The sequence below is a fragment of the Lingula anatina genome, chromosome 10 (assembly GCF_051362555.1).
Source record: "Lingula anatina isolate TDL-2025a chromosome 10, LinAna3.0, whole genome shotgun sequence".
Classification (NCBI taxonomy): Eukaryota; Metazoa; Brachiopoda; class Lingulata; order Lingulida; family Lingulidae; genus Lingula; species Lingula anatina.
In genome coordinates, this window is record NC_141776.1 from 8,811,058 (window position 1) to 8,955,236 (window position 144,179).

The window sequence follows — 144,179 nt, forward strand, 5'->3', positions numbered from 1 at the left end:
TGGTGGTGATCCGGACCAATAATCAATCAATAATAATAATAAAAAAATTGCTGCCTTGTACATTTTCTGTGTTACAGAGAATGTACAGAGCGGCTTTCTTCTTTGTTATGCGTCTTTAAAAGAAAAAACAAAGCACTTATTTTAAAAATAAAAATGTTAGAAATACCTGTACAAACCTTTGTCGCCACAACTCTAGTGTTAAATATTTACAGTGCTATAGCAATAGGCGACAGCATGTTTTAATTGGGATGCGTTAATAATAATAATAATCTCATTCATTTGGAGTGAAAGTCTATGGACAAAACAAGATGGTTTGTTTGTGCAATAACCTGATAGATTGCGTTAAGTGTCTTCTCTAACACAATCCCACGACAGTGATACTATTATGTAACCAGGTGAGCATTTTGGTGAGAGGTATTCAGATAGGACCAAGGTCAGTAGGAAGAGGAAGAAGCTTCATGTGCCACATTGCCACGATTACCACACGTAGACTGAAATTTTGGCACTAAGAACTGATGTAGTTTGTTGTAAGTACTGTATACATGATATAAGGCAACACTGATCGGTTTATGTTGACGATATTTTATCAGAAAGAATGCATATCCCTCTTCAGTTCAGGTGTAATGGCTCTTGGATATATTGATTGACATAAATGCCAAAATGAGCTTGAGTTAAATAACTTCTTATGTTGCTTTTTCCAGAAGGACAGCATTTGCTCATAGAGAAGTGAGAAGATTATTCCAGCCGCCCAAAGGTCTGAACTCGTTATTACGTCTTAAACAAAGCAAGACTCAAAAGCAGGTAACTACCGGTACATTCTCAGCTCCCAATGGGTGCCTTTTTCATCTTACAACAGCGGCTTGTACAAATATATACTGTTTATTAAAGTTAACTGACAATAAACCGGTGGTTTTCTACAGAACTAGCCGCGACCAGGAAAGCGAACGTACATTTATTTGCTGAGCACTTTCAACCTCCGTTGATTCAATTTTCATGATTTCAATTTCATACCATCCTTTATATTACAATCTGGAATAAAATGCTCGAACAAAGTATCTGATTTTTAAAGAAATTGAGCTAAAATGCTAGTGTTCGGGTTACGAAATTATTTAAGTGGGTTAATCGGAATAAAGTAATTGGTAAAATCATTATTTTTCTGTCTATAAAAGCAAGGAGTTATAACTCCTTGATAAAAGTGAAGTGGTTTTAATAATTACATGTAGCAATAAAATGCTTAATTTATGTCAGACTACTCACAAAATAAGCAATATAATGCATAAATAAAGCAAGAGAAAAACCAAACACTTTCTGCATCCCTGTGCTCTGTAAACCACATGTTAATTGTCATTGACCAGTGTTTTATGTTATCCTACAGAACCGAAACAATTTAATATTACTACATTGTAACCCCGGTCCCCGCATTTACAAAATCCTGAATTATCATTATCAAAACTAGGCTTTCTGTCAAATGTTTATATTTATCTACTTTTAATTCCGCAAATATATAAAGTTTTTACGGCCGGTTTTCTGTTTTTATGGTAAAATTATCTATGTGGGCAAATATGCAGTCTCCATCAAAATACTCCTCGTGGAGGGATATGGCTTAGCAAAGATAGAAAAAATTAAAGATTAGTATGCTGACGTGTAACAGTGTGTACAGGGCATGCAATAGTAATAATGTCGTTATAAAGTGTATTATTGTATAGAACGTGTAGGTTCAATTTATACCCCCTTTACACTGGACGGCGTTCTTTCTGCGTCCTTTCGGCGACCATGAAATTTGGCATCGCTGTGGTCGTAATAAGGAGGCACGAGCATTGATTTTGTATCAGAATGAATGCTCAATGATCGGCCAGTTGTCGGCACGTAAAGTATTATAATTTTTTAACTCTCAAATGGGGCCGTACTGCTGGACGCAGAAAGGACGCCGTCCAGTGTAAAGGGGCCCTTACCTAGTACATAGCTATTCTTATGATATGATTTCTGTGTCTCTTAATGCATACTGAAATGGATCGGTGTTAAGATTATATTTCATTTTAAGAATTATTAGCTATAGTTTCTTGCATGTGGATTTCGTATAATTTATTTCATTTTTCATTTACTTTCAGTGTCTCGTAACAACCGTCTTACGATGAAGTTGGACGCACTCCCAGCAAAGACATCAGATTCGTGTTCGCCAGCGCCCGCACCCATGTCAACGTTGTCTTGCGTTTGTTGTATAGTCAACTTGCAGGGTTGACATTTGATTTAGTTTGAAATGTTATGATTGCTTTGGGTTGTAATATTCTGCATCAAACCGTGTATCAAATGAAGTACAGCTTGTAACGAGTGGTTTATTCATGAAACTTCTAATAAAATGGACTAAATCCAAGCTTCAACCCTGCACGTCGCTAGTATATTATTATACATATCTAAATAAGCTGTAATACAGCACTCTATCCGCACACATACCCATCAGTTTTCGAATCTGAAACGACACTTTTGAAGTTATCCTAAAACAAAACAAAAAAATCCCTTGCTTAAGTGATCTATGAAAATAAAATTAATTGCAAATTTATCATTAAGTGATGTGCAGGTAGAGCACTGTGCTAGTACGACCGATTCAATGTTTTACTGTAAAATTATATGTGTGGGCAAATGTGTAATAAGACGCTTTGTTATGCAATCGAAAATGCATGTTTATTCATATTAAATTGGATACAAATATAGATTTTAATGAAGCTAACTTAAGAAAAAAATTAGTCGCGACTCCATTACGTAAAATGCCTACAAGAGTTTTATTGTGGGTTCTTTGGAAAAAATGAACGAGATGTAAATCTACAATAAACTGTAAACGCCAAATATGACACTTATGAAATTGTAAAATGTGCTCAAGTTATTGCAGAATTGCCCACACGTATTGAAACGGGTCTTTTTGAAATTGTGAATATGCGGTTATGACGCATGGTAAGAATAAACTTCCTTTGGTTCCGGGTGTTTTGATGTACTAGTAGTGTGTCTGATCAGTGATAGACCTATAGTTTTATTACTGGGAGGGGGGAAATTTTTGTATTTTCAGAAAATCAAACCAGGGGTTGGGTTAGTTTTTTTGGAAATTAATAAGCTTTTGTTATTGAAGAAGGAAAATTAACTTTTTACCTTCATTACAAGGCGGATATCCTCACAAAGAGAAACAGTGAATAGTAGAAATTGTTTCCTTTTGCTTCAAATAAAATGTATATGTAGGACTGGCTTTTATCGCATCTTTTACAACTTGACATGTTAAAAAATCCTTATCAAATTCGTATCAAAAATTACAGTTGTCGAAAAGATCTGTTTTGGGGTAATGGATATTTCCTAGTAATTAAACGAACTTTTGTAGACTGTCAACTTTTGTCAATCCACTAAAAACACGAAATTGGTCCGTTAATCGCCAATTTACTGACTTATCGTCTAAAAATCCTTTTTCTTTTGTAATTTTTTTTTTTTTTTTTTTTGTCTAATCAAATATGAAAAGTCAAAATATTATCAGAAAAATGACACTTTGATTGGTTCGAGTAAGTTTTACACAAACTTGGAAGTTCAGTGTTTTATTTAATGTTGATCTTGCACTTGGTACTTTCTTAATTCTGTTTTGCGGTCGGGATCAAGTGGTGATTGAAAACAAAAGGCCCGATTAGGTGCCAGTCCTGCAGTGCTGTTGGGTTATTTTTACTGAATGTTTCTTGATCACTGAGCACCAGAGATCTTTGAGTCTATTAGCATTTTCTGAGTAAATGTGATTAGTTGATTTAATTTAACCGGTTTTCGCATACCTTTTCAATTTTGTTTACATATTGTTCTTTAAAAATGACTATGACTAGGATAAGGTTGTAAACTGACCATGTCTTCATGCTGTTTTTGATTCGCACGACGCATACATTTAATTGTTCACTCAAAATTGTGCCATCAAAATCCTATTTTAAGATTTAAAGAAAAGAAAAGATGACGCAAAATATGAGGTACACATTTATTTATCTATGAGAAAAGCACTCATCAAATTTGCATAATTGAATAATGTTTGACTGCTGTTTGGTGTTGTGTGTGATCATCAGCATGGCGACATAGAAGAAGTTGTGGTGTCATGAGTGTGTACCCGCGTGCGGGGGGGAACGCTTACATGAGATCATATGCATTTTAAATTTTCAATTTGATAACACCTTTGCCTTTGGATAAAAATGCCCCTCGGTGAAATTTTGTATCAGTCACAAGACTAATACACCAATGTCAACTTTGAACAATGGCTGTAAAATACTTCACGTCAAATCTTCAACTTTCTCGTCGCAGCAAAAACCTGAGAATTTCTTGTTCTGGTCAGTATTATGTCGTCTCGTATGTAGTGTTCTTGAACACTTTTTCAAAACCAAAACGATTGATCTTGAGCGACAATTTTCAAAATGCATAGAACCTCCGACACATTTAGTTATAGATAGTTGTATTTAAGCTTGATTTACATCTCGAAATGCAAAGTCGTTATAAAAATTACGTTATGTATGGGTTTTGCATACATCTGTATAGTGGAATTACTTGTATTTGTTATAATAAACGTACATAAAAGTTGTAAGATATGTAGTTAAAAAATGTGCAAAATGTCATTCCTGACTTTCTTTTCTTTAGCTCGAAGCGAACCTTTGTTTATTAACTGAGTCTTCTTCTTGGTCTGTCGCCTTACCCACTGAGCCACTGCCCCAACTTACTTTTTCCTCATTCGTATGATCCTCTTGTAGTAGTCTAAATTGTTCATTTGGGTTTATTTTTTGTAAAAGGTAATTTGCTAGGACCTAGAAGCGCCAGGAATCGAACTGGGGACCTTCTGTCTCAGAGGCAAGCGCGTTACCTACTTCTCTAAGTGTTCCCACCCACCCTCCCCGGGCAGACTTTCTTCTTATAGTAACCGAAGAAAAATTTTGATAGCACCCCTTTGTAATTCCAAAGTGCCCAAGCTAGAAATCGGACCCCAACCCCAGGCTACCACTGAGCCGTGTAGCCATCAGGAAAACACTAAGACATTTTGTATATTCAGTAAGTTTTTTTATTAAGAACAATTCAAATTTATTTTACTGTATTCAGTTATTAATAAAACATGTATCTATAAAACATCATTGTCGTAAGTCTTTTTATTACTGCAAATATCTGTGAGAATATGATTGATGTCTGCATTTAAATTCACTTAAAAGTGTAAAAATATAACATTCTTATCTATTCGACTTGACAAATAAACTGTCTACCACATAAATGGTCTTATGTTTGATCTTAATGAAACGAACAAAATCTTTCAACTTCTTCTTAAAAAAAAAAACAATGGTGGATCTAGTCTCCGCCCTCCCCGAGGAGAGAGACCCATTCTGGACTCACATGATCAAGTCCTCGAAAGAATCCATCACGCCCCAAATGTCAACACTTTTCCCCTTTAAAATTTCCTGGATCCGCCATTGTTTTATCTTTATATAACAATGAAAACTATGAGACATTTGTTAAATGCTCTGTTTAAAATTGCACGCTTTTTTGAAGTCGGACACTTATCGTTGGGAACGAAAAAAACGGACACGCACTTTCGTTATATTTGGCAAAAAAGTGTCAAAAGTCCCCAAAAATTAATACAACGTTTATACAGCTATTGACAAAATGTAAAGACTAATGAACATTAGATAATAAAATGAATATGAAAATTTTAAAAATCGTTACAAAAACAAACAAAAAAAATCTATTTAGAAAACAAACTACATGTTCACTTATGAAATCTGGATTAAAATCCAAGGTACATATCACGATATTTCTCATATTTCCTACATCCATTTTCAATTTCAAAAATCTTGTAACAAATAATTTGCAACTTTCTGAACATAAATTGTTCTAAATACGAGAAAATATCACGATATTTCTGCATCATCTGGTCAATAGAAGGAAAAACGCTGGTTAGAGATAATTGCCGAAAACAGTTAAATTTGAAAAATAAAATAATTTTCAATCACATAAATGGTCCTATCATCTTTACCCAGAACCTGTATGTGTTCAACAGATGAATGGCAAAAATATAAGTCATTTTCAGGATAAAAAGTGCCATATTTTACATTGTAAGAACTACATTCAGAGATAAATACTAAAAAACAAAATAAGTTGCTTTTCCATCCTATGAATGGCATTTACATGTGCAATATCAGCTTTTCAAAAAGGGAATTTTCGCAAATGAAAATTGACATTTGCAAATTCTACATACTTCACTAGTAAAAAAAAATCGATCTTGGTTCGTAAAATTACATTTCTTTTTCAACAAGTCAGCAAATGTTCAAATTTCAAGGGACGATGTGCCTTTTTTCTCATCTGAACATTAAAAGAAAGACACACAATGATCGTTTGTTGTTACATTCTAGATTTCAGTCCATTTGGAGAATGAGACTGAAGCCGGTAAAAACAGAAATTAAGAATTCGACAGCGGGATTGTAGAATTTATCAGCGGTTTCGATAGTGTTCCTTGGCGATTTATTTGAAATTGCTGAATGTTACAGAAAAAAAATTGGGCTTTAAACCGACATAAAATTTGGAATATTTTTGCTTCCTTAATTCGCATTCGATTTAAACTAGAAAGTCACCCATTGCTGTCTTGCTGAAGAATACCACAAATAGTATCATTTTACATGTCACGTGTGACCAACTTGAAACTACGACAGTATAGAACATATTTCAATTCAATAAAATAAGCTTTCTAACGGATGACCATGCATTCTGATATATGATCACGTTTTAAATATATTACATTTAATTCCTATAAGAACTCAAATTCGTGATGTTATACTGATAAATAAAACACGTGAAAAAAAATCGCCTTTAGACAGAGCCTTTTCAAATCCGTCCCAAACAACATTGCGGGCTATCAACTCGCCCTTATTTCTCGAAGGATTCATCTTATAATCTGTCACGCAGAAATCTCAAGGACTTCAATTTAGCTCACACATGAAATGAAATATCAAATCTTAATTTATGAAATCTTGTCAATATTCGAAATGGAAGTATATTACTGTACCCCCTTTATACTTGAATTATGTTCTTTACTCCAGAAATGGACGTTATCATATATATATACCAAAAAGGCTATATCATATTCTATAATTCCACTACCAACTGCTCACTAAATATCAACATGTCAATGGCCAGACCCTCACAAGTCATTTCACAGCATTTTCCCCTCCTTGGCCATTTCTCACGGTAAACTTCCACTGCCAATACTATTTCTACCGACGAAGTTCAAAATACTGAAAATGAAGTGCAACTGCATCTTCCTTTGATTTATGAGATGCGATGAGATGAAGTGGTGGAGGAAATAATTAGTACGTGGGGAAAATGTTGGGAAATGACCAAAACCACTTTTAAGCAAACGGGCGTCAAAATACTTTTCAAAAATAAATCACAATTAACTTATCACCAAATACCTGACATTGATTTCTTAAAACGTTATATTGATATGACTGAAATTACGACATTCTTATACTTAATATCTAAGCCGCCTTCGATCCACTTCCTGATCATTGAGCACTGAGGCAGTGACGTCTCCTTCCAGGCTGTCCATCCCATTACATTCATGGTAGGGGGAGGTGGCAGGCTAAAGTGGCCGCCTTTCCTTTTCAACTCTCACCAATATTTTACGGATGAAACTTCATTTGTACTTTACAACTTTAAAAAACATTGGACGAATTTGTGTTTAGCATATTTCTAAAAATGCCAGACGAAAATTAACCTCAGATCCTTATCAACCCCAAATTCAAACGACATTATGTAGGTCACTGGCTATCTTGATGTGACGCAATATGGTTCACTGATTTAAATATCTGAGCAGTTTTTGTTGTTTGACCAACAGACCATGAGATTGAGCCCTTTGGAAGTAAACAGAAATGCTGCAATCGGAAACTCGGTACTTTGCTCGAGATTTATAATTTTATTATAAATTTATAAATCTCGAGCAAAGTTATAGACATAAAATAACCGGCGAATTATTTGTGAATATACGATGCTTTGATATTTTTATCTGTACAATAAAAGATATTTTATGCATATAATTCTCTCATCTTTGTTCATATTCTTTCATGAATGCATGTGTGAGTGTGTGTGTGCGCGCGCGCATTCTCTATTGTTAACAAATGCACCAATCGAATGGCGATATGGTACCATACAACTAATGATTTATTGTAAATAAAGTGATAGACAAATATGAGGAAAACAGTAAAGTTATAGGTTATCTACAAACTATAAGAGCTGTTCATACGTACAGTTGCCGCCTTACTGAAGGTCAAAACCACATCAAGCTTGAGGAGTTCGATACGTTAGTAAGGTCAGCGTTTGACAAAACAACATTTTTCAATATCTCTTATATGAAATACGCATCTTGATATTAACGCAATAAAAAATAATAAAATCATTTGACTACTGCATATCTGCACCCTATGGCTGTACATAAGAAAGAATGAAAAACTGCAGCGAATCAAAAAAAAAAAAAAAAAAAAAAATCATCTCGTCTTTTAACCCAGGGAGACTCATATCACACTTATTTTAAAACAGTTGCACTGGCTCCCTGATAGAGCACGCATTTTATTCAAAATTTTAACTTTTGAGCATGCAGTTTTTTTTAAAATTAACACTCAGATTAACACTCAGATGATAACTAAAAGCTGTCGAAGAGAGCCACGGTCCTCAGATGTATAAATTGGAGCGGGAGAATACAAAGGAACTCTTTATTTGCGTAGTTAAAAATATGCATGTTATCACTAGCTGGTGAAACACACTACATGTATTGCGGTCTATTTTATCACAGGTGAGGTGAAAATAGCTTAGCTTAAGCTTTGTTCATTGAAGAAAAATGATGAACTTCTGAGAGCTGTTTAAAAAAAGAGATTAAAACCAAGTTTTCAGCTCACCTTATCTACACCTGAATGAAATTGACAGTTATATAAACACACGTCAATCATTACACTGATAAGTTAGTATAGGTGTAAAACAGTGACTACGCCAAAAGACGACGCGATATCTCCAGAGGTATTGATGAATAGAAAAGAAATTTTTCTTTTTTTTTTTTTTTTTGATTTACACATGTTCATTCGCCGCCAGTTTTAACTCGGCTGCTGGGATTATGTGATGGGAGGTTGCAATTGCAATTGCCAATACTTCCATGTGCCTGTTAATAACCAGTTATTATGCACGAATGGTAACAATTTATTATACCTCGCCAATATCCTCCAGTTATTTCAACCGGTCAGTACACACGTCTTCAACACATACAGTCACATGATTATTCTGATACAACACTCAAATGACATTATATTTTATCTTATGAAAAAAATCAAATTTAAAGTGATTGTATTTTATTTCCCCGGGAAATTATATTTTAGCATAGGGAGATGCTCGGTCCATACGTAAAAACAATATACGCGATATATTCTGACGTCTGTCCTGTCTCAACATGGTTGTGACGACAACCACAGAATTGATGGAAATGTGCTGGATGTGACAAGCCGTTGACCACTGTAAATACGTACGTACAGTAGGCCATAAAATCACCATTTATCTCACTAAAGAATATCATTAAAAGGTTTTTAATGAACGTCTCTTGGCAGGTTAGTTCCCCATCTACCGATTCGAAATAACAGATCCTTCTATACAAATGTAGAATGAAGTTGTTCATATATCTGTAATAAGAAGTAATACTTGCAACGTGTAATACCACAGTGCGAGACGGTGTGTTTTTCATTTGTGTCATACTACACTGTTTTACATTGTCAAGCAAAGAGAGACAATTTTACCTGCGCCACCCTTCCTGTTTCAAAGTCAACAGAATATAATTTGCAAAACCTTATCATTTCTAACTTACTTTCGAACTGGTCATGGTAAGTGACGTCACATTCTACAAACATGTTGCCTACCGCATTCAAAATGGACCTCCTTTTTTTTCAAATGAAAGTCAAAGAAATTGCGTTGTAGCTTAATACCACAATCTAACGTTAAATAAATCCTCTCTCGAGCGTGCGCACGCCTTCGCATGCAAAAGCAATAAAGTCACAGACAGACTACACCTGTTCCCTGTGCACCTGCAGTAACTGTCATTTTTCTTTATTTTCTCAAATGTCAAAATACAACTTTGTAGCTATTACAGAGAGAGAGAGAGAGAGAGAGAGAGAGAGAGAGAGAGACGTTTTTTTTTTACATTAAACTTGAACTGTAAATGCGCATAAAGCTTAAATTTTTCCTGTGAAAAATGTAATTTTATGTAATCTGTGTCGATGATATATTGTTTAAGGCTCTATTTGCCTTTCATATCGTAATTTTTCTACTGGTTATAACAAGATAACAAAGATGAAGATGAATGTTCAGTAACTCAATAATATACATATAAATCACGAATTATTCGATTTCACGAAAGCGAGATCTGGAGCACAGAGAGAAAGCAGTCTCCAAGACATACCCCCACCCACACCATAATACCGTGTTTTCAGAATCATAAACAGACTATGCCTCATTTCGAGAGTTCAGAACTAACGGTCAAAATCTGGTATTTGAATTTAATTCCTTTCATGGAGAAAACCCAATTATAACCATTGGTTTGAATGAATAGTAATAAAAAGTACTGAGTGAAACTTTTTTTGACAATCAAGTTAACATTCGTACCTGCTACGTCAGTATTTGAATCAAAATGGATGTAAATATTTTATACGTTTTTAATTATGGTCATTTAATTTGCATCAGTACTTGAAATACACGTAAGGTAAAGCTTACACAAAAGGAGATCTAATGACAGAAGTCCAGTAACAGACACACCCTTCCTCGCCTTAATACATATATGTACACATTAGTGTGTACATAATGTGTACATACATGAAGCAGAAGATACAGGGATGTCAATAACAATACCTTGCGACATTAAATAGAAGTGTAGATTGCCACTTTTAATGAAATTGGTGTCAGTAACTCATTTAAAATACAGAACATTCCAGTATAACTTAAACTTGCACAAAAGTTTGAAAGCATCACGGAAGGATTATTGGGGAGGGGGGGGGGGCAGGGCCATCCGGGCAAATTTACGTCTTAGAAGCACGCGAGCTTCAATGGAATAATGCTGGCCTGCCACGCGGGCAGTCTGTGTTTGATTCCCAACAGATGCAAAATCTGTTAAACCGACAACTATTTGGAAAAAATGATGTGTATTAATCCTGTCTTTGGAAACGTATTCTTTGCACAAGGGAGTTTCCTGGGTAGAATACTTTATGGTACGGCAGCTATGGATATGTTTGTAAATGAATTACTGGGTGGCAGGCTTTGTCAGTGATACGCTTTTATAACTGTTCTCTAATAAATACAAGAAACTTTTGTTGTTTGTTTTAAAAACTGCTTGTAAAAAAGAAGAACCAGAAACAGACCTCTTTTAGATTGTTTTACTTCGACCAAGTGTAGTATTGTTGTTCTCAAAAATTGCACATAGTTGGTGCCAAAATAAATCCTAGTTAGCATGTGGCCCATCCTTAATGCATGGCTCAATTTTTGGGGCCCACCCCTAGTCTTTTAGTAGACCAAATGAATGTAACCCATCCCTACTGTTTCCGCCCCCCCCCCCCCCCCGGTACTTTATTATCATTCCCTCAATAAAGATAGGCCTATATAGAAATCGCTTTTTATAAGCACCTCAATATTAGGAATCGTTAATTCATAAAAAGGTAAAGGGATACAGAATACATATATGAATAATCTAACAGTGTGTAAAGGGTACACGTTGTCTGCCCACTGGGAAGAGTACTCTCAGGCCCTTCTGGCTGTTACTAAATTCATCCCAGGAACGAGTTCGCAATAAGAAAAAAATTCTTCAGGAAAATCTCCAGGAAAGTCATATTTTTACTGATAAAAATATTATCGAATGATTTAATATCATAATAAGGATTAATTAAGATCGCCACCTTTGGAATCTCTAGTTTGAGCATCGCTTCCTGTCAACTTTATAACTGAAGACAATCTAATTTGCATATAAGAGAAAAATGCAGTTTTTTGTTTGTTTTGGGTTCAATACACATTTTTTCATAATTTTCAAATATAAATGTTCCTTTTTCACTGAAACACTTATGAATATTTTATCAATACGCGCAATTTATTAGTTAAACAATCACAAATAACCATCATATCCCAAGTGTATATGACGTAATCTCTCCCAGGTCATAAAAGTGTAAAATAGTGATGATTGCCGCCCAGCTGGTGAAGTAGGTCAATTGCCTGTATAATACTGCCATACGATTATCGATTTTTTCTAGTGTGGAACATTTTAGGGGGAAGATGATCAGAGAACTTGATCAAGTTACCAAAAAATATTTGACATAAATAAAGTTACTAAAAGCAAAGTATATTACAATATTTTAGAAAGTTGAAAAACGGATCCCAATTCTTTAATTTCACAGTGCACATATTTTGCAGATATCGTGAGACATTTCTATTTCATCTGCCTCTCCCTAAAATGGCGCTGACCTCGTTAACTCTTCAACTCCCGGGAAATGCAGAGAATCCAGCACGTTGTGGCAGCATGAGAACCGATACGTACACATAGGAGCTGTGGTGAGTTAAGAGAGGGTTAATTCCTCGGCTCCAGGGCGTAATAGCACGAAAATTCATGCGTTAGCACTCCTATTGACGATTCTGATATGTACTGTCTGTGCTACAGGGCGTAAATGAAGAAGAAAAGCTATGTGCTTCCACACTATTTCTACCCGGCAACCAGTTCTTGAGAACTATGAGTGGGTCACTTGTAGTGGACAGTGGTCAACAAGTCAGGACGACAGAATTAGGGACACTCAGGTAAACTGACCATTAGTGATGGGGGTCATCAGTTGACCACAATACAGAGGTCACTGTCAGTGTCATATTTACATTTTCATAGATTTTTGTAGCAGTGCTAAATTTGTATATGATATCTTAATCAGTAATTAATTCTGCATATAAAAACCAGTGAGAGCAGAGGGATGGGTTGTAACCTTTTTTTAACCACTAAATTTCCCATGTTTTGACATTTGATTCGTTCAAGTATATATTGATTTATTATTATAATTATTATAATTATCATTATGATGATGATGATAATGATGATGATAGAATTTCATTTGTTGACTACAGCTCAGCATTCCTTATGTTTAACTGATACAGAATGTTGCCAGTGTTAGGTGGACTGTTGTATTCACTTGATAACAACTTGAAATATTAAAAAGACACTCTTTGAACTGAGAGCGAAGAGGGATTGTAGAAATGCACCATGTGTGAATTGCAACAATTCGTAACATTTTACAATCTATAGTGGAGGACAGACAAATGGAGCAAAATATGAATAATGATTATCTGCAAGTTTATTACTTGACATGCAATTGACATATTTAGTAATTAAGATTAAGAACTAATTTTTGCCCAGTGACAGATTTTAAATCATAATTTATTACTTCCACGAATCAGGTTGTGTTTTTTTACTGAGTTTGTTTGTTCTTATGATTATCACTTTTAATTACTTGACCACTACCCACCTACCCACTACCCCAAACACTAAAAATATTCATAAAGCATCTGTTTACCTGTTCCTCTGTGTACCCCACCTTTACCTGGAGGATAGGTGGTTATACTTTCATTAGATATTTAATAAAACTTTCTGTACTTGAAGTTGTTTTCAATGAAAAAGGAATTTGTTATAAAATAATTTGTTTTATGATGAAGTTGTATTATCACACTAAAATATTAATAGAATGGATGAAATGTTTTAAACTTTATACTTTTTACTTTATATTTGTATATAAATATATATTCCTTGGGGGGAATTGTCTGGGGGAGAATTGTCCTGGGGGAAGTTGTCCTAGAATACTAGAAACATTATGCAAAAAGTTATAAATAGAGTTTGATGACATTTGTAGAAACTGAAGAGGCCAAGAAACAAAAAACTGGATTTTGGTTGTGATCCATTTCATAATAATTAGTTTTATAAATAAATAAAATAAATGGGAGTGTGTATGTGTGTGTGTGTGTGTGTGTCTGTGAGAGAGAGAGAGAGAGAGAGAGAGAGAGTAAAAGGGCAAAAGAGAAAGAAAGAGACAGAGAGAGGAGAGTGAGAGAGAGAGTGTGTGTGTGTTTGAGAGAGAGAGAGAGAAAGAGAGAGAGAGGGTGTTTGAGAGAGTCAGTGAGAGAGTTTCAGTAAGAGGAAGAGAACAGGGTGGAGAGAGAAAGGAGATAGAGACAGACAGAATGGGAGAGAATGTGTGTGTGTGTGTGTTTTTTTTTTTTTCAATGAGCATTTAAATAACAATAATTGCTGTTTTATAATGGGAAGACATAGAAAATTGTGATTTCAACTGTTGCTGTTGTATTATACATAGGGACCATTCAGAATGAGAAGAGCCGAGTGCTAGCTAGGCCATGACCTAAAAATGTTGGACCTACATGAAAGGAAGACTGATTAATCCTGTAATGGTCTCTCCAACTCTCATACGCGTCTACCCTGCAGGGGCACAGAAATTTAATCTCGGTTCAATTCAACCAGCCAAGGGACACTGAGCATAGTAACATCAATAATTACAGTTGCATTATGGGAATACATTGAGCATTGTGACATCAACAATTGTGGTTGCATTATAAGAATACATTTAGCACTGTCAATCGGCAATCCTTGTCTCATTCCGCAAGCTCCATACTAACCTCGGATGTGATAGGCGGAGAAATATGCACCAAATCCAAGCATTTTGTTCGCCGGAAATGCCTTCTCACTTAATCGTTTATTCCACTCATAAAGATGGCTGTCAATACCACTGATTTTTATGATGCTTTACAGTTTGCCAAACAATGCACTAGGATTGACTTTTATTTAAAGGATAAACAGATACAGACGTTGAAATATTTGTACTATGTACATGATACATGTACTTTGGCTGTTTTACCAATGGGCTATGGTAAAAGGTTGAAAGTAGTTCCTTCCCAACAATCAATATGGATGCCTTCGTATCACGTCCGAGGTTATTGTCGAGTGCGGAGACATCCGAGTAGTTCCAAGTATAGCACTGTGACATAAACAATTGTGGTTGCATTATGGGAATACATTGAGCATTGTGACATCAACAATTGCAGTTGCATTATGGGAATACATTGAGCATTGTGACATCAATAATTGCAGTTGCACTATGGGAATACATTGAGCATTGTGACATCAACAATAGCAGTAATTGTAGTTGCATTATGGGAATACATTGATCATTGTGACATCAACAATAGCAATAATTGCAGTTGCATTATGGGAATACATTGAGCATTGTGACATCAACAATTGCAGTTGCATTATGGGAATACATTGAGCATTGTTACATCAACAATTGCAGTTGCATTATGGGAATACATTGAGCATTGTGACATCAACAATAGCAATAATTGCAGTTGCATTATGGGAATACATTGAGCATTGTGACATCAACAATAGCAATGATTGCAGTTGCATTATGGGAATACATTGAGCATTGTGACATCAATAATTGCAGTTGCATTATGGGAATACATTGAGCATTGTGACATCAACAATAGCAGTGATTGTAGTTGCATTATGGGAATACCTGTACATTGATCATTGTGACATCAACAACAACAATAATTGCAGTTGCATTATGGGAATACATTGAGCATTGTGACATCAACAATTGCAGTTGCATTATGGGAATACATGAAGCATTTTAACGTCAACAAGCGCTGCTGCATTTTGGTAAGAGATTGAACATTGTGACATCAAGTGGTGTTATAATGATATTATTCGGAATACATTGCTTTTTTCACTTGCTTATTATATTATTCAATCAGATGATTTCTTTGAATTTATTATTTTCTCTGTTTTATGTACAGACACATTGTGCCTGTATATGTAGCCATTACCTGCATCTGTTGTAGTTGTCCCCAACATTTTTGTTGTCTCTGTGCACTTTCAGTGTCAACATGATATTATTAAGTGGAAAACTGCTTGCAAAACTGATGAACATTCGTGATATACAGGCAGAATTCGAAAACCGGCATAACCGGCATAATCCCAAGCGCAACACTGGAAGTGGTGTCATTTTTTGTTCGTTTGTTTTTTTTTAAAATGGTATACGAGTTGTGCTGTATCAAAAAGTACAGTGTGGTGGTGAATATAAGATGTGAAATACGGTAATCGCCCAAACCCAATATAGACGTGCAATTGATATCACAAGCATGTTATTTAAAATATTTACTGCACAGATTGCTAACTGTGTTTGATTATTTTAGGGTCCCACATGAAGAAGCTTGTATTAAATTTTCACTCTCCTGGAACCATGAATAATTAAAAATAATTCATCATTTAACCCCAAAAAGGTACATACGTTACTGTCACAAATACAAAACGTCCAACTGTGAAACGTTCTACTCACTTTGAAAATTCAGTCATCACTGGTTTTGTTCATTGATTTATCTCCTACAAGTATAACGTTGCTAAAAATGATAATAATCTTCTGTATAGAGCAGTTAATTGTTTTTGAGCGACTTTAGTTTGCTTGTCACAGAATATTTAAAAAAATGGGGAAAATACACCCTACCTACTGTAAAATAAGCATTAAATAAAAAAATTTCCCTTCATGATCCAAATACTATATCAGAAATGTCAAACTATCATGGAACCACAATATATTGTTCGGTCAGCAAAAGAAAACATTGTATCTCTTGCACACAAGTATTTGAACAAAATGAAACATTTTGACAATTTTTCTAGGGAACGTATGTTACCTAGTATAAGTGATGACGCAAAGCCCCTTGAGATACAGTTTAAATATTTGTAAAAACGTCCTTACGTCATGATTAATTTACCATGACTGAACCATTAAAAAATATATCGGAACGCGGCATAAAAATGAAAATTAAGTGGCAAGAACATACGTTACCGTACAGTTTTTTGGAACATAAACATACGTTACCATTGAGGGGTCTTTGCATAATGTTAAAGACATGGTAAAATTTAAAAATTGAATTTCAGTTGAGACAGACTCACAGTCGTGATTTTTTGTTCTTCACACATATATGTTTTGAAATATTGTATACAATTTTGAATTCATTCATTTTTATGTACAGACACAGATGTGTCTGTACATATAGCCGTCACCTGCGTCTGTCGTCGCCATCGCCGTCACCGTGCACTCAGCGATAACACGATAAGTGGAATACCGTTTTACATTTTGTATTCAAATTTACAGAACTAATGAATATTCATAATACGCAGGTCAAGTTCGAAAATCAGCATGATCGGGCCATTTTTAGGGAAGTTATGCTGTTTTTTCACTTTTTTCAGCATATATGCAGCACCGATAACACGATAAGTAGAAAACCATTTTACTTTTTGGCTTGAAACTTACAAAACACAAGACAGACAACACAAGGCAGGTTGCGTAACAAGCGGTAATCACATCGATGTTAAGCCCAGCTCTCACTGAGCTCCTGCAGAGCAGGTACAATGCTATCATCGTGCGTGCAGATTTGATTGCTCCCATCTGGCCAAATGTTACAGGGTCGCCTCACCAAAAATGTCCACAGAATAATAACTGTGGCCCTGGTAGAGGGTAGTTACTTATGATTCTCAAACTGTCTGAAAAGATTCATTGGACTGAAGCACAGCTTGTGTTGGAAAATCAGTTTGATTGTTTTCTGTTTTGGAAGCAATGTAGTTCTTTATGAAATTTTTATTTCTTACATAGTCCTTGGTGTTATATGGATACAATGGATGGCCAGTCTGTAATTGTTCCCTTGGGTAATCACTAGCGTTCAGAACGTTTAGATCACTTGCCTAATTAAGTTTCAAGATACCATTAAATGAGATTACATAAAACACACATGTTGAGATTTCCATAGGTTTAGCTCTCTGCCAGATACTGTTTGTAATAGCCTAAATTAACAGTGTCACATAATTAGGAATCGGTGATAATTATGCAGGTAAATGTAGTTTAATATTGCAACTAAGTTACAAAAGAAAAAATATTTCGTGTAATGCCAACATAAATGCTATAGATGAATAACACTGAATTATTATCTTCAAACTCAATGGGGTTATTTATATCATATGAACACAGCTAGATTAAAAGTTTGAATAGCAGCTTTATTGGAATATTTTTTGTTATTATTTCTTTTTTAATTTTTTTGCAAACACTGGCATTTCAAGGTGTGACTTCTTACTCCCATTCACCTGAAGCTCTGTACATTTTCTGTATTTCCACACAAGCATTTGTATTGGTGTTTATGTCTTTAAACAATATGTAATATTATTTTATGTACTGTCATAATTTTTCACATATTGGGATTTTCATTATGTGAATTTGAACTCTCATGGTCCTGACACTGTAATTTTATTGACCTAATTACCATTTATGCATGATTAAAATTCATTGTTGATTGACTGTTCTGTTATTCCATAATTATTTATTATTGCATTAAAATTGACAAAATGACCTATTTTCTGCATTTTTATTTTCTGCTTTTTGTCTGTACATTTGACAGCTTTGCTGCCTTGTTTTTGTCTTGCTTTTCATACGAATGCACTTACTCAAGCTGGCGTATAGTACAATACCCGGAGGCAGTATCACCTCTCTGATCCTCTAGTAGGGTACTTGACTTTTGCCTAAAATGCTTTGCCCTTTTGTATGTACTGTATTTGGTGGAAATAGTTTATTTCATAAGGCTGGGAAATATACTAGCATGGTCTCAGTTAGAAGTTGACTTATTAGAATATATTAGAGAAAAATGAAAGCTCATTGATATATTCTGATCAAGTAAAACGTTTTTTTTTTTTTTTTTTAGAATTTTGTACAATATACTCTGGATTGGAGGATGTATACTTTTTATGTACAGACACAGATGTGTCTGTACATATTGCCATCACCTGTGTCTGTCGTCGCCGTTATCGCCGTCCATGTCGCTGTCGCTGTCACCGTCACCGTGCACTTTCAGTGTTAACACTCTAAATGGAAGAGAGTTTTACTTTTTGGCTTTATATTTACAGAGCTGATGAATATTCATAAAACGCAGTTCAAGTTCGAAAATCAGCATGATCGGGCCATTATTGTAGAATTTATGCTGTTTTTTCACTTTTCAGCATATATGCAACACTGTTAACACATTTCAAGGAAAACCAATAGGCCTGTTGTCATGAAACTCACAGGAGTAATCAATCTTACTAAAATGCAGATCAAGTTTGAAAATCAGCATTATCGGGCCACTATTTTAGTAGTTATGCTTTTTTTTCACTTTTCAGCATATATGCAACACTGTTAACACATTTCAAGGAAAACCGATAGGCCTGTTGTCATGAAACTCACAGGAGTAATCAATCTTACTAAAATGCAGGTCAAGTTTGAAAATCAGCATAATCGGGCCATTATTTTATAAGTTATGCTGTTTTTCACATTTTCTCAGATTCAATTCTAAGGCATGTTAACAGTCTCATTATTTAACTAATAAGATACGTAAAAGTGTTTGTTTGACATTTTCTGCATCTTTACAACATTGTTAGTTGATTATGTAGAAATGATGGTAAACTTGTTATCATGTATTATATAATAGAGTTTCAAAAATGGAAATAAACTCATATCATTGCAGTTTGTCAGATTCAATCATTCACTATGTTCAGAATCTCAGAATGAAAGAAATTGGACATTTACACTGCTCTATTGATATGTTTCTCATCTCATCAATTTTCTTAGTTGATCATATAAAAATGGCAGTAAACTGTTAATTTTGTTATATGTTAAAAAATTGTTAAAAATGGAGAAAAACACATTTCAGGACAGCCGGTCTTGTTTACATTTTGGCATTTTCAAGGTGTGACTTTGAAATTCCATGGGCCTGAAGACCTTTGCTAGTCACATTTACTGAATTTCCATGATACTAATATTTTATTTTTAAAAATTGATGGTTATTATCCTGTTAAACATTATGTAATATTGCATCAAAATTTGAAGAAACCTCTATTTTGGGCACTGCTCCCATGATGACCATTTAAGGAAAACCGTCACTTACTGTTCTCAAACTTAAAGGAAAAAAACATGGGACTTAAATAAAGCTTCAGTGGGCAATGCAGTCTATTTGGTGAATTTTTCTGGCAGTTAAACAGTTTTTTTGTGAAAATTTAATTTTTCACATATTGGCATTTTCAAGGTGTGACTTAGAATCTCCACGGGCTTGAAGACCCATGCTAGTCACATTTTCTGAAAATCCATGATACGTATATTTTATTATTAAAAACTGATGGTAATTATGCTGTTAAGCTTTACGTTATATTGCATCAAAATAGAAGAAAACCCAATTTTGGGTGCTGCTGCCTTGATGACCATCATGGGAAAACCATGCTACTTATGATTGTCAAACTTTCAAAAAAGAAACACAGAACTAAAATGCAGCTCGAGTTGGAAAAGCAGTCTAATTGGCTTCTCTTTCTGGAAGTTATACATTTTAGTGAAATATTCATTTTTATCATGTTGGCATATTCATTGTGGGACTCGAAGCTCCCATGGTAATCAAATTTTCTACATGTCCATGCTATTTATAGTCAATAATCAAAAATTGGTGATAATTATTCTGTAATTTATTATGTAATGTTACATCAAAATTGACAAAAATCTTTTTGCACTGTTACTACAAACATCATGAAAAGAAAACTGTGTTACTTATTATTATTTTCAACTTACAAGTATGATTTTTAGGATGGGCATGCAGTTCAAAATTAGAAAGCCAGCTTAATTGGGTTATCATTTATTATTGAATTTATGCAGTTTTTTGTGAAATTTTTATTTTTATGTACAGACACAGATGTGTCTGTACATATTGCCATCACCTGCGTCTGTCGTCGCCGATCATGTCGCCGTCGCCGTCGCCGTGCACTTTCAGCGTTAACACCATAAGTGGAAGACGGTTTTACTTTTTGACTTTATATTTACAGAGCTGACTAATATTCATAAAATGCAGGTCAAGTTCGAAAATCAGCATGATCGGGCCATTAATGTAGAATTTATGCTGTTTTTTCACTTTTTAGCATATATGCAACACTGTTAACACATTTCAAGGAAACCGATAGACCTGTTGTCATGAAACTCACAGGAGTAATCAATCTTACTAAAATGCAGATCAAGTTCGAAAATCAGCATGATCGGGCCACTATTTTAGTAGTTATGCTGTTTTTTCACTTTTTAGCATATATGCAACACTGTTAACACATTTCAAGGAAAACCGATAGACCTGTTGTCATGAAACTCACAGGAGTAATCAATCTTACTAAAACGCAGGTCAAGTTCGAAAATCGGCCTGATCGGGCCACTATTTTACTAGTTATACTGTTTTTTACACTTTTCAGCATATATGCAACACTGTAAACACAATATAAGAAAAACAGATGGGCCAATTGTTATGAAAGTCACAGGAGTGGTCAAATTTACTAAAATGCAGATTGAGTTCGTTAATCAGCATAATCGTGCCATTATTTTAGAAGGTATGCTGTTTTTTCACATTTCCTCAGATTCAATTTTTAGGCATGTTAACAGTCTCATTATTAAACTAATAAGATACGTAAAAGTGTTTGGTTGACATTTCCTGCATCTTTACAACATTGTTAGTTGATTTTGTAAAAATGATGGTAAACATGTTATCGTGTATTGTGTAATAAAGTTTCAAAAATGGAAATAAACTCATATCATTGCAGTTTGTCAGATTCAATCATCATTATGTTCAGAATCTCAGAATGAAAGAAATTGGACATTTACACTGCTCTATTGATATGTTTCTCATCTCATCAATTTTCTTAGTTGATCATATAAAAATGGCAGTAAACTGTTAATTTTGTTTTATGTTAAAAATTGTTAAAAATGGGGAAAAAAACATTTCAGAACAACAACATTTGTTTACATTTTGCCATTTTCAAGTTGTGACTTTGAAGTTCCATGGGCCTGAAAACCTTTGCTAGTCACATTTTCTGAATATCCATGATACTAATATTTTATTATTAAAAATTGATGGTCATTATGCTGTTAAACATTATGTAATATTGCATCAAAATTTGAAAAAAACCTATTTTGGGCACTGCTCCCATGATTACCTTTTAAGAAAAACCATGTCACTTACTGCTCTCAAACTTACAGGAAAGAAACATGGGACTAAAATACAGCTTCAGTAGGCAATGCAATCTGCCAGTTAAACAGTTTTTTTGTGAAAATTTAATTTTTCACACATTGGCATTTTCAAGGTGTGACTTTGAAGTTCCACAGGCTTGAAGACCCAGGCTAGTCACATTTTCTGAAAATCCATGATACATATATTTTGTTATTAAAAATTGATTGTCATTATGCTGTTAACCATTATGTAATTTTGCATCAGAATAGAAGAAAACACAATTTTGGGTGCTGCTGCCATGATGACCATTATGGGAAAACCATGTTACTTATGATTGCCAAACTTTCAAAAAAGAAATACAGGACTAAAATGTAGCCTGAGTTGGAAAAGCAGTCTAATTGACTTCTTTTTCTGGAAGTTTTACATTTTCAAAGTGTGAACTTGAACTCCCATGGGCCTGAAGCCTTATGCTTGTTTCACATTTTACTTACATTGGTATTACCTGTTGAGCATAATTAAAATTTGATGTTGAATTTGCAGTTTAACATAATGTACTTTTGCATCAGAATTGACAGTAGCCTATTTTGTTATTACCTGCTTTTTGTCTGTACATTTGACAGCTTTGCTGCCTTGTTCTCATTCTGGCATTTTCAAAGTGTGAACTTGAACTTCCATGGGCCTGAAGCCTTATGCTTGTTACACATTTTACTTACATTGGTATTACCTGTTGAGCATAATTAAATTTTGATGTTGAATTTGCAGTTAAGCATAATGTACTTTTGCATCAGAATTGACAGTAGCCTATTTTGTGCATTGTTATTGTCTGCTTTTTGTCTATACATTTGACAGCTTTGCTGCCTTGTTTTTATTAAGCATACAGAGGAATCGTACAAAATATTGTCAAAAATATCAGTAATATCAATCATCATATAGCATTTCGTAAGCATATGTAAAATGTATACAGTGGGAAATAATCACAATGTGAGGTCACTGAAGCACATTATGTAACAGATTCCATCATTCAGTATATTCTACATATTTTCCATTACTTATATACATGTATTTTTCCATTTCGAAATATTTTTTTAGTTTATTTTGTAAACATTGAAAATCTTATCTTTTTTCATTCATTCTTTTTTCATATATATATAATACTTCGTTACCAGTATGAGTATACTAATGGCTGCACATTTTGTATTGTTTTTCAGAAACAATATATCTGCTAAAGAAAAATTAATATTCAAGAGTGATTTCTCATTTATCAAGTTTTTAAAATCTTCTCTTAGCGGTTGAACCAAATCACAATAAAAGAACAAATGTTCAATGCTTTCATTTTCCTTTTCACAAAAAGAACACAATGAGCTATCTTTAACCTTAATTCTTTTTAGAAATTCGTTTGTTGCAATAATTCTATGTACTATTCTATATTGAAACCATCTTAAAGTAGTATCTTTCGTAAAGTAGAAAATATTTTTATTTATCAAGGTCCAGTCTAAATTTTCATCAATATCTTTTTTCATCTCCCATTTAGCCTCAGATGCCGGTTTACAATATGCATTATTAATCAATATATCATATATTGACCGCGATCCCTTAGATTCTTTACTGATTATTTCTATAAATTAAGGTCTGTTTGACGTTTTCTTCCCTTAGCTGTGGCCACCATTGTGTAATTGCAGTCCTAACTCCGAGAAATAATGTAAACGGACATTTAATGTCATACTGGGAACTAAATGTTTCAAAAGAATGCAGTTTTCCACTATTTTCAAACAGGTCATTTACTATATTTACACCCCTATCATTCCAAGACTTGAAATAAATATCATTATTATCCACCATCACCTCTGAACTATTCCATATAGGCTTTTTCAAAATATCTTCCAAAGTATCTGAACTTGAGATATCTCTTTTAAAATCCGCAAGATAAAGAACGGTTTCTTTCTAGAAATAATTGGTCATGTTTTTCGCACACCTAACCAAGTATAAGTCTCCCCGATCAATAAGTCGATTTATATTAATGTTTTGTGTGTCTATCATAAGTCTAACCCAATCTGTGTCATTTCTTGTCAATAGTTTCCTTATCCAAGTTAATTTTAAGCTTTTTATAAACGTTCTTATGTCAATCATTCGACAGCCTCCACATTCTATTGGTTCCAATCTTTTTATCGTTTCATCTTTTGTTAATTCACAGGGCAATGAAGTCTGGTGGGGTAAAAGGAACACAATATCCCACAGGTCCTGCGGTCTACTGGCTTAAAGTTTAAAATGGGTGATTATTGGAAGATGGACAGGAAAAACATTTTCATTATTAATTTACTCATATGATTTCAGAAATAGAACAGTCAAGCCCAAACACACACATATACTATTATTACACACACACACACACACACATGTACACACATACTATTATTACACACACATGCACACACACACGCACACTTTATTATTTTAACAAATCTACATTAACAAATTTTTAGTTTTTAAACATGTTGAAACTTTTATTAACAATAAAAACAAACAATGCCAATCCTTGTCACAATGCTAAACAACCCAGAAGGTAGAGGTAAACACAACATCACTTAGCACCAAGATGTCGCTTACTGCATGTTAAAACTAAAATTCTTAACTACAATTTTAACAAATCTACATTAAGAAACTTTTAGTTTTTAAACATGTTGAAACTTTTATTAACAATAAAAACAAACAATACCAGACAAGATGTCGCTTACTGCATGTTAAAACTAAAATTTTTAACTACAATTGTGCACACATACATGCACACATACATGCACACATACATGTATATACACACACACACACATGTACACACTTACAAACACTATTATCACACACATACACATGTACACACTTACAAACACTATTATCACACACATACACATGTACACACTTACAAACACTATTATCACACACATACACATGTACACACTTACAAACACTATTATCACACACATACACGTACACACTTACAAACACTATTATCACACACATACACATGTACACACTTACAAACACTATTATCACACACATACACATGTACACACTTACAAACACTATTATCACACACATACACGTACACACTTACAAACACTATTATCACACACATACACATGTACACACTATTATCACACACACACACATGTACACACATGTACACAGACGTACACACATGTACACACTTACAAACTATTATCACACACATACGTACACACTTACAAACACTATTATCACACACATACACATGTACACACTTACAAACACTATTATCACACACATACACATGTACACACTTACAAACACTATTATCACACACATACACATGTACACACTATTATCACACACACACACATGTACACACATGTACACAGACGTACACACATGTACACACTTACAAACTATTATCACACACATACACACGTACACACTTACAAACACTATTATCACACACATACACACGTACACACTTACAAACACTATTATCACACACATACACATGTACACACTTACAAACACTATTATCACACACATACACATGTACACACTATTATCACACACACACACATGTACACACATGTACACAGACGTACACACATGTACACACTTACAAACACTATTATCACACACACACATGTACACACTATTATCACACACATACACATGTACACACTATTATCACACACATACACATGTACACACTTACAAACACTATTATCACACACATACACATGTACACACTTACAAACACTATTATCACACACATACACATGTACACACTTACAAACACTATTATCACACACATACACATGTACACACTTACAACCACTATTATCACACACATACACATGTACACACTTACAACCACTATTATCACACACATACACATGTACACACTTACAAACACTATTATCACACACATACACGTACACACTTACAAACACTATTATCACACACATACACATGTACACACTTACAAACACTATTATCACACACATACACATGTACACACTTACAAACACTATTATCTCACACATACACGTACACACTTACAAACACTATTATCACACACATACACACTTACACACTCTATTATCACACACATACACACTTACACACTTACAAACACTATTATCACACACATACACACGTACACACTTACAAACACTATTATCACACACATACACATGTACACACTTACAAACACTATTATCACACACATACACATGTACACACTTACAAACACTATTATCACACACATACACATGTACACACTATTATCACACACACACACATGTACACACATGTACACAGACGTACACACATGTACACACTTACAAACACTATTATCACACACACACATGTACACACTATTATCACACACATACACATGTACACACTATTATCACACACATACACACGTACACACTTACAAACACTATTATCACACACATACACATGTACACACTTACAAACACTATTATCACACACATACACATGTACACTATTGCTACATTCTAACAGATACCTTAGCTTGTAAATTCTTATGATATATAAGTTCCCTCTCTTTTAATTTTTATGAAAATTGGCTAGATGTAATGATTTTAATGTAGTCATTTATTTATTTATTTGTTTATTTATTTACTTAAAACCACCTTTAAAAGATGAGTAAAAGAATAAATATATATAAAATAATACAATATATAAGAACAGTCCCGCCAACATATATTCTTTTGAGAGTCTGTTCTGATAGCAGGGGCTGTTTACTAAGAATCTCATATCAACCAGCCCTGCCGGCACATGCATGTCCGGGCCAGCATTTCAAGTTCCTGATCCACTCAAACAGAAGATTGGATTCGCAACACAAGAAACAGTCCTTCACTAACAGCAACGATCCCTTCACTATGGAATAATTAAGAAAATGAGACAGTTGATGAATTAAAAGTTTAAGATATATGGTGTGTCAATTGCTCATTACCCTGCGTTATAGTGATTCGATCTACATTTCTAGATAAAGTATAACTAATTTTCGGAATATGTATGGCTTCTAGGAGATCAGAGGTATGAGATCGCGAAGATAAACCCATGAATCTTGTGACCTGTTTGTTTTGTAATGTATTCTGGTCTTGTATATTTTTATTAAACATACAGATAGTTAACTTAGTTCCGTAGGTTATAAGGAGGGACACTAGTGCACCCCATATATACGATTTAGGTTTTGTGTCCAGACCCTTATAGCACACCCCATGCAACATTGCTCCATAATATGCCTTGGTTGCTAGGAGCCGTGTGGTCATTCACCGTGCAGTTGCTATTAAACGTCACACACAGAATATTTAAAGAGGCTGTCGTTTCCATAGGATATAGACCTAAGACCCGGGAAGGGGGTGTTTTCAATAAGACTTTTCTTACTGTCATACATTTCGATTTTTTTTGACTAAATTTTGTTCTCCAGCACAGGGAGCAGTCGTGACAAACATTAATCAGCACTTGAAGTCCAGTCACAGTTGTAGAAAAAATTGTTAAATCATCAGCACAGGTAATATTATCATGTAAGTTATTTCCGATTAAAACACCAGCATGCCCGCAGTGGTACAGGGCACACTGGGGAGGATTATAGACTCAATAAGTTTAGAGTATGTAGTGCTGATGGTGATTGGCTGGTAGTTCTTCGGATGGTTTGGGTTTAGTCCAAGCTTTTTCAGTATGGGGATTAACACCCCCTCTGCAAAGGTGACCTGGACAATATTGTAACGCAGAATAATGCAGAATAGCAAAAAGATCACATAACACGTCGCTTTTAGCAAAGGCAATATGTTCGGCAATTATGTCATCGATGCCTGGACAGGCCTTCCCAACTACCAGACTCGGCACCTACGGGTCCAGAATAAACCGGTATATCTGACCACACTACCCGTTTTTAAGGTGTGTGTCAGATCGCATAAAAGAGTATCATACCCTATCACAAATTCTGTAAGCCTACCTGTCATCCGGGTATCGCGCCTCGTTTTCGTCAAGTAGAAGTCGTATGAATACAACTCCCTCAATCAGGGGGTGGAAACGAGCTACTTATATGATTAAGACGAGCCTAGCCGTCAGTACCGGTTATTGTTTTGTGACCTTGAGGAGCATGAACGCATGAACAGTAGTTGAACTACCACACCTGGGTCTTTTGTTTTTGACAACTGTTCACTCGTCATCGAGGCGCTTGTTCAAGACTACAGGCTGATATCTACTAGTACTACCAGTGGCTTCATTAAACCCCCTTTACACTGGACGGCGTCCTTTCTGCGTCCTTTGTGCGTCCATGAAACTAGCCAGGACGCCGTCGGACGCTCAAAGAACGCACAGTGATCGCCAAGGTCGCACAGAGAACGTTCAAGCATCGCCGAGGACGCCATGGACGCCGCGATGTTTTGAACATGTTCAAAACAATCGCAGAGAGAACGCAATGGAGGATGGTCGCTCAATGGACGCAGAAAGGACGCACAAGCATCGCCGTGGTCGCAGAGAGGACGCACAAGCAACGCTGCGGTCGCAGAGAGGACGCACAAGCATCGCCGCGGTCGTAGAAAGGAGGCACAAGCATCGCTTCGGTTGCAGAATGAAAACTCAAAGATCGTCCATTTTTTTCACTCTCAAACGGGGCCGTGATGAAGTATTTTTCACCAGACAGGAATTCTAAGGGCAACAGTGTTCTCATATCAGCCTCCGATTGTTTTTACCCTAAAATTCATGAAACGATCCATTTTTTTAGGTTATTATAAAACGAATATTTTGCCCTTTTTTACAAGATGAATTAATTGTCAGAACTTTTTGCAGAATGCGTCATTTGAAAATGGATTCAAATATTCTATGTTGTGTCAGTCACACTTTCTCGTTTTCGGCGCCTGTCAATTCTTCTTATAAGGATAACAATGAGCGTCTGACTGTTTATCAGTCCATGTAGACCTTGCATCACTATAGTTTAAAGCGTTTATTCCCATTTATTTGTTTTGTGTGCTGGAAATGTTCTTTATCGGATGACCTGGTTAGGACCGATGAAAGAATATGAGTTAGAATATAGAGAAGGACGCCCAAACAACGCTCATCGGTCAAGCAGGATGCAGAATGATCGTAGAATAGACGCCACTGATCGCCGATGAAGGTACAGAGAACACAGCAAGAATGTTCCATGGTCGCTCCAACATCGCAATGAACGCACAGGTTTGCACAGGGGACGTACAGTGGAGGCAGGCAGGTTGCTCGCAGTTTTACAGGTAAAATCAAGATTCGGTCGTTCAAAGGACGCACAAGGGACGCAGACGACTTTACACTGAGACACGATTTAATTGCTTTGGCGACCGTTGAGCGTCCTGACCACATTTTTGAACGCAGAAGGGACGCAGAAAGGACGCCGTCCAGTGTAAAGGGGCCCTTAGTAACATTCCCACAATACTTAAGTTTTCTGTCCGTGCGTACAGACCCTGAAAAAGGACAGCCTCGCTGACGAGAACAATGGACGTTTCTAGCCCCTCTCTAGGATTACCCCTGCCCTCAATCTCGTCCATCCCGGTAGTCATGAAAATATATAGCCCCCGACAGAATATGCTTCCGCTATCAAAATTAGGTCTACTTTTCTAAATTAATATATAAGTTTGCAAGTTCTTATTTACAAAACATCATTGGCTATGTCCGAACCTAAATTTTATGTTAAAAATTGCGGTACTGTCAGATTTTAGCATAAACAGAGAAAATTGCAGCAGCGCATGAATCTAGATGAGATGCACTACTTTCCAACCCCGCTTAGGATCATTGCTATCACATCGCGCACCAGGCAAAATCGGTGTGGTGGCTGATACTCTGTAATGCGATCTGACACACACCTTGAAAACGGGTAGTGTGGTCTGATAAACCGGTTTATACTGGACCCGTAGGTGCCGAGTCTGGTAGTTGGGAAGGCCTGCTGGAGAACAATTTCTTTTCAGGCTATCCATAACTTGTTGAGTAGTGACTGTTATATTAGTTTGAGAACCAAGTAATGATTTGTAGCACATCTCAACAACCTAAGAGATGTGAGCTTGCTCTGAGGTCAGGTCCTTGCTGCCCGTCATAATCCCTTTATGAAATTGGGCAAATTGAGTAGCAGTTAAGTTCAAGTTTGGCTTTACAGAGTCCCTCCTCCTAAGCTTTTTCCACAGCCTATTTTTGTTCCTGGTATAAAATAGATTCTTCATTTCATTTATTTCAGAGTTAATTGTGTTTTGGGAATACTAGCAACAGAAGTTTCTGCAGTCATAAATTACGCCTTTCTGAGGGTGGCCATTTGATGTCCAGATTTTGCCACCAGAGTTTTTTCTTTACTTGCAATTGACTCAAGTGTGGGCACCACCAATGCTTGAATGAAGATTTATTGTGTACTGAGCAACCAGCCTCTCTAGCTGCTTCATGGCAAATGTTGCTTAGGCTGGTCATTGCTCCCTTGATCTCGTTTTCTATTTTATCGGGCTGTAGCGATTCAAACGCCTGCAAATTAACATATTATTATATATTTTCAGGCTGCACTGTTTCATAAGTCCATGATTAAGAAGACATTTCCTCTGATTGGCCAGTGGTAGCCATGAAGGCTTCTGGAGAATATCTGTTTTCCACCTGTATTTAGAAAAGTCTTTGAATTCCAAGAAAAAAAGGAGGTAGGCTGAAAGGGAGCAGTGATCACCCGCACGAAAACGCAGTAGACACTCCAGCGCAGTAGACTACTGCAATCATACGGCAAACATGCCTCAAATCTGCTTCGATTTGGGAGCTTATTAGCATATTTGAAACATGCTTCTATCATGCTGCTAATCTACTGCCTTAATGCTCCTCTCTGTACAAACCTATGTACTTTTTGGAGTAGAATTGCAGTAGGCTATACTGCATTTCTACTGCAAATATGCTCTACACCACTACTGCACTAATGCTTCTTTGCTACTTCAATACTACTGCATTTTCATGTGGGCAATAGCAGAGAGGAGGAAACCATGTGATTAACAGAAAAAGTGGAAGCTATTGGCATATACAAAATTGCATAATGTCACTGTAAGACAAATAACTCCTCACTGTCAGCTAAACATTTTTAAATATTAGTGTATAGAAATGAGATCTTTCAAAAAAACTGTGAAATAGTTATTCCATTTATTGACTGAGGCAGTTGATAATGATTTATTTTGTAAAACTAAACATTAAATAAATTGTTGGATAATTTGCCCAAATCAGCGACTTATTTAAATGAAAACAGTTATTAATTTCAAAAACTATAAAATCTGTAGGTATGATTATGTGGATTTAAAGAAAGGTTGTGTGATGATCCTCTTTAATACAGAGTTCAAAGACCTAGATGATGTCAACACTGGATAGGTGTTTATGCAGGTGAGTCATGAGTTTGCAAAAACAATAAGCATTGCCCTCTTTTTCATCACTTCAAAAATTAATTTAGATGAATTCCTGCTTTAAAATGGCAACTCCATTGCACATCTTAAATTGTTTTTATAGTTATAGAAAAAGATCTAAAGAACAGCTTAACTTCATGTCATTTAGAAAAGTGATGTGGTCCTAGGGACCATTCCCAGACCCTATCATACTAACTGTGAATCGATCTATCTTCAAGGGGATTCTCACTAAATTGCAATCAACTTAAGCAGCTTAGATGTCTGCCATGCCTACTGAACCTGTTAAGGGGTAATTTATTATCATTTAACAGCTTCAGTAGGCATCCCAGACATCTAAGCCGCTGGAAGCAATTGAGCGAGAAACCCATTGAAGATGGATCAATCATGTTAGATCAATCTAGGTATAGGAACCCAGTCTTAATATTTGCTATGGCTACAGGTTTGATGTACTAGTACTAATACTATTACTAATAGATAATATTTTTCCTATAACATGAATTAATATTATATGAATCAATATCATAGAACCTATTTGGGTTTTATGTAAATAGGATGATGGTTTACTCATATTGCCAATGTTAATGAATGGTTGTGTTCAGTTGATAGATTAAAATATTGAAAGAGCACAGACACAGTAGTATTGATGGCTGGTCAGAAAACCAAACCAAACCAAACCAAAAGATTTGGAACAATGGAAAAAAACATATTTTACTTCTATTATAGACAGACCATACCTGTTGAGGTAAAAATATCTGATTTTTTTAAAAGAACTTTACAATTCATGTGTCACCTCTCTTGCCTATAGATGCCATTGAATCTGCTTCATACAGCGTAGAAGATATTTGTTTGAGTGTTTATATACAGACACTGTATTTGTGTCTATATATATTCTGATATCTATGGGTTCATTCTCACAGACACCATAGGTCAACTTAGAGTGATCCATCTCTGTGCTTGGACTCTCGCCAAGTGCAATCAGCTTAATTGAATGACACGTCTCTGAAGGCATTGAATAGAATACAAAATAGCTGCTGATTATGCAAGTATGATGGAAACAAGAGGAGACCTGTCATTCACTTAACGCTGTTTGCACTCAGAAAGAGTCCCTGCAAATCTACGATCGATGTTTTGTTGATTTTTCATTTCAGAATTTTTGCACATTTCTTGTGGAAGAAGTGAGCAAAAACCAGAACTTGTGGGTGGTTACTGAGACTCTGGACACCATTGTTGATCATCTGTACCTGTTGTCATGGAGATCAGGGTAACAGACATACTCCAGACCATATGGTACCACAGCTGACAGCTTAGGTAAAACTGCTCCCTGTGGTTTTATTTATTTATTTATTTATTTATTTATTTATTTATTTATTTTTATCAAAACAACTAAAGACCTATATCAGCAGTAGTTCCATCATATGCGTAGTGAACAATATAAAAAAGCGCCATGTTTTGCTTACTAAAATGATTCCTGCAGTTGGGTATTTAATATATTCTTTTACAGTGTAATAATATCTTTATTTCAAGACATATTAATCAATTAAAGCAATGGGTACCTTCTGATAGAATATTTTGAAATTTTTCCAGATTCATCAACAGAAGCCCACCTTCATATCAGTATGACAGCAAGGACAAATCTGGTTCAGTTCATCAAATACAAGTATTGGCCAGTAGATTAACTTAGACCCCTTTCCATACCTAGATCAATCTAGCAGGATCGACCCATCACCAGGGGAATTTTCACTAAATTTGAGTTCAGATCAAGCAGCTTAGATGTCTGGCACACCTACTGAACTTTACATCAATCGAAATCAAGTGAAGTTCAATGTGTTAAATTCTGAAAAATAAAAGATAATATACATATCCTAAACTTTGATGTTGTGAAAAAACCCAAAAACTGGAAACAACTCAAAAACTGGAATAGGGAAGAAAAGGAAGCCAATGTTCAGATTTACACATCAGATTCTCGGAAAGTAAATCTACTAATTTCTCAGGTAAAATAATACATTTACAGAAAATAAAAAAATGGAGGGCATCCGTAATCCAGGGACATCGAATTTTTTCTGAACTAAAAAATAATGCTTTGATTGTCTTTATATGTATTTATTTTATACAGTAGTTACATGTAGCATGCAATAAATTGGCATGGTAGGGTATACGGATATGTATGTATGTATGTGTATGTTTTTGAGAAATATTTATGTGAGAAGTGATATGTATAGTATTGTACATTGTAATGTTTATTTTTAGTCTAATTAAAGAAAATATACATACAATTTTTTGAGAACGTACGCGTATGATTCCATTTTGAAATATTTATATACATTTTTAATTATCCTTACATAGAATTACATTGATCATATGTTACTGAACATGTCAAACTACTGTCTCTAAGTCGGTTATTCAACTCATCACAGGCATCTGTAAGTAGCAGGCCTAGGGGAACGAGATGTGTACGTAATTAAAATGAATCTGCAGATTGTTACTTTTCATGAAATTTGTATTTGCAACTTATTCAAAATGTTTGCAAACACTTGTAGAAAAGTGTACGGCTACCAGGGTGGTATTATTGGGTAGTGGGTCAAGAGTTCGAGGCCCATCTCGGCATGCCTATGGCTTAAGTGCATGCCTCTGTGGTTTAGGGCCGCCGTGGTCGCCCGTTTCACGGATTAGATTCCCGACACATTTGGAAAACATGACACTGAGTTCTGTCTTGAGAAATGTACTATTCTTTACATCATCTACTTTCCAGCTTATGGCAGCTGTGGACAATATGTCTATCAATAAATTACTGAGATCTCTAACAGTAGGGCCGTTCAATGAATTTAGTTTTGGTTATTTCCTAAAAAACCAGCTTAGGGCGTTTAATGTTTATCTTGTTTTTTTTTTATGTACAGACACAGATGTGTCTGTACATATTGCCATCACCTGCGTCTGTCGTCGCCGTCGCCGATCATGTCGCCGTCGCCGTGCACTTTCAGCGTTAACACCATAAGTGGAAGACAGTTTTACTTTTTGGCTTTATATTTACAGAGCTGACTAATATTCATAAAACGCAGGTCAAGTTCGAAAATCAGCATGATCGTGCCATTATTGTAGAATTTATGCTGTTTTTTCACTTTTTAGCATATATGCAACATTGTTAACACATTTCAAAGAAAACCGATAAGCCTGTTGTCATGAAACTCACGGGAGTTATCAATCTTACTAAAATGCAGATCAAGTTCGAAAATCGGCATGATCGGGCCACTATTTTAGTAGTTATGCTGTTTTTTTCACTTTTCAGCATATGTGCAACACTGTTAACACATTTCAAGGAAAACCGATAGACCTGTTGTCATGAAACTCACAGGAGTAATCAATCTTACTAAAACGCAGGTCAAGTTCAAAAATCAGCATAATCGGGCCATTATTTTATAAGTTATGCTGTTTTTTCACATTTCCTCAGATTCAATTCTTAGGCATGTTAACAGTCTCATTATTTAACTAATAAGATTAGTAAAAGTGTTTGTTTGACATTTCCTGCATCTTTACAACATTGTTAGTTGATTATGTAAAAATGATGGTAAACTTGTTATCATGTATTGTGTAATCAAGTGTCAAAAACGGAAATAAACTCATATCATTGCAGTTTGTCAGATTCAATCATCCATTATGTTCAGAATCTCAGAATGGAGGAAATTGGACATTTAACACTGTTCTATTGATACTTTTCTCATCTCATCAATTTTCTTAGTTGGTCATAAAAAAATGGCAGTAAAATGTTTATTTTGTTTTATGTTAAAAAAGTGTTAAAAACGGAAATAAACCCATTTCAGAACAGTGCTGTCTTGTTTACATTTTGGCATTTTCAAGATGTGACTTTGAAGTTCCATGGGCCTGAAGACCTTTGCTAGTCACATTTTCTGAATATCTGTGATACTAATATTTTATAATTAAAAATTAATGGTCATTATGCTGTTAAACATTATGTAATATTGCATCAAAATTTGAAGAAACCCCTATTTTGGGCACTGCTCCCATGATGACCATTTAAGGAAAATCATGTCACTTACTGTTCTCAAACTAATAAGATTAGTAAAAGTGTTTGTTTGACATTTCCTGCATCTTTACAACATTGTTAGTTGATTATGTAAAAATGATGGTAAACTTGTTATCATGTATTGTATAATAGAGTTTCAAAAATGGAAATAAACTCAGATTCATTCATTCATTCATTCATTCACTATGTTCAGAAACTCAGAATGGAGGAAATTGGACATTAAACACTGTTCTATTGATATTTTTCCCATTTCATCAATTTTCTTAGTTGATCATATATAAATGGCAGTAAATTGTTAATTTTGTTATATGTTAAAAAATTGTTAAAAATGGAAAAAAACACATTTCAGGACAGTGCTGTCTTGTCTACATTTTGGCATTTTCAAGGTGTGACTTTGAAGTTCCTTGGGCCTGAAGACCTTTGCTAGGAACATTTTCTGAATATCCATGATAGTAATATTTTATTATTAAAAATTGATGGTAATTATCCTGTTAAACATTATGTAATATTGCATCAAAATTTGAAGACACCCCTATTTTGGACACTGCTCCCATGATGACCATTTAAGGAAAACCATGTCACTTACTGTTCTCAAACTTACAGGAAGAAACATGGGACTTAAATAAAGCTTCAGTGGGCAATGCAGTCTATTTGGTAAATTTTTTTGGCAGTTAATCAGTTTTTTGTGAAAATTTAATTTTTCACATATTGGCATTTTCAAGGTGTGACTTAAGAATCTCCACCGGCTTGAAGACCCATGCTAGTCACATTTTCTGAAAATCCATGATACAGATCTTTTATTATTAAAAACTGATGGTCATTATGCTGTTAAGCATTATGTAATATTGCATTAAAATAGAAGAAAACAAAATTTTGGGTGCTGCTGCCATGATGACCATTATGGGAAAACCATGTTACTTATGATTGTCAATCTTTAAAAAAAGAAACAAAGGACTAAAATGCAGGCTGAGTTAGAAAAGCAGTCTAATTGGCTTCTTTTTCTGGAAGTTATACATTTTAGTGAAATATTCATTTTTATCATGTTGGCATATTCATTGTGGGACTCGAAGCTCCCATGGACATGAAGCCAAATGGTAATCAAATTTTCTACATGTCCATGCTATTTATAGTCAATAATCAAAAATTGGTGATAATTATTCTGTAATTTATTATGTAATGTTACATCAAAATTGACAAAAATCTTTTTGCACTGCTACTAGAAACATTATGAAAAGAAAACTGTTACTTATTATTATTTTCAACTTACAAGTATGATTTGTAGGATTGGCATGCAGTTCAAATAAGAAAGCCAGCTCAAATGGGTTATCATTTATTATTGAATTTAAGCAGTTTTATGTGAAATTTTCATTTTTCTCATTCTGGCATTTTCAAAGTGTGAACTTAAACTCCCATGGGCCTGAAGCATTATGCTTGTTACACATTTCACTTACATTGGTATTACCTGTTGAGCATAATTAAAATTTGATGTTGAATGTGAAGTTAAGCATAATGTACTTTTGCATCAGAATTGACAGTAGCCTGTTTTGTTATTTCCTGCTTTTTGTCTGTACATTTGACAGCTTTGCTGCCTTGTTCTTTCTAACTATGGAATTAAGATAAAAGTTAATTCAGCCAATAACAATATTGAAATATAAATATCGGAAATTGTTTTCATTTGAGACATAAAACTATTGTATTGGAATAAAGTACTTATTAAAATGCTTCATTTATTGTGAGTAAAAGTCAACTGACTGACGTCCCAAATGCCTTTGAATAAGAATCGCTGTTGTTATTGTGCTTTTTCAAACTTTAAAACCAAAAGAGTCCCATTGGGTATACGTATTTTCGTTACCTGTGAAAGCCACTTTTTATTTCCCCCGAGATGCATGAAATGTTTATATCATTATAATGATCTGTGAAGACCCCCCTTCCCGTGACTCGTGAATGTGCCTTTTTATGTACAGACACAGATGTGTCTGTACATATAGCCGTCATCTGCGTCTGTCGTCGTCGTTGCCATCGTCGCCGTCGCCGTGCACCGATAACACAATAAATGGAAAACTTTTTTCTTTTGGTTTGAAATTTACAGAACTGATGAATATTCATAATACGCAGGTCAAGTTCGAAAATCAGCATGATCGGGTCACTTTTAGGGAATTTATGCTGTTTTTTCACTTTTTTCAGCATATATGCAGCACCGATAACACGATAAGTGGAAAACCATTTTACCTTTTGACTTGAAACTTACAGAACTGATGAATATTCATAATACGCAGGTCAAGTTTGAAAATTGGCATGATTGGATCATTTTTAGGGAATTTATGCTGTTTTTTTCACTTTTTTCAGCATAGTATACAGCACCGATAACATGATAAGTGGAAAACCATTTTACCTTTTGGCTTGAAACTTACAGAACTGATGAATATTCATAATACGCAGGTCAAGTTTGAAAATTGGCATGATCAGAGCATTTTTATAAAAGTTTTGCTGTTTTTTCACTTTTTTCAGCATATATGCAACACCTATAACACATTTTAAGGAAAATCAATTGGCCAATTATCTTGAAATTCAAAGTAGTGATCAGTGTTACTGAAATACAGATTAAGTTTTGAAAATAAGCTTGATCAGTAAAGGTTTGGTGAAGTTATGCCTTTTTTGTATATAAGTGTTTTTTTCCTCAAATTTAATTCTCTGGCATGTTAACAGTCTCATTTTTGAACTAATTAGATATGTTAAGTTGTTCTTTTGAGATTTTCTGCATCTTAACAACATTGTTAGGTGATTATATAATAATGATGGTAAACCTGATATTGTGTATTGTGTAATAAGTGTCAAAAATGGAAAATAACATATCTTTACAGTTTGTCAGATTCAACCATTCACTATGTTCAGAATTTCAGAATGGAGCAAGTTGGACATTTATGACAGTTCTATTGATATTTTTACTTTGACAACATATTTTTTGATTGATCATATAAAAATGACAGTAAATTGATTATTTTGCTTTATGTAAAAAAGGTGATGAAAATGGAAATAAACTATTTCAATACAGTTTTCTCTTGTTGACATTTTGGGATTTTCAAAGTATGACTCTGAACTCTATGGGCTAGTCACATTTTCTGAATATCCATGATACTTTTATTTTATTATTAAAAAATTTATGGTTATTATGCTGTTAAGCATTGTGTAATATTGCATCAAAATTGAACAAAACCCTATTCTGGGCACTGCCTCCGTAGTGGCAGTGAAAGGAAAACCATGTCACTTGCTCTTCTCACACTTACAGGAAAGAAACATAGGACTGAAATACAGCTTCAGTTGAAAAATTGTCTCATTAGTTAATTGTTTGTAAGTAATACAGGTTTTTAATGAAAATTTTTATCTTTCACATGTTGCAATTTTCAATGTGGGACTTAGAGCTCCCTTGGGCATGAAGGCCAGTGGTAATCAAATTTTCTTAATGTCCATGTTTTTAATAGTAGATATTTTAATATTGGTGGTATTTAATTAGTTAATCATTATGTAATGTTGCATCAAAATTGACAAAAAACCTACTTTGTGCTCTGCCACCATTAATATTATGTAAAGTAAAGTGTTACTTTCTATTTTTTTAACTATTCTTACAAGAATGATTCTTAGGATTGACATACAGCTCATATTAGAGAACCAGCTCTATTGGATTATCATTTTTATTAAATTTATGAATTTTTTGTGAAATTTTCATTTTTCTCATCCTGGCACTTTCTAATTGTAAACTTGAACTCTGATGGGTCTGAACCCTTATGCTTTTACTTTCATCAGTGTTACCTGTTGTGCATAATTAAAATTTGATGTTGACTGTGCAGATAAACATACGTAATGTATTATTGCATCAGAATTGGCAGTCTCCAGTTTTATTTTGTGCATTATTGTTTTATGCTTTTCTTAAGGTGTGACTTATGGGCCAGAAGACCTTTGATAGACAAATTTGTGTGGTCAGTCTGTAAATTCCCCTTGGGTATTCACTAGGCTAATTTCAGTGCTATAAACTCATTTGCCTAATTAAGCGGCCATTAATATAAGTGAAACTTCATAAAGCACACTTGTTGATATTTCCCTGTAAACTCCCAAAGGTTAAGCTCTCTGTTAGATAACATAGTGTCCATAATAAGGAAGCAGTGAATAGCAGCTTCATTGGAATTATATTTTTGTTGTTTTCTTTTTAATTTTTTCTCCAACACTGGCATTTTTAAGATGTGACTTTTAACTCCCATCCACCTGAGGCTCTGCACATTTTCAGTATTTCCACATAAGCAGTTGTATTGGTATTTATGTCTTTAAACACGCTGTAATATTATTTTATGCACTGTCATCATTTTTCATATATTGGGACTTTCATCATGTGAATTTTAACTCTCATGGTCCTGAAACTGTAATCTTATTTAAGGGGTGGATTGAGACTATTTTCTGGGTCTCCTGGAAGACAGTCAGATTTTAAAGTTTATATTCACGGGTTTCTGTTGGAAGACCATCAAAATGGAGGATGGATCAACAAAGATACTTTGGAATACTGTCAAAAAAAATATCTCTGGATCTGCTCCTGTTATTGACCATGTTACCTGTTGTGCATGATTAAAAATCAGTGTTGACTGACTGTGCTATTATAAGCATTTATTATTGCATCAAAATTGACAAAATGACCTATTTTGCATCTTTTTTTTCTGTTTTTTGTCTGTACATTTGACAGCTTTGCTGCCTTGTTATTCTTTGCCCTTTGTGAAACGAAGTATTATACTCGGTGATTCGTGATTATCAGGATTTTCGATTTGCATCATCAGTGAGATATGATTTAAGTTTTATTCACTGTGATTTGTAAATTAATGATTTTAATAATAATAATAATACATTTCTTTAAACCGAGCTACACTTGCGTCTCAGCGCAGTTAACACTTACATATAAAAACTAAAACTACAAAGATTAATTAAAAACTAACATAGAAGTATTTAAAACTAAGATATAAAAGTTAACCAATATATTCCTTAAATACAGAAGTGTTTAATTCTTTTAAAAATAGTAACATTTGTTCAGTTGATAGATTAAATTGGACCATAAAATTGGTGCAGCAATCTCAAAACTCCATATGTTTTTAGAGTCTTTTTGGTATCGCTTCGCTTGAGTTGAAATTGACCACTGGAACGAAGAGTTCTAAGAGGAGTTGAAAGTTCTATTATATTGTTCACATAAAATGGACAGTCGCCCTTTAAAATTATTCAGTGTGACATGACAATTATATAAAAGTCAGGAGTAAAATCTTATAAACTATTCTTTGAGAGACTGGTAACCAATTAAGATCGCGGAGAACTGGTGTGATGTGGTCGGATTTCTTAGTTTTACGAAGGAGATGAGCTGCTGAATTCTGACTAGACTGAAGTTTTTCCATTTGACAGTTAGGTAATACAAACAAGAGGCTGTTGCAATAATCGAGTCTAGAGGTCACAAATACATGTATGAGTAGATCTGCTTGCTTGCTGTCAGTAAGGTGAAGAATCTTGGGAATTCGTTGCAGACTAAAATATGATGATTTACACACTTTGTTCATGTGTGATGTCATGTCACATTTGTTGTTGAAAATTGCACCCAGGTTTCTAACTTCTTTGCTTGGAGTCTCCAATACAAGTAAAGTGTGTCCCTCAGCAAGGTGAAACTACAGAGCTATACTGGCGCAGAGCAGACTTGCAATTTTTGGGGATTTCAAACTCTTTTCTTTGCTCTCAATCTTCTAAACATCTAAACTGAACAGTCTCCAACCACGAGTGTAGCGTGGATTTATTTTAATAATAAAAAAATCTGCCTGCTGGTATAGAAATGTAAGACCGAGACTTTTAAACTTAAACACGGAGAACCCAAAACTGTAAAAAAATATCTGTTTATTGCACGTCTATACACTGTATTTACTCATTAATGACGTCCAGAGGTTGGCGCGGTAAACAAATACACTGCTTCATTTATAAATAACGACACTGACTATATTTCTGAATTTAAAGTAAAACAAGAAAAGTTGAAAAAATGGAGTAAACATTTGAGTTTTTCTATTTCGCTAAATGTACCCAATGCCCAGCAAATGTCAAAATTGTATAAGGTTTTACTTTTAATTCCCTGTTTATATTTGAATATGAATAAGCTTTAATTATTATCGTGTAAAGCTCTCTTTTGGAAGAAAATAAGGAAAAGTCTTCAAACTTTCTTAATTGATGTGAAAGTCTAAGTCTCCGCTGTAATCATATCTAATTCGTAAATATCCCTCTCATGCGGAAAGTGGGTGTGACGCTTATTTCCCTTTATAGCCAAAATCGAATTCTCCTAGTGGAGCGACTCATCGTGGCATATTTAACCTCGGCCTCGGGCTGATCACTTGCCATATCGAATTCCACAAGAATTTCAGGGGTGATATTCTTTGTGATCGTGTACTCAACCAACTCCACACAGTCTCACCACAGCGTTGTGCAGAACTCATGGCACACTAACGAAGGTAAATGATGTAATTTAAAATCTGGTGGAACTTAATTATATAAAACATATTTTTGGAAACAAGCAAACAAGTAAACAAAAAATATAAATAAATATATAAATAATACATATAAATATATAAATAAAAAGAATGAAAGTAAGATAAGAAAATAAAAAATGAAAAGAAAAATACTGCAAATGGGGTGAAAATTATTTCCTACCTGCAATTTCACAAAAGTCAATTATTATAAACAGAATGTGACTAAAATATGCTGATCACATTAAGTCTTTAGGTTCTTATATATACTTTTTTTTTCACTCAGGTAGCTGACGCCGGAATAGTTCTTTAACCTCCTCTCGCCTATATTTTAATTTACTTATTTAAATAATCCTGGAGACAGTCCGCTCTCTACGGCGTATTCATTTTTAGACAGCTATACTTGATAACCAGTATGATGATTGACGTTTTATTATATACCTGCCAATCAAGCCATCCACTTTCAATAGCTTTGATTGGCACCTCTCAATCACAGGAAGTAAAAGCTCCTTTGCAGGATGATTGTGATTGACGTTTGTTTAACTATTCGTCAATCAAGCTGTCAATTTTGACAGCTTTGATTGACACCTATCAATCACAGGCGATAAAAGTTCTTTGGCGGTATGGATGTGATTGACGTATGTTTACTTTACCGACAATCAAACTGTCAAATTTGACAGCTTTGATTGGTATCTATCAATCACGAGATGTTAGAGTTCTTTTATTCTACAAAGAAATTGTAGGAGCCGTTTGCACTAGACAGATTCCCCAGGAACTGAAATTTTTAAAGTAAGGTTTATACAAAGGAAAGAAAAGCAGGCAAATCTCATATAGTGTCACGTGCTCTCCTTGAGGGAACAAAAGAAAAATATATGTAGTTCATACATAAGCCAGTATATAACAAAAATAGAAAAGAATGAAAACAGTCACAACTATAATAGCCAACTAAATAAATGAATAAAGGGACAAGGAAATATATCGAAAGAATTATTTTCTCACCAAAAATGCGTGAATTAAAAATAAATAATAATAACCGTGAGGCTTTTTTTGCTAATTCTCAAACTTACTGGAGTGATTCATTTTATGAAAAATACAGTCCATGTTTGAATTGCAGATATAATTTGTCTTTTTTCCTTATATTCCCCCGCTTTTTCACTTTTCTGTTATACATAATAATGTAAGACTTGTTAACGCAATAAATGGAAAACCCCGTGACTTATCATACTGAAATTTACAGAATCGCTGTTTAGCATGAGTATTAGAATACAACCCAAGGGCAAATTTCAGCTTTATAACATTTTTGGCGAAGGTTTTACCATGCTCCCCTTTCCTTCAAATGAAATGTGTCGTCTCTCCTGACGCTCTGCTTTACGTTGTTGTCATAGCTATAGCTTGCTTGAGTCCGTCTTAACACTTTCTTGCAAAAATAATTTGTAATTTAGAATATACATGCATATTCTGGCGTTAAAGAGTCTAGATATGATTTGAGTCGCTACGAGAGAAAATAATAAAGCTTGATAAAAGTATTGATCAAATAGGCCCATGATCATTAATATAAAGCGTTTATATAAATATGTAAAAATTTACAAATAATTAGCTTAAGTTGTTTTGGCTTCTCTATCCTAGACAGCGTCTCGACGTGAATTCCCAGAGAAAAAATGTATCGCCTGCAGGGACCTCAAGTACGTTACCACTGTTACATAGTACTCTGAAGACTTACATGAGACTCCGAAGAAATTATAAGAAAAATGATCATATCAGCACCCTCTATCATTTATCACTGTCTTCACTAGCACAATGTGGTTGAATTCATGGACAACGTCACAATCATGTTGAGAAAGACTCTGAAGTCAAATACTGTGGTATTAACACTGTTGTAACTCAACTTCCTCTATTCTCCCAGACCATTACATACCTGTTAACATTGACACGACCTACCTACGTCCCCACCCCCGACACACACACAGACCCCCCCCCCCCACACACACACACACAAATACACACACACACACACAAAACTATTTTTATGCTCTGGAAAGTAACACCTTGGTTAGAAATGTATTGTTAGCAGTTTGCTATAGTAAAATACTTTGACCACACAAAATGATATAGAAAAATCAAATAAGCAATTAAGAAATTTGAAGTCTTTCAATGTTTCAAAAATTTTAAACTTGGTCATACTAACAGCCCGTTTTAATCAATAATTAAAACAAGTCAATCTTTGCGCTCCGATATTTCAGTCTCCGTTGTGTGGCTTTCATCGGGGATTCAGCTTTTTGCACACCTCAGGCAGAGGTGACACTCACGTCGTTAGCCCAACTTTCTATGTTTCTGGAACTTTTTTGAAATATTGTTAAGGTTTCTTTGTGAAGTCCCAAATATCTCACTTCGTGAAAAATTCATTTTTAATTAAAAAAAAAAAAAATGAAATTATCATTCTGTCCTTCAAACCGCAATCTGCACTTTTCTTTTTTTTTTTTTAGCCCATTTTCTTTGGGTACAGTTCTGGAAAGCACGAAATTGCATTCATTAGTGAAAATTAATTAAATTAATTAAATTCTAATTAGCACTTCTGTTTTATGTTTTCTGGTACATATTCTGGTTAGTCGCGCAAATAGGCCCTAGTGCATAAATGAAAATGTGCAATATTTCGTGCAAGTCGGCAAACATACTTTATATGAAAATTAATCGTTGACAGTTTGTGTAGTTCAAAAATAGTTCCATTTGTAACTTATTTTAATTTTAGTTCCTTTCGTAGCGTTGACGCTTTGCCAGTTAATTTTACAGTGAGCACTGCGTTTTTAGTGACTCTTTCTCAATAGATGTCATCTTTAAAGTTCATCTTTGTTAATTACTAAAGTTGAAACATACGGTAGTTATATAAGTAAAAAAAAGATTAATCTCTACATTTTTTAGAGACAAAAGTCGTAAAACTTTGTATAACCTGGTATGTTAAAGTTAAAGGACACCGGTTAACACCCGAACGCACTCAAAACTCAATTTCCCCGACTCTCCCAAACCTTTTATACTATCATCATACCCTCCCCCCATCACTTTTGTGCCGTTTCATTTCAACATATTTCCTTTTAATCTAACTTTCTCTACTGAATGGTTTGTCCATATATAATTTAAACTAAAATAGCATAAAATAACTTATTAGTTCATTTCTTTTTTAACATTTCATCCCCCTCCCCGTTATGTCTTCACTAACACAATTGGCTGATATTTGTAGAGTCCGTCACAATCATGGTTGAGACAGCATCAAAATCAACACACCGCAGCCTGTGGCTACCCTCTACCAGGGCCATAGATTGATTTTTCTCTAGATAATTAAAGATGTGTGTCAGGTTAAATAGATGGCTAATCTCTGTCCACAAAATCTCTGTCCAAAAAATGTCCACAGCACAATAACTGCGGCCTTGGTAGATGGAAGACTATGGCTCAGTTCCCATATTTTAATACTGAGGTTGCTCATTTGAAATGTCTTCACGGTGACAGAGAACATATTTTATGTTAGCAAGGAAGATTAAGAGGTTAAAAACGAGCGAGAGAGGCAGAGGGAGAGAAAAAAGTTAAAACAGGTTTATCCGAGACATTAATAAAATCGAAAAACAAATTAATTCAATTATAAGCAGGAACATCTTTACGGATGATTGAATTGCACACATATCTTAGAACGTATGTCGGAGATTGTTAAAGGCTGGGTCCCAACCCAACGTACGGGCTGCTAAGTGTGGTCTACGGCCAAATTTGGGGAAAACGTGGGATTTCGTGCGTTAGGAGCACGTCCATTGTGCAACTTTTGGAGGTCGCAGGCAGCACGTAGAAATTTTTCGACATGATCAACAGCCGCTGCGTGCGGTCCACGAATTCTCAGAAAATGGAAAATGTACGACATGCGAACGTGTAGCGTTCGCCTGTCATCCGCCTGTCGTACGGGACACGCGAGGAAGTTATTTTTTCCACTGCACTTACGGTGCGTGTGATGCACGTGGTTAAGGTGCCCGTTGCACGCACTTATTTCTTGTTCCCTCCGTGCTCACTCCTCACTTCCACGCTCCCACCGTGTGGACCTCACGGGCTTCGTGCAAGTTGAATGCGTAGTGGTCACTCCATGCGCACGGACCGTGAGTTTAAAAGGACGGGCATGAACGGAAAAGCATTATTTCTGCCTTTGACGTCAAGTTTTAAAATGGCTAAAAAGACAACAAAGAGCAAGAGGGGGAGAGTTGGATCGGGGACAGGTATGATTGGGGTCACCATCCTTGAACACTGCTGGGGATATAATGATCTCCTCAAACATGCACTGTTATTATACCCTCCCAAATACATCTCAAGCAAGTAAGTCAGCAAGACTCCCTACTTCCACTTGCGTTGCCCATGCGTTGCTCGTACTCCTAGTACGGATAACGTACGTAGTGCACGATGTTTGTACTTTGCATGTACGGGGGCGCGCGGGACACGTGCTTGCAATCACCAATTACTTGATTCCTTCCCTGTGATCTAGCTACGGCCCAGCCAGATGAGCGGAACCTAAAAAAACGTACGATCTGAAAATCATGCGTGGAGTCGGGACCCAGGCTTAATGTGTGTGTGTGGGGGGGGGGAGGGGGGGATTATCATCATTATTTTCAGAAACTAGTCAATTTCTGGGCAAAAATGCAAAAAATCACACCTGCCTTATTAAAAAAAGATTAAAGCGGCTATAAACGAAAGCATTTGGTGTAAAGATTTACGTTCTACTAAAGCTTAAGCTACATTTTTCACAGACGCCGTACGATGAAGTAGAAATTAATTTTCCGTATTTTTGCACCGTAAGTGTCTATGGACTAGCATGTTTACGTTTGGTACGGGCGCCGTACCATTTCTCTCACATGACTTTGAGGTTAAGTAACGGACGCCGCACGAGTAGGGGCATATGGGCAATACATGTACACGGACACCATACGGACATCGTATGCTTGACAAATGTAACCCAAGATTGGATATTTGAAAAAAATTAACTATATTTGTCCGGAAATAATGAGTGCAATTTCTAAATGTTTGCGTGGCAACTGAGAGAAATTTTGGTCTTATGTTATGTTATGTTATTTATTTATTTATTTATTTATTTATTTATTTATTTATTTATTTATTTGTTGATGTATGTGTGTGTGATATCGGTCCTCTACACATTACAAGTTAAATTCCAGGGATACATATACCCTGTGTTTACTAATAGGCCTACGTGCCAGCACGCCGCGTTTCATGGAGCTTTCTGATTTAGAGGTAATTTGTCTCCTTGTTGCTGTATGATATAACCATTAAATACGGGTGCTGTAACCAGATCCGCATATTGATCAATTGGTTTAATTTGTTTTCTAGATTTAACTGTATTGTATTCACAGCCACGTGTATGTGAGTATTACTGATATACAGTCTTTGCCAGTAATTATTATTATTATTATTGCCTTCTACATGTACACTACAACTACTCTTACTCTTACTACTTCTACTACTACTACAACTATTACTACTACTACTACTACTACTACTACTACATTATATAGTCCTACTACACTGTACTACAACTACTACATATAGGCCTACTGGCTCTACAACTTACACTGCTCCACAGGTAGGGGAGAGCGGGGCTAGTTGGCCCAGTGAGGCACTTATGGCCTTGTAGAGCCAACTAGGAATGAGTTAGAGTAACAAATCCGGTTTCAAAGTAACCCGCATGAAGTTGGCTATGTATGCAACGTCATTATTTTTCAGATGTAATACCAGATGGCTCACAATTTGACAAAAAAAAAAGCAACTGACGTCAGGGGGGCCAACTTGCCCCGTGGCGGGGCAAGTTGGCCCCCTATACGAAAATGAAGTAAATATCGCATGTAAACGCCTTGAAATACATTTTTACACATCTTTAATTTATTAGATTGATTTTTGAGAGTCTTTGATAAACAAAAAGTTCAAATGAGGCAGATTTATTGTCACTTTGTATGTGTTGCAACAACCAAAATATCTATCAATAAAATTTGTTTTGTTTTAATTGAGAATAAATTTATAATGGTATAAAGCAGGTTTTTGAATGAAAACGAATAATAAATGTTCGTTTTAAAAGAAACTAACAAATTCAGTTTTAAACTGGTAATTATTTGTTTCAACAATGATCTGTAGCTCTGTTGCCCGCAAAGGATTGTGGGTAATATGGTCCAACTTGCCCCGAGCCAAGGGGGCCAACTAGCCCCAGGTGCACAATTTTTAGATTTGAGGATTGCAGTCGTTTGTGGTGCAAGAATGGACTACATTAATACATTAATTGATTTGAGTAAATTTTGAAATAGTTAGCTTTAGTCTGATGTCCTATACATATACTTTATTCGTTCAAAAGCCTATGAAAATAGATTTTTAAATCTCTTAAACAAAATTACTTTCAGGTGCAAAAATCGTTTATTTGGCCTCACCGCCTAAGTAAAACTTTTTAACGTCCGACACTTCCTTAGCATTGTAGGCTACGGTCACTTTACTAAATGATGTGATCAATTTTTTCACCCCGTAGTTACTTTTTCATAAATTGATGGGGGGCCAACTTACCCCGGGGTCCAACTAGCCCCAGTCTCCCCTATGCTGAAGTGAGTTTCCAGAAATCTCTTAGACTCAACTTAAACTGCGGGACGCAGAAAGGACGCCGTCCAGTGTAAAGGGGGATTTAGGGAATCGGCATATTACATTCACAGAACGGAGTTAAAGTCTGTCTAAGGAAATGTGCATTTACTTACATGTTAAGTGTGGTGCAGGGAAGGGAATAGATATATTTGAGTTTTATATTCAGTAAATGCGACGAAAGATAGTGATTTTCCCTTCCCAAAATAAGCAGAATAAACAAATGCTTCCAACTTGACTTGTTGCTTTATCAAACTTGAGTTTATTTACAACAAACAGGCCTATTTTCCGCACTTAAACAGTAAGAGAAGACTAAAAAACAAATTTTGACAAAATCCAAACATTTAATTGTCTAATGACAAATGTAATTTTGACACAAGTCAAGACGGTTTTAAGTTTGAGCGTAATTACCTCCGCCGTATGTTTTACTTGTGTATCACGAACTTTATTAAGAAGCGCGTAATCGGATGATTATCAATTTATACGATTACAAGTTGTCTTAAAAATTTCCCCGTGAACCACCACGACGAAGAATTGTAGTGACCAAGAAGATTGTAAACTTTGATATCTTTTTACTTCTGAATATTTTGACTGTTATGCCTAATTTTCGCTTAAAAGTGAGAGAGAGAGAAAGGGAAAAAATATCCCAATAAAATTCACCCTTGTCGAACACATATAAATAGAAATGCAGGCAAAAATTTTATGGAAACCTTAGACACGCCTTTTTATTCTACATATCATAATTATAACCTAATATCTTAGGCGTGCGATTTTCACCCAAAAGTCGTGTCGTCTGCAGCACAACTCTGAAACGCGTTCACTATGTATTCTTCACTCGTGGAATGATTGTGTTAGAGCAGAAATTTTCTTTCACACCAGATGACAACGGAAAACTTAAATAAGATTTTTTTAATCACCATGAAAATCATCAAGGCCATCAAAACCATCATCATTACAAATCTTTGATTTGAACATCACTTCCGGCCAGTCATATATTACTTCAGGGGACTTAATTTGCATATAAGAGAAAAAATTAATTTTTATCTGATTTTGGCTTTTCTTTCATTATTTCATTATTTTCAAAAAGTAATGTTCCGTTTTGCTCACAAATCGAGCCACTTTTGATCCACATGCACTGTTTGTAAAAATTATGTAATTAGAAATAACAGACGTGTCTAACGTTTTCACTCCACAACCATAAAACTCGACGTTAGCTGCGTGGGTATAAATGTAGGTCAATTGCCTGTATAAAATTGCCATACGATTATTGATTTTTTAGTGTGGACCGTTTTAGGGGGGAGACTGAAGTGGAAGATGTATCAAGATACCAGCAAAATATTTTGGTTGCATGGGGTTACTTAAAGGCAGAGTATATTGCAAACTTTGAAAGAAAAGAGTAAAACAAGCCCACGTCTCCAGCTTCACCATGTAGGACTTTATAGATGCCGCGGTCCCTCTCTTTTTCATCTGACTCTCCCCAAAAAAATTCAGACCGCGTTAATTGTTGAGCTCCCGGGAAGCGCGGAGCATCCAGCGTGGTGGCAGACGCTGGTGCTCTCTGCAGACGGCATATTGCAGTCACACAGGAGGGGGTAAAGGTTTTCTAGGGAAATGTTGTATTAAATTAAATCTGACGAATTACGTGATAAAGGAAAGAAATTTGACTTATTTGAATTTACATTGACTTAGTGCAATGAAAGACACCGATTCACTGTATTTCTTCTCAAAATTGAGAGAGTAGGGGAAGAAAAGCAAAAGGAGATTACCTATCAACCCTATGAATCATTACATGGCATATCCTGTCCGTGAACTTTTGACCTACTTTCGCATAGATTTCACACTCCTACACAAGCTGAGTTTGTATGGGGCGTATTGGTGTGTGTGTGTGTGTGTGTGTGGGGGGGGGGGGGGGGGGGGGGGGGGGGGGGGGAGGAGAATTCTAATGTGACTGTTCATGTTCGAGAAGATATGGTATTTCTATTTTGATAATGCTACATCTATAGCATATATTTTGGGTTCATGCACAGTATTACTACACACAGCTAGATTATTTGAACGAAGTCTGTTGTTTTATACATTTTATATTTTATACAATAAAACATTTGATTTTAAAAGATAGACCTGAATTGAGAGCGTTGGCAACGGGGAAGAGCAGTTTTGATGGTCTGCACATTCCGCACTTTATTATAATTTTTATCTGATTCGTTTCTTTCATGATGATTTAGCTAGGACAAACAGTGAACTGATGTACAACTTCAATAATTGGATTTGGCTCCTCCCTCCCCCCCCCCCAACCCGCCAGGGGTCATGTCGATACTCCCCCGCACCGATACTCACCCGCACCGCTAATCCCCCTTAGTAATTTTTTGCATAATGCGCATCGATAATCCTGCCATACATTGACAAGGTACCGACATTATTTTAAAAATTAATTGAAGCCTAATGCGTAAGTCGTGGGTGTGTATAGTCTAATGTATATTCAATTTCATTTGCTTGAAGCTTTATTTGTCGTTCAGATTCCATTTTTAATTTAGAATTATTTTGCCTTCATTCTTTTCATTAATTTTTGTTGTATTAATTCTAAAAAGTTATTTTTTTATTTTTAGGTTATAATTGCTTTGTTATAGATAGGTTCATCCAGATTTGTTCATGACTCTCTAAATTAGTGACAATACCGCCAACAAGAACTCGTTCTCTAGCGCGATGTTTCCTACGTAAGGACTCCTACTTACGGTTTTGATATGTATGTATGCACTGTTTGAACTTCGCGCTTCGGACTGCGACTGAAGTATGATGATGGAGATGAAGATGTACGTGCCGAGATTTAACGTTCATTCGAAATGATAATAGATGAAAGAATCCCCAGCTTTAATTTCAGTTTATTTTCAATGAAAGTTGTTTGATGTCTTATTGATTCATGTGCAGCAGTTCACGATTCACTGCCAGAGAATTCTTGCTTGCCTTGCTTGTATCTGTAATCAAAACTACAAGCTTAAAGCGCAGATAATTGATAGCTATGTACAGTAATAGAAATAATAGTAATTGAAAATGAAAACGATAGAAAAAAGCTGTCTTGCGCCCTTAAAGCTCGCATCAAAAACCACCACAGTACAAACAGTCACCATTTTAAAAGGGACACACGCGACACAAGACAAAGACGGATTGTCGAAAAGAAGCTCATAAAAATATTAGACACTTTAAAAAAGGACTTTATAGAGACAATGAATATCTCAATATTATTCTTGTTTTATTGTTAGGCCTACGTAATCTTTAAGACGTCAACGTTTATCACTCACTTCCAACTTCGTCCCTTTTCCATGCATCATACGTCACTTATACCAGTACTAAGTAGTTTGCTTGTTTATTCTTGTTTTGGTACCTGAAGAAGGTTCACAAGCCAAAAGCTCGGGCATTTTTTTAATCTTTCGGAGTTAATCTTTACAGATGCGTTTTCATTATATATTTTTTCGTAAAGATACGGAAGATGCGGTCGAATGAAAAAATGCAGTTTTATTTATCAGTCATAACAGTTACACAAAAGAGGTCTATTATCTGATTCTGGTCCAATTAAGGATGAACTGGTTGAATTCGGCCAGAGACAACCGGAGAGAGAGAGAGAGAGAGAGAGAGAGAGAGAGCCGGAGAGAGAGAGAGAAAGAGAGAGAGAGTACACTCTACCAGAATCTCAGATGGATTTTTCACTAGATATTCACAGATATGTCTAAAATGTAAGGATGTTTTTAATAATTTTTAAAAGAAAGATTCCTGTTTATGATATGAGCGCAAAGGACGATTGCATTTGTTACGTTATGTAAAAGCAGTATTGACGACAACTATCATCTGAGTCCTCAAGGGGGTCGAACTCCCAACACGGAGGTACTTTGTGTGATTATTGATAATATATCCTTTTGTCTCTCTCCCTCTTTCTTAGTCTTTCGATGCACACGAAAATTGTTGCATAAGTTAGATCAGCACTTGTGCTTATCATATTTAAAACACGAAATGCGGACTCAATTTTAAACCTTCGTTACTGTTGCTCGCAACACCATCTCAAATTCGCCCATAAGATTATTTTCAATAAAGCAAAAAATTAAGAACTTGTTAGGAAGCAAGTATAATGTCCAACGTCTCAGAAAATGTTTAGAATGTTAAGATATTTAAATAACGCAATTAATAACTTGAAGCTACTTTCGCGGTGTCGCCCGGCTTTTAAAAGCTGAGAAATCGTCCATGGCGTATTTTGCTGCAGATCATTTTAATTAAAATTTTAGTTGTTTGATGCTTTTGAAATATTTAAGTCATTAATAAAAAATTCATTTTAGTTAAGACAATGACTGAAGGCCTCATTGGATATTTTCCTTTCCCGTGAAAGCCACTTATCAGTTTCCTAAGATGTTCTTTTTATGTTATTAATAAATAATAAGCGTCATCCATGAAGCGCCCCATTCCCGTGAATCGAGAATATTGCGGGATTTTATCCCTCGTCCTCAGTGAAACGAAGTCATTATACTCGGCGATAGTTATTTTCAGCTTGCTGGACTAGCATTTTCAATGAGATATAAATAAAGTTTTAATCTAATTTATATAACTTGTGATTTGATGATTTTTATTTTCCGCGACCGTGAACTGTGATCACTCCCCCCCCCCCCCCCCTTCCCAGCGGTCCCTCATGATTAACTATATAGACGATATGTTGACAGGGCACAGTCAGATGGTTTACACGAAACACGACAAAACTGCTTTTCTCTTGTGAAGCCATTTGCAAATCCTTCGTTACCAGGCATTGTGAAACTATAGGCCTACTTGGAATTGAAGAAAAATGTAGACCTTTTGAAAAAATAAACGCGCATATATCTCATATTAGCCTCCCAGAGCAGTCTATAAAAGTAAAGTACAGGTACTAATAGCTTTGCAGGAAATTACAGGGGCGGATTTAGGCCGTCTTCTGGGTCTTCCGGAAGACGGTCAGATTTTTAAGTTTATATTGTCCGGCATCTAATGTTTTCTGTCTGAAGACGGTAAAAATTGGAGGATGGATCAACAAAGATAATTTGGAAGGCTGTCAGAAAATACCTTTGGATCCGCCCCTGTCGGAAATATAGGCAAAAATGACTTAAGAGTACTTTCAAGTATGTTTAGTATATTTTTAAAGGTAATTACTCTAACTGTGTAGGTCCTTATAAATGCTCCATCTGCTCATAACTTAAAATTGAGTGTTGTGTTAGCAGTGCAAAGTCGAAGCAAAAAGAAAATATATAATAATAACAATAAAAAAAGACAGAATTTAAAATAACCTTTCAGGTAATGATTATATTATCAATCAATAATCAAAAATATCATATCCAAACGAAAAAAAATTAAAAGATATAATAACTTGGAACAACGGCGTGCTTCATGTGACCGGATGTACCGAGATGTGACCCAGTATTTACTGCGGGTTTTCTTTGACCTATTAGTCGGGCTTAGTACGGCGGAGCGGGAACATTTTACACGTTATGAAATAACGTTATACCTAGGACAAGATATATTTACGAGTTACCATAATAGTTTTATCTGAAGCAGTAGGACATCCCACGATTCCAGCATCCTTTTTAATACATGAAAAGACATTCTTGATGACAGAAGGGTGAGTACTTTGTTGTAGTGATCTGGTACCGGAAGTCTTGGGATTGAAAGCGACAGTTGGGCGGGGTTTTCAAGAGAGAGAGAGAGAGAAAGAGAGAGAGAGAGAGAGAGGTAGGAAGGAGCTGCAGAGACAAGAGGTAGAGGGTAGACAAAGGGATCTGGTGATCCTAGTGTTATAAGTGTTATTCAGTAGATCTGGATTCCTGGAAACATCTGAGGTAAAACCTAATAAGTACTAGCAGAGTTAATTAAGTAGCAATAGGGTTTCTATGATCATGATGTACTTGTCTTAGAGCTACTATAAAAGTTATTTGTGTGGATTTTTTGCAGTGTTCACTTCATCCTTCGTATCTTTATAACTGTCTATTAAGCCATAGTCCTCCAACCGAGTGCAGTAATGGCTTTGCATGTTAGGAACTCGTACATTACATAGCCATGTATACTCAGTAGCAACACATTACAGTATTGCAATTGGCCTTCACCATTCTCAAATATAGTGTTGTGTCTCATGTTGAGACATGCTGGACTGCTAAAGATGTAAAATTACAACAAATGTCCTTCAAAATTTCGTATAGAATGCCAAGCTAAATTGGTAAGAATGATTGTTTCTGTTTTTCATTTATTGTTACTCAACATAAAACCCAAATGAACCCATTTTTTTTCATTACATGTATATAGGTGATCTAAGACATCTATGTGTCTACATACAGCCGGTCATGACCAGTTTTGAGGCGCCCGTTTTGCACAGCACATACTTTCAGTGACTATCCCAGCAATTTTTTCAATGACACTGATGTCATTGGTTATTTTAAGTTTGATTTTTTTTACATGAAGTCATGGCAAACCATCAGATGCATATTAGCAATTTTTTGAAAGTACAAATAACTGTGAATACGAGGAAGCTGCCAAATTTGACTTTGCCCAGGACCACTGCCAGAACTTTTAGACATGACGGGAGTGCGGAGGAACCGTCCTTTTTGCTGGGGAAAAGGTTCCCTCTGGGGAAATTTTTATTTAGGTACACAGTGGTTTCATGGTAAAAGCTCCACTTTTTTTAGGGAAAAAAAAACTTTTGAAATTGCTGGCTACAGGTCTGTTGAATGTTTATAATGAATGTTTCTTTATTTTTTCAGCTCACACAAACAGTTTGACAGTTGGTGTACAGTATCATGTGTCTCTGTAGTGACCTGCTTGATGTGGTCAGTTTGGGATGATGTTATATCTAATACATGGCTGCCGATTAGTCACATCTTGACCGGGGCCACCACCTGGTGGATGAGATGGTAATGGGAACGAGTATGAAAGAAGCACATGGCGAGTGAGACCCACGGCACCCGGTCATAACATTGGTGACGAGGATAAGTAAGAAATATTAACATGGCACAGGGAGAACCACCTGTTCTATATATCCACATAGCAGGAATTGTTCTGCATGTAACACCGTTCAATCCACCGGAAAATAGACTAAATACAGGGCCAGCATGGGAAACATGGCTGGAGGAATTCCAAGAAGAAATGCAGTTGCAAGAAGCAGACAAGGTAACTTGCCTTAGGCGCTACAGGGGAAAAGAGATTAGAAACAAAATAAAATGCTTGCCAGATCCTCCAGTAATTGAAAGTGAAGAAGGAAATAGGAAACCTGAACCTTCACTACAAACCAAAACAAAATAAAATGCATAGTGTTTATGTATTCAATAAAAAACAAGGCTCTCAGGAGAAACCACATCTTCATTCACTGCCAGGTTGAGAGAAAAAGCTGAACATAATGATTTTGGTAAGAGTGCAGATACTCGTATTTTAGAAAGAATAATTCAGACTATGGATGACAAGCAGATTGTAACCAAAGCCATACAAAGAAATTGAGACTTGGGAACTTCAATCCAAGAGGTGGGTCAGAAAGAAGACCGAAACAAAGAAGTTGACAATATGAGAAATGAATTCAAAGTGGCAAAAATCTCAGACGGAGATAGAGTCAAACCTAAAGGAAGATACCCACACCTGGTGAAGAAACCTACTAATTAAAAAAAAAATTAATTGATATTTACCATTAAGAACAGATTGCATAGCATACAGCACTCAAGATGTGACTTTATGCAATATGAAAACTGAAAATTCACTAGGATTCAGAATATTCAAGGATAATGATTGACAAAGACTGTTTTTTTTTTTTAAGTTTTAAACTTTATATTTTGTAGAAAAAAATTAAGGTTGGGAGGAATGTTATATCCAATACTATTACATGGCTGCTGAATAGTCACGTCTTGACTTGGGCTCCCACCTGGTGGATGACGTGGTAATGGAAACAAGTATGAAAGAAGCACATGGCGAGTGAGACCCACGGCACCTGGTCATAACAGATGATATGTATTTGACCAAAGGTGGAGCAGTGGTCATAACCCACCCTCACCCATCACCATGCCAAAAACAACACCTTGCAGGTAGTGCTCAAAATTATTGTTTGGTTTTGTTTTACAAGTTGTGTTACAATAAGTAATTTGTCTTCTATCCTTCCTGTGTAGATCAACAAACCAGTTATCATATGTGCTTCCTTTAAATTTAATAAAATTTTTCACTTCTCTTATGTTACTCCTCACAAAATGTACTTCTACAAGGCACATTCAACTGATATACTTATCCCAGATTATTACAGCCATTGTTTATAGGCAATTTGTGTGCAGGTTTCTCAAAAATCCCAGAAGATTTGGCAGAGTTCTGTTTATTTAACTTTGATCAGTTAAAGATTGTGACAGTTGTACCTGTCACAATTGTGCCCAGCAGCCTCCAAAAGACATTTTAAACTTGTCTCTGTTCAGTCACCATAACTGTGATGTCTGTCATATTAGGTGGACATTATATAATTAGGTAGTATATTGTAGGTTAAATGTTCTGCTGGCTCTTGTGGACTGTCAGGGTTCTGTCCTTTTATTAAGATAATTTATGTCACTTCATTCATATAATCTTTTGTCTCTTTTTCCAGCTCCAGTCTCCATACAGCATGGTGTCTTCTACAGGTAGGTGAACAGACTTTACCTGGCTGGACATGGGGGACATGTATTGTTAATATAAAATAGACAGGAAATAACAGTTGCAGGAATATCCCTTCATGTCACACAGTTGTGCAAGACAGCAAGTTTCAGGATGAATGGGTTGTGAAGAGCCAGAGACAGGACAGCCATGGTAAACAGGGAACTGGACTTCTTGCAGGTAGTACACAAAATGAACAGTTGATTTTGTTTTTCAAGTAGCAGTGGGTATAATTGGTCTTCTCTTACCTCTATAGGGACAAAAACACCAATTAACACATTTTTTAGATTTAATTGATTTTAATGTTACTTAAAAAGCATGGGTTGTTATAATAGTCCACACTTGTTTATTTAAAAGGAACCAACTTAAAATTGTAGTGTGCATTGTAGGTATCTAGTAATTAATGTCATTTTTGATCCACACCTCACATTTGTTACCAATGCATTTATTTAGTTTAAACAATTAAACTTATATGCACAAAACATATACAAAATGAATACATGTTTTAAAATTTTGTTTGTGTGCATCTCTCTCTCTCTCTCTCTCTCTCTCTATATATATATATATATATATATATATATATATATATATGTCTTTTATTAGTCACAGCCAACTGATATAATTATCCCAGATTTTTACAGGTGTTAAGCATTTTGTGTGCAAATTTCACAATAATTCCAACAGATTTGGCAGAGTTCTGTTTATTTAACTGTGTTCAATCTGAGAATGTGCTGGTCTCAGCAGTCACAATTGTGTCCAGCAGCCTCCAAAAGGCAAGGTCATTTTTAACTTATCACAGTGCAATCACCACAATACTGATGTTTACCATATAAGATGGGCACTTGGCAGTTTACCATAGTTTTAATATTTTCCTAACTGGCTCTGGTGGACTGTCAGGTTTTTGTCTTTTCTTTGTATTAAGATAAATTTCACTTATACATTGTCATGTCTCTTTTTCCAGCTCCAGTCTCCATACAGCATGGTTCCTTCTAGGTGAACTGACTTTACCTGGCTGAACATGGGGGGATGTATTTTATATGAAGCAGACATAAAAATACAGCAACAGGAACATCTTCATCTCACTGCAAGACACAGGATGTGGCAAGTTTTAGGATGAATGCCAGAGACAGGACAGCCATTGTGACTGGGCCTCTTGCCGATAGCAGATAAAATGTATGTTTTTTTTTATGCAAAGAAAGTTCGGTAATTTGTTTCCCCTCTTTCATTTGTGTAGAGACACAAACACCAATTGTTACATTTTTATTGGGGGAGGAGGTAAAATGATTATTTCAATGTGGAAAGCATGGATTATTATGAATAAAGTTAATGTGTCACTGCTTTAATTGTAATGTAAATTTAATTTTTATATTCATCAAGTGCTTTATTAATCACACCCATCATTTGTTAAGAATTTGAAGCAATTCATCTTGTACACACAAAACATAAAATGAATAATTATATTTTAATTTGATACATACGATCAGTATCAAGATATAAATATCAAGTACTGTGATGCAAAAATGATCTTGTGCATCTTACAAAAGCATCCTACATATGAATAATGTATCATTAGATGGTTCCTAATAATAGTTTGCACTATATTACAGAGATGATCCAGTTGCATTGCAAACAGTTACACTCATTTCATTTATGTTTTTAGCAAATACACTTCTGGAATTGTATAAAGAGCTGCTGGCAGACAAAGAGGTCAATTTTATACTGACTGAGAGAGAGTGCTGCCAGAACCACCCAGAACAAGACTTTTAAAGATGACATGGCAGATCCTGTGGAGCCAGTTATATGGAACAGTACAATTGCACAACAAATGTGGGTTCCAGGTAACACAAAGAATCCATTTCCCCCATATGCATGGAAACTATAGAGGCAGGGTATATAAAGCAAGGAGATTGTTTTAGACAATACTCTTTCACTGAAGACAAATAGACACAATGGAAATGTTTAAAAGTGAATTGCTATTTCAGCTCAGTTGTGATGTGTTATAATAATTTCCCCATATACATGGAAATTATTATAGTACTAGTAGAGGTAGCATGTATGCGAGACTGTGGTAGACAATAAGCTATCACTGAACAGAAAAAGATGTCATTGAAAATGTTTTAATGTGAATACATATATTTCAGTGCAGATATGATGTGTTATAAATGATCTCTGTTATTATGAGGTCATTAAGTTGCATAATGCAATTTTTATGACTTGCTTATTATATACAGACACTTTCAGTCTGTCTATATTCTGATCACTGTGTCTGTCCAGTGTCATTGCCATAGTCAGCACTTTGTGACACATCTATTGTTTACCCTTTAACTGATAAACTGTATTTTTGTTTTAATGTTAATTCCTCTAGAAAATCAACATGATTGGATTATTTAATGATATTGTTTGATATCTTAAGCAGTTTGGATTTGATGCTATAATATGTCCTGAGTATTTCAAATTGAAGTAGCAATGTAGATATGTTTGTGTATTTTTGTCTGTGTTTGTTTCTGATTCTGATATTTATTTTAATTACTAACTAGGAAAGCACTCCAAGAGCGCAGACCTCTGCCAAGGCAGCAATTTTTGATAATTATTGATTATTGATTGATTATTGATCCAGATTACCACCAAAAACTAATCATCTGTTCCTTGGCCCACTTCTGACAGTTCCTGAAAATTTCATCAAAATTGGTCCACAACTTTTTGAGTTATGTTGATGACAGACAAACAAGGGTGAAAACATAACCTCCTTGGCGGAGGTAAATATATTGTCATTTTGTGAATTTATGAAATTATTATAAGTTAATTGTTAAATGATTTGTCAAGTGCATGACAGAGTCAGAAGGTTCATTGGTCTGATAGGTAGTTTGGTGATGCCAAGATCCAATGGTTCAAAAGGTTCAATAGTCAGAAGGTTCATTGGTCTGATAGTTTGATGATGCCAAGATCCAATGGTTCAAAAGGTTCAATAGTCAGAAGGTTCATTGGTCTGATAGTTTGGTGATGCTAAGTTCCAATGGTTCAAAAGGTTCAATTGCCTGAGGTTTCATGGTTCAAAGTCCGTAAGTATGAATGGTATATAGTGCAATATAGCAATGATAATATCTGTGGAGGGCGATAATATATTTAATGACTGTTCATGACTCTATAATGCCCCAGCTTTGGGCAGGTTTTACTTAATCTGTAATTTTTCATTGTTTTTTGAGCACACATATTTAGTTTTATGGGCTAATTGTCTGCTGCTGTAAGTATAAAGACTGATTTCAAAAAACACAAGCTATATTTAAAAAGTTAAAAACAGTAATTTCTTTCAGTGAAGTATTTTATATGTCTGAGTTACATGACATACTTTATGAAAACTAAACAAAAAAAAAATCAAAACCTTCAAACAACTATGAAGTTCTTGACAGTTTAACATATCTTTATCTGTCAGTGTATTGCATGCCATTATCTTTAAGGCCCCATCCAAACATGCCATTCAAACCAAAGCTGAAATCTACAGATTGATTACATCTACACGCAAGTATAATCTCTCAGATGTGAAATTGATATAAAACTAAGGTTTCAAAAGCTCCAAACTTTTCTTTTATGGCAATAAAAACAACACCATGTTTTTCCACATTTATTTATTTATTTTATTTATTTATTTATTTATGTGTCTTTTCACTTTGAAAGTGATGCACTTGTAACTAAGAAAGCCGTTGCACACACTCACATTAGCACACATGACAAAAGATAATATTCAAATTTGATATTTTAATGAAGTGAAATATTTTTAAAGTTTCTTGATAAGTCTATATGATATATACTAATTACTATATATTCACACACACACTTCTTGTGTGAAGAGTCTTGGGCATTTGAGCATTTTAAAGGGTAATTTTGAATCCAGTTATGCTGTTTAAGAATTTAAAGGACAAAAGTGTCGTGATCAATTTGTGAAATACAATATTGTGACATTTGTAACAGGAAGTGATAAGAGTGAGTTATTATCTTACCTTTAATATATAACACTACTAACACATTTTTTTTTTTAGTTTAAAAACACACAACTATGTAATAGATTTAAGGTTATTTATTTCACCTGTAGAAATGGAGAATGAAGTTACAGTATATGCACGACTGCTCTGGTCAATTACAAAAGAGAGAGTCTACATGTTACAATGAATAAAACACTTAGTTTAAACAAAATAACTGATCAAATAAATACACCATTTAATAATATAACTAAATAAATAATGCATCATGGCAATTGAATTTGAAAGAATAATTAGCTCACCTGTAGAAATAGAGAATGAAGTTACAGTATTTGTATGACCGCTCTGGTCAATTACAAATGAGAGAGTAAAAAAGGGCATGGCAGACGACTAGGATCACATGAAGATTCTTATCATGTGGGAGAATTATCCAATCAACGCCCGCCAAAGACGAAGAAAGAAGAAATAGATACATACAATATGAAAAAAAATGGGTATGGTTAAAATATGTGAGATGGGATACATCGTCACACTACTTGTTAATTTCTTCATAAATCGTTAAATTATTTTTGATGTTCATTGTTGCGTGGGACATGATTTTTCCACTAAAGCCATCCTGCGCTAGTACATAACCAGCTTTTCGTTCTGGTCTATATGCATTTTGTGTCTAAAATAAGCCACCTGATACGGTATTGGGTTTAGATTTTTTGAGACCTGATATATGAATCACAAAACTAATGAGCACATCACGCTATTCATGTTATATGTTTATTGCAGTTTCAAGTCATTGCCAATGAATGATAACATTTTTTCTCTATAGTACATTATATGAATTGGAAATCTTTATTTTGCGTAACTGCTTTTATTGATATATATGTATGTATGAATCACTCAAAATATTTTTAATCATGAGATGAACCTGTCGCTATTGGTGATTCGGGTTTTCTTCTCTTAAGACTTTCCCGACTAGCGTCTCCCCTGCTTTGATGCCCTTTGACTGAAGATAGCGGGTCATCATCTTATGCCCATATATAGTTCCTACCTTTAAATAAAGCACATGTTCTTCGATATTATATCATTTACAAAACAGCATGTTTTAAATAAACTTAAAATATGAATTAACACTATATAAGAGACTGATTGGCCAAGATTGGCAGTGGCAATTTTTCAGATGCAATTTTTGAATCGACGTGGAATTCTCATGGGCTCAAAAAAAATGCAAGCACTAGTTATGTATCTCCGTTTCTGTTATGACTTAAAGGGAAACTTAATGTCAGCTCATTACATCTTTATAAGCTTTATATGATAGAATTTGTCTGTACTTTTATAGCAGCAGCTCCATTTTCAGTCTACTTTTTCAGTTTGGGATGGGGTTTTATTGATATTGCAATATGTTGGGATATCTACCGCAGACCACAGACCATTTGGTTGGGCTAACAAAAAAGAAGGGTGCACACCCAAATATCGTTTACAGATAGCTACATGTACTTATCTCTCCAATAGCTATTGCGACTTCATTTGCCATGACCTCAGTTGGTGTTACATAAGACCTCCGAATGTTGTACTTTGAACATATTGTCTTTATGCTCCTTACAGATGCGCCTCTCAAGACTCTCTATTGTGTCTTTAGAATGCTTGAACTTTCCTCATTTGTCTTGAAATTCTTAACTAAATCTCTAATAATATTTAGAAAACTTTCAATGGCAGCCATTTTTCTGCCTATACTTCCATTTTTCCATTTCATCCCTAAAATGAAAATCAGAAAAATGAACTGACTTCGTTTTTATTTCAATTTGAATTGAAAATGGAAAAATGAGCTCGATTCTCTGATTTCTGCACAGATGGCGAAAAAAAGGTATTTTGTAATCTATTCCACCTTTTCATCATTGGAAAACACGATACCAGTCGATATTTATATTTTCTAACACATCAGGGATCTGTCAATCTTTTATTTTGCATTTTCTGGAAAAAATGAAAAAACCAAGGGCAATTTTCGTTTTGCCATTTTTCATTTTAAATGGAAAAAACGAAAACTGAGTTTCGTTTTCCATTACATTTTGGCCATTTCTATAAAAAAACGGCCGTTTTTCCATTTTCTGACGAAATGGAAACCCCCCCCCCCCCCCATACACGGACCAGATAGCAATAGAAGTTAATCTTACAGTTAAAATTCAAAGAAGTATATCCATAAATGGTTGCTTGTCCATTTAATTGTAATATACAATTAATATTTTCTCATTTTGTTTTAACATGTTTTTTGTTGGTATACATATAAAGAATGAAAACAAATATTTCTGTAGTATTTAACATATGTCTAGTTCCTTCCATGTTGCGATTTCTGATATCATTCTATATATACTAACAAATTTTTTGATTATTAAAATAAGTAAATAAAGACCTTTTATATCATAGGCTTGCACAAGCCTGAATACAAAAATCTCAGGAGATCTCTTAATAACTACACCTAAATTATCTTTTACAGAGCAAATAATGCTCATCTCAACATTTTGTACATGTGGGCAATCCCAAAAAAATGTGAAAAATAGTTTCCCTAGCAGGATTGCAAAATTTACACTGTTCTGATTCTTTTTTCCTTTTTAATTTTCATCAGATAAACATTGGTATTGAATATTCTATGATTTATTCTAAAAGAAAATGTATTCTGAATTAAGATTGTAAAGCACAGTTACCATTGTAAAGTATGGATTTTCAAACAAAACTTTTGTTCACTTCAGATAAATTTTAAATTTGAACTAATCATCTATTATTTCCATAAACAACAGTTTCTTGCTCAACTTACTGTTCTCCCTATGGATCTTGCACGATGTGAAGATTTCTCTGCAGCAATAACACCTGTCTCCACTTTCTAAAATATCTTCTCCAGTTATCAGCTGGATAACTGGCCATGTTGAACAGAAAACTCATACTTCTTGCATGCTGTAAAGTTTATGTTGATATAAGGACACTTTTAAAAAAAAATTCTTTTCACCTGATCAAAATGATTACTTTAATTTGCAATGCTTGCTTGATTGTCAATAAGTTTTCCATTGCTAGTTCAATGAGACATTCACGCCTGAAATTTTCAGGCTCACTAGGGGGTTCTTGATCCTCTGGCGTATTTGTCATGGAATATAGTTTTTTTTCTTACATGCCTGACCTGATCTTGCAAGGTTGTCTGAAAGATTTTAACAGGGACATTTAATCTCACTGAATCAGTGAGTGCTTTACAGTGCAAGGGTATGCAATGCTTAGGTTTAATACAGATCAGTTACATTTCTCATATTTAATTTTTCAAGATAAATTATTTATTCAACATTTTTACTACTGCCAGGGAAATTATGTTTTGACATTGTGAGATATGCATATTATTGCGTGCCCTCTGAGTTCCCACCATTTCTATAAATACACTGCCATTCCTCCTTTCTTGGAAATAATAGGGGAGCACAATTTAAATCATTTTTCTATAATAATTATCATTACCTGTGACACTTCATTTTTGAGATTATGAATGTTTGCCAACTGCAGTGCTTGATGCAGGGATAATTTGTGATATAAGTCCACCTGAATTGTTCTGATACAATCCAAATGGTTTTCATTACACTCCTGAAGAAGCTGCTGGCAGGCCACTCGAAGATGGTTTCCTCCAAGTGAAACTATTTTGTAAGTTGGCAGTTTTGCCTCATCAAAGTCTTCATCGCTCAGCAAAAGACATGGCAAGATGACAGTGTGATTTACTGGAGATGTCTTTAATCCCTTTTTAATTTCTTTCACCCAAGTAGGATCAATTTTTCTGCACATAAAGTTTTCTGGTGGAGCTGTTATGGTCAAGATGCTTATTTCATACCTTCCTGTAAATGAAAACAAGAGGACAAAATTAGAGACAATACTACCAAACTGTAGTACACTGAGTATCTAAGATCAATCATCTGAGGAGCCCTGTGATACAGTGGTTAGGGCACGTGTCTTCTCTCTTCAGGTTCAATTTTTATTGTGTGTCTTCAAGTAATGCAGGCTTGTTGATAAATCATTCTTCAAACTTTGACATTGATTTGCAGAAATGGAGCCTTTGGTCTGCCAGAAATCGCACAACTCTCTGAGAGCCTTAAAGCCTTCTAAAAAGTCTGTCTGGCAGATCTTTGGTGTTTTGTCCAAACCATATTCCAACAGGTGTTCTACTGCCTGAATGAAAATAAATAATAATAACAAAATGATTATTTATATACTAAGTGTAAAAGGAAAAACCTCACACATTATTTTAATGTATATATACATATAATATTATGTGTATACAAAGTTAATTTTGTTGTTCAATACATTACAGATTACTGTCCGTGCTGTCCATAGATATAGACTTCTGTCCATAGCTCATTACATGTATTAATAAATTCACATTTTATATTTTTCCTCAGTGCATATATACATAGTCTGGTCATATTAAATATTGCCAAGATCCTTGCTGGGGAGCTAAGTAATAAAATTATTTTTTATTGCCCTATAAATGTTTCACTTGGGGACTCTTCAAAGGTGTACAGGTTTAGACCTTATATTACAATGTGTGCTTCCTAGGTAACATAACTCACATGTATACACCATAGTCCACAAGTGTAGCCATCTAGTTGTTTTTCATGGTTGATGGTGACAATCTGGCACCCGATTTCTTTTCTTCTGGAAAAGTTGCTGAAATTACATTACAAGAAAAATTATACCTCTCAACTTAATCATAATATTGAATTGTCTGCACTTTGTACATAAAATTAACATAATTGTTATAAACCTATTATTAATACGATACAATATGATATATTATCATTTTTTTACATGACAGTTTTAATATTCAACTACCTCCAGTTTCTTGTGATAATATCCTTTTCTTGGCCAGTCTTTCCAAGGGAATTGACATACATGAATTTACCCTCCTTTCTGTCATAATACTATAGACACATGTGAAAAAATAAGCCCAAGTCATTACAATATGTCTTCAAAATTTATATAGATTTGTAATTGCCTAATGTCAAGCATATCTTATAGCAGAATTACAATTATTGCAGAGATAAACTGCCTACATAAGTAAAAACAACCCAAATCCAAAATTTAAATCTAAGAGAGTCCCATATAAGGGTTGAACACTTACATGTACCAAGGCAGAGTAGTGTCCTCATCTAATGCGAACTCCCACTATGATGTCATATTCTCAGAGGTCTTTTTTTATCACAAACAAAGAAAAATTAAAAATAGAAGCAAGCGAAATTTAATTCAAATTAATCTATTTATTGCAATTTGGGATAGGAAACAATTACTAACTGAATGCCACCAAACTTACATGTATATCTCTATGAAAATTAAAAGAAAAGTATTGAGAGTTATGATGGTCTTTTTAACATAAATAGGGAAGGTAACCTTTTTTAAATCTATAACATATATATATTAATGCATTTTTAAAAGTGCCAGTTTTACTCTTGAACTTGAATAGGAAGTCACATATTGGCAATCTAAATGTGACCCTGAAATTGACTTTTGACCTACTTTTCACCATGAACTGAACTTTGCAAATTTTTAGGCCCTTATATCTCCAAAACTGGCAGAGATATGCCCAGGCTCGTTTAAAAAACATTTTTAAAAATGTTTTCTTGAAACATTTCAAGAACGTTTTAAAAGGGTTTAGTGAAAATGTTTTCTTGAAATGTGTTAAGAACGTTTTTAAAAGGTTTTTTGAAAACATTTTTCCGAAACATTGTAAAAACATTTTTAAAATAATATTCAGTATTTTCATCATATATTATTTGAGGTTAGATTTATAACACAGATTCCAAGAGACCGTAAAATCACCTTTAAGACATAATGAAAAAAAATTGTATTTTTGTCAAAAGAAATATTTATGTACAATGGCTAAAATTGAAAGTTTTTTCTTTAAAGCATATTCGGCTACCTATTCAAAGTGAATATGGCTAACTAACCTTTAAGTTAGAAAAATAAGTCATGTTTCCATCATATACAATTCTGGACATTACATGTGGTTTGACATGGAAAACCTGTAAAAAATAATTTAAATGATGATGTTTTAACCTCATATGACCAAAAAATTACCTCTCCTTAAGGATCTTGGAAACATCTTGACAGCTTTAAGATTCTTAATATGTATTATTTTATTGTTTGTGATGCTATGATAATGACGTGAGCATGCCATCATGAACTAGAGTATGTATTTGTAAGACTGATATTTATATATAGTACTGTGTATTTTACAATTTTAATTGAAGCTATAAGGGCCAGTTAGGGTACACAATGTAACATTTAGAGATTAAGTGCCAGTTTTCCTAAGCACCAGACAAGTGCGGTAAGGTGAAGGTTCACAGAATTTGACCTTATTGGGCCGAAATACTTGCCTGGGGACCCTTTTAACTTTTGCCATATGACATCTCCCAATACCGTATTTTTGGGGATTTATGCCTAATTTTAGGTTTTCTCAGCTTTCGGAGCAGATTTTCAGTAAGCAGGCACGCTACTCTTGCATATGCTTATTATTACCTTACTAAGTTATATATTTACAAGGTATTGTCTTGCCAATCATTGTTCTTCCCCCAGAGATATTCAAACACAAAACTAAAAGTCTTGAAGAATAGTTGGCGACCTGCTGGGTTGTGAGCCAGTCGTCCCTTGAAAACGGCTTCTTGCCAGTGACAGTATCTATAGATACTTTTAATTTCTTTGTTTTGCTACATATGCTGGTTGTTCTTTTCTCCCAGTTTCAAGACCCCTGTTGAATTCTGCCAGTAGAAATTGCTGAACTCCCTATGTATATCTTCTCACACTTCTTGGAACCTTAAGGGCCCAGCCAGCTGGGAGGTCCCTTCTGTCCCTTTGCTTTTAAGTGCTTGGGGCTAGCACACTTTCAGCAGTGCTGCTCGTTTTCACTTCGCCCAATCTTTGGGCCCACTTGGACCTTACAAGGTCATAGCCAACCTGTTCAAAAAGATGCTGACCTGCAGCAGTATGGGATGTAAGTTCTTCCTCAGTTAGGTAAGACTTCATGCTATGCAGCCTGCTTCCAGACACCTGAATCTGGGGGCAGCTTTTCCAGCTTGTGCCTCGCTGAAATCATAGCACCTTATCTGTAACCCCAAATGGGACGATAGTTCAGGAATAGCCAGCAGCAGTTGAGCACTATGGTAACACCCAGCGTTATCAGATCTCAGGAACACCTCTCTGACAGCAGGAACTCTCTTCTGTAATTCACGGAGGGATGATTCCAAAATTGAAATGACAATAAACCAATTTTTTACACAGTTGTCCAATATGTGAGTGTATCTGAAAAGGTAATTATGTATGTGTGTATATATACACAGAAAAAAAAAGATTCAAATGACATTTTTCCTTGTGCAAAATGGAGGGTGAAGCAAATACCTCTCCAAAAAGAAATCAATCCAAGTTGATCCTGCTTAGTAGAAACTAATAGAATGTTATAAATATTCAAATAAGTTCAAATAGTAAGTTTATGAATTTATAAATCTAATATTTATAAATGAGACCTCAATGTTTCTTACATCATGATTTTCACCATCACCAATCATCACTGCTGCTGTGACATGCCATGAAATCCCTTTTTTGGCAAACCAGTCTTGTTGGACCTCTCTATACTTAGGGACTGTGCACATGGAAAATCTATTTTCTAAAAATTTATTTTCTATTTGCGGTATCTGTGCCCTGAATACCCCGCGGCGTAATTACTGGCAGCGCGAGCCAGTTACTTCCAAAGCTGTAATTAATTCTGGGCTGTGCTCAGAGGAGATTCTGATACCTTGACACATGCGCAGTAGTGTCTCTAAGCTGTGGAGTTCATCAGTTTAGTTGTGACGACTTGAGCATACAGACGCGTAATATGGCTAGTGGTAGTGCAAAACAAGTTGGAGGAAGGTCAAAGGGGGTGGAAAATTGGACAGATGCTGAGACTATCGCGCTCATCAACATCTGGGGGGAGGAAGATATGCAAGCACATTTTGCGAGTGTGCGTTTTACTAATGTTCAGGTTTACAGGAAGATTGCAGAGCGGCTGAGAAAGGATTCGGGTGTTGATCGTTCAGGCCATGCAGGCTTGCCAGAACAGAATCAGAAAGTTGAAGGAGAACTATAAAAAAGTAAAAGACAACAACAAGTGAGTTTCTTTTGAATTTTGCAATTATCAGTTACGTTGTCAGATTTCTGACTTCATTCACCTTCTTATTTTTCATGTGGTATCTTGTGATTCATCTCTCAGGTGCTGTTACTGTTGATTACCAATATCCATGTGTTCATTACATCTTCAAGTGTTTCTTTCTTAATATTTTTTCAGTGGTAGTGGTAAGGGGCACAAAACGTGCAAGCATTTCGAGGAGCTGGATAAGATACTTGGAAATCGCCCTCTGCAAATGCCCCGCAACTTACTAGATACAAGCACCCAAGCCACAGGTAAGCCATTAAAAAGTGACAAGCCAGGTGATTGGGAAGATCTGAGGTGTCACTGTTGTAATGTCCTTTGTTTGTAGGCCCAACTACCTGGCATCCACAAACAAACAATTAAGCATAATTACCTTTTCGTTCCAGTAGCTTGCTCTTGGCATTCTGCAAACATGCCACTTTTAGAAAGTGATACAATCTGTCGTCTTGATAATACTGCTCCTTTTGATGTTTATTGCAACAAAAAAAAAAAGCCATTTTTCACTTTGCCTTGACACAGTTAATTATTAAAGCTCATTCCTATATGGTAACGGTTGTGTTTGGAAAAGTTGTTTTTCTTATAGAGGGCAGTTAAATAAGGTCGTTTGTTTACATTTTATTTCCACTCTGGCCTGCTTTTTACATATTACTTTAGTACAGCTATTTTAATAAGAGAATACTGATTGAAATAACTATATGTAACAGGTATAGTTTTGAGCTTGCAATGGCTGCATCTTGAACCTAAGGTGTAATCCAGCAAATTGTAAATGTCCTATAAATCACCGCATTTTAACCCTTATAATGGGTGGAGAGTAGGCTGTGGTTGATAGCAAATTAATCCAAAATTGAGAATATACCCATGGTAAACAAAATACCGTAATACCTCATTGTTACTTTCAAGTGCACGTTTCAACAAAAGACTCGGTACTTAAATGCACACATTATCTGCATATCCAACAGTCTTAAAAATACAAGAGAAGAGACAATGAAAGCAATGAATAAATTTATTATTTTCTGTAACCAATTTTTGTTTTTAGGTCAGGTAATTCAAACTATTCAAAAACGGAACTTCTATCACAAAATGGAGAAAGAAAGTCTATCTATTGAAAAACCCCATTAACGATTCCCTTATATCTTTTCCTCGAAACCGTGCCCTCTCCTCTCTAGGTGGTGGATGATACCCTCTATGTTCATGGTCCTGCTCTACTTGCAAAATAAACTCAAAATTCATTTCATGTTTGTGAACTAAAGAAATATTATGTAAAGCAAAACATGCCATTAAAAGATGCAAAACAAATTCAGTGTCAAAATCAATATGATATTGGAGAATGCTCCATTTCTTTTTCGTCCTCCCAAAACAACATTCGATGGGCATCCTTGCCCGAGAACGTCTATAATTATAATTAGTATGCAACCTATTTAAGTGTCCATTATCTGGGAAGGGCCTCATTAGGTAGGGCTTCAGCGGGTAGGCAGAAACTCCCAAAATAAACAATGGGACATCTATTCCTTCAATTTTTCTTACATGTTGATCATCCATTGGGAACAGCCTCCCCTCTTCTGCCTTCCTGTAGACATTCGAATTTGTCCAAACCCTGGCATCATGGACACTGCCAGGCCACCCCACAACGACATCCAACACTGGTCTCATGGTCACACACAACCTAAAAATGGAAAAAATATCAAGCTCATGCCACGTAATGACTAAAAAATATTGTCACTTTAAACTGAAGGAAGGATACAGCAAGGTCAGAAAGTTTCTTATCCCCAAATTAATCATGAAAAATTTTTTTTTAGTCAGCTTATGAAAAAAAATTTTTTTGGTAGTTAGGTGTAAGACTAATATTTTTATTTAGGATATTCTGCACTTAGTAAATAGAAAATTAAAATAATAATATAATAGTCTCACGTTTATTACTATTAATTTAGTGTTCTATTTCCAAGTATTGCTACAACAATATTGTTATTGCTAGCTATCACAAGTCTATTTTTTACCTGAGCAACAAGGGAATAAATAAATAATTTGATAGTGATAATGACAGTTGTATAAAGTACAAGTAAATGAAACTTACAATTTTATGTGTTGTTAAAATTTGGTTTTGGGTATGTATATTGTGGTTTTTACAAGTCTTAGTAAAATTTGGGTGTGGACACATGGATAATTTCAAAAGTAGTGTAGTATTTATCTGTTTGTTTCTTTATATCTATATGTAATGTGCTCTAAGGTTTTTGTCAGTTATTTAAGCATTTTTTTTTTTATTTTATAGATTTGGACCATACGTACGCACGTATACAGTCACACAAGTTTGTGTAGAGACAATAAATCTTATGAGTACAAATACAGTCTCCTCTTTTTGTATCGAAGTGTCACCCATCACATTTCAAGTTCAAATAATTTTATGTCCTCTTTTGTATGACAAAATTCTTGCTTCTTAGGTGTCTGCATAAAAATGAACTGCTTACTCTAGGTGGCATTGTCTATTATTCAATAGGGGTGTGTGGACTATACTAAACCGAAGGGGTGGTAGGTTATGTCCTTTACACTAAGTTTATTACACTGATGAACAAGATGTAGTGCTTATGCATTTAATCAGTGTGTGCAGTGGTGCAGTCAATCTTTAAATGATAAGGGTGTTGGAAGAACCAGCGGGTGACCATTAAACGTTCTAATATTTAATCACGGGAAAATCACGTATCACCAGGTATAATGTCTTCGTTTCACGAAGGGCAGAGAATAAACAATTGCATTCACAAGTCGCGTGAATGGGGTGCTTCACGAATCACGCTAAATAAGATGAACGTTTCACACACCTCAATAAATAAATAGCTGTTTTTTATACAGATTTATTCTGTACATTTTTCTCTTAGAATTTGAGCAGCATTTATTTGATTTTGATTAAATACTTCAAGTTAATCGGATATTTCAGGTACATGTTGTGTTGCGTTTCTCTTGTTTTTAATTTTCCCATATTTTTAATGTTATTTTATTTCTTTAGCCTACGCATTTTGTAGGTGTTTTGGTGACAACATTTCATCTTTCCTTGGAAGCTAGGCTTCATCGCCTTACTCAATGTGAACAAAAAAACCTAATGAGTGTAATTTTTAAAAAAGGGTCGGGCAATTAGGGCACACATAATTGGCATGCTATTTAACGAACGGCCACTCTCTGCAAATATGTTAAGTCGATGAATAAGTAGAAATTCGTTTTTGTTTTCATCATATGTTTACCATATGTCAGATAAATAATGGAAAAAGCCTGACTACTTAAGAATCTGTGACATTCCTATAATTGTACGTTTGCTTAGATTTTGTTCTGGAAAGTGGTATTTAAATGTGGTTCGTATTTATTTGCGTATTTATTTTACTAGGTAAATTTTTAATGGTATTCACTATTGTTTAGGGTGTGCGTATAATGAGTGTACAAACTAATACATTAGTGTAAGATTACTTTCCACTTGTGAAATATAGTAGCTGTATTGCGCTTTATAAACATAATTCCAACTGCATTGTAATGGTTATTGTTGTTTTTTGCAATAAATTACTATAATTGAAAATTCACAAGCCTTCCTCTCATTAAATGAAATGCTACATGAATTTGAAACATTATCAGTGCTATAAGTAATTGAAATAAGTATAATTGTCCTTATTTGATTAGATAAGGGTAATAAAGACTAACCTAAAATCGCCTTTACTTGATCGGAAAAGGGTATGTTCAAGCATAGAAGATGCTTATAATGGAAAGCTACAATGGTATGTTGGCAGTTTTATTATCTATACAATTATTTATCACATGTTTCTTTTTTACCGATAGAAATTAAAATATCAGTGTCCCGTATGATCATAACCTACCTCCACATCCCAGGTGTTGGTAAGTGCAGGGCTAATTCGTTGATCAGATATTCAAACGTCTCTCGCTTCATTCTGAAACTTTCTTGCCAGTCCCTATCATCAAATGTTTCATTAACGATTCTCTCCCACCAATGGCTTGACCTAAAACAATAAAACTACATAACAATAAATACAAAAAAATGCATTATGCATACATTTCTAGTATAAAAACTAATCAGGCTTAAATATAATTCCCTAGTTTATTGTTGAGACTGTTCTATAACAAAATTATTCTTGCATATGAACAATGTTAATATAATGGTTTCATAGATAAATACATTTACCTTAGCTAGGTGCACACATGTATATATTCTCCTTTAGTTACTGTTTCACACACTTTATATTTCTCAAACTTTTTTTTGTGTGTGTGTGTGTGGGGGGGGGGGGGGGGGGTTATACCTGATGAGATGATTCACCTCATCTGGATTTCAGAATTTGGGGTCCATAATACATTGAAATCGCCGTAAAATAGTCGTGAAGTCGTGTAAGGAAACGAACACGAGGAAAATGTCACATTGTTGAAACATTCCCTGTTGATAAAAACAGCAAACATTACCTTTCCTGAGACCAGATAGTCCTCTCAGGTGAAACGATCAGCAAAGACAACAAAAGCAGCATCAACTGTTTTCGCCTCCTAGCTCGCATTCTATAAAATCTCATCCTCCGTTGCCGCATCGCTTGCCATCGGATCATGACGGTTGCACTCATATCTGTCTTGTGTATAGCTTCTTCATCTTCTTCGTCTTGTTGTTGCACAAAATCGACAAACACTTTTCAAAGCAACTGCAACCACCATTAACTTTCTAACTTCCTACTGCACATGCGTCAAGGTATCAGAATCTCCTCCGAGCACAGCCGAGAATTAATTACAGCTTTGGAAGTAACTGGCTCGCGTTGCCAGTAATTATGCTGCGGGGTACTCGTGGCACAGACCGTGATCACAAGATACCGCGAATAGAAAATAGATTTTTAGAAAATAGATTTTCCATGTGAACGGTCCCTTAGTTGGTAAAAACCTTCATAGCTCAATCCATGGTGATCAATGCTTGTGTTGGGGTAAGGTTTTCTAGAACGTCTGCTTTCCCTAATTCTTGGTTCTTGGACCTCACTATGTGATTTTCCACAAGAAGATTGAATCTCTAGATTTTCTGAAGTCAAACAGCATTTCCTCTTTCTGCTCAGGGTACCTATGTGAAAAAGTTATTGTGAGAAGCATATAATAATAATATAAATAATGATATAAAGAAACAGACACATATATAATTCATTATGCATATGAAGACACATCAAGTTCATTTCTGATACCTTCTTAATATTTACCTGAAACTTGTCATTTCATCCATTATGACCACTTCAATGTTATCCAAAACAGCAGAAAGACCATCTCAGCTACCACAGGCCATATTGTGATCATGGTTGCATTGAGCAGGAAGTGACAAGGCATAACTTATACAGTGGTCAGCACACTGATCCTTTTTTATTATATGTAGTTTGTAGTCTGACTTCAGATAGTTCTTGGCATCTCTTAGTCTGGAGTGTTGTTCTTTAACCCATGCACTAGAAAACCCTAAAATATGAATATTATTTTAAAAAAAACAGTCTTAAATTTTAATTCCAAATATTGACATTTGTTTGGATAGAAAAAAAATAATAGCTATTTTTATCATTATTATTATTATATTTATCAATTCTAACCAAATGTCATTGGTGTTTTCGCTAGTGACATTTAATGTTGTCATTTTATTGCACTTCGTCATATAATTGTTACTTTCTTACCACTGTTTGCTAATCATAATGTCCAGATAACTGTTAATTACCTAAAACATAAAGCATGTTATAGCTCTCATATATGAGAAATATCAAACAGTAGAAAGAGAAATCAATGCCTAAAGACTTCTTAGGTTGAGTATGCACTATCAGTAACAAGGCAAATACTGCAAGGCATTATTTAAGTCTATGTGGCTAATTTTCAGGAAAGATGAGATAAGATGCTTATATTTTACCTGTGTAACAAACCTGTTATCAGCACGCATCCCATCAATGTATTTTGATTGTGTTTTGTTCCTTTGGTGAACTTGGTTCCACAACACACTTTCTTTATTGGTGGAACTGTTGGTTTTGCTACAAAATGATTTAATAATTTTTATAATAATATTCCACCTTATACCCCTCAAACATTTAAAGAGATAATGAGTACGGCTGTAATTCGTGGAGACTTACTAGGCTGATCATGTTGAAACCCAATTGCCCTTTTTAAGTAATATTTAGTCGTGATCTGTTCCATCTAGACTTATAAGTTTCATAATATAAAAGTCATAAATAAGACACAAAATTAGGCTATTTTACATAAATGAACATTATTTCCCTAGGATAAAATTATAGGTTGCTAAACAGAGGCCATACCTTAATTCGGCGCGTAGTGCCGAACCTTGGGCGCAGCCTTGGTCCCCCTCCCAGACCTACTCACACTCGGGCACTGCGCGGGAGGGGGTCACCCTCCCAGTGTGCAGAATATTTGAAAATTAAACCCAATAAAAGGGACATCTGATGCATTTTTCGGATGAACAAATATTATGTGATTAGAAAAAGTATGATATCATGTTTTGGGTTAATTTATTCTCGGTGAGAATGTGTTTTAAAAAGATGCTCAGAACCTTTTATGAACACAGACATGTCATTATGGAAATAAACTTTATAATAATAATAGTGACTTTAAAATAATTTTAGTCAGCTGCACAAATGAACATTAATATTCAAATTATTTGCTAAGACTGTTGAGGCTTTTCCTGATACAGCATGTAGAATTTGGTTCCATTTAACAACTGTACAAATGCACCTGGTGTTGACTGGTGGATACATGTTCTGGACTGCTGTGTCTGTTTCTGTCATTGGTATTGGCTGTATTGACGTTGATTGCACCGAATCTACCTCCCTTGCTAACTCTGGTGATTCCTCTGCAATAAACAACAACACCAATGCTTTGTGTACACAAATCTTTTTCTTGGTTGTGCATGCACATTTCAGTGCATTGGTTGCTGAATTATGGGTCACGACAACCTGCCCAAACACGGACCAGTACCTTGTGTCCTGCTCTTAGACTGAATAGAAAGTGTACTGCTTTGGAAGCGTGTGTACCCATTTAACTACTAGGGGCGAGTGGGCAGCATCTTTTATTTCACTGCATTATATTCTTCAATCAGAAGTAAGAATTCGATCCAGCGAAGCCATCCCCAGAAATGCACTGCATGACGTCACACCTAGCCCACTGCGCATGCGTGCATTTTTAATGAGTTGCTAGATTGCCATAGGAAAATGAATGGGTTCGCGATTCATGGGTAATTTGTGAAAATTGACAAACTAACGGCCTGATGCCGATAGACAGCAACGCTGTGCTATGCTTTAAGCAACTCCTGACCAAATATTGCAAGGGTTTTTAAAAAAATTCTGTTGCACAAACGTACTAAGATGTTTGCCGTGTATTGCCTATAGCCTACCCTCAGCAAAACGCAAATATTTTCAGAAATAGTGATTTTAGACTGTAAATTCACTCAGAAACAAAGGCAAACTAATTCGTTGCCAGCAGATATCGTTGCCATAGCACCAGCAGATGGCAGCACCATACAGAGTCTGATTAAAGACTTTCATGGCAATTGAAGAACTTTTACCACTGTACAATGGAGTCCAAAAAAAGTACTTGGCACAAATGTAAAACTGCCCAGTGCAAGGCCAAGAATTCAATCAGTATTTTCAATCATATTGTCAGATTCTACATGAATTGACTAACAAAATCACTATTTAACTAATCTCTTAATGCAAAGTTCCTATCATCATTTAGTAATTATGCAAAATTCTTCTTTCAGATTGCTATTTATTTTAATTTTTAATGCTGCAACTGTTCCAAAATAATCTTGTTGTAAAGGAAAAATGCAAACAAGAAGTGGAAGACCAATTTTACCCAAATTATTCATTTATTTGAATATAAAAAGAATAAGATCACGTTTTAACAACTTAAAATAATCTTTCATGAACTCTTTCATGAATAACATATTAAACAAAAATAAAAGTTATAAATTAGTGGTAATGGCTTATTTTGGAATATATGACACCGCACATCATCAGTACCTGACTTGGTACAGTATAGTTACTACTTGGATACAGAGTTTTTTGTGTAATCTCATATGTTTTGCAGGGAATGAATAGGTGGGATTTGCCAGCTTTTGGTAGTCAATATTGGCTCCTCGAGCACTTATCAGAGAGTCTGTGTGCGATGCCATTGTTGTGCTGTGATTGGCTAGTTGAGTCACATGAAGCCCTACTGTAGCACCCTCACGTATCGCGTCGCCTGGCAAAGGCAGGAATGGGATGGAATAGATGTGGTCACACAAATAGCCGGCTCTTCCTAGTGAGGCAGTCTGCATGATGTTTGTGCAATCTTTGTTACCGCAAGCTGGTGGAGCCGTGTACCGAACATGCACTGGAAATAGCGGCCCATGGTTGTTACTTGATATTAGATGATATTACTTGATATTACTTGTCCACTAAAATGCTTTGATTATATTTTGAAAAATGTGTTCTGTGTGTTCTAAGGTACCTAGTGAAATTCTTCTGTAAAACTTTTTTCCGCATAGAGGACATTCAGCCATTGGATACACTGTTCTTTTCAAAAGTAACACTTTTACTGGCTCCTGTGTTTTAGCTGTTGAATTAGCTGCAGGTGGTTCTGATGTGGTTTTCAATGTTGATGCTGAAGGTGTTACAACCTCAGACAATGCCTTAGTATAATTGCTGAGTATTTAGATTGCTTTCACATTTTAGGCATGCCCAGTAGTTTAATACACAGGATCTAATCTCAATGTTTCTGCCTGTTTCTCCATAGACCATAAAGTTAGGAGTGCTGGATTTTAGGTGAAGCAAAATTTTAGGTGTACTCTCTCAATCATGCCTAATTTGCCAAAGCCCCAAATCTCTGATCCATATAACAGTATAGGTGTCACTATTTTATCAAAGAGAAAGAGGTGGTCTTCAATGGAAAGGTTCCGTGCTCTTCCTTTCTTTAGTAGGGCATACATTGCAGCTGTTGCTTTTTTGCATAAGTATTCTTTGGTTTGTAGGAATGATCTTATTGGGAGAAGTATATTCCAAGATACTTAAAATGCTTAACAATTTCTATTTTCTTGCAGTTGTATGTGAATTCTAGGATGCTTTTGCTCTCCTTTACCGCTTCAAATAAATTATAATTTGCATTTTAAAAAATTTAGCATCATGCGACCGTGGCACGACAACAAATGTATTGTCCTTTCAAAAAGTCTTTATTTGGACTGATCTTACATAAAATACAGTACTTTCTTCACATCCGATCACTGGTGTATCTCCCTCAAATTACACGCCAACAGCTTTTTATAGTATAGGGTCACATGACCCACGTGACACAAAAAGGGTGCTAACACCAGCTATACATATTCATTACATCTATTTATATACTTTAGCTACTTATATAAAGGTACAATGTACTATTACATATTTATATATATATATATGTGAATACATGTACCCTATTACAATCATATCCACTTTTTAAAAATTACTTAAATAAAGAAAAAACTGCAGAGATGCAAGTGTGGCCCAGCTCACACAATTTAAATAATCCATTTGAGGTCAAATAAGCAATTACAGCTTTGGAAGTAACTGGCTCGCCCTGCCAGTAATTACGCCGCGGGGTATTCAGGGCACAGACCGTGATCACAAGATACCACAAATAGAAAATAGATTTTTAGAAAATAGATTTTGCATGTGAACGGTCCCTTAGTGTCTACAGAAAAACAACACACAGTGCATGTGCTGTTTGCTTCTTGAAATTCGGAAAATCTGCAGCATGCGCCTTCGTCCTACTTGAACCAGCCACTACCAGTTTCACGAACTTAGTTTCGAATGTAAGTTTGATCAGCATTTCAACTATATATACTTTCATCCGGGAATAAATTCATAGAAGATACCAGAGCCTATTTTAGTAATTTAGGCACTGATTAACGCTGGAATTGATTGAAACAGTCTATAATGAAAATCGAAACTCTGGGAAGCGAGATTTGACTGGAATGTTTTACGATAAAAAAGTCGGAAGATTTGCGTCGCTGGTGCCTGCTTTTTTGGAAAAAGTCCATGCTGATTATTTAATTCATATTAGGCCCCATGCATATATTTTCAGGAAATACCAATGATAATATCTGAGGTCCTCTACCAGTGGAGATATTAGGCTATATGAGGGGTGGGTATCTAAGACAAGCATCAATTGACAGGTTGTAACCAAAGCAACAAAATTATGATATAATTTTCTGTTGTTATAAAGATTATTTATCAATCTTTCAAATATGGTAAAGGGCAAAGTAATGTACCGAACAAATCATGTGCATTTTGTAGAGCAAATTTGAGAGAAAATGCATCACTCACACAGCTGAAAAGTTAAGCGGAATCTCCACATGAGGGTTAAATATGCATTCTTACAGCCGGCATGACGTCACAAGATGGCCGCCATGGGCAGTAAAACATTGGATTGCACCCATTAATCTCAATGTTAAATTGGCAAACTGATTGTTCATATCAAACAGACCAGAGGACAATTACTTGTGACATCCACTTGGTCATATTCATTAGGGTTTTAAGCGTCAGTCAATGGTCCTCAGGAGGATTTTCTAGAGCTGCTGGTGATTTTATCAGCGATAAAGCCAACCCTTCTCTAACGGGCTGCAATTACAGTTTACACCTGATATTGTCTTTTTATCAGATATATTTCTGGAATCTTCCCACTGACAGCACCTAAATGGGACTTACCTGGATTTCCCTCCTGTCCGATGACCTTTACAGGTGATTTAGCTAGAAGAAATAGATCGATGTTGCAATATTCACTTTATTAATTAGTGTCAGTATATGACCCTTGTGTCGATTTTATCAACCAGAAAAACTATACACTTGTAATAATATTTTGCTTTGATTTAAATGGTGGTGAGGGAAAAACAGACTTTATATTCACTATCACAAAATACATGAAGCCTATGTCTTGTATAAAATTATTTGTAATTCGTTTTCCACGTTTTTCAGCAGTTTTGTGGTAATTAAAACATTAGAGCTGTCAAGCACAGAAGCATGAAATCCTGTGCCTTTTGGTTATCATTATAAAAAACCTTAAAAACAATTATTCTGATACTAATTTTCCAGGTATTCAGCAACAAATACAGAGTAATTAAAAAGTTGTAAAAATCAAACTGTCTGTACATAGAACATTTATTATCTTTATTTTCTTACAGTGTAAAAAAACATGCATATCACAGAAGTCGACCCACGAGCTTGCTGCACAGTCACAGTAATTTACAGCTCAAATATACAGTGCAATACAAATATATTTACAAATTGCCATCTGCATGAAACATATATTAAAAAAGTTTTTAAATAAGAAATAAATGGATTGCATCCATCAAAGCTGAACATCTAAACAGTTTTATGTTTCTTGGCATTTCTACTCTTATTGCAATACCACAACCTTGCTTTAGGCAGTCGCTTCAATTTTAAACAGTCTAAATGGAACCAATTGTCACATTTGTCACATGCTACCATGTCTCTGTCTTCCATTGATGACTTGCAATAGCAATACACAAGCTTGCTGGTGGATGGCATTACTGATACATTTACATTTTCAATACGCCTTGTAAGAAGCTCTGGCCAAATGCACTTTTTCCAAAATGATGCCAACTTGGAAATCATGGTCTGAATGTAACTATCATCTCTTAACAATCTGGTCACCACACAATCTGTGGGCGACCCCACAACGAAATCTGCATAATGGGCACCAGTCACAAACATTTGAAGCTGCACTTGTGAAAAATAAACATGTTGACCTCAAAGAAAAATCAGCTTTGAGACAAAAATTTTTGATAGATGATATGGATTCCCTGACAGACTTTTCTTTACATTGATAAGGACATTTGATTTCTACTACTCCTAAACCACAACAGGTACACCTCATTATCCCATCAGGTGATCCTGCCAAAAAAGGCATATCCTCAGAATTGAACAGTACACATTTTTTTAGACTACTGTCTGTGTGTTGTTGAGAAACATTATGAATGTACAAATCACGGGGGATACAATTGCTTGTTAAACTGTTTTTTGTCTGATGTATTTCATTTCCATATAAAGCAAATGCATTGTCCTCATTAAGTCTCCCCCACTCCAGGGCAGGAACCTTTGGTGACTGGCTCTGAGGGTTGCATATTTTTTCTATGGTGGACATAGCTGGTTTTTCGATGGTTGTTTTCAATACATCTCCTGCAACGGATGCTGTGATTCTTCCAGCTCTCATTTCGTGCCATAGTGAAGATCCTGCTTGGTTTCATGTGTTTTTCTCCACCACTTCAATTTCCTCTGCATTCATCTTAATGTCTGTGCTGCTGCACATTACAGAAAGGTCACTGTGTGACAGCTCACTATCCTGGCTGTTGTACAAGTTGCGTAGAAATGCGGGGACCTTTGCTTTTTTTTCTGTCCTGGGGCCCAATTCCTTGAAGCACTCAGAATAACCATGAAAGGTGCTTAAGCAAACAACATCAGTTCCAAATGGTTTTAATGAGTCTAGAAAAGCTTTCTGTTCCTCAGCAGTGAATGGGGGTGGCAGTTCTTTTTTTTTTTTTCACGGGCAGATTTTCGCAGTTTTACTTTTGCCGTGGCACTGTATCTTGATTAAACGCAACGCAAAGCTTTAATATTTCACACATTTAATAAAGTCATAAAGATGATTAACTGTGGGTATTATGAGTTTACTCTGTGAGAAACCAACCTTGCCACTTTCTGGCCGATTTGTCTGGTGGTTAGAAAAACTTGCACTTATATCAAACAAACCATCAACATCTGGAGTCACTGCAGCTCTCACATGCCATGATATCCACTTCTTCCCAAACCAGTCTTGCTGAGATTCTCTGAAAAGGGTAGGCAAGAATTTCATGGCCCAGTCCATGGTCACCATATTTTGTCAGCCCAGGTAATGAGACTCTAAAATGTAGAAAAAAATTTTTTTAATATGTAAACATATAAATAAAAATGAGCCCTTTTTTAAAAGCAATTCATAAATATAACACTTACTAAAAACCACAAGTTAGATATATAACAATAACATTCTATAATAATAATAATAATTCATACTCACCATTAAATCAGAATTTGTTTGATCAACAACTAAGAGTGACAGAATCTGAAGTCTTGCAGTGGTGGATTCTGCTGATAGATAACATTCTACAAGAGAATGTGTCAGACTTTCACTGACTTCAGGATTCTCAGGCTGTTGTATTTGTTGCCACAGTTTATCTTCCTGACCGGGAGCTAAACAGCTCAACACAAGGTTCACTCCCTCCTTTGCTTTTTGGGTGTAAAGCCTCTTGGTGCGGGGTACCACTTCTTTTAAGAGGTGTGCAACTGTCCCTGAACAGGCTCTACTCCACCCAAGAGTCTACCTTTATGTATGCCATACGCTTGGAACATAACCATCATATCTTTGAATCATTGAACCTTCTGACTATGGAGATTCAGCTGCATTGTTGCGTTCAGTTGAAAACCATTGAAGTGAGTCAGTCTCATAGAAATATGAAGAAATAAGAACGTGAAAAACTGTATCATTATGACATACAGAGAAATGTAAGATGAGACCCTTTCCTCCTGCAGAAATAATGAAGGCATTTGCTGGTGTGAAAATGTTTCGAATTGATTTTACTTTAGTCTTCATTTTCTTTCTCTTTCTTTCTTATTCTTGTGGGGTGCAAGAACAGAGGATGTATTTGGCAAGGTCCCACGATTCTAACTGCACCTTTGCTGTCAAACCCTTGTGAAAATTTGTCTCATTTAACATTCACTTACGGTTCTCAGTCTATTCTAGAACATTTGGTGATTTTTTTTATAGTTCTAATGTTGTTCTATGATGAATGTAACAGTTCGATCAGTGTTTTTGGGAAGTCTTTCAGAATGTCTTAGAAAAGATTAAGAACATTTGTCATGAAAAGAGAAAAACGTTATGTTCTAGGACATATTGAGAACCGTAAGTGAGCGTCAAATGAGACACATTTTCGCAGGGGAAAGGATGCATTTTTGTTATCCTCATATCAAATTTCCAAGTTTTATAAGACTGGAATTTACCAATATGTCTTTCTAAAAGCTAGCTGTTTAGTATACCAAAAAATTCAAATATTTGAAGGATTTTATTGCCTAATCATGATATTGAGTTAGCAAGTTATAACATTAAAAGACAAGTTAAACAATTTTTCCATATCAGGTAGCTCTCTTGTGCAGAGAATTACGCTAGTATTACTTGAAAGGAATGTTACTTTTTTTTCTTCATTTACCAAATTTCAGCTGATTGAAAACCAACTGACGCTGGTCTGTCTTTGTGACTTTGATAGTCAATGGTTGCCAGATAATTACGAGCCCTTATCCTGGGGGCTTATAAGAATTCCTTTTAGAACAGTACATTAAAATATGAGAATTGATACATTGTTTCTTGTGTGTCTAAAAGAAAATAATAAGTTTGTGAAGTCATCCATTGTTTTCCCCCTTTTTTATTAAAAACCTTTAATGCTGTCATGTTGTATATATTATATCATCTCCCTGCCTTAATTTGGGGAAAATACTTGTTCCTGACATAATGTCATTCTGAAATCTTTTGTTGATGATGATTTGTCTCAATGCTGTCATAGTTTGTGAACCAGGCTCCAACCATTTTTCCTCCCTGACATCAGGAGATAGGGTCTATGTTCCAAAGACATCTCCAGACATCTACTGGTGATCATTCTCAAAATGGTGGATGCCCCCCCCCCCCCCCCCCCCCACACACACACACAACTTTGAATGAGTAAAAAAATCTGAATCTAATCTGATCTGTTTCTTTAAATTTTTTTTTTGTTCGTGTACCAGTATTTTGGTGACTTTGTAACCATAAATAACAAACATGTTTTTGTGTTATATCAAATTTACACAGTGGTTTTAAAAAGTAAAAAATTTAGGCTTCTATAATAATTAAAATTAGCAGGATTTGGTTATTTTTACAAATACTTATGTACAGGTTTTATAAGTACTGAAAGAAGCTATTTTATAACTAATGGTAAAACTGGTAAAGTTGTAAACCCATAGGCCTTGACCCGTATTTTCATATTTATATATTATGTATGATAATTTAATGGTGCTGTCACAGAAAAAAAAATCATGAACCTTATGTTGCAACATGTCTTGTTTTGTGTCTGTATATTTTGCCAGCTTTGCTGTCTAGTCTTATGTTAGTGCTCATCTTATGGTTTGCGCAAAGATAATTAAGTATAAAAGATGTCTGCAGCAATTGTGTGTGAGTAATATGGAGAATATCATTTTATTATTTCTTTGAATAAGAATATAAGAACATTTTGCAGTAAGTATACTGAAGCTTTTATACTAGCATGTACACTACTGTTATGATCTCATTGTAGTCTTTATAAAAGATGAGTACTTTTTTTGCTTACATTGTAATTTTTTTTATTGAATTTAAAGACAAGGCATTTTCTCATCTTAAATGTCCAAAGTTATTTATTGAGTTTGCCTTAAGTAGTGCTAATAAACTAATACCAGATAAAGCAAGTCAGAATGATGACTGAATCACATTGTTAATGCCTATTATAAGCACTGGTACCTAGTTAATTCCCACCTGGTAATTCTGGAGCTGTTTGTAATCAAAGAATGTTTATTTATTTAATTAAGCTAATTAGTGCATGGGTTGAAAATGGTTTATTGGCACACGTACATGATGGTACAATAAAACATACAGTAGTGATACGTATGAAACCAAGTGTACCCTGGTGGAATTTAGTGTAACTTGTAAGAACTGGTGGTTTGACTTGCAGTATTTAATTTAATTTAAGAGAAACTGGGTTTGAGTTGTAGAGAGGCATAGATATATAAAGAAAGATGAGAAAGAGATATTAAGCATTTAAAAAGCTTCAGACTCTTATAGCTGTTGTTATATTTTCTCTCTCATGCCTCATTGAGCACATTCAGAACAGCAGACTAACATATCCATGGATCACATATGGCAACCCACTAAAAAGCTTGCCACTTAATTCTTGCTTAGACACTGAATAGATTCCCTGTGGGAATTATGCTATATTTGATGCGTGGATCTGTTAGTCCACTGTTCTAAATGCGCTGGGTAGGTGGTAAAACTTAGGCTAACAATGGGTATGTATACAAAACTGACGAAGAATACTTGATAAATAAAATTTTTCAAGTTTTTCACCACTTGAGAGTTACTTTTACACTTACTGTAATATTTAAGATATTTCATTTACACACATAACCCCAACCAGGTAATATGATGTGACTATTTTATTCAGCAGTGCAGTGGGGATCATATATATAGTTGTATATGTGTCTGTATATGTATCAGTTTTTTATGGAAATCACTGAACACACTGTGGACAGGATATACAGTGATAAGAGAGAGAGAGAACATTTTAAAAGTGGCAAACTACAGTTTCTTTGCAGTGAATTTAAGGCTTTTGTTTCCTTATGAAATATTACAAAGTACATATTAATATACATGGGGAATTTTTAATGCACAAATGTAAATAAAAATCACTGTGCAAATGTTTATAAATACAGTTTTTATGTCTTTGAAAATTACATTGAAAGTCTAAAATGCAGTACTGTTATTGTCATTATTTATCATACTTGTATTATTTTAGGTAATTATATGTTTGTATCAACTGTATTCATTACTTTAGATTTTGAAAATATATTTCCCCTTGTTTTTCTCAGAATTCTCATTTCAGCATTATAAATGTACCAACCAACTTTTAATTATAAATAAATATTAATATTATTATTATTATTTGTTGTTGTAGCTTTATTTATATGAGTGCTAAGAATATTTATGTCTAAGAGCTCAATCCCAATGAAAATAAGAGCACATTCAGAACAGAGAACAAACAGATCTGCAGATCAAATGTGACCACCCACTAACAAGCTTACACACTGAACAGAGCCCCTGGGGATTATGCAACAAGCATTCAAGTGGGTCAGCCATATTTGATCCGTGGATCTGTTAGTTCGCTGTTCTGAATGCGCTATATCTGTCCAGATAGATCAGTTCAGGGGGACTGTCACTGAATGCAATTAGATCACGAGATAAGCATGCCACCCCCTAGGCTTTGAGTAGAAATCGGAAAATATGGTCATTATACAAGTACGTTATAAACAAGAGGAAGCGTGCCAGTCTGATTGCATTCAGCGAGAGTCCCTGTGGAGTTGGATCGACTTACATAGACCAATAGTGTCATTGGGAATGAGCCCTAAATTAAGGCACTAGTAGATATGTCAATGGCAACACTAAGACGAATAAAAATAAAATGATAAGGAGAAAGTATAGTAACAGTAAAGCAAAAACCATAGCTTGTAGTGTACAGGACAGAGACACGTTTTAAATAGGCGGTATATATATTGCGTATATTTATAACTAGCTAGAAATTCTTTTCACCAGACCTGGCAAATTTACAGCAGCACAAATTAACTCAAAGGTGCATATAAAGCGACTAGACTTGTCAAATTGTTGTCAATAAACTTGACCAAATGCCGCCATGTATAGTTAGGAAAAAGTATAACTTAAAGAGATAATAACTCTTCGTATGAGATCTATATTTTCAATAAAAACATTGTGAACAACTCAGAAATATAATATGTTTTACCACAAAAACGGCAGTTATAGCTATTATTCTGATATCTGAGCTTGTCTTTAGACCACTTATCTTCCATTGATGGCTATACTCTGTTAAAAAACAAACTTTTTAGAAAAAAACGGACTAACTTTGAATGTAAAAATGGATTCATTAACCATTGGTTAGAATGGGAAAATTGTTTACTCCAGGAAAATTCATTTTATGGCCAAAACGAAGAGTTATTATTCCTTTAAAGAAATAGCACAGGTCCTCTGAAATGGAGGGACGGATAATATATCAAGTCTACGGCCAGAAATATGATAATGTTGCAGTTTTAAAGCTTTTTTCAGATGATAGAGTGATAAATTTCATTTTGAGTTCTTTTGTTTCTGTTGTGAAAGAAGCTGGTAGTAGTTGTAATTTGTATGCCTTACACGGGATGTACAGAGCGACTTTCTCGCTTGTAATGCATCTTAAAAGATAAAAAAACACTTTTTTCCGAAAAGACTCTTTGGAGAACTTCTGTTAACGACTTTTGGGTTTCCATTCTAAAATATCAAACCACGAATTTGGAGAAACTGGAACAACTCCTCCTTATATAGAAAGGTAAAAATGCAAATAACGAAATTTTGGTGTAAGTCATTGAATGGCAGGACTTTTTTTAAACGTGTATCCATATACATGTAGGTGGATTAAATATAAGAAATCGCTTTCAATTCAAAGCAAATACAAGCTGAAATCATGAAGCTCTAATTTGAAAAGGGATTTGGAGATTTATGGTAAAAACAGAAATCCCCTAAAAGTTAGCACTTTCCAAAACGCGTTAGTAGCGGCTTTTAACAAAACGGGTATAGTGAACTTGAGAAGGCGCTTTATCTAAGAACCTTCAAGTAATAAAATTTATTTAAAAAGAAAAATATCTGGATGTTGTAATGGATGATGAAAAAAGAGAAATCCGCATATAAACTTGGTATCCATACAGTTTGATACACAAACATGTTGATACACTTCACTGGTGTCACAATTAGGGGCGGATCCAGGATTATTTGGAGGTGTGTCCATTTTTTTTTAGAATGACAGGTCTCCGATGCGAAGGTGACCCTTGCCCCCTTGTTGTGTGGTTCGGTGTTTTGGACCCCCCACCCCTTTGTTATTTTTATTTATTATTTTTTCTGCATGGTTATCCCCACTCCTCACTATTATTCTGCCTCCTAGGTACTCTATTGATTTCGTTTTGATAATCATTCTCAATCAAGTTCAGAGCGCAAAGTTTTATGAGGTCTATAGTTTTGGGTCTTGTAGTTCTACTAATCTTAAAACAATGTAACACATAACGGGACTCGTTTGCAGAACTCAGTAAACTAACTCTTATGAGATTTATTTTTTTTTCTTATGGAGCACATTTGGGTCCGTATGTACTGCTGCATAAAAATAAAATGTTAGATATACATGTACAAACCTTATTCACCACAACTCTAGTGTTAGATGTTTACAGTGCTAGAGCAATAGGCGACAACATGGTTTAATTGGGCTTCGTTAATAATAATAATAACCTCATTCATTTGGGATGAAGGTCTATGGACAAAACAAAAAGGCTTGTTTGTACAATAACCTGATGATAACGTTTTTAGACTAGGGAAAAACGCAGCGTGTCTTCTCTAACACAATCCCACGACAGTGATACTATATTATGTAACCAGGTGAGCATTTTGGTGAGAGGTATTCAGATAGGACCAAGGTCAATAGGAAGAGGAAGAAGCCTCACATGCCACATTGTCACACTTTCCACGCGTAGACTGATATTTTGGCACTGATGTAGTTTGTTGTAAGTACTGTATACATGTAGATGTTATAAGGCAACACTGATCGTTTTATAATGACGATATTTTATCAAAAAGTTTACATATCCCACTTCAGTCGTAATGGATCTCGGATATATTTTATTGACATGAATGCCGAAATGAGCTTGAAATGTTAAATAACTTCTTATGTTGGTTTTTCCAGAAGGAAAGCATTTGCTCATAGGGAAGTGAGAAGATTATTCCAGCCGTCCAAAGGTCTGAACTTGTTATTCCGTCTTAAACAAAGCAAGACGACAAAGCAGCTAGGTAACTACCGGTACATTCTCAGCTCCCAACGGGTGCCTTTTTCATCTTACGATAGTGGCATGTACAAATATATCCTGTTTATTATAGTTAACTGACAAAAACAGTGGTTTTCTACAGAACTAGCCGCGACCAGGAAAGAAAACGTATATTTGCTAGGCACTGTCGACCTCCGTTGACTTCAATTTTCATGATTGAATTTCATACCATCCTTGATAATACAATCTGAAATAAGATGCTTGAACAAAGTATCTGATTTTAAAAGAAATTGAGCTAAAATGCTAGCGTTCGGATTACGAAATTATTTAAGTGGGTGAATTGGAATAAAGTAATTGGTAAAATTATTATTTTGTCATTGACCAGTGTTTTATGTTATCCTACAGAACCGATACAATTTGAGACTGCATTGTAACCCCCGACCCCGCATTTACAAAATCCAGAATTATCATTATCAAAACTAAGCTTTCTGTCAAATGTTTACATTTATCTACTTTTAATTCCGCAAATATATAAAGTCCAAACACTGGTATCTTTAGTAACAGTTGGTATACAGAGCAGCGTGATTGTACTGCCGGTTTTCTGTTTTTATGATAAAATTATCTATGTGGGTAAATATGCAGTCTCCATGAAAATACTCTTCGTGGAAGGACATGGCTTAGCAGAGATAGAAAAAACATTAAGATTAGTATGTTGACTTGTAAAAGTGTGTACAGGGCATGCAATAGTAATAATGTCAATTATAAAGTTATAAAGTTTTTTTTTCGAAAGTTTTTCTTGTTTAAGAAGAAAAATTAACTTTATAAAGTTATAAAGTGTGTCATTGTATAGAACGTGTAGGTTCAATTTAATTAGCATTTAGCTTTTCTTATAATATGATTTATATGTCTCTTAATGCAAACTGTAATGGATCGGTGTAAAGATTATATTTCACTTTAAAAAATATAAGATATGGTTTCTTGCATGTGGATTTCGTATAATTTATTTCATTTTTCATTTACTTTCAGTGTCTCGTAACAACCGTCTTACGATGAAATTGGACGCACTCCCAGCAAAGACATCAGATTCGTGTTCGCCAGCGCCCGCACCCATGTCAACGTTGTCTTGCGTTTGTCGTATAGTCAACTTGCAGGGTTGACATTTGATTTGAAATGTAATGTTTGCTTTGGGTTGTAATATTCTGCATCAAAACGTGTATCAAATGAAGTGCAACGTGTAACGAGTGGTTTATTCGTGAAACTTCTAATAAAATGGACTAAATCCAAGCTTCAACCCTGCACGTTTCTGGTATATTACTATTCATGTGTAAATAAGCTGTAATACAGCACTCTATCAGCACACGGTGTTTTTATTGTAATTTATATTTTTTGTTTATACCCACCAATAATCGAATCTGAAACAACACTTTTGAAGTTATCCCAAAACAAAAAATCCCTTGCTTAAGTGATCTATGAAAATAAAATTAATTGCAAAATTATCATTAAGTGATGTGCAGGTAGAGCACTGTGCTAGTGCGACCGGTTTATTGTTTGGTTGTAAAATTATATGTGTGGGCAAATATGTAATAAGACGCTTTGTTATGCAATTGAAAATGCATTGATTTTAATGAAGCTAACTTTAGAAAAAATAAGTCGTGACTCCATTACGTAAAATGCCCGAGTTTTATTGTGGGTTCATTGGGGAAAAAATGAACGAGATGTAAATTTACAATAAACTGTAAACGCTGCAATCCAAATATGACACTTAAGAATTAACGGCAAAATTAAATCGTAAAATGTACTCAAGTTATTACAGAATTGCCCACACGTATTGAAACGGGTCTTTTTAAAATTGTGAAAATACGGTTATGATGCATGGTAAGAATAAACTTCCTCTGGTTCCCGGTGTTTTGAAATACTAGTAGTGTGTCAGTGATAGACCCATAGTTTTATTGCTGGGATGGGGTAGAAATGTTTGTCTTTTCAGAAAATCAAACCAGGGGTTGGTTTAGTTTTTTTTTTTTTTTCGAAAGTTTTTCTTGTTTAAGAAGGAAAATTAACTTTTTACCTTCATTACAAGGCTGATATACTATACCCTCAAAGAGAAACTGTGAATAGTAGAAATTGTTTCCTTTTGCGTCTTTTGTCAATTAAAATATATATGTAGGACTGGCATTTATCACATCTTTTACAACTTGAAAATTTAAAAATCCGTATCAAACCTGTATCAAAAACTACAGTTGCCGCAAAGCTCTGTTTTAGGGGTAATAGGTATTACCTAGTAATTAAACGAACTTTGTGAATCCTCTAAAACACGGGATTTTCTGTTAGTTGCCAATTTACTTTTTCTTTTGTGAATTTTTTGTCTACTCAAATATGTCAAAAATAAAAATTCTAAAAAATTCAGAAAAATGAAACTTTGATTGGTTAAAGTAAAAGATTTACACAAAATTTGAAGGTCAGTGTTTTATTTAATATTGATATTGTACTTGGTACTTTCTCTTTATTTTGGTCGGGATCAAGGGGAGATTAAGAATAAAAGGCCTGATTAGGTGCCAGTCTTGCAGTGCTGTTGGGTTATTTTTGCTGAGTGTTTCTTGATCACTGAACACCGGAGACCGTTGAGTTTTTTAGCATTTTCTGAGTAAATGTGCTTAGTTATTTTAAGTAAACTAGTTTTCGCACAACCTTTTCCATTTTGTTTACATATTGTTGTTAAAAATGACTATGACTGGGATAAGGTTGTAAACTGACCATGTTTTCATGCTGGTCTCGATTCGCACGACGCATAAATTTAAGTGTTCACTCAAAATTGTGCCACCAAAAATATTATTTTAAGAGAAGAAAAAATGACGCACATTATCAGGTACATATTTATTTATCTATGAAAAAAAACTCTCGAATTTACAGAATTGAATAATGTTTGACTGGTGTTTGTTTTTTGTGATCATCAGCATGGCGACATAGAGTAAGTTGCGGTGTCATGAGTGTGTACCCGCGTGCGGGGGGAACGCTTACATGAGATCATATGCATTTTGAATTTCGATACTGTTGCCACCTTTGAATTATGGATAAAAATGTCCGTTGGTAAAATTTAGGATCAGTCACAAGACAAATACTCCAATGTCAACTTTGAACGATGGCTGTTAAATACATCACGTCGAATCTTCAACTTTCTCTTTTAACTCTGGGCAAAAAAAACAACAACAAATTTTATGTTCTTTTTTAAAACCAAAACGATTGATCTGGAGCGACACTTCAAACTGCATAGAATCTCCCACACATTTAGCTGTAGATAGTTGTATTTAAGATTGATTTACATCTCAAATTGTGCAGTCGTTATGAAAATTACTTTTTTTATGTAGAGCCAAAACTTTATGTTCGGATTTTGCCAACATCTGTATGGTGCAATTGCTTGTATATGTTATAATAAACATACATAAATGTTGTAAACTGTGCAAAATGTCACGGGCTCATTCCTGACTTTTCTGTTCTTCAGCTCGACTCGAACCTTTGGTTACCATCTTGTTAGTCTTTTTTTCTGCTCCTTGGTCTGTCGCCTTACCTATTGAGCCAAAGACTCAACTTGCTGTTTTCTCATTCTCATCATCCCTTGTAGTAGCTTAAGTTGTTTATTTGGGTTTATTTTTGCAAAAGGTAATTTGCTGGGACCTAGAAGCGCCAGGAATCGAACTGGCGACCTTCTGTCTCAGAGGCAAGCGCGTTACCTACTTCTCCAAGTGTTCCCACCCACCCTCCTCGGGTAGACTTTCTTGTTATAGTAACCGAAGAAAAATTTTGATAGCACCCCTTTGTAATTCCAAAGTGCCAGAACCAGGAATAGAACCCCAACCCCAGGCTACCACTGAGCCACGTAGCCATTCAGTAAAAACGCTAAGACATTTTGTATATTTAATAAGTATTTTTATTCAGAGAAATACAGATTGCTTTTATGTATTCAATTGTTTATAAAACATATTTCTGTAAAACATCATTGTCATTAGTCTATTTATTACTACATGTTTAAAAGAGTTCGAGTATCTGAAATATTATTATTGATATCTGTATTTAAACTCACTGAAAGGTGTAACAAATATAACATTCTTATCTATTCGACTTGACAAATAAACTATCTACCACACTAATGGCCTTATGTTTATTTGATCTTAATGACTCAAACAAAATATTTCAACACTTTCGTCGTGTTTGGCAAATAACATGTTAAAAGCCCTACGTAAAAATATATTCAGCGTTTACCCAGCTGTTGAGAGAATAATAAACATTAGATTGTTAAAGGAATGTGAAATTGAAAAAATTCCTACAAAAACTATTTAGAAAACAAACTACATGTACATGTTCACTTATGAAGACTGGGTTAAAATCCAAGGAACATAGCACGATATTTCTCATAATTCCTACATCAATAAATAATTTGAAAAATCTCGTAAGAAATGTTTTGCAACCTTCTGAACATAAAATGTTCTAAATACGAGAAAATATCCCTAATTTATGCATCATCTGGTCAATAGAAGGAAAGATGCTGGTTAAGGAGAATTGCCGAAAACAGTTAAATTTGGAAAATAAAACAATTTTCATTCACATAAATGGTCCCATCATCTTTACCCAGATTCTGTATTTGTTCAACAGATTAATGGCAAAAATATCAGTTATTTTTCATGATAAAACGTGTCATATGTAAGAACTACGTTCAGAGATAAGTAAAACACGAAAGTAGTTTCTTTTCCATCATATGAAGGGTATTTACATGTACAAAATCGGCTTTTCAAGAAGGGATATTTCTCAAATGGAAATTTTTCCCAAATGGAAATTTCTTAATTTTACATACTTCACTTGTGACACAAAATAATCGATCTTGATTATATGACTTCTCTTACTCAACAAGACAGCAAATTTCAAGAGACGATAATCCTTTTTTTCTCATCTGTACATTAAAAGAAAGACATGCAATGAGCGTCAGTCGATACATTCTAGATTTCAGTCAATTTTGAGAATGAGACTGAAGAATATACTCACGCCAACAAAAAGAGAAATTAAGAATTCGACACCGGACTAGTAGAATTTATCAACAATTTCGATAATTAGGTGATATTATAGAAAAATATTTTACTTTAAACCGACATAAAATTTGTATTTTTGCGTACTAAACTAGAAAGTCACCCCTGCTGTCTTGCTGAAGAATACCACAAATGATATTATTTTACATGTCACGTGTGACAAACTTGACACTACGATAGTATAGAACATATTTCAATAAAGAACATATTTCAGTAGTAAAGAACATATTTCAATAAAGCAAGTTTTTAACTGATGACCATGCATTCTGATATATCATTATGTTTTAAATATGTTACAATTTATTCGTAAAAGACCTCAAATTCGTGATGCTATATTGAAAAAAATAATAATAAAACACGTAAAAGACACCTTTGGACAAAGCCTTTTCAAATCCGTTGCAAACAGCATTTCGAGCATTTTTCGCCCCTTTTGTCTTGAAAGGTTGATATTATAATATGTCACGCAGAAATTAATACAACTTTAATTTAGCTCACACATTTTAATAAAATGAAATATTATATATTAATTTAAGAAATCTTGTCAATATTCGAAATTGAAGTATTACTGTACACTGCTATAACCCCTTAATACTTGAATTATGTTCTTTACTTCGGAAATGAACATTTGTTACTATACCTATATCAAATTTTATAATTCTACTACCAACCGCTCACTACCGGGTACATGTACGTGTAAATATCAACATGTCAATAGACAGACCCTCACAAGTCATTTCACAGCATTTTCCCCTCCTTGGCCATTTCTCGCGTAAACTTCCACTGCCACTACCATTTCTACCGACGAATTTCAAAATACTGAACATGAAGTGCAACTGCGTCTTCCTTTGTTTTATGAGACGTGATGGTACGTGGGGGAAATTTTGTGAAATGATCAAAACCACTCTTAAGCTTTTCAAAAATAATTCACAATTAATTTATCACCAAATACCTAACATTGATTTCTTAAACCTTTATATTAATTTGGCTGAAATTACGATATTCGTATACTCAATATCTTGGCTGCCTTCGATTCACATCCTGACCACTCAGCACTGAGGAAGTGACGTCTCCTTCCAGGCTGTCCATCCCATTACATTCATGGTAGGGGGAGGTGGCAGGTTTAAGTGGCCGCCTTTCCTTTTCAACTCTCACCAATATTTTACAGATGGAACTTCATTTGTGCTTTACATCATTAAAAATACATTGGAGGAATTTGTGTTCAGTATATTTAAAAAAATGCCAGACGAAAATTAACCTGAGATCCTTATCAACCCCAAATTGAAACGACATTATTGAAACGACACTGGCTATCGTCATATGACTCAATATGGTTCATTGATTTTAATATCTGAGCAGTTTTTGCTGTTTGACCAACTAGACCTTACGATAGCGCCATCTGGAGGTAAACAGAAATGCTGTAATGGGAAACTCGGTTCTTTCTTTGAGATTTATAATTTTATGAACATAAAATAAACAGCGAATAATTTATGAATATACGATGCTTTAATGTTTTTTTCTGTACAATAAAATATATTTTGATGCAACTTTCTCATCTTTGTTCATATTCTTTCATGAATGCATGTGTGTGTGTGTGTGTGTGTGTGTGTGTGTGCGCGCGCATTCTCTACTGTTAGCAAATACACCAATCGAATGGCGATTTGGTACCATGCGATTAATGAATCAAAAAAAATTCATCGCGTCTTTTAACCTAGGGAGACTCATATCATACCTATTTTAAAACAGTTGCACTGGCTCCCTGATAGAGCACGCATTTTATTCAAAATGTTAACTTTTAAGCATGCAGTTTTTTTAATTAACACTCAGATGATAACTAAAGCTGTCGAAGAGAGCCACGGCCCTCAGAAGTATAAATTTGAGCGGAAGAATACAAAGGAACACTTTATTTGCGTAGTTTAAAATATGTATATTATCACTAGCTGGTGAAACACACTACATGTAGTGCGGTCTATTTTATGACAGGTGAGGTGAAAATAACTTAGCTTAAACTTTGTTATTGGAGAAAAATGATGAACTTCTGAGAGCTGTTTAAAAAAGAGATTAAAACCAAGTTTTCAGCTCACCTTATCTACACCTGAATGAAATTGACAGTTAAATAAACACACGCCAATCATTACACTGATAAGTTAATATCATATATCACACGATTATTCGACTTACAACACTCAAATAACATTATATTTTATCTTATAAAAGAAATGAATTTTTAAGTGATTGTATTTTATTTCCCCGGGAAAGGATATTTTAGCATAGGGGGCTCGGTCCATACGTAAAAACAACTTTCATACGAGATATATTTTGACGTCTTGGCTGTCTCAACATGGTTGTGACGACAACCACAGAATTGATGGAAATGTGCTAGATGTGACAAGCCGTTGACCACTGTAAATACTCACGTACAGTGGGCCATAAAATCACCATTTATCTCACTAAAGAATATCGTTGAAAGGTTTTTAATGAACGTCTCTTGGCAGGGTTGATTCAGCAAGTCAAAGTCAACAGGGTATAATTTGCAAAACCTTGTTATTTCTAACTTACTTTCGAACTGGTCATTATAAGTTGACGCCACATTCTAAAAACATGTTTCCTACCACATTAAAAAAGGACATCTTTTTTTACAAAGTCAAAGAAATTACGTTTTAGCTTAATACCACAATCTAACGTTAAATAAACCCTCTCTCGAGCGCGCGTACGCATTTGCATGCAAAATCAACAAAGTCACAGACAGACTACACCTATTCCCTGTGCACCTACAGTAACTATGTCATTTTTCCTTGTATCCTCCAATGTCAAAATACAACTTGGTAGCTATTACACACACACACACACACACACACAGAGAGAGAGAGAGAGAGAGAGAGAGAGAGAGAGAAAGAGAGAGAGAGAGAGAAATCTATGAGTTGCAGAAGATACAGACATATCTAATTATGTCAATAACAATACCTTACGACATTATATGAAGGTGTACTGTAGATTGACACTTTAAATGAAATTGGTGTCGGTAACTCATTCAAAATACAGGACATACCAGTATTACTTAAACTTGCACAAAAGTTTGAAAGCATCACGGAAGGATTATTGGTGGGGGGGGGGGGGGGGGGGGGGGGGGGGGGGGGGGGGGGGGGGGGGGGGGGGGGGCAGGGCCATCCGGGCAAATTTACGTCTTAGAAGCACGCGAGCTTCAATGAAATAATGCTCGCCTGTCACGCGGGCAGTCCGTGTTTGATTCCTAACAGATGCAAAATCTGTTAAACCGACAACTATTTGGAAAAAACGATGTGCATTAATCCTCTATTAAGAAACGTATTCTTTGCACAAGGGAGTTTCCTGAGTAGAATACTTTATGGTACGGCAGCTATGGATATGTTTCTAAATGAATTCCTGGGTGGCAGGCTTTGTCAGTGATACGCTTTTATAACTGTTCTCTAATAACTATAGAAACTTTTGTTGTTTTTTCTAAAAACTGCTTGTAAAAAAGAAGAACCAGAAACAGACCTCTTTCGATATGTTTTACTTCGATTAAGTGTAGTATATAGGCTAGTTGTTCTCAAAAATTGCACATGGTTGGTGCCAAAATAAATCCTAGTTAGTATGTGGCCCACCCTAAATGCATGACTCAATTTTTGGATCCCACTCCAACCCTTTTTGTAGACAAAAAGAATGTAACCCACCCCTACTGTTTCCGCTACTGTTTCCGCCCCCCCCCCCCCCCCCCCGGGTACTTGTTATCATTCCCTCAATAAAAATATATAGCAATTGCTTTTTATAAGCATCTCAGTATTAGGAATCGATAATTCATAAAAAGGTAAATGGATACTGAATACATATATAAATAATCTAACAGTGTGTAGAGGGCACACGTTGTCTGCTCACTGGATAGGACATACATGTAGAACACATTGGAATAGAGGGAGGGGGGAGTACTCTCAGCACCTTCTGGCTGTTACTAAATTCATCCCAATAGAAGTATATATATATATATCAATGCACCTTGAAAGATCTACATTATAGTTGTTAAATACAATCCGAGCTTTCGGCCCCTGGACCTTCTTCGGGGATTAAAAATACTTCTATTTTTATCAAGATCTATACAGTGAATCAACATGAATTAAATTCATCCCAGGAACGAGTCGAGCTTTGGTTCGTAACAAGAAAAAAATTCCATTTGGTAGCTTCAATTAAATTTTTACTGATAAATATATTATCGAATGATTTAATATCAAAATAAAGATTAATAAAAATCGCCACCTTTGGAATCTCTGGTTTGAGCATCACTTCCTGTCAGCTTTATTACTAAAGACAATCTAATTTGCATATAAGAGAAAAATGCAGTTTTTTGTTTGTTTTGGGTTCATTACACATTTTTTTCATAATTTTCAAATATAAATGTTCCTTTTTCACTGATACACATATGAATATTTTATCAGTACGCGCAATTTATTAGTTAAACAATCATAAATAACCATCATATCCCAAGTGTATATGACGTAATCTCTCCCAGGTCATAAAAGTGGTAAAATAGCGATGATTGCCGCCCAGCTGGTGAAGTAGGTCAATTGCCTGTATAAAACTGCCATACGATTATCGATTTTTTCTAGTGTGGAACATTTTAGGGGGAAGACGGTGAGAGAATGTTATCAAGTTACCAAAAAATATTTGACATGAGTTAAGTTACTGAAAGCAAAGTATATTGTAATATTTTACAAAGTTAAAAAAGAGTCCCAATTATTTAATTTCACAGTGAATAATTTTGCAGATATCGTGAGACATTTTTATTTCATCTGCCTCTCCCTAAAATGGCGCTGACCGCGTTAACTCTTCAACTCCCGGGAAACGCAGAGAATCCAGCGCGTTGTGACAGCATGAGAACCGATATGTAAACATAGGAGCTGGGGTAGATTAAGAGAGAGTTAACCCCCCATCTCACACACACCCATTTTCCAATCAGCAGGGAGAGTATGTGGTGGACTAACATTGTAAACTCTCCCTCAGCTCCAGGGCGTATATAAAGATGAAAAGCTATGTGCTTGCAACACTATTTCTACCCGGCAACCGCGGGCACTTCTTGAGAACAATAAGTGGGTTACTCGTAGTGGACAGTGGTCAACAAGCTGGAAGATAGCACTAGGGACACTTAGGTAAACTGACCATTGGTGATGGGGTCATCAGTTCACCACAATACAGAGGTCACTGTTAGTGGGTTGTATTTGCATTTTCATAGATTTTGTATCAATAGTTTGTGTATGATATCATAATCAGTAATTTAATACCCGTGTATATAAAGCCCAGTGAGAACAGAGGGATGAGTTACAGGGGCGGATCCAGGATTATTTAAAGGGGTAGGGTCCGTTTTTTAGGAATGACAGGCAACAGATGCAAAGCCGACCCTCGCCCCCCCCCCTCCTCCACCCTCATTGGCGTGGGGTTGGGACCCCACTGAAGGGTCCTGAAATTTTTTTGTATTTTAGAGGGCCAACGGTGCCCAGGCCCGTAGCCATGGGGGGTTCGGGGGGTTCGAAAGAACCGCCCCTTTTGCTGGAAAAGGTCCACTCTGAGTAAAATTTGATCTAGGTACATGAAGTTTTTATGGAAAAAGGTCCCCTTTTTCAGAAAACGAACCCCCCTTTTGAAATTGCTGGCTACGGGCCTGGTGCCATTTAGTATTGTTTGGAAATATGATTCAGCAAGTCAAAATTTTAATTTCAGAAAGGGACCATTGGTGTGATTTTTTCCAGAAATCAAAGGGAGTGAGGACCCCACTGACACCCCCCCTAAATTCACCACTGATTTTGATTTAAGGAAGCCCCTAAGAAGAAGGAACCATTAAAAAAGTTCAAATGTGTTAAGGCAATTGCGACATTGTAAATTTTGAGAAAAAATACGGTATTTGGCAAATAATTCTGCAAAGAAGATACCACTTTGCTGAACGCTGTTTGCAGGTGGCATGACAGGGGCAGTTCCAGGATTTGAAAAGGGGGGGGGGTCAGTTTTTCTTACGAATAACAGGCCTTGGATTTGAAGCCTACCCTTGGCCCCCTTGTGTTAGGGTTCAGGACCCGCTGAAGGGCCCAAAAATATTTTGGTGTTTTGGAGGGCAAAATCGGGTCCATTTGGATTGGTTAAGGACTATAAAGCAGCTAGGGAATACAATTTATGTTGATTTTGAGAGGGGAGAATTAGTGTTGTTTTTTTTCTTTTCTTTTTTTTTTCTTTTTGGTTTTTGTAGAAACCGAAGGACCCCCCCCCCCCCCAATCCCCCTCAAAATCTACCTCTGGGTTAGCCTTTTTTAACCACTAAACTTCCCATGTTTTGACATTTGATTTGTTCACATATACATGTATTTATTATTATTATTGTTATGCTAGAATTTTATTGATTGATTATAGCTCAGCATTCCTTATAAGTAACTGATACAGAATGTTGGCAGAGTTAGGTGGACTGTTGTGTTGTGTTGATTGATAACTTCTTAAAATATTGAAATGACACTCTTTGAACTGGGAGAGAAGAGGGATTGTAAAAATTCACCAGGTGTGATTAACAACAATTTCTAACATTTTTCAGTCTATAGTAGAGTGTAGACAAGTGGAACAAAATACAAATAATGGTTGTTTGCAAATTTATTACTTGTGACATGCAATTGAAATATTTAGTGATTAAGTTTAAGAACCAATTTTTGTCCAGTGACAGAGTTTAAAATGTACATAATTACCATGTTTTTTTGTTGTTTTTTTTTTGTTTTTTTTTTTTTTTTTTTTTTTTTGCTGTGTTGTCTGTCCTAGAATCATTATGCAAAAAGTTATTAATACAGTTTGATGACATTTGTAGAAATTGAGGGGACCAAGAAACAAGTTAACAAAAAAAAAAAAAAGGATTTTGGTTGTGATCCATTTCTTAATAAGTAGTTCATTAATAAAATAAATCTGTTTATCAGCTCATTTAGCAAAAAGGGACTTAGGGATTTTGTGTGTGAGAAACAGAGAAAGAAAAACAGAGCCAGGGAGAGAGAGAAAAACAGACAGAGAGAGAGAGAGAGAGAAACAGAGAGAGACTCAGAGTGAAAGAGAAAAAGAGAAAGAGAGAGAGTGTGTGTGTGTGTTTGTGAAACGAAACGATTTCATTTTATCCACTAATTTGTATGGAAAAGACTGCTGGTACTCTTGGAATAATTGTCTTAGAAAGTGAAAAGGTTTGTGAATTTTGTCTTTAACGAAGTGTCATGAAACCTAGGAAATATTACTGATGTGAACATTTCCCTTTTTTAAGAAGACCAAAATCAGCTGGGATTTTAAAATTGTTTTTATTAATTTGTTTTATACTTTTCAGTTAGAACTCATTTACCTCTAAGGATCCGAAGTAATTTGAATATTTCAAGCTGCCCAAATGTCTGAAGGCATTATGACCCGTTTTAAATAAAGCAAGACAACTACAGGCCATCCTTGCAGCTCCTTATGAATACCACCATAATTACTGAAGACAGTGATTTCTTTCTGTATTTTTAAGTATCATATATAAACTGACGATTGTTTCTCAGGAAAACTAGCCGTGTCCAGACAAGGAAACATTTGCTTGGTACTGCGCACCTTCTGTGACATTCCATTCCTTGATATTACAATTTTGGATTAAGAAACTTGCATAATCAAAGAATTGGCATATCTATTTCATTTAAACGTGAAAATGCTGAAATGTAGAAGCAAAAATATAATACTCAGTAATTGAGCTGTTTTTGGGTAAGTGCATATACCACTGTTCATGTATGTATCTATAGTTAAATGTTTCAATGTAAAAGAAATAAAATAAGAAATGTGATTAAACATTTTGAGATAATTTAGCTAGCACTGGGATCAGGGAGTCATAAATTCTGGTGCATTGTAATAAAGTAATTGATGTAGTACTTCATTTATTGTGCATTGGAATAAAGTAATTGATGCAGTACTTTGTTTATTGCATTGGAATAAAGTAATTGATGTAGTATTTTTATGTACAGACACAGATGTGTCTGTACATATTGCCATCACCTGCGTCTGTCGTCGCCGATGCCGATGCCGATGGCGATGCCGATGCCGTCGCCGGCGCCGTGCACTTTCCTTGTAAACACGATAAGTGGAAGGCAGTTTCACTTTTTGACTTTATATTTACAGAGCTGATGAATATTCATAAAACGCAGGTCAAGTTCGAAAATCAGCATGATCGGGCCATTATTGTAGAAGTTATGCTGTTTTTTCACTTTTCAGCATATATGCAACCTTGTAAACACATTTTAAGGAAAACCGTTAGGCCTGTTGTCATGAAACTCACAGGAGTAATCAATCTTACTAAAACGCAGGTCAAGTTCGAAAATCAGCATGATCGGGCCACTATTTTAGTAGTTATGCGGTTTTTTCATTGTTCAGCATATATGCAACACTGTAAACACAATATAAGAAAAACAGAAAGCCCAATTGTAAATAAACTCACAGGAATGGTCAGTCTTACTAAAATGCAGGTTGAGTTTGAAAATCAGCATAATCGGGGCATTATTTTAGAAGTTATGCTGTTTTTTCACATTTCCTCAGATTTAATTCTTAGGCATGTTAATAGCCTTATTATTTAAGTAATAAGATACGTAAAGGTGTTTGTTTGACATTTCCTGCATCTTTACAACATTGTTAGTTGATTATGTAAAAATGATGTTAAACCTGTTATCATGTATTGTGTAATCAAGTGTCAAAAACGGAAATAAACTCATATCATTGCAGTTTGTCAGATTCAATCATCCACTATGTTCAGAATCTCAGAATGGAGGAAATTGGACATTTAACACTGTTCTATTGATATTTTTCTCATCTCATCAATTTTCTTAGTTGGTCATAAAAAAATGGCAGTAAAATGTTTATTTTGTTTTATGTTAAAAAAGTGTTAAAAATGGAAATAAACCCATTTCAGAACAGTGCTGTCTTGTTTACATTTTGGCATTTTCAAGATGTGACTTTGAAGTTCCATGGGCCTGAAGACCTTTGCTAGTCACATTTTCTGAATATCTGTGATACTAATATTTTATAATTAAAAATTAATGGTCATTATGCTGTTAAACATTATGTAATATTGCATCAAAATTTGAAGAAACCCCTATTTTGGGCACTGCTCCCATGATGACCATTTAAGGAAAATCATGTCACTTACTGTTCTCAAACTGACAAGAAAGAAACATGGGACTAAAATACAGCTTCAGTAGGCAATGCAGTCTGTTTGATAACTTTTTCTGGCAGTTAAACAGTTTTTTGTGAAAATTTAATTTTTCACATGTTGGCATTTTTAAGGTGTGACTTTGAAGTTCCATGATCGTGAAGACCTTTGCTTGTCATGTTTTCTGAATGTCCATGTTACTAATATTTTATTAATAACATTTGATGGTCATTATGCTGTTAAACATTATGTAATGTTGCATCAAAATTTGAAAAAAAAAACTATTTTGGGCACTGCTCCTATGATGACTATTTAAGGGAAATCATGTTACTTACTGTTCTCAAACTTACAGGAAAGAAACATGGGTCTAACATACAGCTTCAGTAGGCAATGCAGTCTGTTTGGTAAATTTTTCTGGCAATTTAACAGTTTTTTTGTGAAAATTTAATTTTTCACTTCTTGGCATTTTCAAGGTGCGACTTAGAACCTCCACGGGCTTGAAGACCCATGCTAGTCACATTTTCTGAAAATCCATGACACATGTATTTTATTATTAAAAATTGATGTATTATGCTGTTAAGCATTATGTAATGTTGCATCAAAATAGAAGAAAACACAATTTTGGGTGCTTCTGCCATGATGACCATTATGGGAAAACCGTGTTACTTATGATTGTCAAACTTTCAAAAAAGAAACACAGGACTAAAATGCAGCCCGAGTTGGAAAAGCAGTCTAATTGGCTTCTTTTTCTGGAAGTTATACATTTTAGTGAAATATTCATTATCTTTTTGGCATATTCATTGTGGGACTCGGAGCTCCCATGGACATGAAGCCAGATGGTAATCAAATTTTCTACATGTTCATGCTATTTATAGTCAATAATCAAAAATTGGTGATAATTATTCTATAATTTATTATGTAATGTTACATCAAAATTGACAATAATCTTTTTGCACTGCTACTGCAAACATTATGAAAAGAAAACTGTGTTATTTATTATTATATTTAACTTATGAGTATGATTTTTAGGATTGGCATGCAGTTCAAATTAGAAAGCCAGGTCAATTGGGTTATCATTTATTATTGAATTTTATGCAGTTTTGTGTGAAATTTCATTTTTCTCATTCTGGCACTTTCTAAGTATAAACTTGAACTCTGATGGGCCTGAAGCCTTATGCTTTTACTTTCGTTGGTGTTACCTGTTGTGCAAAATTAAAATTTGATGTTGACTGTGCAGTTAAACACAATGTATTATTGCATCAGAATTGGTAGTCTCCTATTTTGTGCATTATGGTTTTGTGCTTTTCTTAAGTTGTGACTTATGGGCCTGAAAGACCTTTGAGAGGGTCAGTCTGTAAATTTCCCTTGGGTATCACTTAGCTAATTTCAGAGTTATAAAGTTATTTGCTTTAATAGGCCATGAAATGAGATTACATAAAGCACACTTGTCGATATTTCCCTGTAAACTCCCATAGATTAAGCTCTCTGCTAGATTAATAATAAGGAAGCAATGATAATTATGCAGGTGAATTTTGTTTAATATTGCAAATAAGTTTTTAATATATATATATATATATATATATATATATATATATATATATATATATATCAAACTCCAAGATTAAAAGTTTGAATAGCAGCTTCATTGGAATTATATTTACCTCTGCCAAGGAGGTTATATTTTCACCCCTGTTTGTCATCAACATAACTCAAAAAGTTATGGACCGATTTTGCTGAAATTTTCAGGAACTGTCAGAAGTGGGCCAAAGAGGACAATAATCAATAATAATCAACAATTGCTACCTTGGCAGAGGTCTGCACTCTCGGAGCGCTTTTCTAGTTTTGTTATGTTTTCCTTTATAATTTTTTCTCAAACACTTGCATTTGTGACTTTTAACTCTCATCCGCCTGAGGCTCTGACATTTCTGTATTTCCACATAAGCAGTTGTATTGTTTTTTATGTATTTAAACATTATGTTACTAATGTAATATTATTTTATGCACTGTCATCATTTTTCAAATATTGAGACTTTCATCATGTGAATTTAAACTCATGGTCCTGAAACTGTAATCTTATTGAAAGGGTAGATTGAGACCATCTTCTGGGTCTTCCGGAAGACAGTCAGGTTATTAAGTTTATATTGCCTGGTATCTATTTTTTCTTCTGTTGGAAGACCATCAAAATGGAGGATGGATCAAAATAGATACTTTGGAATACTGTCAGAAAATATCTCTGGGTCCGCTCATGTTATTGACCATTTTACCTGTTGTGCATGATTAAAATTCAGTGTTGACTGACAGTGCTATTATAAGCATTATTTATTATTGCATCAAAATTGACAAAATTACCTATTTTGCATCTTTATTTTCTGTTTTTTGTCTGTACATTTGACAGCTTTGCTGCCTTGCATTTATTGTGCATTATACATTTTAATGCTAAATTAAACTTTTTAATTTAGAAAAGAAGGAAAAACAAAACTCATTTGATAACAGAAAATTAAGTTTTTATTGTAAAACTAAGAGAATGATATATTGAAGTTTTTAAATTGACTGCCACAGAGGTAAAAATACTCTAGTAGTTCTGCACTGTCCTCCCTGAAAAATAAGAAGTTAAAAACATTAAAATATAATTCAGGTAAAATTTATTAGTTATTAAAAGGCAGCAATCCAACAACCACCAGCTCTTGGTGTATTATTCATACACGTCTGAGAAACATTTAAAAGTGAAGGGAACATTTGAATGTGACGTAAAGGCAAGCAAAGGAAGAGACCAATAGTAGTGAAAGGACATGGGATTTGATATGAGTTGATTAGTTTTGAGAATTTTCAGTGTGGTTTAAGGAATAAAAGTTGGAGTTCATATGCTATTCTGCAAATTTTTGAAAAGACATTTTAAAGACTGAACTGTCAATTAACATGTTTTGAAAGGACCATTTCTCTCCAAGAAAGGAAGGGATGTTGTGTTTTGAATTGACATTTGAATGAACTGTTGTTAACTTGGCAGAGTTACTTGTTCCATTGTTGATTCCTTCAATAATTATAAGCTTGTCAAGGAGCCGGATGTATCATTTCTTAGTGTTATGGATTTGAAAAAAGCGCAAGCATTGTAAACTTGTTCAATTCATTGAGTGATTTGATTCGTGATGTGATTTAATTCAAAAGCATTGATACTGGAGTTTGTTTTTGTGCACATGTAATTCTCTTTTAATTGTACATCTATATCTGTGCTGGAGTATACATTTTTTTTTTTTCAGAATTTACATGTATGTACAGTACTGTAGCCAGCATGCAAGTTGAATTGAAACAGTTACTGCATGGTTATTTATAATTTTGCTATAACTCTCCATTATCTAAAAAACAATGTTTTTTCATTCATTATTCAAGATTTTTTCATTACAAAACTATATTCATTAGTGATAATTATTATTAATGATATGTTTGAATAAGTTTAAAAATGACAATTTATAATATTATTTAGGTTGAGGTGTGCAAAAATATTTCCCCCTCAAACCCCTCCCCCCCTCCCCATGTACATGCATAATTAATTACAATTTTTGCAATTTGTGTTAATTCAGATTCCATGAGCAGCTTTGTGTTGAAAAAAATGTTGTTATAACTGTTTTCTTTACATGTATGTAAGTGCCATTTCCTCCTGTTAAGGGTCTGTATATTTGCTTTTTTGCAGTGTAGTTTGTTTTTTTTTCAAACATACATTGTTTTGTACAAAAAGACAAGGAGTGGCCCTTAATTTGTTACATGTTAGTTGCCAGCGAGGTTATATAATGTGTAATAATTTTGTTTAGGGTTTTAGCACAGAATAAATACTTGAATCTTGAATCTTGTTTTTCTTTTTTTATAGTAATCTTATTGAATAATTAAAAATAATTAAAAAAAGAAAAAAAAAACAATCTGGACCATATGTGGTCCATATCCGGCCCTAATCTGGCCCACTTCTGGTCCACGTCCGGCATGCCATACATTTGCCAGATATTGCCAGATCTGGGCCAGATCTGGCCACATGAGCAAATGTGAAATAATAAAAAAAACAATCTGGGCCATATGTGGTCCATGTCTGGCCCTAATCTGGCCCATTTGAATATGATCTGGCCCACATCTGGTCCACATCTGGCATGCCATACCTTTGCCAGATATTGCCAGATCTGGGCCGACATCTGGCCACATGAGCAAATGTGGACTGGGCCAGATGTGGCAATGTCTGGGCCAGACGTGGGCCAGATCACTGAGGCTGTCTGGGTGCTCTTCTTTGTTATTTTCAATTTCCATATTAACTGACATCTGCAATAAATAAATCAAATCATACTTTAACATGTTCCAATAACAGATTTCAGTCGCATCTTTCTTTTGTAGTGATACACTCCATTATATTGGGATTATCAGCAAAAAATTGACGTTGTGTAACGGGAAATTCTCCAAAATTTCATTTAGAATAAATTTATCATATAAAAAAACTTGGATACAAACTTTCATGGTCAATTTTGAACAAAAATTTAACTTACCAGCTACTGTGCAAAATTATATCTTTGCTTTGTATGACCGCAAAAAACTTAGTTCACATTTATTTTTTTGTTAAAAAAGACATCATCTATTGCTTTTTCCTATTACAAGCAGGCGTAAAATTAAAAATCGTGTGAAAAAAACTCAGTCGTGGTCAATTTCTACTGTGAATGCCAGCTGCCAGATACACACACCCTGTATGTCATTTATGACGGTTGCAGTAAAGAATACCATCCTCTATGTAAAGGCGCAACAGACACCGCCTTAAAACAAGATGACATGTATTATACAAAGTGCACAAAAAGCAGACAACAATAATAATAGTAATTACTCAATATATTTATATTTGTCTTGTTTTTCTTTTAGCATCACATAAATAATATTCCCTTGTTCCACAATGTATTTGATACACGTTCCACTTTTTACTGTATTCCGCATTTTAGTCTGTTCTGCTGTTCTGTTGTTCTGGTTTTCTGTCTTTTAGTTTCTGCCATCACTAACATGTATTAGCACTACCATCCCGAGTTTCAGTGACGACAGGGAATCCACCTGTCTTCTGTATTACCAGCACTAGTATAGTAGTGTATGCCTCAGCTGTAACCAACAACAACACTTTATTTTGTAAGATAATTTTTTTTACACATTCATTCACGTTTTTTTTTTTGTTGAACGAAAGTAATAAATTGTCAATACTCTCACACTGGAACTTTTTGTGGAAAATTCCTGACCACTGAGTTTTTTATCTCTTCCAGTCCATCATCTGACTTTAGTCTACTACACTGTACTAAGAGACATAGGACTGTACTGCCACAATGTAATACAATGACTCCAGACTACACTGTACTAGGAGACACAGGACTATACTGACACAATGGAATACAATGACTCCAGACTACACTGTACTAGGAGGCACAGGACTATACTGACACAATGAAATACAATGACTCCAAACTACTACACTGTACTAGGAGACACAGGACTATACTGACACAATGGAACACAATGACTCCAGACTACTACACTATAGTAGGAGACACAGGACTATACTGCCACAATGGAATACAATGACTCCAGACTACTACACTGTACTAGGAGGCACAGGACTATGCTGCCACAATTGAACACAATGAGTCCGGACTACTACACTGTACTAGGACACACAGGACTATACTGACACAATGGAATACAATGACTCCATACTACTACACTGTACTAGGAGGCACAGGACTATACTGCCACAATGGAACACAATGACTCATGACTACTTCACTGTACTAGGAGGCACAGGACTATACTGACACAATGGAACACAATGACTCATGACTGCTACACTGTACTAGGAGGCACAGGACTATACTGACACAATGGAACACAATGACTCATGACTGCTACACTGTACTAGGAGGCACAGGACTATACTGCCACAATGGAACACAATGACTCATGACTACTTCACTGTACTAGGAGGCACAGGACTTTACTGCCACAATGGAACACAATGACTCATGACTACTTCACTGTACTAGGAGGCACAGGACTATACTGCCACAATGGAACACAATGACTCATGACTACTACACTGTACTAGGAGGCACAGGACTATACTGCCACAATGGAACACAATGACTCATGACTACTTCACTGTACTAGGAGGCACAGGACTTTACTGCCACAATGGAACACAATGACTCCAGACTACTACACTGTACTAGGAGACACAGGACTATACTGACACAATGGAATACAATGACTCCAGACTACTACACTGTACTAGGAGGCACAGGACTATACTGACACAATGGAGCACAATGAGTCATGACTACTTCACTGTACTAGGAGGCACAGGACTACGTATACTGCCACAATGGAACACAATGACTCATGACTACTACACTGTACTAGGAGGCACAGGACTATACTGACACAATTGAATACAATGACTCCAGACTACTACACTGTACTAGGAGGCACAGGACTATACTGACACAATGGAGCACAATGAGTCATGACTACTTCACTGTACTAGGAGGCACAGGACTATACTGACACAATGGAACACAATGACTCATGACTACTACACTGTACTAGGAGGCACAGGACTATACTGCCACAATGGAACACATTGATTAATTTTAAAATGGTCAAGTAACAACATAATATTCATTTATTAAATGCTCTTCCGTAGATCACATTGTATTGTGGATCTTTTAATATTTCAGTGAATTTTTGAATCAGTAGTGCTGTAGTGTAAAGCTTAATTTGTACAAATTTCTGAAGCATTAGACCAGATTTGACAAAATTATTAATGTATAACTATTTTAAGTCATGCAATTTGCCAGTCTTTGCAATGTAATTTTCAATTTTCTCAGTTATATTGTTCTTTTTAAGAGTAGCCATTCCATGAAAAAGCAGGCAGTGAAAGACAGCAGCAAGAGCAGCACTGTCTTATCCATGTGTACAATACATGACATGTGGCAAGATGAACTCATATCATTGCAGTTTGTTAGATTCAATCATCCACTATGTTCAGAATCTCAGAATGGAGGGAATTAAACATTAAAGACTGTTCTATTGATATTTTTCCCATCTCATCAATTTTCTTAGTTGGTCATATAAAAATGGAAGCAAACTGTTTATTTTATGTTAAAAAAGTGTTAAAAATGGAAATAAACCCATTTCAGAACAGTGCTGTCTTGTTTACATTTTGGCATTTTGAAGATGTGACTTTGAAGTTCCATGAGCCTGCAGACCTTTGCTAGTCACATTTTCTGAATATCCATGACACTAATATTTTATTAATAAAAATTGATGGTCATTATGCTGTTAAGCATTATGTAATGTTGCATCAAAATAGAAGAAAACACAATTTTTGGTGCTGCTGCCATGATGACCATTATGGGAAAACCGTGTTACTTATGACTGTCAAACCTTTAAAAAAGAAACACTGGACTAAAATGCAGCCTGAGTTGGAAAAGTAGTCTAATTGGCTTCTTTTTCTGGAAGTTATACATTTGAGTGAAATATTCATTATCTCTTTGGCATATTCATTGTGGGACTCAGAGCTCCCATGGACATGAAGCCAAATGGTAATCAAATTTTCTACATGTCCATGCTATTTATAGTCAATAATCAAAAATTAGTGATAATTATTCTGTAATTTATTGTGTAATGTTACATCAAAATTGACAACAATCTTTTTGCACTGCTACTGCAAACATTATGAAAAGAAAACTGTGTAAGTTATTATTATTTTTAACTTACAAGTATGATTTTTAGGATTGGCATGCAGTTCAAATTAGAAAGCCAGGTCAATTGGATTATCATTTGTTATTGAATTTATGCAATTTTGTGTGAAATTTTCATTTTTCTTATTCTGGCACTTTCTAAGTATAAACTTGAACTCTGATGGGCCTGAAGCCTTATGCTTTTACTTTTGTCGGTGTTACCTGTTGTGCATAATTAAAATTTGATGTTGACTGTGCAGTTAAACATAATGTATTATTGCATCAGAATTGGTAGTCTCCTATTTTGTGCATTATTGTTTTGTGCTTTTCTTAAGATGTGACTTATGGGCCTGAAAGACCTTTGAGAGGGTCAGTCTGTAAATTTCCTGTGGGTATCACTTGGCTAATTTCAGTGTTACAAAGTAATTTGCCTAATTAATCGGCCATTAAATGAGATTACATAAAGCACACTTGTTGATATTTCCCTGTAAACTCCCATAGGTTAAGCTCTCTGCTAGATTAATAATAAGGAAGCAGTGATAATTATGCAGGTGAATTTTGTTTAATATTGCAAATAAGTTTTTAATATATATATATATATATATATATATATATATATATATATATATATATATATATATATATATATATATATATCAAACTCAAAGATTAAAAGTTTGAATAGCAGCTTCATTGGAATTATATTTACCTCTGCCAAGAAGGTTATATTTTCACCCCTGTTTGTCATCAATATAACTCAAAAAGTTATGGACCGATTTTGCTTAAATTTTCAGGAACTGTCAGAAGTGGGCCAAAGAGGACAATGATTAGTTTTTAGTGGTGGTCTGGCTCAATAATCAATCAATAATCAATTATAATCAACAATTGCTGCCTTGGCAGAGGTCTGCACTCTCGGAGTGTTTTTCTAGTTTTGTTATGTTTTCCTTTATAATTTTTTCTCAAACACTTGCATTTGTGACTTTTAACTCTCATCCGCTTGAGGCTCTGCACATTTTCTGTATTTCCACATAAGCAGTTGTATTGTTTTTTATGTCTTTAAATATTATGTAATACTATTTTATGCACTGTCATCATTTTTCAAATATTGAGACTTTCCTCATGTGACTTTGGTCTCTCATGGTCCTGAAACTGTAATCTTCTTGAAAGGGTGGATTGAGACCATCTTCTGGGTCTTCCGGAAGACAGTCAGGTTATTAAGTTTATATTGACTGGTATCTTTTTTTTCTGTTGGAAGACCATCAAAATGGAGGATGGATACTTTGGAATACTGTCAGAAAATATCTCAGGGTCCGCTCCTGTTATTGACCATGTTACCTGTTGTGCATGATTAAAATTCAGTGTTGACTGACAGTGCTATTATAAGCATTATTTATTTTTGCATCAAAATTGACAAAATGACCTATTTTGCATCTTTATTTTCTGTTTTTTGTCTGTACATTTGACAGCTTTGCTGCCTTGTTTCAGTGTAATTTTCAGTTTTCTGAAGTTTATTCTTCTTTCTTTCCAGAGTACCCTTACCATAAAAAAGGAGGCAGTGAAAGACATTTGCTTTTTTCTTTGATAGTAAATAATACATTGCAATATTGCAATATTTGTTTTGGTCAAACCCACACTTCTGATAATCAATTTCCAATAAACTTGGCACTTAAAAAAACACAGTCAACTGATCAGCTTATCACAGACTTTTATTGTTGTTAAGCATCATTTGTGCAAATTTCAGAAGTATTGGACAAGATCTGACAAAATTATTTAGTTTAACTATTTTGAGCCATGGAATATTCCAGTGTTTTTGCGGTAGTTTTCCGTTTTCCGAAATATATTGCCCCAAAGAACAATTTTCATTTGACACTAACAACTGATCAGCTTATCACAGACTTTTATTGTTGTTAAGCATCATTTGTACATATATTAGAAACATTGAATGAGATTTGACAAAATTATTAACGTTTAACTATTTTAAGTCATGGAATTTGCCAACTTATTTTCAGTGTAATTTTTAGTTTTTTCTAAAATATTGTCCAAAGAAAATACTTTTCGTTAGACACAGTCAACTGATTACCTTATCACAGATTTTTATTGTTATTAAGCATCATTTGTGCAAATTTCAGAAACATTGGACAAGACTTGTCAAAATTATTAACATTTAACTATTTTAAGTCATTGAATTTGCCAGTTTTTTTTTTTTTTCAGTGTAATTTTCAGTTTTCTGAAGTTTATTGTTCTTTCTTTCCAGAGTACCCTTACCATAAAAAAGTAGGCAGTGAAAGACAGCATCAAGAGAAGAACTATGTTTTATCCATGTGTACAATACATGACATGTGGCAAGATTTAGGACATTGTCAAATATTGTGCTAACAACATCCCATTCCAGAAACCCATTGTAAGGAGTAATCTGCATCTGACATTAATAATAAGGAGTCTTGTATGGGTATATATTGTTTTCCAGATAACAGCTGTAGGTAACTTGCAACCTCCTTCACAAACAAACTCAAATCATCATATTTGCTTTTTTCTTTGATAGTAAATAATACATTGCAATATTCCAATATTTGATTTGGGCAATTCTCACACTTCTGATTATCAATTTCCAATAAACTTGGCACTTAAGAAAACACAGTCAACTGATTAGCTTATCACAGATTTGTATTGTTGTTAAGCATCTTTTGTGCAAATTTCAGAAGTATTGGACAAGATTTGACAAAATTATTAACATTTAACTATTTTGAGCCATGGAATTTGCCAGTGTTTTTGTGATAGTTTTCTGTTTTCCGAAAATATTGCCCCAAAGAACACTTTTTATTTGACATTGACAACTGATCAGCTTATCACAGACTTTTATTGTTGTTAAGCATCATTTGTACAGATTTTAGAAACATTGGATGAGATTTGACAAAATTATTCACGTTTAACTATTTTAAGTCATGAAATTTGCCAACTTATATTCAGTGTTAATTTGAGTTTTCTCTAATATATCGTCCAAAGAAAATACTTTTCGTTAGACACAGTCAACTGATCAGCTTATCACAGACTTTTATTGTTGTTAAGCATCATTTGCGCAAATTTCAGAAGTATAAGACAAGATTTGTCAAAATTATTAACATTTAACTATTTTAAGTCATGGAATTTGCCTGTGTTTTCAGTGTAATTTTCATTTTTCTCAATTATATCGTCCATAGAAAATACTTTTCGTTAGACACACAGTCAACTGATCAGATCATCACAGATTTTTATTGTTATTAAGCATCATTTGTGCAAATTTCAGAAACATTGGACAAGATTTGACAAAATTATTATCATTTAACTATTTTAAGTCATGGTGTTTGCCAGTTTTTTTTTCAGTGTAATTTTCAGTTTTCTGAAGTTTATTGTTCTTTCTTTCCAGAGTACCCTTACCATAAAAAAGTAGGCAGTGAAAGACAGCATCAAGAGAAGAACTATGTTTTATCCATGTGTACAATACATGACATGTGGCAAGATTTAGGACATTGTCAAATATTGTGCTAACAACATCCCATTCCAGAAACCCATTGTAAGGAGTAATCTGCATCTGACATTAATAATAAGGAGTCTTGTATGGGTATATATTGTTTTCCAGATAACAGCTGTAGGTAACTTGCAACCTCCTTCACAAACAAACTCAAATCATCATATTTGCTTTTTTCTTTGATAGTAAATAATACATTGCAATATTCCAATATTTGATTTGGGCAATTCTCACACTTCTGATTATCAATTTCCAATAAACTTGGCACTTAAGAAAACACAGTCAACTGATTAGCTTATCACAGATTTTTATTGTTGTTAAGCATCTTTTGTGCAAATTTCAGAAGTATTGGACAAGATTTGACAAAATTAGTAACATTTAACTATTTTGAGCCATGGAATTTGCCAGTGTTTTTGTGATAGTTTTCTGTTTTCCGAAATATATTGCCCCAAAGAACACTTTTTATTTGACATTGACAACTGATCAGCTTATCACAGACTTTTATTGTTGTTAAGCATCATTTGTACAGATTTTAGAAACATTGGATGAGATTTGACAAAATTATTCACATTTAACTATTTTAAGTCATGAAATCTGCCAACTTATATTCAGTGTAAATTTGAGTTTTCTCTAATATATCGTCCAAAGAAAATACTTTTCGTTAGACACAGTCAACTGATCAGCTTATCACAGATTTTTATTGTTGTTAAGCATCATTTGCGCAAATTTCAGAAGTATAAGACAAGATTTGTCAAAATTATTAACATTTAACTATTTTAAGTCATGGAATTTGCCTGTGTTTTCAGTGTAATTTTCATTTTTCTCAATTATATCGTCCATAGAAAATACTTTTCGTTAGACACACAGTCAACTGATCAGATCATCACAGATTTTTATTGATGTTAAGCATCATTTGTTAAAATATCAGAAATGTTGGACAAAATTTGACAAAATTATTATCATTTAACTATTTTAAGTCATGGTGTTTGCCGGTTTTTTTTCAGTGTAATTTTCAGTTTTCTGAAGTTTATTGTTCTTTCTTTCCAGAGTACCTTAACCATACAAAAGCAGGCAGTGAAGTTTAAGACAGCATCAAGAGCAGCACTCTGTCTTATCCATGTGTACAATACATGACATGTGGCAAGATTTAGCACATTGTCAAATATTGTGCTAACAACAACAACCCATTCCAGAAACCCATTGTGAGGAGTAATCTGCATCTGACATTGATAGTAAGGAGGAGTCTTGTAAGGGTATATATTGTTTTCCAGATGACAGCTATAGATAACTTGCAACCTCGTACACAAACAAACTCAAATCATCACATTTGCTGTTTTCTTTGATAGTAAATAATACATTGCAATATTTGTTTTGGTCAATTCTCACACTTCTGATTATCAATTTCCAATAAACTTGGCGCTTAAAAAAACACAGTCAACTGATTAGCTTATCACAGATTTTTATTGTTGTTAAGCATCTTTTGTGCAAATTTCAGAAGTATTGGACAAGATTTGACAAAATTATTAATGTTTAACTATTTTGAGCCATGGAATTTGCCAGTGTTTTTGTGGTAGTTTTCTGTTTTCCGAAATATATTGCCCCAAAGAACACTTTTCATTTGACATTGACAACTGATCAGCTTATCACAGACTTTTATTGTTGTTAAGCATCATTTGTACAGATTTTAGAATTATTGGATGAGATTTGACAAAATTATTCACGTTTAACTATTTTAAGTCATGGAATTTGCCAACTTATTTTCAGTGTAATTTCGAGTTTTCTCTAATATATTGACCAAAGAAAATACTTTTCGTTAGACACAGTCAACTGATAAGCTTATGACAGATTTTTATTGTTATTAAGCATCATTTGTGCAAATTTCAGAAACATTGGACTAGATTTGTCAAAATTATTAACATTAAACTATTTTAAGTCATGGAATTTTTCAGTGTTTTCAGTTTAATTTTCATTTTTCTCAAATATATTGTCTATAGAAAATACTTTTCATTAGACACACAGTCAACTGATCAGATTATCACAAATTTTTATCGATGTTAAGCATCATTTGTTAAAATATCAGAAATATTGGAAAAGATTTGACAAAATTATTTACGTTTAACTATTTTAAGTCATGGGATTTGCCAGTTTTTTTCAGTGTAATTTCAGTTTTCTGAAGTTTATTGTTCTTTCTTTCTAGAATACCCTTACCATGAAAAAGGAGGCAGTGAAAGACAGCAGCAAGAGCAGAACTATGTCTTATCCATGTGTACAATACATGACATGTGGCAAGATTAAGGACATTGTCAAATATTCTGCTAACAACAACCCATTCCAGAAACCCATTGTGAGGAGTAATCTGCATCTGACATTGATAGTAAGGAGGAGTCTTGTATGGTATATATTGTTTTCCAGATGACAGCTATAGGTAACTTGCAACCTCCTACACAAACAAACTCAAATCATCACATTTGCTTTTTTGCAATAATATATTGCAATAATACATTGCAATATTGAAATATTTGTTTTGGTCAATTCTCACACTTCTGATTATCAATTTCCGATAAACTTGGCACTTAAAAAAGACAGTCAACTGATTAGCTTATCACAGATTTTTATTGTTGTTAAGCATCTTTTGTGCAAATTTCAGAAGTATTGGACAAGATTTGACAAAATTATTAACGTTTAACTATTTTGAGCCATGGAATATTCCAGTGTGTTTGCGGTAGTTTTCTGTTTTCCGAAATATATTGCCCCAAAGAGCACTTTTCATTTGACACTGACAACTGATCAGCTTATCACAGACTTTTATTGTTGTTAAGCATCATTTGTACAGATTTTAGAAACATTGGATGAGATTTGACAAAACTATTAACATTTAACTATTTTAAGTCATGGAATTTGCCAACTTATTTTCAGTGTAATTTTTAGTTTTCTCTAATATATTGTCCAAAGAAAATTCTTTTCGTCAAACACAGTCAACTGATAAGCTTATGACAGATTTTTATTAATGTTAAGCATCATTTGTGCAAATTTCAGAAGTATTGGACAAGATTTGACAAAATTATTAACGTTTAACTATTTTGAGCCATGGAATTTGCCAGTGTTTTTATGGTAGTTTTATGTTTTCAGAAAAATATTGCCCCAAAGAACAGTTTTCATTTGACACTGACAACTGATCAGCTTATCACAGACTTTTATTGTTGTTAAGCATCATTTGTGCAAATTTCAAAAACATTGGATGAGATTTGACAAAATTATTAACAATTAACTATTTAAAGTCATGGAATTTGCCAGTGTTTTCAGTGTAATTTTTAGTTTTCTTTAATATATTGTCCAAAGAAAATACTTTTCGTTAAACACAGTCAACTGATCAGCTTATCACAGACTTTTATTGTTGTTAAGGATCATTTGTACAGATTTTAGAAACATTGGATGAGATTTGACAAAATTATTAACGTTTAACTATTTTAAGTCATGGAATTTGCCAACTTATTTTCAGTGTAATTTTTAGTTTTCTCTAATATATTGTCCAAAGAAAATACTTTTTTGTTAAACACAGTCAACTGATAAGCTTATCACAGATTTTAATTGTTGTTAAGCATCATTTATGTAAATTTCAGAAGTATTGGACAGGATTTGTCAAAATTATTAACATTTAACTATTTTGAGCCATGGAATTTGCCAGTTTTTTTTTGGTAGTTTTCTGTTTTCAGAAAAATATTGCCCCAAAGAACAGTTTTCATTTGACACTGACAACTGATCAGCTTATCACAGACTTTTATTGTTGTTAAGCATCATTTGTGCAAATTTCAAAAACATTGGACAAGATTTGTCAAAATTATTAACATTTAAGTATTTTAAGTCATGGAATTTGCCATTTTTTTCAGTGTAATTTTTAGTTTTCTTTAATATATCGTCCAAAGAAAATACTTTTCATTAGACACAGTCAACTGATCAACTTATCACAGATTTTTATTGTTGTTAAGCATCTTTTGTGCAAATTTCAGAAATATTGGACAAGATTTGACAAAATTATTAATATTTAAGTATTTTGAGCCATGTGCTTTGCCAGTTTTTTCAGTGTAATTTTCAGTGTTCTGAAGTTAATTTTTCTTTCTTTCCAGAAGAAAGCTGTAATTAATGCTTGGTGCTGCCAGTAATTATGCCACGGGGGATTCAAGGCACAGACCGTGATCACAAGATACCGCAAATAGATTTTTAGAATTTTAGAAAATAGATTTTTCATGTGAACACAGCCTAATTCTAATGTAAAGACATTGTTTTTGTGCTGAGCAAAAGAAATTTTGTTTCACAATAAATCTTTGTAAATCAACCATTTCTTCGGTCTTGGTATGTTCTTTGTTTAACATTGTGACAGTGCATGTTGAGTACTTGATAAACATAGCAGTAGCAAGGACTTGTCAAATCATAAGCATATTTTACATATAAATTTAATAACTAAGATCTACCATGACATATATTACATGAATTAGTAAGCTGTAGTCAAGGACTAATTTTGGCAAGTGGCATAGTCTATTTTTGCAGGTCATTTTTATATACAGTCTGTATGTCTGTACTTATTCTGGTTGGTCTGTCTGTCTGTGCTGTCGCTGTAGCTATATGACATGATGTTCGGCCCATAACTTCCAAACTATATTTTTGTTCCACTTTTAATTTACTGAGTTGCTTTTTTGGTAAAGAGGTAGGTTGCTTTTGAAAATCGGCATGATCAGTTTACATTTATAGTAATTATTCTGTTTTTTTTTTTTTGTTTTTTTTTTCACAGTTTTAGTGACGTTCAACCCATGATTCTTGGACCATATATTTGTTTTACTTTCACTTCACCAAGTGGCTCAATTTGATAAAGAGGCAATTGATTTTGAAAATAAGCATTATTGTTTTACATTTCTGGTAATTATTCTTTTTTTTTTTTTTTTTTTTTTGCACAATTTTTGATGTTTGCCCCATAACTGCCAAACTGTATTTTTGTTTTACTTTAAATTCACTGAGATGCTTTGTTTGGTAAAGAGGCAGGTTACTTTTGAAAATCACCATAATCGGTTTACATTTACAATTATTATTTTTTGTGTGAATTTTTATTTTTTTCACATAGAAATTTAAATGGCTTTTATAGCCAATGGAACTGAATCACTTGTCAGTTTTTCAATGTCAGTGTTACCTGTACCAGTAGTACATAATATCAGATGGTAAGAGTGATTATGCTGCTTTAAAGCATTATGTAACAGTGCATCAAAATTGGCCAAAACATTATTTGGTGCACTTTTTTCTGTGTAATGTCTGAATGTTTGTCAGTTTTGCTTCCTTGTTTTCTGTGTGGTGTCTGTATATTTGCCAGCTTTGCTGTCTAGTTTTGTGGAAATTATATATACATGTATTCTGCTGACTTAAACCTGGGATTGAAACTGATCTGACAATAAATCATGGCCATATTTTACTTGCAACTTAAACAATGAGTTAAGATCTACCATGGCGTCTTTGTTCAAGAACTAATTTCGGCAGGTGGCATACCTAGTTTGGTAGCTCGTTTTTTAAAGAGAAATCAGCATTAATATATGATCTGCTAATTAATAATGCAGATCATATAATTAATATTAATATATGATCCATATTTTACATATAAATTAAATAACTAAGATCTAGCAAGACAGACGACTGTAGACTGCTTCAATTTTAGTTTTAGCAAAACAACTTTTGGGTTTCCATTTCAAAGTATCAAACCACGAATTTTGAGGAGAAACAGTAACTGGAAGAACTCCTTATATAGAAAAGTAAAAATGCATACTTTACCTAAAACCAAGCTCTTAATTGAAAAGGGATTTGGAGATTATGATTAAAACAGAAGTCACCTAAAAGTTAGCACTTTCCAGGAACGCGTTACATGTAGCAGCAGCTTTTAACAAAACTGACATGGTGAACTTGAGGAGACGTCTGAGCTAAGAACCTGTAATTGATTAAAATGTATTCACAAAGAAAAATATCTGGATGTTGTAATGGATGATGAAAACAGACAAATCCTTAGTCGTTTTCGCGTTTGTGCATGTAAATTTCACATTCATACAGGTTGATACACAAACATTTATCTTCACTGGTGTGTCACAATGAAATTCAGTCAAACGTGCACGTCTTTGCTGCGCCGTTTATATCCGACGCCCGAGACGCCAGTTAATTAATGCACAGCTTTATGCGCGTAATTTTTGGTCGACCACCCCCCTTTTCCTTCGTTATTATTATTTTCTCAGTGGTTATCCCCACTCCTCACTAAGGTCCCATTCAAAACAGATGATCCGAGTACTAACTGATCCGCTGACTAAATATGGCCGACCACACTTCAAAAGAGGTGCCGCTGATTCTCGATGGTCTCCCCGCCTCCACACGCGCCGTCGCTGCAGGCACCTAGCAATTACACCTCGGAGTCGAGATATGATCCATTTTATGGCGCGTGTGGAGGCGGGAAGATCATTAGGAATCAGCGATTGAAGTGTTGTCGGCCATATTTAGTCGGCGGATCAGTTAGTACTTGGATTATGTATTCTGAATGGCGCCTAATATTCTGCTCCTAGGCACTCTGTTGAATTGGTAATCTTTTGGTCAAGTTAAGAGTGCAAATTTTTTATGCCTATAGTTTTGTGCTTTGTAGTTCTTATAGTCTTAAAACAGTCTAATTCATGTTTTAATTGAGAATAATAATAAAAAATAACCTCATTCATTTGGGATGAAAGTCTATGGACAAAACAAAATGGCGTGTTTGTATAATATCCTGATGGTAGCGTTTTAGATTGAGGGAAATCAGCAATGGGTCTTCTCTAACACAATCCCACGACAGAGCTATTATTATGTAACCAGGTGAGCAACTTGGTGAGAGGTATTCAGATAGGACCAAGGTCAGGAGGAAGAGGAAGACACCTCATATGCCACATTGTCACAATTGCCACACGTAGACTGAAATTTTTGCACTGCAAACTGATGTAGTTTGTTGTAAGTATTTTATAGATGACATAATAGGCAACACTGGTCGGTTTATGTTGACGATATGTTATGAAAAAGTATGCATTTCCCACTTCAGGGGTAAAGGCTCTTGGGTATATTCCATTGACAAGAATGCCGAAATGAGCTTGAAAAGTTAAACAATTTTTACGTTGCTTTTTCCAGCAGGAAAGTATTTGCTCATAAAGAAGTGAGAAGATTATCCCAGCCGTCCAAAGGTCTGAACGCGTGATTCCGTCTTAAACAAAGCAAGACGACCAAACAGGTAACTACCGGTACATTCTCAGCTCCCAATAGATACCTTTTTTCTTACGACAGTGGTTTGTACCAATATATCCTGTTAATTAAAGTTATCTGACACTAAGCATGGTTTTCTAGAGAACTAGGGATATGGCTTAGCAAAGATAGATAAATATAAAGATTAGTATGTTGACGTGTAACAGTGTGTACAGGGCATGCAATAGTAATGATGTCGTTGTAATCTGTACATGTGTCATTGTATAGAACGTGTAGATTCAACATACTGAGGATATATCTGTTCTTGTAATATGATTATGATATCTCTTAATGCATACCGAAATGGATCGGTGCAAAGATTATATTTCAGTTTATCAAATCCTTAGATATTTTTCTTGTTTGTGGATTTTGTGTAATCTATTTCATTTTTTATTTAATTTCAGCAATTCGTAACGACCCGCTACGATGAGATTGGACGCACTCCCAGAAAAGACAACATATTTGCCAGCGCCCGCACCCATGTCAACGTTGTCTTGCGTGTCGAAGTTTGTCGTTTGGTCAACTTGCAGGGTTGAGATTTGATTTGGTTTGAAATGTAATGTTTGCTTTGGGTTGTAATTTTTGTATCAAAACGTGTATCGAATGAAGTGCAGCGTGCAACAAATGTTTTATTCATGAAACTTCTAATAAAATTAACTAAATTTAAGCGTCAACCCTGCACGTCGCTGGTGTAAATAAGTTGTAGTACAGCACTCTATCCGCACACGATCTTTTCATTGTTATTTATTGATTTTTTTTTTTTTTTTTTTTGTTCATACCCACCAGTTTCCGAACCTGAACAACTTAATCAAAAAAGGGGCTTGCTAAGTGATCTATGAAAATAAAATTAAATTGTTGTATAATTATCATTAAAGATACATACAAAGTCAATTTTTTGTCATAAAAACCAACCAAATGCCAGCATATAGTTTCAAGTAGTATAACTAAGAGAATTACCAAAAGGCATTGTTTAATTTTACCCGAAAGTGATGTTTGAACATATTTTTCTGCTAGCATTCTATGCTGTTATGTCAATGGGGCAAAGTAGGTCACGAAAGTAGGTTAAATTGACAACCAAAAATTTAAAGAAAGGGGCACTCTCTTTTATGGTTGATCGGGTGATTTATTCAGTTTATCCCTCGGCATGTCGAATTTATTAGATTCGTAGAAGAAACTAGTAGAAGTGGTTTACATGTGTTACTGGGAATTCGCGCTCCACCGATGCTCGGTTCGTATGTACCTTTAAGTGATGTGCAGGTAGAGCACTGTGCTAGTGTGACCGGTTTAATGCTTGGTTGTAAAATTATGTGTGTGGGCAATTATGTAATAAGACGCTTTATTATGCATTTGAAAATGCATGTTTATTCGTATTAAATTTGATTTTAATGAAGTTAACTCTAGGGAAAAAATACGCCGCGATTCCATTATGTAAAATGCAAACAATCTTTATTGTGATTTCATTGGCCGGATGAAATGAACAAGGTGTAAATGTACAGTAAACTGTAAACGCTGTAATCCAAATTATGAAATTTTAGAGTATAAAATTATAAAATGTACTCAAGTTATTGCAGAATTGCCCACACGTATTGAAAAACGGGTCTTTCTAAAATTATGACACATGGTAAGAATAAACTTCCTTTGGTTCTCGGTGTTTTGATATACTAATAGTGTGTCTGATCAGTGATAGACCCATAGTTTTATTACTTAGAGGGGGTGGAAATGTTTGTATTTTCAGAAAATCAAACCAGGGGTTGGGTTAGTTTTTTTTCGAAATTGGTAAGTTTTTGTTATTAAAAAAAGGAAAATTAACTTTTTACCTTCATTACAAAGCGGAACTGTTCACAAAGAGAAACAGTGAATAGTAGAAAGTGTTTCCTTTTGCGTCTTTTGTCAATTAAAATGTATATGTAGGACTGGCATTTATCGCATCTTTTACCATTTGAAATTTTGAAAAATCCCTATCAAATTCGTATCGAAAACTACAGTTGTCGCAAAGCTCTGTTTTGGGGGTAATAGGTATTTCCTAGTAATTAAACGAACATATGTAGACTGTTATCTTTTGTCAATCCTCTAAAACACGGAATTTTCCTGTTAGTTTCCAATCCACTGACTTATTGTCTAAAAATCCTTTTTCTTTTGTGATTCTTATGTCTAATCAAATATGAAAAATCAAAATACTATCAGAAAAATGACACTTTGATTGATTAGAGTAAGTTTTACACAAAATTGAAAGGTCAGTATTTTATTTAATGTTGATCTTGTACTTGGTATTTTCTTAATTCTGTTTTGCGAACGGGATCAAGGGGTGATTGAGAACAAAAGGCCTGATTAGGTGTCAGTCCTGCAGTGCTGTTGGGTTATTTTTACTAAGTGTTTCTTGATCACTGAGCACCAGAGATCTTTGAGTTTATTAGCAATTCCTGAGTAAATGTGATAAGTTATTTTAAGTAAACTGGTTTTCGCATAACCTTTTCAATTTTGTTGAGGAAGTTGTGGTGTCATGAGTGTGTACCCGCGTGCGGGGGAAACGCTTACATGAGATCATATGCATTTTGAATTTTCAATTTGATACCACCTTTGAATTTGGATAAAAATGCCCCTCGGTAAAATTTTGGATCAGTCACAAGACAAATACACCAATGTCAACTTTGAACAACGGCTGTAAAATACTTCACGTCAAATCTTTAACTCTCTCTTTCAAGTCACAGCAAAAACCTGAGAATTTCTTGTTCTGGTCAGTATTATGTCGTCTCGTATGTAGTGTTCTTGAACACCTTTTTAAAACCAAAACGATTGATCTTGATCGATAATTTTCAAAATGCATAGAAACTCCGACTCGTTTAGTTGTAGATAGTTGTATTTAAGCTTCATTTAAGCAATGCGAAGTCGTTCTGAAAATTACTTTTTATGTAGAGCCAAAACTTCATGTATAGGTTTTGCTTACATCTGTATAGTGGAATTGCTTGTATTTGTTATATAATAAACGTACATAAAAGTTGCAATAGACTAGTTTCAAAATGTGCAAAATATCAGATGTTCATTTCCGACTTTCTTTTCTTTAGCTCGACTCGAACCTTTGGTTAGCAACTTGGTTGTTTTCTTCTCCTTTTTGGTCTGTCGCCTTACCTACCGAGCCACTGCCTCAACTAGCTTATTTTCATTCGTATGATCCTCTTGTGGTAGTCTAAATTGTTTATTTGGGTTTATTTTTGCAAAAGGTAATTTGCTGGGACCTAGAAGCGCCAGGAATCGAACTGGCGACCTTCTGTCTCGGAGGCAAGCGCGTTACCTACTTCTCTAAGTGTTCCCACCCACCCTCCTCGGGTAGACTTTCTTCTTATAGTAACCGAAGAAAAATTTTTGATGGCACCCCTTTGTAATTCCAAAGTGCCCGAACCAGGAATCGAACCCGAACCCCAACCCCAGGCTACCCCTGAGCCATGTAGCTATCAGGAAAAACGCCAAGACATTTTGTATATTCAGTAAGTTTTTTTTATTAAGAACAATTCAAATTTATTTTACTGTATTCAATTATAAATAAAACATGTATCTATAAAACATCATTGCCGTAAGTCTTTTTACTACTGCAAGTATCTGTGAGAATATTATTGATGTCTGCACTTTAATTCACTTACAGGTGTAAAAAAAATATAACATTCTTATCTATTCGACTTGACAAATAAACTGTCTACCACATTAATGGTATTATATTTGATCTTAATGAAACCAGGGAATTATATTCGATATAATTCCCTGATGAAACAAACAAAATATTTCAACTTCTTCTTAAAAAAACAACGGTGGTTGTCTCCGCCCTCCCTGAGGAGAGAGACCCATTCTGGACTCACATGATCAAGTCCTCGAAAGAATCCATCACGCTCCAAATGTCAACACCTGTCCCCTGGATCCGCCATTGTTTTATATTTATATAACAATGAAAACTATGAGATATTTGTTAAATGCTTTTTGTACTTTTGAAATCTTATGAAATCTGGATTAAAATCCAAAGATCATATCACGATATTTCTCATATTTCCTACATCCATTTTCAATTTCAAAAATCTTGTAACAAATAATTTGCAACCTTCTGAACATAAATTGTTCTAAATACGAGAAAATATCTCTTATTTCTGCATCATCTGGTCAATAGAAGGAAAGATGCTGGTTATACAGAATTGCCGAAAACAATTAAATTTGATTTATAAAATAATTTTCAATCATATAAATGGTCCCATCATCTTTACCCAGAACCTGTATTTGTTCAATAAATTAATGGTAAAAACATCAGTCATTTTCATGATAAAACGTGCCATATTTTACACTGTAAGAAATACATTCAGAGATAAATACTAAAATAACAAAATGAGTTGCTATTCTATCCTATGAATGGCATTTACGTGTACAAAACCAGCTTTTCAAGAAAGGAATTTTCGCAACTGAAAATTGAAATTTGTAAATGAGAGAACAGTTTCATTAGCTCTGTATGTATTAATTTGAATTATTGTTTTTCTTTTTATCATATATTTCATTTTTATAGAAATATTGGAGGTAATATCCACATATTTTATAAGCTCTTGATAAAAAAAAAACAATTTAAATTGAAATTTGTAAATTGTACATACTTCACTAGTAAAACAAAATAATCGATCTTGGTTCGTAAAATTACATCTCTTACTTACAAGACAGCAAATATTCAAATTTCAAGAGACGATATGCCTTTTTTCTCATCTGAACATTAAAAGAAAGACATACAATGATCGTCTGTTGTTACATTCTAGATGTCAGTCGATTTGGAGAATGAGACTGAAGAATATATACCCGGTAAAAACAGAAATGAAGAATTCGACACCGGGATGGTAGAATTTATCAACGGTAAAGATAGTGTGCTCTTTGGTGATTTATTTGAGATTGCTGAATGTTGCAGAAAAAAGGCTTTAAAACGACATAAAATTGGTATATTTTTGCGTACTTAATTCGCATTCGATCTAAACTTGAAAGTCACCCATTGCTGTCTTGCTGAAGAATACCACAAATCGATAGTACCTTTTCACATGTCACATGTGACCAACTTGAAACTACGACAGTATAGAACATATTTCAATTCAATAAAATAAGCTTTCTAACGGATGACCATGCATTCTGATATATGATCACGTTTTAAATATATTATATTTAATTCCTATAAGACCTCAAATCTGTGATGTTATATTGATAAATAAAACACGTGAAAAAAATCGCCTTTAGACAGAGCCTTTTCAAATCCGTCCCAAACAACATTTCGGGCTATCAACTCGCCCTTATTTCTTGAAGGATTCATCTTATAATCTGTCACGCAGAAATCTCAAGGACTTCAATTTAGCTCACACATGAAATGAAATATTAAATCTTAATTTATGAAATCTTGTCAATATTCGAAATGGAAGTATATTACTGTACCCCCTTAATACTTGAATTATGTTCTTTACTCCAGAAATGGGCGTTATCATATATATATACCTAACAGGGGCGGATCCAGAGATATTTCCTGACAGTCTTCCAAATTATCTTTGTTGATTCGTTCTTCATTTTTGACCGTCTTCCGACAGAAAAAATTAGATACCCGCCAATGTAAACTTGAAAATCTGACCGTCTTCCGGACGACCCAGAAGACGCCCTAAATCCGCCCCTGAGTCCTAAAAGGCTATATCATATTCTATAATTCCACTACCAACTGCTCACTAAATATCAACATGTCAATGGCCAGACCCTCACAAGTCATTTCACAGCATTTTCCCCTCCTTGCCCATTTCTCACGGTAAACTTCCACTGCCACTACTATTTCTACCGACGAAGTTCAAAATACTGAAAATGAAGTGCAACTGCATCTTCCTTTGTTTTATGAGATGCGATGAGATGAAGTGGTGGAGGAAATAAATAGTACGTTGGGAAAATGTTGGGAAATGACCAAAACCACTTTTAAGCAAACGGGCGTCAAAATACTTTTCAAAAATAAATCACAATTAACTTATCACCAAATACCTGACATTGATTTCTTAAAACGTTATATTGATATGGCTGAAATTACGACATTCTTATACTTAATATCTAAGCCGCCTTCGATCCACTTCCTGATCATTGAGCACTGAGGCAGTGACGTCTCCTTCCAGGCTGTCCATCCCATTACATTCATGGTAGGGGGAGGTGGCAGGCTAAAGTGGCCGCCTTTTCTTTTCAACTCTCACCAATATTTTACGGATGAAACTTCATTTGTACTTTACAACATTAAAAATACATTGGACGAATTTGTGTTTAGCATATTTCAAAAAATGCCAGACGAAAATTAACTTCAGATCCTTATCAACCCCAAATTGAAACGACATTATGTAGGTCACTGGCTATCTTGATATGACGCAATATGGTACAATGATTTAAATATCTGAGCAGTTTTTGTTGTTTGACCAACTGACCATGAGATTGAGCCATTTGGAGGTAAACAGAAATGCTGCAATCGGAAACTCGGTACTTTGTTCGAGATTTATAAATTTATAGACATAAAATAACCAGCGAATTATTTGTGAATATACGATGCTTTGATATTTTTATCTGTACAATAAAAGATATTTTATGCATATAATTCTCTCATCTTTGTTCATATTCTTTCATGAATGCATGTGTGAGTGTGTGTGTGTGCGCGCGCGCATTCTCTGTTGTTAGCAAATGCACCAATCGAATGGCGATATGGTACCATACAATTAATGATTTATTGTAAATAAAGTGATAGACAAATATGAGAAAAACAATAAAGTTATAGGTTATCTACAAACTATAAGAGCTGTTCACGTACAGTTGCCGCCTTACTGAAAGTCAAAACCACATCAAGAGTGAGGAGTTCGATACGTTAGTAAGGTCAGCGTTTGACCAAACAACATTTTATATTAACGCAATAAAAAATAATAAAATCATTTGACTACTGCATATCTGCACCCTATGGCTGTATATAAGAAAGAAAGAAAAACTGCAGCGAATCAAAAAAAAAAAAAAAAAAAAAACATTCATCTCGTCTTTTAACCCAGGGAGACTCATATCACACTTATTTTAAAACAGTTGCACTGGCTCCCTGATAGAGCACGCATTTTATTCAAAATTTTAACTTTTGAGCATGCAGTTTTTTTTTAATTAACACTCAGATTAACACTCAGATGATAACTAAAAGCTGTCGAAGAGAGCCACGGTCCTCAGATGTTTAAATTGGAGCGGGAGAATACAAAGGAACTCTTTATTTGCGTAGTTTAAAATATGCATGTTATCACTAGCTGGTGAAACACACTACATGTATTGCGGTCTATTTTATCACAGGTGAGGTGAAAATAGCTTAGCTTAAGGCTCTATTTGCCTTTCATATCGTAATTTTTCTACTGGTTATAACAAGATAACAAAGATGAAGATGAATGTTCAGTGACTCAATAATATACATAAAAATCACGAATTATTCGATTTCAAGAAAGCGAGATCTGGAGCACAGAGAGAAAGCCGTCTCCAAGACATACCCCCACCCACTCCATAATACCGTGTTTTCAGAATCATAAACAGACTATTTCATTTCGATAGTTCAGAACTAACGGTCAAAATCTGGTATTTGAATTTAACTCCTTTCATGCAGAAAACCAGATTACTACCATTGGTTTGAATGAATAATAATAAAAAGTACTGAGTGAAACTATTTCTGGCAATCAAGTTAACATTCGTACCTGCTACGTCAGTCTTTGAATCAAAATGGATGTAAATAGTTTATACGTTTTTAATTATGGTCATTTAATTTGCATCAGTACTTGAAATACACGTAAGGTAAAGCTTACACAAAAGGAGATCTAATGACAGAAGTCCAGTAACAGAAACACCCTTCCTCGTCTTAATACATGTATGTACACATTAGTTGGGCCAAAGAGGGCAGTCCTGAGAAAGTTTCGTGCGTTTAATTTTTAAAATTAAAATAGATCATGATGAAATAAGTAATCTTAGACAAAATTTAATTTTGAAGGAATTTAATTTTGTTTTAATTAACACACATTTTATACATGTATGTACATTATGTAGAATACATATATATTTACTACTATCTCTGTGTCAGTTATTAAACTCATCACACAAATCTATGAGTTGCAGAAGATACAGGTATATCTAATTATGTCAATAACAATACCTTACGACATTTTGGAGGTGTAGATTGCCACTTTAAATGAAATTAAATTGGTGTCGGTAACTCATTCAAAATACAGAACATATAGACTAATACGAGTATCACTTAAACTTGCACAAAAGTATGAAAGCATCACGGAAGGATTATTGAGGATGGGGGGGGGGGGGGGGGAGGGGGGCAGGGCCATCCGGGCACATTTACGTCTTAGAAGCACTCGAGCTTCAATGGAATAATGCTCGCCTGCAACGCGGGCAGTCCGTGTTTGATTCCCAACAGATGCAAAATCTGTTAAACCGACAACTATTTGGAAAAAATGATGTGTATTAATCCTGTCTTTAGAAACGTATTCTTTGCACAAGGGAGTTTCCTGGGTAGAATACTTTATGGTACGGCAGCTATGGATATGTTTCTAAATGAATTCCTGGATGACAGGCTTTGTCAGTGATGCGCTTTTATAACTGTTCTCTGATAACTACAAGAAACTTTTGTTATTTGTTCTAAAAACTGCTTGTTAAAGAAAAAAGAACCAGAAACAGACCTCTTTCAGGTTGTTTTACTTCGACCAAGTGTAGTATAGTTGTTCTCAAAAATTGCACATAGTTGGTGCCAAAATAAATCCTAGTTAGCATGTGGCCCATCCTAAATGCATGGCTCAATTTTTGGGGCCCACCCCTAGCCTTTTAGTAGACAAAAAGAATGTAACTCACCCCTACTGATTCCGCCCCCCCCCTCTCCCCTCTCCCCCCGATATATAGCAATTGCTTTTTATAAGCACCTCGATATTAGGAATCGTTAATTCATAAAAAGGTAAATGGATACTGAATACATATATAAATAATCTAACATTGTGTAGAGGGTACACGTTGTCTGCCCACTGGATAGGACATACATGTAGAACACATTGGAGTAGAGGGAGGGGGAGTACTCTCAGGACCTTCTGGCTGTTACTAAATCCATCCCAATAGAAGTATATATATCAATGCACCTTGAAAGATCTACATTATAGTTGTTAAATACAATCCGAGCTTTCGGCCCCTGGACCTTCTTCGGGGATTAAAAATACTTCTATTTTTATCAAGATCTATACGGTGAATCAACATGAATCCTTAAATTCATTCCAGGAACGAGTCGAGCTTTGGTTCGTAACAAGAAAAAAATTCCATTTGGTAGCTTCAATTATATTTTTACTGATAAAAATATTATCGAATGATTTAATATCAAAATAAAGATTAATAAAAATCGCCACCTTTGGAATCTCTGGTTTGAGCATCACTTCCTGTCAGCTTTATTACTAAAGACAATCTAATTTGCATATAAGAGAACAATGCAGTTTTTTGCTTGTTTTGGGTTCATTACACATTTTTTTCATAATTTTCAAATATAAATGTTCCTTTTTCACATATACACTTATGAATATTTTATCAGTACGCGCAATTTATTAGTTAAACAATCATAAATAACCATCATATCCCAAGTGTATATGACGTAATCTCTCCCAGGTCATAAAAGTGGTAAAATAGCGATGATTGCCGCCCAGCTGGTGAAGTAGGTCAATTGCCTGTATAATACTGCCATACGATTATCGATTTTTTCTAGTGTGGAACATTTTAGGGGGAAGATGGTGAGAGAACATTATCAAGTTACCAAAAAATATTTGACATAAATAAAGTTACTGAAAGCAAAGTATATTGTAATATTTTACAAAGTTAAAAAAGAGTCCCAATTATTTAATTTCACAGTGTATAATTTTGCAGATATCGTGAGACATTTTTATTTCATCTGCCTCTCCCTAAAATGGCGCTGACCGCGTTAACTCTTCAACTCCCGGGAAACGCAGATAATCCAGCGCGTTGTGACAGCATGAGAACCGATATGTAGACATAGTATAGGAGCTGGGGTGGATTAAGAGAGAGTTAACCCCCCCTCTCACACACCCATTTTCCAATCAGCAGGGAGAGTATGTGGTGGACTAACATTGTAAAATTTCCCTCAGCTCCAGGGCGTATAAAAAGATGAAAAGCTATGTGCTTGCAACACTATTTCTACCCGGCAACCGCGGGCACGTCTTGAGAACAATAAGCGGGTTACTCGTAGTGGACAGTGGTCAACAAGTCAGGAAGATCACACTAGGGACACTTAGGTAAACTGACCATTGGTGATGGGGTCATCAGTTGACCACAATACAGAGGTCACTGTTAGTGTTAGTGGGTTGTATTTGCATTTTCATAGATTTTGTATCAATAGTTTGTATATGGTATCATAATCAGTAATTTAATACCCGTGTATATAAAGCCCAGTGAGAACAGAGGGAAGAGATACAGGGGCGGATCCAGGATTATTTAAAGGGGTAGGGTCCGTTTTTTAGGAATGACAGGCAGCGGATGCAAAGCCGACCCTCGACCCCCTTCCTCCACCCTCATTGGCGTGGGGTTGGGACCCCACTGAATGGTCCTGAAATTTTTTTGTATTTTAGAGGGCCAACGGTGCCATTTAGTATTGTTTGGAAATATGATTCAGCAAGTCAAAATTTTAATTTCAGAAAGGGACCATTGGTGTGATTTTTTCCAGAAATCAAAGGGGGTCAGGATCCCACTGACACTCCCCCTCAATCCGCCACTGATTTTGGTTTAAGCAAGCCCCTAAGAAGAGGGAATCATTAAAAATGTTCAAATGTGTAAAAGCAATTGCGACGATGTAAATTTTGAGAAAAAATACAGTATTTGGCAAATAATTCTGCAAAGAAGATACCACTTAGCTGAACGCAGTTTGCAGGTGGCATGACAGGGGCAGTTCCAGGATTTGAAAAGGGGGGGGGGGTGCAGTTTTTCTTACGAATAACAGGCCTTGGATTCGAAGCCGACCCTTGGCCCCCTTGTGTTATGCAGGACCCGCTGAAGGGCCCAAAAATATTTTGGTGTTTTGGAGGGCAAAATCGGGTCCATTTGGACACGCTCGGCTGTCACCTTGATTGGATAGTAAACAATTGTCGTAATATCACTAAATGATTTTTAAAACGGGTGCATAAACTTGAAAACCACCTAGAACAACCTTAGACTGCCACACTAATCCAAAACAATGCCAAAATAAACTATAACAAGTGGTTAAAGCCTTCAAGCCGAATGTCGTAAAGTCCCCATATACCTCCATAGAGACAATAAAATAGAGTAAGCTTGTGAAACAAGATTCCACAAATTTAAACATAATAATCGAAATAAAATACTGCCGGGTGTCGGAGCGGCCTAAAACTTGGCACGCTTACCGCAAATGCTGCAGGCTACATCATCCTGTCGCTCGTTTGTAAGTTCCATGCATGGCATACGCACAATCAAACCGTAAATCCAAATTCCCACCTTGACGTTTACTAGTAAGTCGGTCCACTCTGCTTTCAAATTCCACCGGGCTTACAAAAAAGAAGCCATGTCATTGGACAATGCGACCTCTGCGGTTACGTCACTTCAAAAACTGGATGGTAGAGAGGACCGACTTAAAATCATTTAGTGATATTACGACAATCGTTTACTATCCAGTCAAGGTGACAGCCGAGCGTGCATTTGGATTGGTTAAGGACTATAAAGCAGCTTGGGAATACAATTTATGTTGATTTTGAGAGGGGAGAATTAGTGTTGTTTTTTTCTTTTCTTTGTTTTTTCTTTTTGGTTTTTGTAGAAACCGAGAACCCCCCCCCCCCCCCCATCCCCCTCTAAATCTACATGTACCTCTGGGTTAGCCTTTTTTAACCACTAAACTTCCCATGTTTTGACATTTGATTTGTTCACATATACATTTATTTATTATTATTATTGTTATGCTAGAATTTTATTTGTTGATTATAGCTCAGCATTCCTTATAAGTAACTGATACAGAATGTTGGCAGAGTTAGGTGGGCTGTTGTGTTGTGTTGATTGATAACTTCTTAAAATATTGAAATGACACTCTTGGAACTGGGAGAGAAGAGGGATTGTAAAAATTCACCAGGTGTGATTAACAACAATTTCTAACATTTTTCAATCTGTAGTAGAGTGTAGACAAATGGAACAAAATACAAATAATGGTTGTTTGCAAATTTATTACTTGTGACATGCAATTTAAATATTTAGTAATTAAGTTTAGGAACCAATTTTTGTCCAGTGACAGAGTTTAAAATGTACATAATTACCATGTTTTTTGTTTTTGTTTTTTGTTTTTTTTTTTTGCTGTGTTGTCTGTCCCAGAATCATTATGCAAAAAGTTATTAATACAGTTTGATGACATTTGTAGAAATTGAGGGGACCCAGAAACAAGTTAACAAAAAAAAAAAAAAAAAGGATTTTGGTTGTGATCCATTTCTTAATAAGTAGTTCATTAATAAAATAAATCTGTTTATCAGCTCATTTAACAAAAAGGGACTTAGGGATTTTGTGTGTGAGAAACAGAGAAAGAAAAACAGAGCCAGGGAGAGAGAGAAAAAGAGCCAGAGAGAGAGAGAGAGAGAGAGAAACAGAGAGAGTCTCAGAGTGAAAGAGGAAAAGAGAAAGAGAGAGTGTGTGTGTGTTTGTGAAACGAAACGATTTCATTTTACCCACTAATTTGTATGGAAAAGACTGCTGGTACTCTTGGAATAATTGTTTTAGAAAGTGAAAAGGTTTGTAAATTTTGTCTTTAACGAAGTGTCATGAAACCTAGGAAATATTACTGATGTGAACATTTCCTTTTTTTAAGAAGACCAAAATCAGCTGGGATTTTAAAATTGTTTTTATTAATTTGTTTTATACTTTTCAGTTAGAACTCATTTACCTCTAAGGATCCGAAGTAATTGGAATATTTCAAGCTGCCCAAATGTCTGAAGACATTATGACCCGTTTTAAATAAAGCAAGACAACTACAGGCCATGCTTGCAGCTCCTTATGAATACCACCATAATTACTGAAGACAGTGATTTCTTTTTGTATTTTTAAGTATCATATATAAACTGACAATTGTTTCTCAGGAAAACTAGCCGTGTCCAGACAAGGAAACATTTGCTTGGTTCTGCACACCTTCTGTGACATTCCATTCCTTGATATTACAATTTTGGATTAAGAAACTTGCATAATCAAAGAATTGGCATATCTATTTCATTTAAATGTGAAAATGCTGAAATGTAGAAGCAAAAATATAATACTCAGTAATTGAGCTGTTTTTGGGTAAGTACATATACCACTGTTCATGTATGTATCTATAGTTAAATGTTTCAATGTAAAAGAAATAAAATAAGAAATGTGATTAAACATTTTGAGATAATTTAGCTAGCACTGGGATCAGGGAGTCAAAAATTTTGGTGCATTGTAATAAAGTAATTGATGTAGTACTTCATTTATTGTGCATTGGAATAAAGTAATTGATGCAGTACTTTGTTTATTGCATTGGAATAAAGTAATTGATGTAGTACTTTATTTATTGTGCATTATACATTTTAATGCTAAATTAAACTTTTTAATTTAGAAAAGAAGGAAAAACAAAACTCATTTGATAACAGAAAATTGAATTTTTATTGTAAAACTAAGAGAATGATATATTGAAGTTTTTAAATTGACTGCCACAGAGGTAAAAATACTCTAGTAGTTCTGCACTGTCCTCCCTGAAAAATAAGAAGATAAAAACATTAAAATATAATTCAGGTAAAATTTATTAGTTATTAAAAGGCAGCAATCCAACAACCACCAGCTCTTGGCTGCTTTTATATAATAACTGCCTTCAAATACAATTTTTACCAGTTGTTTGACATAGGTTGCCTCTTAAAAACCTCAACTTAGCTATGATGCCATCCAAAGAAGGAAACAAAATAACTTTCATATGACAGTAAAATAAATCTGTTCTTTTGAAAATGATGTCAAATTTTCCTAATTTCTGAATGATTGAAGTGATAATTTTTATTTAATAATAATAATAATAATAATAACCATTTATGTCCTTGACCTGCGCCTAAAGCAGGATGTAAAAAGATTAAATAATCTCCGCCACCGTGAAGGACGGCGATCCTTGGGTGCTGAAATATATGACAAAACATTGCTCCGTAAAATGCTATTATATATTATAACCTTCAATATACAGTCTGTGCACCATCTTATTTCATAAATAAATCAACACTGAAACACATTTACCACTGTTAAGAATAATCAAATTTTGAATTTCAATTAATACTTGTCAAAAGTACAAATACTGTTTGCACAACAAGGAGTGTATGTGTGTTTGTGTGTGTGCATGCAAGTGCATGCACAGTCACATTTTAACACTGTAATAAGTAGATACCTATTATATAGACCCTCCCGTCTTACCTCTCTCCTTCACGTCCTCTATCACAATTTTTGTGTCTTTGACATTAACTGAAGAAAAAAATGGAAAACAAAATAATTCTGTCCATGAGCACAACAAGGATATCACACATAGTCAAAGATACAAAAATGAATAAGATCACCTAACAGTGAATTAACACAATGATTGTGTATGAGAGCCTGCTTCTGTGTGTGTGTGTGTGTGTGTAAACTTTTTGGGTGTGTTTAAATGGACCTAACTTTCTTACCTCTTTTCTTGATATCCTCAGCAAGTGACACACTGTTTGCATCTTTAATGTCGGCTAAAGCAAAAAATATGGAATAGAAACCAAATGAAACAAAGTCCATGTTCAAACGGAATTCGGGCACAAATACGGAATTACATTGGTGAAAACACATTCAAATACAATTCACTTAAAATAAATTTGGATCTTCTTAAGTATGCTAAAGACAAGACTTTGGATAAGCAACGTGGTGTGTGTGTGTACTGTGTGAGAGTGCATGTTAGTGCGTGTGGACACATGTGCATTACTGAGTTTCTGGTCTCACCTATCTCCTCAATACTTTTAACAACTGTTAAAACTGTTGCATATTTCTTGTCTTTGGTATCAACTGAAAGAACAGAAGCAAATTTAAAGGAGTGCAAATCATGTTCAATCTTTACACAGTAAAAGCATGGATTTTTCTGAAAATAAAGAGTGTGTGTGTGTGCAAGTGTGCACATTTGTAGATTTCATATGTGTATTTAAATAATAAATATTTTACTGAGATTCTTGTCTTACCTGTCTCTTCAGTGTTAGGAGCCTTTACTCTGTTATCATCCTTGGCATCAACTGAAACAGAATAATTAAAATGAAAGGGAATACAATTTATATTGAATCTAAGCTTAACACGTTACGTTACGGCAGTAGTAATGTAATTACAGGTAAGTAAGAAACAAGAGGGGATGTGTTAGTCAGTTATGTTTTTTTATTAATCTTATTGCATTCTGAAGTTTCCATGGAGTTAGTGTGCATTGGCTAGGTAGACAAAATTGACCAAATTCATTGTGAATGGTCCCTGGTAATCAACAGCTTCAAGGGTCAAGACTTGCACCCTGAGAGTTAAGGTGTTTGTAGTCAAAAACATTGATAATTTTACTTCAAGATTCCTTGCAAATAGTGAGAATGAACAAACACACCAAGTAAATGGCTAAAATCAACTGAATTATTACCTGCAATTTGCTTATCACTGGTGTGGACTTCAGGTTCATATGTGTAGTTAGACTCTGGAATAAGATGCATACATTTTTTGTTATTCACAAATTATGATATAGACATTGAGAATGAAATAGTCTAAATTTCATTTGATAGAATTAAAGGACCATTTCTTTCCATATCTTACATTTATAGAATAATAATAATGTTAATTCACTTTTTCTTTCCATTAGTTAGATTTAATAGAATTATAAGACCTTTTATTTCCATGTCCAGTTCTCCCCATGTACAGGTCACTTCCATGCTGTCCTTGGTGGTCACCTGGAGGCACCTGTTCCTAAAGGGTTCAGGCTCCCATATCCAGCCAGACCCAGGGTGGTAAGGCTTAATAAATAAATAAATAAATAAATAAATAAATAAATAAATTGAAGATAAGTTAATGTCTGAAATGAAAAAGAAAATCCAAATGAAAAGATACATATATTTAAAATTTGACTAATCAAAAACATTGTAATCTACAAGAAATGAATGAAGCTAAAAAAAAAACACTTAAATTTGTTGAACTTAGATTTTCTTTTTCAATAAAAAGGAAAATAATTTTCATCTCAGTTCATTTGTCATTTCAAATAAATTAATATAATATACTTACGTTTTGCGGTCTAACAAACTTCCACTCTATATTTGCAGCCTTGGGCAGAAGAACTTCCGCCCTTAGAACAGGGACACCCAACTCGGTGCACCTAGCAAGGTTTACACCACGTTGGGTGTCCCATGTCCCAAGGGCAGTTCCTCTGCCCACTATCTTGGCTTTTAAGATATTGTCCTTCAAAACTATTCGAACAGTGGCCATGGCTGTTCAAAATAAAATAGAAAGAAATCTTGTTAATATAACTTTTTGATGTTGTAATTGCAGACATTCAAATCATTCACTAAATATCAAAAAAGAAAGGGATATATTGCATTCTTATTATGAAAAAGTAAGTCAATTTCTTTTTCATTTATATAAGAACATTTAAAAGTATGCAAGAGCAGTTTAGGACAATGTATTGATTTGGTAGAACATGTATTAGACTTAGTCCCCATACCTAGATCTATCTTATATAGGATCAATCCATCTCCAAGGGTTTTTTCCCTAAATTGCAATCAACTTAAGCAGCTTAGATGTGTGTCAGAAGCTGCTAGGGGGATATTAATGATCATTTAGCACCTTCAGTAGGAGTGGCAGACATCTAAGACGCTTAAGATGAAAGCAATTTTGGGAGAAACCCCTTGGAGATGGATCGGCCCTGTCAGATCGGTCTAGGTATGGGAACTCAGTCTATGACTCATACAGTGTACAGCCTGATTATATATTAATAACTTCTCGTGCATGCACGCACACACACACACACAACTTACGAGCACACTGCTCTTCTTTATTATTTTCAGTTTCCATATCAACTGACATCTGCAAGAAATAAATCAAATCATACTTTAACAAGTTCCAATATCTTTCTTTTGTAGTGATACACACCATTATATTGGGATGATCAGCAAAAAATCAACGTTGTGTAACAAGAAATTCTCCGTAACCTGGATACAAACTTTCATGGTTAATTTTGAACAAAAATATAACTTACCAGCGATTGTGCAAGATTATCTCTTTGCTTTGTTTACTAAAGCAATAAACAGGAATAATTACTGTATAAAGAAATTTGATTGGACGGCTCCTGTATTGTTCCTTAACTTTAAACCAATCGGAATGGCGCTATTTTGACGGTCTCGACGTGACACTCTCTGCTTTACAAATCACAATATATCACATGCAACTTAAACCTGGACATATCCTGTGTAAGATGCTTAATGCCTCCATCCTTGCACGGGTTTTTTGGGAAGCAGGCGATGAACCTCTGACTCATATCGGTTGGGGTGTATGGTGTAAACCCAAAGTCTCACCTCTTGCACAGCGCCATCTATGCTCAATGTTAACATGGCGTCAGTGATAATGCCGAAAATTTCATCAAACTTTCTGCACACTGAGTGTCATCCTCTGTCAGGGCATTCTTAAATGGTTCTGTCATAGTGTCTATTGCAAAACTTCACCTATGAGGTCAGGATAAAACATCTGAAATGAAGGATACATATGGACTGTGTCAGTTGTTCACTGTTCACATCACGATGCAATGTGCTTGTCACAATGTGACGATATTAGCAAGTTTTATAGACCGTAAGTGCTTTTGGAAAACAGACAAGATTGAATGCCGTCATCCACTTCAACTTTTTCATCTGTAATGATGCAACATTTTGCGATGGCATGTAAAGGTGAGATGATTATAAATCAGAGCACAACTGACGTTGTCTTCTATTATAAATACAATTTCCTATTGTTCTTCTTGAGTCATCTGACGAAATAGTAATAACTTGACTTTAGAGTGATCACTTACGTGTATTAGTACTACCGTCCCGAGCTTCAGACACCACTGGAAATCCACATGTCTTCTGTATTACCAGCACTAGTATAGTGTATGCCTCCGGCTGTAACTAACAACAATACTAATTTTTACTCATTCCCTCAAGGTTTATTTGTTGAACAAAACTAATAAAATGTCATTACTCTCAGACTCTGGAACTTCTTGAGGAAAATGCCTGACCATTGAGTTTTTTTGTCTCTTCCAGTCCATCATATGACTTAAGTCTACTTCACTGACCTAAGAAGAACAGAAATCACTGCCACAGTGGAACACAATGACTCCAGACTACTGCGCTGTGCTAGAAGACACAGGACTGTACTGCCACAATGAAACACAATAATTCCAGACTACCACAGTGTACTAGGAGACACAGGACTATACTGCCACAATGGAACACAATGACTCCATCTTACTACAGTGTACTAGGAGACACAGGACTATACTGCCACAATCGAACACAATGACTCCAGACTACTGCACTATACTAGGAGACACAGGACTGTACTGCCACAATGGAACACAATGACTCCAGACTACTACAGTGTACTAGGAAGCACAGGACTATACTGTCACAATGGAACAAAATGACTCCAGACTACTACAGTATACTAGGAAGCACAGGACTATACTGCCACAATCGAACACAATAACTCCAGACAACTACAGTATACTGGGAAGCACAGGACTATACAGCCACAATGGAACACAATGACTCCAGACTACTGCACTGTACTAGGAGACACAGGCCTATACTGCCACAATGGAACACAATGACTCCAGACTGCTACACTATGCTAGGAAGCACAGGACTATATTGCCACAATGGAACACAATGGCTCCAGACTTCTACAGTGTACTAGGAAGCACAGGACTATACTGTCACAATGGAACATGATGACTCCAGACTACACTATACTAGGAGGCACAGAACTATACTGCTACAATGGTACACAATGTTTCCAGACTAATTTTCAAGATGGTCAGATAACAACATGAGTTTCATTTATTAAATCTTCTTATGTAGATCACATTGTCTTCTGGATCTTTTCATATTTCAGTAGCTTGTTAAAAATCTTGTGATGGGGTCGCCTTAACTAGCCCTAAGGAGCAGTGACAGTGTACGATTTCCGTCAATCAAAAAGAACTGCTCCGCAATTAATCTGCAGTTGAATGTCATTAAACCAAAATGAAACGTAAAACAGATTTAATTCTGCTTTATTTAATCTTATTTACTGTATTTAAGGTGTAAAGTGAAAAATAAATAATATGTTTCTAAAAGAAAAAGATATATCCAATGTTTTTGTATTTTTGGCTTATCAAAGAACATTTGCTCCTGAAGATATAAACACAATACATGTGCTTGCCCTGTACCAAGTTGGACAGCTACACTGTATGCCCGATACCACTATAAGGGCTGCGCAATGGCTAGACCAAACTCGGGGGGGGGGGGGGGGGGGTTTAAAGCAGAATGTTGTTTGTGTTGTGGTACTGACCTTCGACTGCAAGATATTCTTAGTTCAAACTTCAAACTCCACTTCAGCCACTTAACTTCTTGTCTCGTCTAGATAACGTCAGCTCCAGGCGGGAAAGGCAGCTCCAGGCAGTCAAACCTGTGACGTACGAGACTTATGACTTCCAAATATGCAGCTCAGGCGCATACATCTGTGACATACAAGACTTGTGACTTCCAAATGTGGAAGCGCCCCAGGCAAAATTTTGCTGAAGAACGCCTCCAGGTGGCTAGAGTTTCATATTGCTGATATGGGATATATATGAAATCAAGATCAAGCTGGCAATAAGGAAATCTAGAACCTAGGGTATGTAATGCCTGATATTTGGGTGAATTTGTGCTGCTACTGATGTAAGAATTTTTATGTAAATCTCTCAGGTATTTTATTGCTTTGTCAAAGAAACCAAAGAAACAGTTTTAAGACGCATAAAAAGAGTAGATTGTTTTAAAGGTGAATTTTTTTATCATCTTCCAGCTGATCACACATGTCCTCCACATAAGTTGGTATGTGGTAATGGCCGCTGTATTAACTTTATCATGGAGATGTGACCACAACAATGACTGTAGAGTTATTTACCAGACTAACGTGCAAACTTCTGCTGCATCACACAGGCTCAAGTATGCGATGAAACAGATCACTGTAATGATCACTGATGAAAATGGCTGTCCACCAGCAACTTGTGCCCCAGGGATGACCAAGTCCATCAGAGTGAACAGAGGAAACAGTCAACAGGTAAATTAAAAATGTGGATATATCATAAATGAAAGCTTTCTGACTACAAACAAACATTTATGAATTCATATATATAAATCTACACGTATTTGAACTATCATTTTTGTTCAATAGATTGTAGGGGATTGTTATTGCCTGTCTGATACAGAGGAGAAAAATGACTCTCAAGATTGCAAAATTTAAGGAAATTAAAAACATATATGTACATTTTTAAAGAAAGCAGCAAAGCATTCAGATGTACCATCTACTCTCAGCAGGTTGGCTGTCATGGATCACCATACCTCTCAATCTTGTGCCATTGGCTTTATTGTACCACCAGCGTTAGCGCTGGCGGTACACATGGTTTCGGTCTCGTCCGGATCGTTCCGCCGGCTCCGCCGGACGGCTACCGTTACCGCTTCTCCTCCTAGACGGTAAGGCCCCCCATACCCATCTCATGGATTTAGGTCACCTATAATCTCAACTCGTTCCACGTAAAATTTGGGCTTTGTCGGTATTGGGGTCTGGGTGTGGCACTCATTGCAATGCACCCTTGTCTAAAAATGGCAAAATTAAATGCTAATTATCTACCCTACGGAAGGAGTTATGGGAAAAATTTCTATAGACGGCTTTCCAAAAGTCATATGTGTAGATTTCAAATATACCCTTGGATTTGACCTTTGACCTTTACTTCAAGGTCAAACGGGCCAAAATTTTCAAAAAAATGAAATTTTTTACGAAAAAAAATTTTTTTGCCCTGTTATTCAGACACCACACAGACTTAACCAATAATATTATTGGAAAGTGTTACCCTTCAGGTCATCTTTCATCTCCATGAATTTGGGGTCAATCGGTGCATTTTCACGGGAGTAGCGGCCATAAGATACCGAAACTGAAAACTGTCTCTAATTCGGGAACCGTTAATGCTAGAGACCCATTCTTTTTTGCATTTTGTAGAGCATGTAAAGCCCAACACTGGAGGTGGTCTCGGTTTTTTTGTATTCCATACGGTTTTCGAGTTACGCTGTATCAAAAAGTACATATTGGTGGTAAAAGCAAAATGTGCAGTACGGTAATGGATAATAAATTTTGAACTCTGGAAAAATAAAACATTAGGCTTGGCAAAGCAGACAACTTGTGTTCAAAAATGACATTATTTCATCAAATTTGAACTTCTGAAACTTCAGAGCACCTCCTATTTCAAGAATTTTGACCAAAATGACATTTTCTTTATTTTAATTAATTTTTTCTGTACGAAATTTAAGGCACATTATGGTAACTCCAAAATTATAACATTTAGTCCCTTATATCTCCAAAACTGGCAGAGATAGGTCTATAGTTACTATTGAAGTTGAATAGGAAGTCATATACTGGCAATCTATATGTGACCTTAAAATTGACCTTTGACCTACTTTTCACCATGAACTGAACTTTGCAAATTTTTCTTCCCTTTTATCTCCAAAACTGGCAGAGATAGGTCCATAGTTACTATTGAACTTGAATAGGAAGTCATATACTGGCAATCTAAGTGTGACCTTAAAATTGACCTTTGACCTACTTTTCACCATGAACTGAACTTTGCAAAATTTTCTTCCCTTTTATCTCCAAAACTGGCAGAGATAGGTCCATAGTTACTATTGAACTTGAATAGGAAGTCATATATTGGCAATCTATATGTGACCTTAAAATTGACCTTTGACCTACTTTTCACCATGAACTGAACTTTGCAAATTTTTCTTCCCTTTTATCTCCAAAACTGTCAGAGATAGGTCCATAGTTACTATTGAACTTGAAT

General features: G+C 35.0%; 2 protein-coding genes and 8 long non-coding RNA genes across 15 annotated transcripts; 8 read left to right on the forward strand and 2 right to left on the reverse strand.

The window, feature by feature from the left end:
• The first annotated feature begins 401 nt into the window (after nucleotides 1–401).
• Nucleotides 402–4,761, forward strand: LOC147759523 (uncharacterized). Its single transcript, XR_015331557.1, has 3 exons — nucleotides 402–527; nucleotides 702–801; nucleotides 2,109–4,761. It is a non-coding gene; the product is annotated as an uncharacterized LOC147759523 (long non-coding RNA).
• Nucleotides 4,762–12,316: 7,555 nt separating this feature from the next.
• On the forward strand, nucleotides 12,317–33,831 carry LOC106156119 (uncharacterized). 3 transcript variants are annotated; one of them, XR_015331434.1, is made up of 7 exons: nucleotides 12,317–12,594; nucleotides 12,701–12,834; nucleotides 14,388–15,754; nucleotides 30,696–30,830; nucleotides 31,449–31,548; nucleotides 32,717–32,876; nucleotides 33,153–33,831. It is a non-coding gene; the product is annotated as an uncharacterized LOC106156119 (long non-coding RNA). The 3 variants fall into 3 exon arrangements; XR_015331433.1 differs by lacking the exon at nucleotides 12,317–12,594 and having other exon boundaries at nucleotides 12,603–12,834; XR_015331435.1 differs by lacking the exons at nucleotides 12,317–12,594; nucleotides 14,388–15,754 and having other exon boundaries at nucleotides 12,603–12,834.
• A 20,334-nt stretch (nucleotides 33,832–54,165) lies between these two features.
• Nucleotides 54,166–61,459, forward strand: LOC147759524 (uncharacterized). Of its 2 annotated transcripts, XR_015331416.1 has the most exons (6): nucleotides 54,166–54,405; nucleotides 55,538–56,842; nucleotides 57,382–57,608; nucleotides 58,390–58,601; nucleotides 59,089–60,323; nucleotides 60,389–61,459. It is a non-coding gene; the product is annotated as an uncharacterized LOC147759524 (long non-coding RNA). The 2 variants fall into 2 exon arrangements; XR_015331415.1 differs by having other exon boundaries at nucleotides 54,204–54,405; nucleotides 59,089–61,459.
• Nucleotides 61,460–64,441: 2,982 nt separating this feature from the next.
• LOC147759525 (uncharacterized) lies at nucleotides 64,442–65,642 on the reverse strand. Its single transcript, XM_086997592.1, has 2 exons — nucleotides 64,883–65,642; nucleotides 64,442–64,577 (listed from the first exon to the last, which is right to left on the reverse strand). The coding sequence occupies exons 1-2, from the start codon at nucleotides 65,198–65,200 to the stop codon at nucleotides 64,494–64,496; spliced, it is 402 nt and encodes a 133-aa protein (XP_086853718.1). The 5' UTR covers nucleotides 65,201–65,642; the 3' UTR covers nucleotides 64,442–64,493.
• A 2,566-nt stretch (nucleotides 65,643–68,208) lies between these two features.
• LOC147759526 (uncharacterized) lies at nucleotides 68,209–75,861 on the forward strand. The gene is made up of 2 exons (XR_015331394.1): nucleotides 68,209–69,551; nucleotides 69,729–75,861. It is a non-coding gene; the product is annotated as an uncharacterized LOC147759526 (long non-coding RNA).
• A 13,038-nt stretch (nucleotides 75,862–88,899) lies between these two features.
• On the forward strand, nucleotides 88,900–90,479 carry LOC147759527 (uncharacterized). The gene is made up of 3 exons (XR_015331539.1): nucleotides 88,900–89,014; nucleotides 89,194–89,297; nucleotides 90,299–90,479. It is a non-coding gene; the product is annotated as an uncharacterized LOC147759527 (long non-coding RNA).
• An 8,464-nt stretch (nucleotides 90,480–98,943) lies between these two features.
• LOC147759528 (uncharacterized) lies at nucleotides 98,944–102,334 on the forward strand. Its single transcript, XR_015331522.1, has 2 exons — nucleotides 98,944–99,500; nucleotides 101,687–102,334. It is a non-coding gene; the product is annotated as an uncharacterized LOC147759528 (long non-coding RNA).
• Nucleotides 102,335–132,027: 29,693 nt separating this feature from the next.
• LOC106165874 (uncharacterized) lies at nucleotides 132,028–135,637 on the forward strand. Its single transcript, XR_001238745.2, has 2 exons — nucleotides 132,028–132,366; nucleotides 134,985–135,637. It is a non-coding gene; the product is annotated as an uncharacterized LOC106165874 (long non-coding RNA).
• A 72-nt stretch (nucleotides 135,638–135,709) lies between these two features.
• LOC147759529 (uncharacterized) lies at nucleotides 135,710–139,814 on the reverse strand. Of its 3 annotated transcripts, none has more exons than XM_086997651.1 (11): nucleotides 139,648–139,814; nucleotides 139,111–139,159; nucleotides 138,362–138,564; nucleotides 137,970–138,096; nucleotides 137,730–137,783; nucleotides 137,299–137,349; nucleotides 137,066–137,128; nucleotides 136,765–136,818; nucleotides 136,520–136,567; nucleotides 136,145–136,230; nucleotides 135,710–135,822 (listed from the first exon to the last, which is right to left on the reverse strand). In XM_086997651.1, the coding sequence occupies exons 1-10, from the start codon at nucleotides 139,681–139,683 to the stop codon at nucleotides 136,148–136,150; spliced, it is 768 nt and encodes a 255-aa protein (XP_086853777.1). In that variant the 5' UTR covers nucleotides 139,684–139,814; the 3' UTR covers nucleotides 135,710–135,822; nucleotides 136,145–136,147. The 3 variants fall into 3 exon arrangements, with proteins under 3 accessions (XP_086853777.1, XP_086853778.1, XP_086853779.1); XM_086997652.1 differs by lacking the exon at nucleotides 139,648–139,814 and adding an exon at nucleotides 139,332–139,432; XM_086997653.1 differs by lacking the exon at nucleotides 137,066–137,128.
• On the forward strand, nucleotides 139,807–141,450 carry LOC147759530 (uncharacterized). The gene is made up of 2 exons (XR_015331426.1): nucleotides 139,807–140,013; nucleotides 140,368–141,450. It is a non-coding gene; the product is annotated as an uncharacterized LOC147759530 (long non-coding RNA).
• Nucleotides 141,451–144,179: the final 2,729 nt, after the last annotated feature.

Coding starts and splice junctions, on each gene's coding strand:
- LOC147759525 (XM_086997592.1), bottom strand. CDS start 65,200: ATGTGCAGAAAAATTGATCCTACTTGGGTGAAAGAAATTAAAAAGGGA. Junction 64,578..64,882: donor TCAAAAATGAAGTGTCACAG/GTAATGATAATT, acceptor AAAATCTTTCAG/ACAACCTTGCAAGATCAGGT.
- LOC147759529 (XM_086997651.1), bottom strand. CDS start 139,683: ATGTTAACATTGAGCATAGATGGCGCTGTGCAAGAG. Junction 137,350..137,729: donor CAGTGATAAGCAAATTGCAG/GTAATAATTCAG, acceptor ATTCTGTTTCAG/TTGATGCCAAGGATGATAAC. Junction 136,568..136,764: donor TGAGGATATCAAGAAAAGAG/GTAAGAAAGTTA, acceptor TTTTTTCTTCAG/TTAATGTCAAAGACACAAAA.